This window comes from Ochotona princeps, chromosome 11 (genome assembly GCF_030435755.1).
Source record: "Ochotona princeps isolate mOchPri1 chromosome 11, mOchPri1.hap1, whole genome shotgun sequence".
NCBI classification, from domain to species: Eukaryota; Metazoa; Chordata; class Mammalia; order Lagomorpha; family Ochotonidae; genus Ochotona; species Ochotona princeps.
Genome location: NC_080842.1, coordinates 2,472,026 through 2,607,626, shown reverse-complemented (window position 1 = coordinate 2,607,626; position 135,601 = coordinate 2,472,026). Strand labels below are relative to the sequence as shown.

At 39.5% G+C, this 135,601-nt stretch overlaps 3 protein-coding genes and 2 pseudogenes across 4 annotated transcripts; 3 read left to right on the top strand and 2 right to left on the bottom strand.

Moving 5' to 3' along the window:
• Nucleotides 1-7,748: 7,748 nt before the first annotated feature.
• LOC131481471 (putative vomeronasal receptor-like protein 4) lies at nucleotides 7,749-8,705 on the top strand. The gene has a single exon (XM_058670460.1). The coding sequence runs from the start codon at nucleotides 7,749-7,751 to the stop codon at nucleotides 8,703-8,705; it is 957 nt and encodes a 318-aa protein (XP_058526443.1).
• A 4,173-nt stretch (nucleotides 8,706-12,878) lies between these two features.
• Nucleotides 12,879-13,753, top strand: LOC101519488 (small ribosomal subunit protein uS5-like; annotated as a pseudogene). Its single transcript, XR_009246356.1, has one exon. The product of XR_009246356.1 is annotated as a small ribosomal subunit protein uS5-like (transcript).
• Nucleotides 13,754-25,110: 11,357 nt separating this feature from the next.
• Nucleotides 25,111-78,753, top strand: LOC118760013 (vomeronasal type-1 receptor 48-like). Its single transcript, XM_036496857.2, has 5 exons — nucleotides 25,111-25,295; nucleotides 26,020-26,077; nucleotides 32,338-33,263; nucleotides 37,878-37,914; nucleotides 78,538-78,753. The coding sequence occupies exons 1-5, from the start codon at nucleotides 25,111-25,113 to the stop codon at nucleotides 78,751-78,753; spliced, it is 1,422 nt and encodes a 473-aa protein (XP_036352750.2).
• Nucleotides 78,754-91,227: 12,474 nt separating this feature from the next.
• LOC131481497 (small nucleolar RNA SNORA36 family) lies at nucleotides 91,228-91,353 on the bottom strand (annotated as a pseudogene).
• A 42,646-nt stretch (nucleotides 91,354-133,999) lies between these two features.
• Nucleotides 134,000-134,635, bottom strand: LOC101533308 (interferon-stimulated gene 20 kDa protein-like). Its single transcript, XM_012931109.2, has one exon. The coding sequence runs from the start codon at nucleotides 134,633-134,635 to the stop codon at nucleotides 134,090-134,092; it is 546 nt and encodes a 181-aa protein (XP_012786563.2). The 3' UTR covers nucleotides 134,000-134,089.
• Nucleotides 134,636-135,601: the final 966 nt, after the last annotated feature.

Here is a 135,601-nt window from a genome sequence, read left to right as displayed (position 1 = left end):
CTGGCAAAATCAGCCCTCTAGTCTTGGCTTCTGGTTGTGCTGGTGAATGTTGTGGCCCAGCCTGCACCCCACACATATGAATTTTAAATGTGCCTACAAGTGCTGCTTTCTGGACCAGCTTAGCCTATTCCAAACCACAGTTCCATGAGTATTGGTGACTTCCATGGTCATGCCTAGCTAGACCCATTTCCATTCTTGAGCACATCAGCAAATATTGCAGTTCCGAGGGGATAAGCCCACATGCCCTTAATAATATTCCCCTAGAGCTGCTTCTCTCACCTGCTAATTAGTGTCATTGCCCAGCCATGCCCTAGTGCACTTTGCAGGACACTCACAGGTACTATGGTCCTACACAGCCAGGTAGGCCCCACAGCCCTAGCTTTCATGTGTGCCATTGGGTGGTTGTCTGTGATAACTAGACCAGGTCAGGTCTCCCATGTGGACAGGTGCAATCTTACTGCCCCAGATAAATCATCCCACCTTGAAACTGCTCCATCTCAGTCACCTTGCTTACCTGCAACTACAGTGGCCCTGTTGGCAACTAATTCTAACCCTAATCCCCGGACGTCACCTCTTCTCTTGCAACATACTCTTTCACTCGTCCTCCCTCCACACCCTGATCAGTCTTCAGCGCCCACACCTGAGAGTACATGGATTCCCCATTTGGTCTTCTACCTGGGGTCCATGCTGATCTAGAGCCTTGCCAGCCCACCTGGACCAAAGTGCATGCATGGGCCCCTAAAATTAGTCCATCTGGCCTGGGACATATGCATGTATATTAGTTCTGAAGCCTGTTCAATCAGCATGCCGATCTGGTGCCCTGACCTTCCCCACACCCAACCCAGAACCCAAGCATGTGGGAGATCCCTGAGCACATTGCAATAACCCCAGCCCCTGGTGTGGGTTCTGCAGCCCTGAAGGTCTCCTAGATGCTGCAGTGGAAGGACTAGTGTGTGCTTTTTATAACCTTAAATAGGTTATAAATACCAAGAATAGGTATCTTTTGGTTTTGTTTTATTTTGTATTAATCTTCTGAGTAAGCAAAAATTTATTCTCAGGGTCAGCCATACACTTTATTGACCAGTACTTGATCATCTTTTCTGTATATAATGAATACATTTTTACACTAACATGAGCATTAACAAATGAGAGTTGCCACGGATATAGTGGAATTATGGCTGGACTCCCTTTTGAAAGAAAACTTGATACATTTCTGTGTGTGTAGTTTTGTGGGGTTTTGTTTTCTTTTTGTTTTTTTTTTTTCCAGATTAGTAATGCAGTTTGTGTTGGAATTCAGGTACATTAAGCTTTAGTGAGCAGTACTTTAGTAATTGTTATCTGACCAGTGATGTGGTACAGACACTGGCAGATGTTGTGGGCAAAGGCACTGGTCTCCTGTGCAAAGGGATTATATTAGGTTTGTGAAGTGACATGTGGAAGACCCAAGTCCCAGCCTGACCCCTCTTCACCTCATATTTTAAGCTGTTTTAGTTCTTTCCTGCTAGCTCTGTTGCCCACCTTGTGTGAGCAATGAACTTGGGTGCCATCTGGGCACTTGGCATGACTACACATGACATATATGTGTGTGTGCACCTGTGTGCTTGCGCCTGAGAAAAGGAGTAGTCTTCCCACGTGCACTTGCATAGACAAGGAGCAGCCCTCTGCCCTCAAGCCCTGCCTGTCCAACACGGGCAAGGGCGAGGGTGGCTTTCTGGCTGGCGATGGCTCTCCCAGCACCTGAAGCAGGGGCAATGGGGTAACTTTAAGGATTCATTTTGCGTTTTTACTTAAGATACTCTGTAACCACTCTGGCCTCTGGTGGGGGGGGACTTCCACCACCGAGAGGGGAGAAGTATCACTCTGGGCCCTCTCAAACTGAATCTGTGCGAACCTCCGAGGCCTTCCTACTGACTAGTGATGGCGGGCTGGGGGCACCGCTGTCACTGCTGTTGCCCACGGCATTGGTGCTACTGTGGCCAGGGCAGAAAGTTCCACTCACATGTAGGCCAGTTGCCTTACTCGAAGCAAAATGGACTTCCTTACCTCCAGTCTCTTCCCACTGCCGTGAGGTCTGGCTGAACCACAAATCCTCCCTGATGTCCTCTGCCAGGAGCATCGCCTGCCCAGTGGCACGGCATGGCTTGCCTGTCCATCTTCTCTGAGCCCTTGCTACCTGAGTTAGGCCAGGGAGTCTGGGCAGAGTGCCGTGTACTTCAGTACCCACAGGGCAGGGAGGACTGGGTGCTTCTGTGCTGGTGTCAGATTCGTCTGCTGGCTGGGCCCAAGTGCCAGGATGTCTCTTTAACACAAGAGGCAAAACCCCCTCCCCCCTCCCCCCTTGTGGGCTTCCCCTTTATTTATTTGTTTTCTAACTATGGGCCAAGATTGTCAAGCTTTTGTAGTTTGTTACTTACTCGCAGTTGTTTACCAGAATTGGGAGACAAGGCGAAGTTTTCCTGAAGGCCTGTGTGTGTGTGTGTGTGTGCCTGTGTGTGTTTTAAATCGACTGTTCAAGGGCCATTCTTTGACTTGAAAACTGACCAGTTCACTGTCTTCTGCTGGGGAACCCAAGTGTGTGGGGGTCTCTGTGTGTGCATGGGTGGTTAGTGCCACACCAGCTACAGAAGTTTAGCCATGAGAATTTGTTTGGCAGAGAGAACAGATCTGTATATAAAACGCATTGGTCTTTGTTATGATTTTAAGATTTCCTGATAACTAAACAAATTTACATCTGTTAGTTACTGCCTCTTCATTGGTCCCAGGGCCCAACTGTTCTGTGTCCTTTTCCCAGAAGATAAGTGATTGTTGGGATTTCTCTACAGGATTAGGGTTACCAAACCACTTATGATGCCCTGCTGTGGTGTCTGTGACGTGAGTGTCTAAGGTTTCGTCTCAACTTGGCACATATTGAAGGAAATGGTTAACAGTTCAGTTGGAAGTTCTCAGTCTAGAAAAGTTTCTTAGGCATCTAAAGACATAAGACCAATAATAATACAGAATGATACTGACTTGTTAAGTATTCTCTGAAATATGGCCAAAGTACAGAGTTTACTCATTTTGCTGTTGTAAACATCAGTGGTTTACAGTGTGCTTTAGTGCATATTCCTTGAAAATGGGATCAGAGAACAAGGAGGACCCTCTGAATTTAGTAGCTCTTGTTTCTAGACTAGTGGCATAGAATGTTATTTGAAAAAAATCTGGAATATTTGGGTACACAAGCAGTGCCTCGTGGATGAGTTTCTTAGCTTTTACAATGCACTGTTTCTGAAAGTTTGTGGTTTTGTTAATAAAACATTGTCTGCCAAAGCTAAAAAAAAAAAAAAAAAAAAAAAAAGCTATGGTTCATCTACTCCATGGAATACTACTCAGCTATTAAAAAAAACAAAATGCAGTTCTTTGTGGCCAAATGGGCCAAACTGGAAACCATAATGCTAAGGGAAATGAGCCAATCCCAAAAGGTTAAATACCACATGTTTGCCTTAATTTAAGATGATATGATGTTATGTATAACATGTTATGTTTTGAATGTTATATGTTGTGTATAAACTAAAATTGAAGTATAGGTGAGGTGGTCACAGAAGGTGGCTGGGAACCCGCATTTACTTTTAACATATTGGTTACTCATTACTATGTCAATTAATTCCATAATGATGTAAATTTTTGCTGATGGTATGTTGGAGCTTTCAATTGACTGGGATGATACTCTGCTGGCTCTGTCATCAGACCAGAGAGGGTATACCTAAGAAACCGTTGAACTTGACGGGACAATAAGATGCTGGACTCTATGTTTGGTATACGCTTGCAATGGGGAAATCTCAACTGAACTTGAGCTGTGGTTATGCAATAAGGTGGAGGAATCCACCATGGTGGGAGGGTTTGGGGAGGGGTGGGGAGAACCCAAGTATCTATGTAACTGTGTCACATAATACAATGTAATTACTGAAGTTAAATAATAAATAATTAAAAAAAAATATCGAAACAAATCTTAAAGCATATCATACTATCTTTGAAAATTCATCCCAGAAAAAATACAAAATTAAATAAGATTCTTTTAAAAATGAACTTGTAGCAATACATTATTTTCCTGACATCTATTAGGGAAAGATTTATTTCATTCAAGTTAAGAAATATGTATTCACAATAGGATGCTTGACTCTGTCATTGTCTATACCTATAATATCAGAATGCATTTAAATAGAAGAATGATGGACATATGACAATTTTTGAAAGACTATGCTAATGTAAGGATACAGGGAAATTCAGTGGAGGTAGGTGATTTTACAATGGTAACAAAGGAAATCCCAGACCCTATAGGACTCCATCATAAAAAAAAAAAGAATCTAAATTAAAAATATGCCATTCTTGCTTCCCATTATATAAGTTTAAGAATTCCTGTGCTCAAACAAAATTGCACCACTAAAATGGTGTTATAAATGAGGGATAGCAGAAGTTCTACTCTGTGAGCCTGGCAGTGAAGATGTAGCATGTCTGCTTCCACAGCATCTTCCACCATGGTGGAAACTTTCATATTTGACTGGGAAGGGCAGGATTCCTACAGCTCAGATGGGTAACTGTTTCAGACTGGATCAAAGCGGATTCTTGAAAAATTCACCAGAATGGTGGACCAGTTTTGTGGAAGCGTGGATATACTTGTGGAGAGTATCATCAGTTTAAAATCGGGAGATATTAGATTCATAGAGGCAACCGAAGATTCAAGTATTCTTATCAGGTTGAAGCGTCAGCATTAGGTAAGTTATCACAAAGAGGTGGATGATGCTAATAGCTGGTAAAGTCTAGATTCTGAACTTCTGAGTTTGTGGAATAAAAAGTCAGAAGAGAATGACGAGAAGAGACACAACACAGGAGGCAGATTGTGACATCTACAATAAGCTATCTTGCCCTTGGCCTATTGGGCTGCTGAAATGAAGGGTACCATTTCTGTCCTGCAGAATTTATCCTGGAGTAGATTAAAATAGAGGAAATGCAACCTGCATTCTGATACCAGAGCAGGTGTTTGGGTTCTGGGAAGTGTCCCTGGGAAAAATATATCACTTTTCATTAGAAGGATTGGAAGAGGGGAAGTTTCCTAATTGTTTGTTCACTGAGATTCTGACACCATAAAAGATGCAGTGAGGATGCCACCATGAGTTTCCTGGAGCAGTGGAGTGAGCTTGAGAAATCAGCTGTGGCCCGTACCTTTCCTGAAGTCAAACTTGTTGCTTATTTTTTTTTTTTTTTCTGTTGATCAGGACTGAGAGCAGACAACCTGCCCAGGCAGGCCTGCCTTGGAGAAATGAGTCCCCAGATGAGAAGTGTGGAACCCAGATGCTATCCTCTGTTGTCTCCCAGAAAGCAGGAAAGTTCAACTTTTCCCTCAAGTGCGTTCACTTCTAAAGATGACATGCCCAGAGTTGTCCTGCTTCTACAAGTGAAATGACAATATTGACCTGCAGGGAAATGAGCTGATACCATCCCAACACTATAAACACATCTTGAAGATTTGTTTCACTGTGGATTCCCATCAGAGGATTAGATGGGTGAGTGTCTTTCTCCTTTTATGCACAGAAATCTCAAAGTGCAAGTGGGTTCAGGGATGAAGCAGGGTAATTATCAGGAAAACAGACGACTCTCTGCTCATGAGATCAATCTAAAATTAATAAAATTAGCAATGTTGTGCATTACGTGAATACTGAATGGAAAGGTTTGGAAAAGTACACTTGTAGCTTTGTACAGACATGAATTGAATTGCATTTAATAATCCTTAATTCTAACACATTTCAATTTAGTTAAATTATTTATTCCAATTAAATTTGATCTAACAATATACCACACCTGAACTGATTCAGCAGACTTTGGTGATACTGTATTCACACTCTATAAGGAAGGTGAAGCTCAGGTAGCCTGGACTCAATGCACCTCATCAGGGAATGTGAAGAGCAGTGCACACTTCTCACTTTTCTGTAAATTCAGTATTGAACAGGTTGGTAAGGCTGTTACCTCCGTATTTGAGTGATACACAGGCATGTGATTAGCCCTTACACACAGAGATATTTTCTCTTCCTGGTGTCTACTTGATTCTAGTGATTTTAGAAATGCATTTCCAGGGAGCTTTGTTCAGTCTTCACAGATCTGTAGCTATGAATATTTATTCTATCGCATTGCTCTCCTTTTATCTCCTACCATTTAGTATTATCTTGAGATTATGTGTATCCTACTCACTAACTCTGTGGTTTGGGTTCATCTGTATTAAATTTCATTTCAAAAAAGCAGGAGACACATTGCAGTGTTTCAATGCTACTGGATGCATATCCCATTAATTACTCTAGAATTTGTTCAACCCTATCAACCTACTCACGGATGTATTTTTCATCGTCGAAGGTCATTCAGGCTTACTGTTTTAATGTCATTTATCTCCCAATGCCTGTCAAGAAACATGGTAAACTTTATGATGATGAAATCACTTTTGATTAATGCAATAATAAAATAATGTTATATTTGTATATTTTCCTATTCTTAAATCAATACAGAGTAAAATCACTGCACACTCATTCATACAACAGCATTGTAATTTAGAATTCACAGCACTTCTTAAATAACAGATACTGTATTTAACATGAGTGAAGATGGTTTATAGAATCATTTTCTTGGGGAAACCATTTTATTAATAGTAACTATTCCTTTAGGGAACGGACATATGATGTAGACAAATACCAGTTGTTAGATTATGGAAACTAAGGCAAATTTCAAGAGAAATATGTAAATACTTTACTTTATTTGTCAATGTTCATTCATAGTTAGCAGGTCTTTTCTTACTCAACATTTATAGTAATAAGAGCCATATTATAAAAGGATGACATTTCATTATGTGTGATCAAATCCATTGCAGGGCATGGTGGATATGAAGGACATGAGTTAGGGAGAATCAACCAAATATTGTCTTGGTGGAAGAAGAAAATATCCAAATTCTTAATAAGTTTCCTTTTTGTAATTATTTTACTGAATATCTCATAATATATGAAGAAAGTCAATGCCTTTACATATATATTCAACTAAAATTATTGCCCAGCTATCATTTCATACTTAAATATATTATTTAAATGAATTTATTTTGATACTTCAAATCTGGAAATTGTCAATCATGTAGTCGATTTGATCCTGGTGCTTTTCCCCATTCCATGTTCACTCATGATGCACATATACAGTCACAGACTTACCAGTTTTCAGTTCTGATACACAGAAGTATTTGTTTTTTCGGATTAAGCTTGTATAGAATGTTCAACATTTACTCATGTATACAATTTGTCCATTGTTAATAACTCATGCTTGTCTTGTAGTTGCAGAAGAATTTTTCCTTTGACATTCATTTCTAAGTTTTAGCTATCTTTGCTTCATACACACACATATGTATATATATATATATATATATATATATATGTTTAAATTTTAAGAAAATTAAAAATAAGATCATTTTGTAGCATGGTTTTTTGAAATCCATGTAAAATAGAAGGGTCTTCAAAGTTTACAAATATTATATTATGACCAAACTTCATATGTTGTGGAAAATACTGCAGATGGTTTGCTAACAATAGTTGCTATTAAAATCGATAGTTCATTAAAATAAATGTGAAAAATATAAATGGTTTGTGATGGTTCTCATAGCAAATGGGTCACTGGTAACATGAGGGCTGTCTTGTTTTACAGGTATCTGAAATGTTTCCAGTATCTTGAAGTGTACAATGTCAGAATGTATGCTAATATTGAAAAATGTGTATTTTTTCCAGATTGGCATTGGAATCATAGCTAATGCCTTCCTCCTTGTCTTCCATATCTACACCAGTGCCCAAGTTCATAGGTATAGTCCAAGACCCACTGATATGACCACCTGTAACCTGGCTTTTGTCCATATAGTGATGCTATTTACTTCACTGGATATTATTTCTGCAGAAATGTTCAAGTTGCTGGATTTTCCAAATGGCTTAAAATGTAAGCTTTTGTTCTACTTGAGTAGGGTGATGAGGGGTCTCTCCATCTCCACCACCTGTCTCCTGAGCATTGTGCAGGTCATCACCATCAGTCCCAGCTCCTTCTGCTTGTCAAGATTTAAATGTAAACTCAAAAAACATGTTGCCATTGCTTTTTTCTGCATTTGGTCCCTCAACCTGTCTTCCAATAGCAACATGATCATCCACATTGTAGCTCATTCCAACAGGACCAATCTACTCACTGTCAGTAAGTACTGCTCAGTTTCCTCAATGAACTCTGTCCTCACAACACTATGTTTCATTCTTGCATTGTCCCAGAATGTTTTCTTTGTAGGAATCATGCTGTTCTCCAGCATGTACATGGTGATTTTCTTATGTAGACATCAGAGGAAGTCTGAGTACCTTCACAGTATCAGCACTTTCCCAAGAATCTCTCCAGCAAAAAGGGCCACCCGTACTGTCCTGGTGCTGGTTAGTTTCTTTGTGATTATGTACTGTGTTGATATCATCATGTCATCCTTCTCAATTCTATCTTTGAAATATGAACCAATTGTCCTGGATATCCAAAAGATTGTGGTAAATGCTTATGCCACTGTCAGTCCTTTGGTGCTTATTAGTTCTGATAAAAGAATAATTAGTGCACTACAATACACAATTGATACGATTACAATCTTACATTGTATCATCAGTGAATCATTGCAAAAATGTTGGATTTTATCCTAATATAAATGGGCAGGATTTTACCTATATTTTTAACTTGTATCTGATTTCTTCTTTTGCTTTGAAGCCTTCAAATTATATGACTGTTTTATTTCAAAGTACTCCATGTATTGAAATTTCTAACCTTTGTACTTTTCTAATTTAGTGAAGAAAAATATTTTTTCATTGAGATCAGATGAGTCTTTTTTGATATGTAATCCTCAGGTTGTCTTATTTTAGAAGGCAATTTAAATCTTAACTCTTTAAGAATAAATTGCACGATATTTGTTATTCTCATATAATTAAATTTTTTAACAGTTGTTATCCAAATTGTGATATAAATACACATGAGTCCATACTGACAAACAACTTAGGGCCTAAGCGGTGAGGGGAAAGGTACATTTTGTTTTATAGTAAATAATTCATTTGAATAATTCATTTGAATAATTCAAATAATTCATTTGAATTTCTATGATCAAGACTATAAAGCATAAAAATGTGGGGAGCAATGAGAAGGTTCACTTAAGGGGAAATATGAAAAACAACTCCTTCAGCTCTATGATCATGGCAAAAGTAAAAACCAAGTCATGCCGACAGTATGTATTGTAAGCATAATGTGATCAAATGGAACCCACCTTCTGTGTCTCCACACATCCCTTGGATGAGGTTCATTCTTGGGAAAAAAGCAAACAAAAAATTCCTGTTGATATCCGCCTGCAAAGTAATTGATCTTTAGTTCTAAAAATTGCAAAGTGACGAAGCAAGATAATCACAGAAAAGTTCACAATATTTATACCGTTTTCTACAAGGAATAAACAAAATACCATATGGATGTCTGAAGTTTTGAGTAAGCATCTGAGCATCAACACGGGAACCCAGTAGGAGAACGTTAGGGCCCTGTAAACTATGAAGCTCTGGGGATGGCAGTATTGAGGCAGAAAAACCCTGTGAAAACATTAAGCAAACATCATCCTGCATAAGGAAAATGCTGAACATATTTCCTATTAGTTCTTGGAGCAAGCAATATGTCCCGTCTCTCTGCTCTGATTCAACAAAGAAGTTTTGGTCAGGGAAGTTATGCAAGAGAAAAACACAAAAGATATATACTTAGCAAAGGAAGGAGAAAAGCATTCCTATTTTAAGGTGAAAGGACACTATTCATAAATAATTATTTAAAAAATAAATTAAAGTAAAAACCTAAAGATTTTGCCAATAATGCTTAGAAATGTAGGGCCCACTGCATTATCCTAATGGCTACAGTTCATGCCAGGATCCCATATGTGCACCGCTTCTAAACTCAGAGGCGCTGCTTCTTGTCTAGCTCCCTGCTAGAGGGCTAGAAAAACAGTTGCAGACAACCCAATGAAGAAGCTCCTGGCTCCCGGCTTCAGACTGGTGTAGCTCCAGCCATTGCAGCCACTTGGGATGTGAATTAACGGACAGAAGATCTTCCTCTCTGTCTCTCCTCCTCCCTGTATGTCTGACTTTCCAATAAAAACAAATAATGTTATTTGTAAAATGTGATAGAAGTTTATTAATGATTTAGGACATAAAATCATAAAATGCATTTTTAACCCTGAATATACAAAATGAACTCCCTGAAAAGGAAACTTGAAATCAGCTGTATTCTGAATAGCCATAATTACTAAAATAAATGGGCCTGTCATAATGGCTCAAGGGGTAAATCCTTTTCTTGAATGAACTGGCATCCTACATGAGCACTAGTTAACATCCTGGCTGTTGTAATTCCCATCTAGTTCCCTGCTTGAGGCCTAGGGAAGCAGTAGGGGATGCCCCAACGCCTTGAGACCCTGCACCCAGGTGGGAGACCAGGAAGACATACCGGCTTCAGATCGGCTCAGCTCCAGCTGTTGAGGCCACCTGCGAAGGGAATGAGCGGACAGAAAATGTTTATGGCTCTACTTCACTCTGTAAATCTGCCTTCCTAATAAAAATACATGGATATTAAAAAAAGAAAGAACTAAAATAATTAGTGAATTTAACAAAAGATGTGGATGATATGTACAGTGAGAATTTCAAAGCACTGATTAAAGAAACTGAAAAATCACACATGCACTTTGGAAAGACCACCCATGGTCACTGATTTTGGAAGAATTAATTTTGCTACCATGTTAACCCTACCAAAAGTAGCTTACAGATTCACTAAATCCTCATCAAAATGCCAATGATGTTCTTATCAGAACCAGGGGGAAACAACCTGACATTTCTATGGAAGGACTAAAGACTCCAAATATACATAGAATTTCTTAACAAATTTGATGAAACTGAAAGTAAAATACCTGATTTCATGAAATGCTAGAGGGGTATTTTTTTTGTATAATTATACCTTTATTTAAATTAATAGATCCAAATTATGATTTCCTATTTTAGTTGATGTTCTTGATTAGTCAATCAATATTTCTTATGCAAATGAGACAAAAGAACTCCTGTGACTCTATAAATATGTCTTTAAAATAAGGTTGATATACTTCAGGTGAAAATGTGAGATTTGATACATGCCATTACTTTTAAAAAAAAAAGAAAACGAGAAGACAAAACAGAAAGATAGAGCTAAAGATAGGTTGTATCTTCTACACAAATCTAAATGACTTAAAAATAGTTGTTCTTCCAAAACAGGATTGTAATTTATGCACAAAATTTTCGAAGTACAAAAAGGTATTAGAGCTCAAAGTAATAGGCTCACTCTAATTTGAACAGTTTGATTTTTCCCTATTTTATGTTATAGTCACAAATAAATAGATGTCTCATAGTATAATTTTTAAAGCAATGTGTCTTTAATTAAAGAATAATTTTAAAAAGTGAATGAAAATCTTCAAAGACACCTCTTTCCATGAGTCATTCACTTAATTCCTTCAAAGGAAACCTTGCTGCCTCTACAGGGTCTGTCAACCCACTGACACTGTAATTGTGACCTCCGTAAAGCTACAGTTAAAACAATCCGAAGTTATGTCAAACACTTGTGGAACTTTACAAATATTTAATTTTGCTCCCTTATTGTAGCATGTAACAAGAATTCAGTGGTAACAGGATAGAACTCAAATAGTTCTGAGTGTAAATTTCAAGTGCTTTACAGATACTAAGTCATTCACTCTCTTCAAAATCAATGACATTAGCATAATATGCATTCAAAGTTTTACTATAATTTAGTCAGTTTTTACAATGGAGAAACGAAATTGTTTTCTATTTTGTTTACTTTTTAAATTTTTTTTTAAAATTTTTTTCTTTTTATTGTGTTGTTGACAATCTTTACATAGTTAATTACAGATAAAGGAAAAAGAAGAAAAAAAAAGAAAAAAAGAAAAAAAAAAGGTTCAGGGGGATAGGAAAGTGGGCAATGCCATTATGTCCATATTGTTTCCATCATGCATCTGAGGTAAAGGGGGACATTGAGGGAGACGCCCCACCCGGTTTCCCACCCACCTCAAGTCCCGGATGTGGGGCATGCTCCGAGATATGTGCCCAAGTGGTGTTAATAGTTCTCCAGTTATGAATCGCTGCCAGTTTCGCTCGATGAGGTCGTCCACTGATTGACATGGTCCATCATAAAGTCTCCGTTTGCCCCATAATTTGCTGCCAACATATAGCTGAGATGAATGACTGTCCCGTTCTGTCTTCTGTCTTTTCTTGGTTAGAGTTCTGAGTCCAGCAGTTCGATTGGGGAGATCTCCAAAGATACTTTGAGGTATTCCCAAATTAGTTTTTTGTATGTTCTAGCAAGCACAGGGCCCTGCACAGTCCATCACCCCGATCAGCTGGTGGTTGCAACTGCTGGGTTGGTTCTGTTTTCAGTCCCGAGTTGCACTGGAACCAATGGGTGTTGCAGTCCAGTCTGGTTCGGCCCTTACATCAACCAGTGGGAGCTGCAGCCTAGCCGGGGCGACCCACAATAACCCCCACCAAGCCCGCCCCCTACCCTGGTTTGCCAGTATGTGTAGCAGAAGACCAGTCTGTCCCCCATCCCATTTGGCTCTGGTACTTGTCAATGGGTATTAAAGCTTAGTTCTATCTAATCAACTCAACCATCCAGCCCTCACAGATGTTGTTGAGTGCCTCTCTATCTAGCCATCCCAGCCCCCGTCCTAGAGGGGTATTTTAATAAAAGCACACAAAACCAGGCACACACATTAACGGAACAGATGGAAACCCCACTCATCTTTTTCTCTGGGAGAACACCAAATGCGGAGGCCGGCCGGGGGGTCCGGGGCCCAGCATGGAGGCCGAGGCGGCTCCGGCAGCGGGCTACGCGGTCATGGGCGCGGCCAGGGACAACCAGGGCCAGGGAGTGCGCGGCGGCAAGGCAGAGGACAGGGAGTGGATTCCTGTCACCAATCTGGGCCGCCTGGTGAAGGACGTGAAGATCAAGTCCCTGGAGGAGAGCTACCTGTTCTCGCTGCCCATCAAGGAGTCTGAAATCATCCACTTCTTCCTGGGTGCTTCCCTCAAGGAGGAGGTGCTGAAGATCATGCCGGTGCAGAAGCAGATGCGTGCCAGCCAGCGCATCCGCTTCAAGGCCTTCATCGCCATCGGGGCTACCAGGCCACGTGGACCTGGGTGTCAAGTGCTCCAAGAAGGTGGCAACGGCCATCCGGGGCGCCACCATCCTGCCAAACTGTCCATCGCGCCCAGGCTACTGGGGCAGCAAGATCGGCAAGCCCCACACCGTGCCCTGCAAGGTGACGGAGCGCTGCGGCTCCATACTGGTGCGTCTCATCCCTGCACCCTGTGGCACTGGCATCGTGTCGGTACCGGTGCCCAAGAAGCTGCTCATGATGGCTGGTATTGACAACTGCTACACTTCGACCCGCGGGTGCACCGCCACCCTCGGCAACTTCGCCAAGGACACCTTTGATGCCATCTCCAAAACTTACAACTACCTGACTCCCGACCTCTGGAAGGAGACTGTATTCACCAAGTCTCCATACCAGGAATTCACGGACCACCTGGTGAAGACGCACACCAGTGTGTCCGTGCAGAGGACCCAGGCCCCCGCTGTGGCTACCACCTAATTTTGTACACAAGGAAAATAAAGCAATTTGAACTGAAAAAAAAAATCCCACTCATGAATCAAAATGGGTGTCATCACCTTAATGTTAGCAAAGACTCACAAGGCATACCCTGAAAAAGAAAGCTTTCCTTACCAAATTTTGCTACCAATGCTGGATACCCATATGGAGAACACCGAAACCTGCCCCCGCCCCAAATGCTCCAAACTCTAACTCTATACAAACACCCATAATGGATCAAAAGCACAAATGTAAATCCTAAAAACTATGAAATCCTAAAACTATGCAACTGCAAGAAGAAAATACAGTGAAGACACTTCAAAATGTCAATATGTGTGATCAATTTTGGATAACATGCCTAAGGCATAAGTAATGACAGCAAAAGTACACAGGGGGATTAAATAAGACTATGAAACCATACAGGAAATAGTGGATTGGACCACTACAAGGATGTGAGAAAATATTTTTAAACTATTTATGTGAGTGAGGATTTGCATAAGAAAATACAAAATACTCAAGCAAAAGATGCACACACTATTTGTTTTATTTGTTTGTTTCTCTGTTAGAGTAAATACGCGGGGGCTAATCTTCCACCCGTGGTGCTGATTCTGACCCAGCTCCCTGTTTATGGCCTGGAAAGCAGCAAGGGCCTTTGGGCTCATTAACATTTGTGGGAGACTGGGAAGGAAGTATGGCCCCTTGATTCAAACCAGCCATTGTGGCTATTTCATAAGTGATCCAAATGAGGGAAGATTTCTCTGTCTCTCCACTTGTGTTTTGTTAACTGTACTTTTCTAATGGCATGAAATAGAATAAGCAGAATGAATCATTTTCTAAATAAAAATTTGGAGTTACTTGTGGCAAAGAATGTTTTTTTCCATTTTTATTTATTTTATTTTATTTTATTTTTTATTCATTGATTACATTGTATTATGTGATACAGTTTCTTTGGAACTGGGAATCACCTCACCCCTCCCCCTGCCCTCCCCCCATGTGGAATATTCCACCTTGTTGCATATCCACTGATCAAGTACAGTTGAGATTCCCTCTTTGCAAGCATAAACTAAACATAGAGTCCAACATCTTATAGTCCAGTCTAGTTCCTCAGCTGTAGTCATTCAGAAATGCAAATCAAATCTCAATGAGGGCTGCACATTTGGTGCAGTGATTAAATGTCACTTGGACACTCATGTCCCATATCAGAATTCCAGGTTAAAGTCTTGAGTTTGCTTTTGATTTCAGGCTCTTTCATTAGGCTATCATGCCACTTTATTTACATCCACTGGTAGTCAAAAAAATGTGGTGTGTTATGAAGAGATATCAATTAGGCTAAGAGACAGTTAAGGTCTCTAGCCTCTGATGAAGTCACCTTTTAAAATATAAAACCTTGCTACCCCCCCATTTCTGACCCTCCCAAGAACATGTTCTCCCTAGCTTCACCCCCAATCCCATTGAGGGAGAACAACAAGACAGAATCAACATATTAATTCTCATCTCTTAGGGTAGTTGTCATGACAAAAGCAAGGAGACAGCCTATACCAATCCCATTTCTGAGTTACTACTGAAGAGATGGTTCCTGTGATTTCAGTCTTATCACTAGAATGGGAGGAGGAAGTCACCAGTCACACCCTTCTGGTATCCTTTGGTGCTGGACAACGTGCCACACTGCTGCCCATTGTGAATGACTTTTTTTCTGCCCATGAGTGAGACTCATTTGCTTTCTCTTTGCATGAGATGGTGCATAAAAGGCACCACTTAGAACATTCCTGGGGCCTTTCCTTCCTCGGAGGTCCCTCCTGTCACTATGACAGGAAACCTCTTTTTCACTCTTAAATCAATGTTGCTTTGCACACTGAAATTGTCCACATGAAACCTCTTTGATGTGAGACAAGAAAGGAGTTAACTGTATTCTTTTCATGTCAGATTTCCCACAGCATTGTCAAGGGAAAGCAACTGAAATACATGGTGAAGGGAATATATCATCAGAAGTATGTAAATTTCTTAGCTATGTCTTTGGTGATTTGGGTGAGTGTTCAAGGAGGTTACACTTTTCTCTGGATCGGATGCTCTGATGTACCAAAAAAGTTCTGTGGGAATCTGGAAATTTTTCTAGAAGGCAGGACAAATTAATTGAAATTGGCAGAGCTGCAGCAGTGAGAATGGGAGGAGAGAAACCTTTGATTAATTTTGTGATATGGAGGAGAAGTCAGCCTGGGGATATGTGCAGAAAAGGCATGCTCAGGGAGTAGTGCTGTGTCATTGTTGGTACACAGGTGCCCACAACACAGTCACAAATCTCTCTGTGATGTCATAAAGATGCTCAGCCAGGTGTGTTCTATGGTCACCATGGAGACCTCTCCACACACATGGGCCTCAGACATTGAACTCCCAAGCTCCCTCATCAAGCCAGACTTCAGGGCTCTCCTGCCATGCAACTTCATTAAACCTCACAAGGACTCCTGGGTCTATGACCTTTGGTCTTTGGGAAGTGCAGTTCTAAATAGAATCCCTTCAGATGAGTGAATGCATCTTGCATGTTTTCAGCATGCAACACAAGCTGTGACTGCAGTCCTTGTGCCCCGGAGATATCTGAGTCCCTATTCTGTGCTTCTGTCTTTGTTGTGCTGGAACTGGGATACAACATGCCTGTGTGTTGAAAGTTGATGAAATCTATCCCAGAAATGAGGCCCCGGCAGACTCTTTGAAGCTCAGGAGTCTTTATTCCTCAATGAACACTGACCAGTGGACTGTCCCATTCCACCACACGTGGAACAGGGGAGCAGCCTGATCAGACATCCTCAGGGATTCTTCAACAGTGATCATCCAGTCACCTGGGAGAGCACTGGGATAAGGTGTGAATCATCCAATCAACCAAGCTTACATCAGAGCATAATACAAATGATACAATCAACTGAAGAGGCATGGGACAGATGCCCAGTTCAAGCATCATTAACTTTAAGCCATCCAATCAGAAGGATTCACGTCCCACTTAGTAACAAACAGCAGAACCAGGCAAACAGAAGCTTTCAATCTGTTTACAGAAAACAATGTAGTTATAGAATATTAGGGATAGTCAACACTACGCTTCTGAAAATAAAGTGGATTAAAATTAGGTCTTTGAAAAATCTGATAAAGGCGAGGAAGAGAGTTGTATAAATGTTATCAGGAAATGAGAGAAGGGTCATGTTCTTTTTGGAAATATATAAATTGAATGCATACTTTATTTATGAAGAAATGTGTTCTTTACAATAAAAAATGTTAAAATGACATACTATATTTAACCAAGAATTTTTTCAAGATATGCCTTTCTATGTTTCAGGAAGGAGCAAAAAGCAACACAGCTCACAAGGAATACATTCTACAGAAGCCGTACTACATGCACCAGAAAGTTAGTTCTAAATTTATTAAATTCTGCTTCCTCAGTTAAGATGGTAATAGACTCTATTGGAAGTAAAGCCTCATTGTGGTTTGAAGTAAAACCTGAGATTTGAAATATGCCTTTACAGAAGCGGTTCTGAGAAGGGCGTCTGAGCAATATATGGCATCTGTGATAATAAATAAGAGCACTGAGATCTAACAAGTGATGTCAGTAAGGGCTGCTCAGGCTTTTCAGAAGGAGTGCGATCAGTGTTGGCCATGCACAGTAACATGGGAATCCCAGTCTTCAGAGAAGTGACTCACAGAGCAGATCTTTCCATGGGCTTAGCTCTATAAGTGTGCTACTCCTAGGATTCTTTGTAGCTTTGAACTCAAGTAGCAGAGGTCAATAACTCACTTATGGGAACTGATAAAGTGTAATGTAGCATTTTGACGGGACTAGACTGCAGTAATTTTCCCAATAAAGCATTTCCTGTGTGAGCGTTTGGAATTATTTCATACCAAAAAAATATTACATCTGTTCTAGTGATACAATTTCATTTATCACAAGATACAGAAAAATGATGAACTATTTTTTAAGTCAAAATGTTAGATACACAAAATCAATGTAGCATATATTAAAGTAAGCTTATTTTCATGCAAATAAATACCCTCAGAAGATAATGTGCCTGAAAGCCCAGTGTACTCCCATTACAGTTATGAAGCAGCCTGCTATTTACACAAATCAGGACTATCAAGGCAACCTCCCTCCTGTTGTCACCATGTAACTTAAGGATGCTCTCACTGGACTTGAGGTGATGGTGAAGATCACCAGCTCTCCATGGTGAATCATGCAATACAGAGATTGCACAGCCCTGCACTAACTCTCCTCAAAGAAATACTGTTTGTCTTTTAAAAACATTTGCTAATGTCTCTCATTTCACTGATAAGTACCATCCAATAGAACTTGCTGCTATCCTCAGCATATTTGTTTTGCCTGTTTTCCAGTGTGTATGTCACCAGCCACACACAGTCATCGACTACTTGTACTGTGAATGTAACTGAAGAACACATACCTAAATGTTTCCTTTTATATGAATAATATTCACATTAAATTTGTCACATATTATGGCTTCTAAAAAAAGTAAAACCCTGGATTTATACTTTTGGGATGATACAGTATGGAATTTCAAATGCCATGAACAAATTGTCTAACACTTCACCTTAAAAAAAAATGTGTATAAATTTGATTTTCTTACAGTGCTTATAATCTTCAATATTACTTGTTCAACTAATTTTATACATTTTAAAAATATTAAATGACATGCTTGATAATGATCACAATCTCAGTACTTAAATTTTAATTAAGTTATACAGAATCGATAGGAAAAAAATTCCAAAACAGTGAACCAATTCATAGACAACATGAGATTATTAAATCTCACAACTAATTAATAATATTAATTTATGTCATCAAATATAATGTGAATCATGTATTATGTATGCATTTATTGTTTCTCTGTCTACTTCCAAAATAGCAATTAAATATTTTCACATATAGCAACTAAGATAAGACATGAAACAAAAATATTCATAGAGTGTGAGATTAGATCCTATTTCTCCTTCCAAAGTTTCATAGACAATCAGAAGATGTACTATTCAACTTAGACTTATACATACAAAAATACTCATCATTCATTGAATCCTCTATATATTTTTATAAAGATTTATTTATTTTTATTGCAAAATCAGATATACAGAGAGGAGGAGAGGCAGAGAGGAAGATCTTCTGTCAGATGATTCTCTCCCCAAGTGGTTGAGCCAATCTGAAGCCAGGAGCCAGGAGTGTCTTCCGGGTCACCCACATAGGTGCAGGGTCCCAAAGCTTTGGCCTGTCCTCGACTGCTTTCCCAGATGACAAGCTGGATGGGAAGTGGGGCTGCCAGGATTAGAACCAGTGCAAATATGAGATCCTGAAGTGTTCAAGGCAAGGACTTTAACCACTATGCTGTCGCGCTGGGCCCATAGTGGAAAATCTTGATAATTAAATTAATGAACCAATAGAAAGAAGCTCAGAATTTGAAGATATTCCTTGTCACAGTGGGGAGACAATCAAAAACCTGGAAGCAGAGCTAGGTCATAAAAAAAAAAAAAAGAATTAAGAGACATGATTAAAAGGCAAAATATAAGTTATAGGCATCCCAGAAGGTACATAAAGAGAAGCTGGGTTTAAAGGAGTATTCAATTAAATGCTTAATGAAGATTTCCCTAATATGGAGAAATAATTGTGAAAAAATAATATACAGCATGTGCTAAGAACTCCCAAATTGGTTGACCAAAAGCAATTTTATGCACGACAAATGATAATCAAGCTCTCTTTATTAAAATATAAGGATAAGATGCCTAAATGTGCACATGAAAAAAAATGAATTTATATATAGAGGAACCACAATTGGACTCATAGCTAACCCCTCACAGGAAACTCAACAAACCAGAAGAGAATGGAGTGACATATTCTAGATTCTAAAAGGCAAAACATTTTTCACCCAGTATAACAGATCCAGTAAAACTCTCTTTGAAAATTAAATAAACTTCTGGGCCTGGCACAATAGTGTAGTGTTTAAGATCCTTGCCTTGCATGTGCTGGGAACCCCTATGGTCATCAGTTCTAATCCCGGTGGTCCTGATTCCCATCCAGCTCTCTGCTTGTGGCCAAGGCAGCAGTTGAGAATGGCCAGTATCCTTGGGACCCTGCACCTGCGTGGGAGACCTGGAAGAAGCTCCTGGCTTTTGGCTTTCGATTGGCTCAGCTCCAGCACTTGCGGCTGCTTGGGGAGTCAATCATCGGACTGAAGATCTTCCTCTCTGTCTCTACCCCTATATGCATATACACCTTTACAATAAAAATAAATAAATCTTTTTTTAAAAAAGAAAATTAAACTTCTTAAATAGCAAATAAAATGTAAAAGAATTCACCTCATCCAAACATTCCCTAGAAATAATACTGAAAGATGTTCTTCTGACAGAAAAGGAAAAACAACTACCAAAACCAAAGTTAAATGTGGAGTGCATCACGGAAAAAGGAAAACAAAAGACAAAATCAAAGAACAACCCAATTCTGAAATGACAGGTAAAATTACCACCTATCCGTAATATCCTTGAATGTAAATGGCTTAAACGCATCTATAAAATGTCACAGATTAATGGACTGGATCAAAAAACAAGACCCATCTATCTGTTCCTTACAGGAAACACATCTCACCAACAAAGATCAGCAGAAACTGAAAGCGAAGGGATAGAGAAATATATTCCAAGTTAGTGGAAAGGAATTGTGTAGCCATCATCAGATAATGTAGACTTTGACCTGAGAAACATTAAAAGAAATGAAGAAAGACACCACATAGTCATCAAAGGATCCAATCAGCAAGGAGAGATCACCACGGTAGATGTATATGCACCAAATGCCAACGCAGCTTGCTCTGTGAAACAAATATTATGGATTTAAAAGGAGAAATAAACTCCAATACAATAATAGTTGGGGACCTTAACATCCACTAATATCACTGGATAGATAGAGGAAACTGAAACTCAACAAGAAAACAATAGAACTTACACAGACACTGCAGCAAATGGACTTAGTTTATATCAAACCGCCCATCCTACAGATAGAGAATACACTTTTTTAAACATCATTGCATGGAAACTTCTCCAGAATTGACCATGTTAAGCGCCACAGACAAGCCTCAGCAATTAAAAAAGTGAAATTATACCATGCATCTTCTCAAATGATCATGGAGTGATGCTAGAGACCAAGAAGTCAAAACACAAAGGAAGACATGCAAACACATAGTGACTGCATAGTGTTATTAAATGAATAATGGGTTAGAGATTAAATCAAAGGGGAAATTAAAAATTGAAATAAATGAAGACATCAACTCAACATATCAAAGCTTATGGAGCACAATCAAGGCAGAGTTAAGAGGAAAGTTTATCTCAATCAATGTTTATGTTAGAAAATTTGAAAAGCACCATGTAAATGAGTTAACCTTGTAGCTGAAGGAACTAGAAAGATATCAAAACAATCTCAAGATTAGCAAGAAAAAAAGAAATAACCAAAATAAGGGAGAAAACAAACTGAAAAGAGATAAAAATTAAGCTCAATGAAACAAAGAGCTGCATTTTTGCTTTGAGGAAAATAGCAAAATAGATTCCCCACTCACTCAACTCATCAAAAAAGGAGGGTTAAGATACACATCAAGAGAAGCAGAGATGAACAAGGAAATATAACAGATATTTGGACATACATAGAATTGTTAGAAAATATTAAAAGTAACTATATGCCAATAAATCAAAACACATAAAAGAAATGAACAGATTTTCAGACACATGCAATTCACCAAAATTGAATCATGAGGCAGTTAAGAGCCTAAACAGATTTATAGCACTGACTGAAATTAAATTGTTTAAGTTATCCCAACAAAGAAAAACCCTGGAGCAGATGCCTTCAGAGCTGAAGTCTACCAAACATTTCAAGATGAACTTACCCAATTCTACACCAGCTATTCCAAACAATAGAAAGTGTGGAATTCCTTTCAAAGTCTTTCTTTGAAGCCAATATCAGGTTAATATGAAAGACAGACACAACTGAATAAGAGAACTACAGACTGTTATTCCTGAAGAACATAGATGCAAACAGCCTCAACAAAATACTAGCCAATAGGATACAACAGCACATCCAGAGGTTCATTCACCCGGAACAAGTAAGAACCATTCCTGGCACACAGGGATGATTTAACATTCACAAATCAGTAAATATGGTATACCACATCAATAAATTGAAAAATAAAAACCGTATGATCATTTTAATAGATGCAAATAAGGCATTTGATAAAATCTGACACCATTTCATGCTAAACACCTTAAGCAAGATGGGCATAGAAGGAATATTCTATAATACAATCAAAGCAATATACAAAATATCCAATGCCAGCATCATAGTAAATGGGGAAAGATTGGAAGCTTTCCCACAAATATTTGGAAAAAAATGTCCACTCTTGCGACTGCTATTCAATATTTTATTGAAAATTCTTATGAGGGATGTTGGGCTGGAGTAACAAATAAAAGGAATTCAAATTGGAAATGAGGAATTGGAATTATCCCTGTTTGTAGCTGACATGATTTTCTCCCTAGGAGAATCAAAACACTCAATCAAGAGACTACTGAAACTCATAAGAGACTTTGTCAGGGTAGGAATACACAAAATTAATGAACACAAATTAATGACACTGTTATACACAAATAATTCCAAGGCCTTCTCTTTTTAAAATAGTAGAGAAGCATCTTAAATACCTCAGAATCAATCTAACCAAACATGTTGGAGACTTCTATGATGAACAGTATAAATAATAAAACAAGTAGGGTACATTATCCTGGGCTGACAATTTTTGATTTTAGAATCTGGAATATGTTGCTCCATTCTCTTCTGGCCCATAGAGTTTCCTGTGAGAAGTCTCCTGTCAGCTTCATTGGCATTCTTTATATGTCAATTGATTTTTTCTTAGGTGCACATCTAAGGATCTTTTCCTTATGATCTATTGAAGAAAGCTTGATTATCATATATTGTGAAGATTGCTTTTTGTCAAACCTGTTTGGTATTCTGTGCCTCTCCTGCAGGTGTTTCCCAATTCTTCCTCTAGATTAGCTAAACTTACCCTTATTATTTCATTAAATACATTTTTAAACCCAGCTTCTCTTTCTGCAACTTCTGGGACTCTCATAGCTCTTATATTTTACTTTTTAGTAGTGTCTTTCATTTCTTGAATACTTTGTTTTAACTTCACTTAGCTTTGCTTCCAGCTTTTTGTTTGTCCCCCCCTCCCCTGGGATGACAGGAAATATCTTGCAATTTTGAGATTCTTTCTTCTGCCTCCTTCATTCTATTTAATACATACAGCAAAGCTTTGCTTTGTCTTTGGAAATGAAATGAAATTCTTCCACAGTAAAGAAAAGTTAAGGCCCTCATGGTGGCCTAGCAGTTAAAGTCCTCGTCTTGAAGTCGTCGGGATCCCATATGAGCACCGGTTCTAATACAGGCAGTTCCAATTCCCACCCTGCTCCCTGCTTGTGGTCTGGGAAAGCAGTCAAGGATGGCCCAAAGCCTTGGGACCCTGCACCTGTGTGGAAGACCTTGAAGAAGTTACTGACTCCTGGCTTTGGATCAGTGCAGCACCAGCCATTATGGTCACTTGGAGAGTGTATTATTGGATGGAAGATCTTCCTTCCTGTCTCTCCTCCTCTCTGTATACTTGACTTAGTATTAAAAAGAAAAAGAAAGAAAGAAAAATTTAAAAAATTTACCTCTTCCAAACCTGCCATAGAAATGATGCTTAAAGATGTTCTCTTGACAGAGAAACAGAATAGCACCCACCAAAATCAAAGGCAACTGACAAGAGTTTATGCAATAACAATAGAAGATTAATCAATGAACAACTCCTTTGGTAAAATGACAGGACCAAATTATCACCCATTCATATTACCCCTGAATGTAAATGGCTTAAACTCATAAATCAAACATCATAGATTATTAGACTGGATTAAAAAAAACATAAAACCCACTTATTTGTTGCCTATAGGAGTCATTTCTCATCAGCAAAAATCAGCAGAAACTCTTTCTCATGGATTTTGATTTTTGTTAGTTGTATCTCTTCAAAATATTTTTTCCCTTAAAAATTTTGCTGATGGTATGTTGGAGCTTTTAATTGATCGGGATGATACTCTGCTGGCTCTGTCTTCAGACCAGAGAGGATATACCTAAGAAGCCATTGAACTTGACTGGACAATAAGATGCTGGACTCTATGTTTGGTATATGCTTGCAATGAGGGAATCTCAACTGAACTTGAACTGTGGTTATGCAACAAGGTGGAGGAATCCACCATGGTGGGAGGGTTTGGGGAGGGGTGCGGAGAATCCCAGTACCTATGAAACTGTGTCACATAATACAATGTAATTAATGAATTAAAAATAATAAATAATAATAAAAAACATGCTACCAAATGACTAATATATGCCTGAAGAACTTTAATATGAAAATCAAGAATCTTCTTGAAGAAAATGATGCTACTATATGACCTATGAGTCAGTGAAAAATTTTTTTTCTTCCTTAATAATTCTTTTTTTTATTCTTTTTTTAATTTGTTAATTACATTGTATTATGTGACACAGTTTCATAGGTACTTGGGTTCTCCCCACCCCTCCCCAAACCCTCCTGTGGTTATGCAACAAGGTTGAGGAATCCACCATGGTGGGAGGGTAGCATGTTATTTAACTTCCTGGTGTTAACTTCTTTTTTCTTCCTGTTGATTTTGTCTGTGGCTTTTCATTTAAGTGAATGTATATTAACCGCATAATAGAGACTATCATATTCAGATGTGAGGATATAATGCCATATGCATTTCTCCTTCCTGGCCAAAGATGGACTCCCAATGAAAGTGTTTACTATATCTGGACGATAGGATGTTGGACTTTCTGCCATTGTCCATGCTTGCAATGATGGATACATGACTCTTTGTGAAGAAATATACTGTAGTAATAATGTAGTGGAACTAACTCAGGGGGAAGGGGGTTGGGGGAGGTTTAAGGGCAATCCCAGGGCTTATTGAACTGCATCATACAATAATAATAATAATAATAATAATAATAAGAAGAAGAAGAAGAAGAAGAAGAAGAAAGATTTTTTTAAAAGGAGTAGAAGAGGACATTACAAAATGGAGAAACTTACAATGTTTCTGAACTGGTTGTGTTAACATCATCAAAATATCCCTGTTCTCAAAAGCAAGAGAAATCCAATATTATTGTGAGCAAAATCCCTGCAAAATTATTCTCAGAAATTGAAAAGGTGATACAAAAGTTCATATGGAAACACAGTAGACCACACATTGCCAAAGCCATCCTGAAGAGTAAAAATCATGGTGGAGGAATCACAATTCCAGACCACAAGACATACTACAGGGCAGTGGTCCCCATACAATCTTCTAAAGAATCAGAGAAGATGAACAGAACAGAAAAGCAACCCCAGAAGGAAGCCCACACTTGTACAGACAACTTATCTTCAACAAGGGAAAATAATCCAGGGCAAAGGCTGGTCTCATCAACAAATGCGTTTGGAACAAATGGACAGCAGCCTGAAAAGAAAAGAAGCAAGACTACCATCTGCCACCTTATAAAAAACCAGCTGTAAGTGGATCAAGGACCCAAATCTGTATCAAAAATACTCAAACTGTTAGAAAAAAACCATAGGAAGCACTCTCCAAATATAGGAAATTGGAAAGAATTAGAAAAGTCACCGAATGCAGAAGCAGTCAAAGCCAAAATAAACCAATGTGACTACATCAAGCGAGAAGCTTCCATACTTCAATAAAGTGAAGCATCACATTGGGTTTTGCATGCTTTATAAAGTGTAATGTTAAGTTAAAAATATGTAATACATGCAAGTATATGTTATACACACAGAGAAATACCTTAAACATAGAAGTTTAAGATATTTTTGAAAATGTTTCCATAAGAATGCAAATATTTAAAAACTTAAGTTCACACAGAGTATTAACCACAGGCTTGTCACTACCTCTGAAATGTTACATCAACACACTTGTTTTTAGTGTCAATTAACTGGAGGGAGGTAACTTATATTAATCCTAATATAATGTTATCCTGAAACAATCAAAGGGAGACCTATTTTTAAAATGGCTTCAAATCATAAATTCTTGAACTGAAAATTTACGAACATGAAGACATGTGTCTGAAGTCGTGAAGGCTCCACCTAATCATTTCAGGGAATGTTCCTGCTATTTTTCCTAGTAGAGGTATATGTTTCCAGACCATGTCTTAGGTTTTAAAGAGGTCATCCTTACATTGTTCCTGTAATCCCAGATTATAACTCCTGTTATTACCTTTTTTGCAGATCTGTGGATGAAGCATCCAAACTTGGTTCTTTTTTTAGAAGCTCCAGCACGGCCAATGTTGGATAAGCAGAAGCACCATGGCCAGGGGAGGCAAATGCTCTCAAAATTGTCCAGGCCATCTTTCTCAGTGTTCAAAGCTGCCTTCATGCTAAAGTGGCCTCTGGAAAGCACGTTTATCCAAACATTTCATTGAGAGAGCACTGAGGGGAAATCAGTGCTCACCACAAAAGTGTTTCACTAACCCTTGCTCCTAATTTTTGTCCAGTTGGAAATCACTTGGACTACTTGCATCTTGCCCTGAGAATAAAGGTCCTTTTCCTTTACTTCCATGGGACCAAAACGGGAGGCAATGATTCACCACATAGGGCATAGACAGGGCTGGTATGGCCCAAGACCTCCCAGTAAGCATTCCTTGTAACATCACAATCCCTACCACTTGGTTAGTTGCCATGTAATGCAACTGTGGTCACAGCGACATGCAAAACCACCCAGACCCAGGCTGTACCAGTAAGCAGGTCAAATGACATCCAAGACCCAGTCACAATCCACAGTTTGGCTCTTTGGCAAGACAGCTAGTGCAAGCCTGGACTTCTGTGGGCAGCAGGGCTTCACAACTTCAGGTTTGCATAGGGTAATTCCCTTGCATGAATCTGCTTCTGAACCTGCATCTTTAGCTACAGACTGGCAGCCACAGAGAATACAGTGGGGTCCACTGGATGTTATCTAAGTGACAAGACAGAACCCTGTAGTGCAATAGAACATGAAGTGGCAAATGACCCTGCCAGATTCTCTGGTCTTGAGCACTTTGCATCTCTCCAGAGTGCTGACTGGATCCAAACAGACCAGCTAATGTCTGGAGGGCAACGGCCTCCCAGGACATCATCAGTAGCACACTGGTGGATAACTTGCAAAATGGTGCTTGCAGTTCCAGGGCTAGTTTTTCTGGTTTATTTGGTCTGGACCCTAGAACTGTGTGAATAAGTAATGCCTTTCAGGTTTAATGTAGAGTTGGGATTATCTGGGATCCAGCTGGTACTTCCTGGGAGGTCAAGAGGAAATATGATTTGGTTACTCAAAATAATATCACAATCCAGAAATCTAGGATGTTATTCTGTGATGGGGGCGGGGTGTAACTGGTGTTTTAACTAAGACAGAGTTGATCCCTAATTTGTTACTTATCCTGCACTCTGCAGAAATAAGAGGTGAATCATTACCAGCAGGTGATAACAGATAGCTCTGTGTGAAATGAAATGGGAAGAACTGGTGAATTGCTGTCTATTGAAAAAGCTCTTCCAAGTCAAGTGTAAGTCTTCACGGTTGTCCTGATACACAATATTTTGTTATTGATTCGACGTTGATGGACTTGAATTGATAATTTAAGGCTGTGAAAACATTCCAGTAGACATAAACATGTTGCTTTCAATTCCCTAGATCACATATTCAGAGATAAGTTTACTGGATCATGTGACAGTATGTTTGAATACCATTTGAAAGTATTCATGACAGTTTGTATGATGGCTACTCAGTTGAGGGTGATGGTGCTTTGGTGAAATTTTATAAAAGCAGATGCTCAAATTCAGTAGTGATAGGCATCTACTAGTGTGAGTAACCTTCTTGCTCGCAACAGCAAAGCTCTGAGATTCCTTCAGGCATTTTAAAAAAAAGTCTATTTTTGTCCCTTCAAATGAAGAAGCTAAAAAAAGCATCAAGGTCGATTCTCAGAGATTGTTAGGTAGCATATGGTAGAGATTTGGAAAGGGACAATATTGGTTGCAGAACACAACCCTTCAGGAAGACTAAAAGTAAACATTTTAGTGAATCACTTCACTGCATGGTGATCAGATCTAATAATACACTGTGTATTTCTAGTCTGGGAAAATAATAGATATGTAAGGGTTTTGGTAAGATTTTTTTTGTCTAGGGTAAAGATCCTGTTTAGAATATCAACATCCTGTATCAAAAGGCCTGTGTTAGAGTCCTCTATATGATTCTGATTTTTTCTGACTATTGTAATACCTGGAATGTAGCCGTTGAAAGATCAAGTAGTTTCGTGCTTGCCACCCATGCAAGATATCTGGATTAGTTCTGGATCATAGTTTCATCCAGCCTCACCCTAGCCATTATTGTCTTATGAGGAATAAACAAGTGGAGTAAAAGCTTTGTATATTTACTTAAGTATCTCTGCTTCTCAAATGTATGCTTGAAAGTCCATATACATGCATACATTTTTGTATTTATCGAAGAACATTAAAACATTTGCAAATGAAGAAAATGGTAATCAACTTGACCGAATAGTTAAAACGAAGGATCACAGCAGCTTCATTCAGTGAGCCTGAGATTGGAGAAGAAACATGTTTGCTTCCACAACAGTCTTGATCTTGGATAAGTGGTATTCACATTTGACTGGGAAGGATGGGCTTCCCATAGCCCAGATGGGTAACTGCTCCAGACTGGATGAAACAGTATGCTTGAAAGGTCCACCAGAATGGAGCCAAGTCTGACAGGATTTGTGCAGGTGTGTAGGCTTGGGAAGAAGATAAATATTACCACTTTGACATTAGGAGATATTGGATTCATAGATGGGATCTAAGATGAAGCTCTTTTAATAAGGTTAAAAATACAGCTTTAAGCAAGCCATAATGAAGAGGTGACTGTTGATTACATCTGTTTCCTGTACTTCTGAGAGTGTGGAATAGAAAAGACTGTGAGTGAAACTAGCAGAAGACACCAAAGCAGAGGTGGTACAATACAGGACAGACTAGGTATAACATCTTTAGTAAGTTATCTTGACCTTGGTCATCTGTGCTGCTAAAATAAAGGCTAGCATTTCTGTTCCCTTAAAGTGCATGGACACTGGGAAGGAAGAGTCGAGGAAACATAACTTAAAGTCTATGAATCCAGTTGCTTTGGTTCAGGAAAGTGCCATCCGTGAGAAAAATACCACTTTTCATGAATAGGATTGCAGGAGATTATGGTTTCCTGATTTCCAGGAGCTGTGTTGTTTTGCTGAGATGCTAACATCACAACAGGACCAGTGAGGAGGCTACCATGAGTCTCCTAGCGCAGTGCATTTAGCTTGGGAAATCCGTTGTGGCTTGTACCTGCCATGAAGTCAAACTTACTGTTCTACTTTTGTCTGTTGACAAGGACTGAGAGCAGGCAACCTGCTCAGGCATGCCTGCCTTGAAAAGTCAGTGTACAGGTGACAAAATTTGAACCCAATTGCTCTGCTTTGCTGTCTCCTAGAAACTAGAGAAATTTACTTTCTCCCTGGGGTTGGTCCTGCTTTAATAGTGCCAATGCCTAAATTATCCTTCTGCTGCAGGAGAAATGACAGTCATGGGCCTGGAAGGAGATGCTCTGAAGCCATCCTTTCCCTATAGCCACATCTTGAGGATTCATCTCACAATGGATTCATATCAGAGACGTAGCTGGGTGTAAGTCTTTCTCTGTGTGAGATACTGAAATCTCCAAGAACGGGTGTGTTCTGTGATGAAGCTGGATTGTTTTTGACGAAAAGTCAGGAAAATTCCCTGCTTATGATATCAGTCTTAGATATTACTCCTGCTAGATAGAAATGATCAGTTTTGTGAATTACATAATGTCGTGAGTAGCTTGCCAAAAGTGTACTTGGTGCTTTTCACATAGTTTAGGTATTTTATGAATTAAAATTGCATTTAGATACGTTGATTATAATATGTAATTGATCTTATACTATTTCTTTCAATTAAGTTTATTTTGGCTACACCTGAACTAATTCATTAGAATTTGTCGTATTTATTTTGTTTTCCAATATTTGGACATATTTTAAGATACTTGAGAAAATTTCGTGACTGTTTTGCCTCATGGCCACATAAATCATACAGTATTCCAATTCTAAACAGTTAACGATTTTTAATAGCCTTGAAAAATATTTCATTAGTGATTGATAACATTTTTTTGTTTACCATAAAGTTTGAACTGTTTTCCAATCTATATTAAGTATATTTAGAAATTATTGGTCTGTATGAATATTACATGAAAGCCTGCAGTATAAGTAGAAATACTTTGCTAAAATATGATTAGTATTAGCATCTAGGTTTCAAAAGTAAGTAAACTTTTAATATATCAATATGCTGAAAAGTATATTAAAATTTTCTTTTACAGTTAGATGGAAATATTTGCAATCCATTAAGGGAATAATAAGCATGATAGAAAAGTGATCATCACCAGCAATATTCTTGATTTGCTTTTAAAGTGTCAAGTTTCATTTGTTCTTTAAAATTGCTTTGTATAAAATCTACCTCTTCAATTTCCTTTTAGTTGCTAAAGGATCACAGCTTATACTTTAATATTTCTTCTGTAAGAAAAGTACTTTAGTTCTTAAAGATAAAGTCAAAGGAAAAAAGCCAGCAGTCAGACTTTTTTTCTTTTTGTTTTTCTATTTTGATAATCTTTACATAGTTGATCAGGGCAGAAAGGGTCAAGGGCTACAGGAAAGTGGGTAAGTCCATTTTTCCACATTTTCTCTGTATCTTTTTTTTTTTTTTTTTTTTGTAGCTGGGGTAAGGAGGGAGATAAAGGGCAAAGCCCCACCCAGTCTCCCAAACATCTGAGAATCTCCTACATGGGCCATGTTCTGAGAGAACTGCTCAAGTGGTTTTGGTAGTTCAACAGCTCTGAATTGCTGCCAATCTCTCCATTTCAAGCACAATGAAATCTCTCCAGAATCCACTGGTTGACATAGTCAGCCTAGGTGTTTCTGTTTGCTTAGATTTTTACTGACAACATATGGCTCGGGTAGTTGATCAATTTGTTCTGTCCTCCATGCTCTGTTGTGGTACCAGGTGTCCTCTGCAGGTTCCAATGGACTGCCATATTCTCCATGTGCACCTGGGTATGCTGTCCACTGTTCCATCTGAGCCTCTGAGCCTCTCAGCTTTGACACATTCACTCCATGATCAGACCATGGAATATGCAATTTCCTCCAAGGTTTGGGTTCTGAGTCTAGTGGTAATAATGAGGGTCAGTGTTATCCACACTTTCTGTCTTCTTAAGGTGCCTTGGAGCTTCCCTCTCAGTGATATCCTAAGTTGTCTCTTCATGCAGTTAGAGCTGAGCTGTATACTCATTTATAAAAGGCATTTTTAGTGTAATTAGTTTATAGGCAACTGTTCCCAAACTTTTTTCAATCATAAATACTCCCATATCTGTAGCATTTATTGCAATTTTAGTCCAAGATCAGATTGCCAAATTACTAACATAAAATGTAGGATGACAGCAGATGATATTTTGAGGCTCACACATATTGTATAGACAAGTGGCAGAGGTCACATTGCAAAAATCAAGACAAATTTTAAGTTAAATTGTGTAAATAGTTTACTTCGCTTATCAATATTCACCCAGAATAACCGGATCTTTGTTCACTCAATTTATAAATTATCAAGAGCCTCCTTGGTAAAGGCTCATATCTGTGTCAGAACATGGCGGACTTTTAGAGAGTGAGGGACAAGATGAGAAAGACTCAGCCAAATATTGCTGTGGTGGAATAAAATAATACATTTTTTATCTAGCCACCTTTATAATTATTCTATTTTGTTGAATGGCTCATAATGTACTAAGTAAAGCTGATATAATTGCATAAATATGTAACTAAAATAATTACAAATATATATTCATGGTTTCTTATATTACTGAAGTGAAACAAATAATGATCCTTTAAATAGGTGAAGAGTCATTTATCGTTGTGATCTTGGCACCTCTCCTTGCTCCATGTTGTGCTGAGGCTGAACATGCACACTCACAGAGTAACCCGTTAGCAGTTCAGATGCCCAGGTGTTTATGTTTTAGGAAGCTGTGCCTTTGAGACATGTTCAACAGCCCTGTGATCAACTGTACAATGTCTCACATGTTAACCCATGCATGTTACATGTCTGCAGAGGAAATTATTTTACTTCAGGCATTTATCTCTCAGCGTGAGTTAGTTTTGCTTCATATATGTATGTGCAAGGTGAATACAGAAAGTATTGATTAAAATTAACACTTTCCATGCAGAAGTTTTTTGAAACTGATGAATGAAGGGGCATTTCAAGGAGTTTAAAAATACACATAAAGATGTCTTCATTTGTTTCAGAAATCGTTGTAGAAGGTTTTTTATTATTATTTCTTAATACAGTTTAATTGGTGCTGGGCTCTCTCTTACCCTCCCCCCAACAAGAATCTCTATTGCACATTTAGAGTTTAATTATAGAAATTGAGCAAATTAAAATGATGATTTGTGATATTCATGACAAAAAGAGAGATCATTGGTGACATGAGCTCTGTCTTTTGTTTTATAGGTATCTAAAATGTTTTACTATGCTGAGATGAGCAAAATCTCTGCTTATGTCATCATTAAAAACGTGTATTTTTTGCAATCTGGCATTGAAATCTTAGCCAATGTCTCCCTCCTCTTCTTCCACGTCTTCACAATCCATCTGGTTCATAGGCCAAGGCCCACTGATATAATGGCCTGTCACCTGGCTTTTGTTCACATAGTTATGCTTCTTACTACACTTGACATTTTATCTGAAGACATGTTCAGGTTGCTGAATTTTTCAAATGAATTCAAATGTAAGCTTGTGCTTTACATGAGTAGAGTGTCCAGGGGTCTCTCCATCTCCACTACCTGTCTCCTGAGCATTGTTCAGGTCATCACCATCAGTCCCAGCTCCTTCTACTTGTCAAGATTTAAACGTAAACTCACAAAACATATTGCCATTGCTTTCTTCTGTATTTGGTCCCTCAACCTGTCTTCCAATAGCAACATGATCATATACACTGTAGCTCATTCCAACAGGACCAATTTATTCAATGTCAGTAAGCACTGTTCACGCTCCTCAATGAACTCCATCATCATGGCACTATATTTCCTGCTTGTGTTGTCCCAGAATGTCTTCTTTGTAGGAATGATGCTGCTCTCCAGCATGTACATGGTGATTTTCTTATATAGCCATCAGAGGAAGTCTGCGTACCTTCACAGTATCAGTATTTCCCTAAGAATTTCCCCAGCAAAACGGGCCACCCGTACGGTCCTACTGCTTGTAAGTTTCTTTGTGATTATGTACTGTGTGGATATCGTCATATCATTCTTGTCATCCATATTGTGGAGATATGAACCACTTGTTCTGTATGTCCAGACACTGGTGGGAAATGCTTATGCCACTGTCAGTCCACTGGTGCTCATTAGTTCAGATAAAAGTGTAATTGGAATCCTGCAGAAAATGTTGCTATAAAACTATCTTAACAAGCTTGAAATAAGTGTGAAAATATAAATTCTGTTTTAGATTGAATAATCCAAATCCCAAAATTTTAGACTAATTTAGATATGAAGATTAATATGTGTAGCTTTTGTTATGTTGGGAAAAGATGAAGTGACTCCAGCATCCCGTAGAAATCATGCTAACATGACCACGCAGGAATGTTTTCAGTGCTGAATTGCCCTAGCCATGTCTCTGTGCAGAAGCTGAACACCTCCCACAATGAGGTCCTTGAAATAGACATCACAAACTAGTATAAATGGAGGAGCTGCTGCCTTCTGCAACTCCTTGCACTAAGATGTGTAGAAGATAGGTTCTGTGTATGCTGGTGGGCCGTTTTAGACTCTCCTCCCTGGCCAGCGAGACTGTTGGCCTGAGCTAAAACTCTTTTTTTTTCTCTCTCTCTTTCTGAATCTGTAACAATTTCGACCTGTATCTTAAATTTTCTTTACTATATGCCTCTCTTAGTTCAAAGTTCTCAGTGTCTTCAAATTTTGCCTCTTACACTTTCCCACTTAATACAGGAATCGTTTTTTTTTTTTTTTTTTTTTTTTTTTTTTTAGTGTTCTCACATTAAGTTCCTTTTGATACCTAATCTGCAGATATTTTTACCTCAGAAAGTAATCTAAATTGTTCTTTGATTCTTAGAGGCATATTTACTAAGAATTCATTTTTTAACTTTTTTGACCATTTCTTTATAATATATTCATTTGTGGTTCTGATGCAATGTGAAATGTGGAAAATGTATTCTTATTTTTGTAATTGTCATCCTTCTTTTCTCATATGCTAAAATCTTTTAGTTATTCCTGGAATTACACATTGTATTTACTATTTGATATTTTTCTTAAGTGTTTACTTTTTGAAATAGAAAACTTTCACATTTACAGATTTGTTTGTTGTTGTTAACTTTAAAAATTACAAGGCAAAGGTACTTATAATATTTTCCTTATTCTATATAGCCAGATGAATAATTTATTTTTTCTGATTCTTTTTATATGTAGATTTCTAAATCCAAACATATTTGTATTTTATAATTATTGTCTTCTTATGGCATTTGCCCTATCTATGCCTAAATTTGTGTATTATTTTCCTTTTAAAATATGGCTTTATTCATATAAAGTGAGCAAACTTAATTTGTCAGCAAGTCGGCTTTCTTTAGCTCAGTCTAATATTAACACATGTTTTATATTAAGGAAATACACCAGATTTTTAACTACCTGATCTTTTCCAAGAACATATTTTTTATTCTTATTTTCTATTCTATGATTTTGTAGGTATAGGGTTTCAACCATTTCCCTTCCTTTTCTTTCTCCCCCTTTTCCTCATTTCTATTTCTTTCTGTGTTTTACATTAATGGATTCCTCCTAGTGTATTCTTGGATCCAGTATACTGTATTTTTGGGGTCATTGCATTCTAGGTGTAAGCAATGGTAGAGAATCTAGTATTTTATTCTCAAAATATATTCAACAATTATAGTGGGGAGCTACCATTATTCAGGTGTAGAGATGCATACTACAGGTATCTTTTGATTTTTGATACTCTGGTCCCTTGACAGCCTTGGTTTGTGAGATTGCATGTGCATACTTGATCACCTCTGTATATTTTCGTTGTGTATTTTGTGAGGTTGTCTTATATCTGAGAGAATAGGTGATATTTGCCCTTTTCAATTAGCTAATTTCACAGAGCATAATGGCTTCTAGTTGGTACCACCTTGTTGAAAAGGGTAGAATTCTATATTTTTGGAAGTTGTATTATTTTATTTGATGATCTTAGCATAGTTGATCAGGGCAGAAAGGGTCAAGGGCTTCAGGAAAGTGGGTAAGTCCATTTTTTCCACATTTTCTCTGTATATATCTTTTTTTTTTTTTCTGTAGCTGGGGTAAGGAGGGAGATAAAGGGCAAAGCCCCACCCAGTCTCCCAAACATCTGAGAATCTCCTACATGGGCCATGTTCTGAGAGAACTGCTCAAGTGGTTTGGGTAGTTCAACAACTCTGAATTGCTGCCAATCTCTCCATTTCAAGCACAATGAAATCTCTCCAGAATCCACTGGTTGACATAGTCTGCCTTAGTGTCTCTGTTTGCTTAGATTTTTACTGACAACATATGGCTGGGGTAGTTGATCAATTTGTTCTGTCCTCCATGCTCTGTTGTGGTACCAGGTGTCCTCTGCAGGTTCCAATGGACTGCCATATTCTCCATGTGCACCTGGGTATGCTGTCCACTGTTCCATCTGAGCCTCTGAGCCTCTCAGCTTTGACACATTCACTCCATGATCAGACCATGAAACCTGCACTTCTCTTCATGATTGGGGTTCTGAAATCAGCAGTTAATTTGGGAGGCTTTCCAAAGAAACTTTGTCTGAGGTGATGCCAGACCTGATTCTTGTGTGTGCATGCCAATACAGGGTCCAGCACAATCTGTTGCCCCAATCAGCTTTTCCTTATACTGCTGATTCCAATTGCTGTGTCAATTATATATTCGGCCTTGTCTTCTTCATGAATCAATGAGTTGTGCAGTCCAATCTGATTCAACCCAGCACATACTTGGTCCCCGTATAAACCAGTGGGAGCTGCAGCCTACTTGGAGCCACCTACTATAACCCCCACCAGTCATTCCCCCTGTCCTGGTTCCTGTCCTTGCTAGTATTTACAGCAGACTAGGCCAGTCTGTCCCTCATCCCATTTAAATCTTGTATATGTCAACGGGCATTGAAGCCTAGTTCAACCCAACCAGCCACACTAGCCCACACACATGCTGGTGGTTGCTGCTCTGTCTAGCCACTTCTACACCAGCCCTGGTTCTCATGCTCTCCAGTGGGAGTGGTAACCCTAAACTGAGGTGCCCACTATTTCCCTACTGGAGCCACTCCCACATCATGCACTCTGCAGGTGGTTCTGCAGTTTAATGTGACAGAATTAGCCCCCAGTGCCAGCATCTTCCAGCTGGTGCTGCAGCAAAGCTCAACCAACACCCACCCACTGTGATTTATGCGTGCACATTGGTAACAGTCAGCCCAGCCTGGACTTTCCCTGATGCAGCTCAAATGAGGGACAAATGTGTTATGGCTGTCTGGTCTGGTCTACCCCTGTCCCAACTCATTCTCTCCAGTGGGAGTGGTGTTCCAGCATGGGAGCTGTCCACATTCCCCCTGCCAGTTTTGCCTCCTTCCCCCAGTTTTCATTTGTGCTGGTTGGGCACTGTGGCCTAATCTCACATGGCCTGCCTCACCTCAGCATTTGCCAATGAGTGATGTAGCCTGGCCAGTCCTGGTGCAATGCCTTTCCAGTTTATGCTGGTGAGAGTTACAGCCTAGTTCAGTGCACCAGGCACCCAGTCCCAGCCTTAATATGTACTGGTATGCGTTGCAACCAAAGATAGTCAGACCCACACTCTATTCTGGAACTTGGATTTGCCAGTGGGTGAGGTGAACTAGTTGAGTCTGGTCCACCCCTGACCTGTGTCAAATGCATGCCTGAGGATACCTTTCCCTGGCCTGGTTGGGCTGCTCCCTATTGTGATTCTTGCACTCACCTGCAGGAACTGTGCCTTGCCAGAGGAGTTGCCCAGTCTCCTCCGTCAGAACCTTTCCCAATGCCAGATCTTGCGCATACTGGTGAGTCCATTAGTCAGCCCTACTTAGTCCACCTCCTGACCTGGCAGGAACAGTGGCCTTTTCTGATTGGCCTTCAACTCATTCTACTTGTTACAGTTGAATGTTTCAGCCCAGCCAAGCCTGGTCTACAACCAGACATAGCCCACCAATGGCTCAGTAGGGGCTTGACGTAGCTTACCCCCTCCTAGACCTACCCTGGTCATCCAGAGCACCAGTTGGTGATGGAGTCTAGCCCACTATGGTGTGCCCAACCCCAGTCCATACTTGTGCCTAGGGACACTGCAGCAATTTCCAGACCAGAACACAGCTCCCACTTTGGCTCCTGCACTCATCAGCTGCAAGCACAACCCAGGCAGAGTGTCCCCTTAGCTCCCCAACCAGGCCTGTTTGCAACCATAGATTGTGTGCATGCTACTGGTTGCTCTGACATAGCTTTGAATAACCACTCACCTGCCTTGGTCTTTGCTTTAAATGATGTAGCCTGGCCTCACCCAGCCTGTCCCCCATCCTGATTCTTGCTGGCAGGTGATGGAACATGGCCCTGCTCAGTCTGTTGCCTTCCCCAGAACATGCAAACCAGTATGTTGGAGAGCCAAGTTCAACATGACCTGTGCTCCAGCCAGATTTCTGTTCTTGCTGGTGAGCTAACATATACTCAGCCCTGACTGGTCTGCCCCTTCAATAACCAACCCACACATTACCAAACAATTGGAGCTTCTCTTCCGAGCTTGCCCAACCCTCAGGCATCCACCTTGTGATCATCAGCAAGAGTTATGATGTATTAGGGGAGTTTCCCAAGTTCTCCCATTTGTTCCACTCCTAGACCCAGATTACATACATACCAGCAGGTATTAGGCCCTTGCCTGGTATAGTCCACCCTTCCATCTTGCTTTGTATGAGCTGGTGAATGTTGCAGCCTAGCCTGCCCCACACCCTGTTTTAGGATGTGCATGTAGGTGTTGCAGCTTGGACCTGTCCAGATTGTTATCAGTCCCTTTACCCGTGAGTGATGGCAGGTTTCATGATCACATCTAGCTCAGCCCATCACCACTCCAACTCTTGAGTTAACCAGTGGGACTTGCATTTCCACAGGATTGGATGCACACATCCCCACAGAATCTATCCCTGGATCTGGTTCTCTCATGTGCTGGTTAGTGTCATGGCCCTGCCTAATGTGGCCTGACCTTGTTCTGACATTCTGTCAAGTACTAGGATCTAGCTCTGCTTGACAGGCCCCCAGCCTTAACTTTCACATGGACTGCTGTGTGGTGGTCAGTATTGTTTGGTGATAACAAGTCCTACACAGGTCTCACATGTATGCTGGTGTATCCATCTGACCCATACAGATCTCGCCTCTAAACCATGAGGTCTCAGTCCCCTTGCTTACCTTCAAGTAAAGTGACCCTGTCTTTGGGAGTCACTCAGGATTGATTTTTTGCCAATACCCACACTGTTCTTATTCATGGACATCCCTAGGCAGCACTTCCACAACCTCCAAGACTCCATAGCTTGCTGTTAGGTGGCCAAAAAGTGGAGCCTGGCACTAATGGGCATGGGTCACACAAAACCCAGGACTCACATCATAGTGGCGGCTGTGACCAGGTCCCCTTGAATTGAGTCTGAACTGGCTTGGGTACTCCCAGCAGCTGCCAGGCTGCTGCAAGCTCCCTTAACCCAGGCCCTGAGGTGAAATTTGCCTAGAACTCTCCTGTTGTACAATGGTGGCTGTGGGTGGAGCCAGAGCCTACCTTTACTCCTAAGAGATCACCTGAAAGAATACTCACCATGAAGAGAGAAACCTTTCCAGGCCAGACATGCCCAGGACTCGCTCACTCTGTGGCAGTGGTGGCTGTGGCCAGGGCTCCAAGCATTGAGTCTGACTTGGCCTGGGTACTCCCAGAAGCCACCAGGCTGTTGCAAGCTCTCTTCACCCAGGGGATTTTAATTTTAATGGTATTCCATGAATTAAATGTAAAATAAATGTTTCTATGCAGTCCTCTATCATTGGGTATTAATGTTGTTTCCATGTCTTTGATATCATCATTTGTGATACAATGAATACTGGGATACAAGCTGCTTTTTCGTATGTAGGTTTTACTTCTGTTTGATATATATTTCAAGAGTGGGATTGCTGGGTCATATGACAGATGAAGTCTCAGTTCTCTGAGCATTAACCACACTGACTTTGTGGCTGTACTACCTACATTCCCACCATCAGCAAAGTAGGATATCTTTCTCCACATTCTCACCAGCAGGTATTATTAATAGATCTTTGTATGCAGACAGTTTTCACTTGAGATGAATGGAAGCTCAACATGGTTCTTCATTGTATTCCTCTTGTTGCTAAGGTGATTGAGCATTTTTTCATATGTCTGTTACCCATTTTTGTTTGTTCCCTTGAAAACTGTCTGCTCATTTCCTTGGCCTATTTCTTACCTGGCGTATTTGTTTTGATATTTTTTTCTGAAGCTCTTTGTATATCTTGGATAGTACCCCCATTTGTTGTGCGATGTATAAAGGTTTTTCTCCCATTGTGTTAGTTCCCTCTTTGCTCTGTTGACCATTGCCTGTACTATACATAAGCTTTAGTTTGATGCAGTCCTAGTTGTTTCTTTTGGGCTTCAAGGATTATACATTTCAGCTTATGCCTAAATCGTATAGAGTGCTTCCTATGTTTTCTTATAATATTTGATTGTTTCTGGATACAAAACCAAGTCCTTTATCCATTTATATTTGATCCTTGTAAAGGTCAAAGTGGGGCGTCTTCCTTCTTACTTCTACAGGCTGCTATCCAATTGTTCCATTTGTTGAAGAGACTATCCTTTTTCCTTGGGCTGTTAACAGTTTTGTTGAAGAAGATTAGTTGGCTGTGCATATGTGGGATCTCCTCTGGTGTTTCTATTCTGTTTCATGAATATTCTTCTCTATTTCTGTAAGAGTGCCCAGCTGTTTTATTATCATTACACTGTAACACACCTTAAGATCTGGAATTGTGATCTCTCTGAATTCTCTTCAAAAAACATAGCTTTGGTTATTTGTAGTCACATCTACATCATTTATGCATCGCTTTCTTAATTCTGAAGAATTCTCTTAGGATTTTGAATGGAATTGGATTGAATCTGAATATTACTTTCTTTTTTTTATTTTTACAATGTTCTGGCATTTATTTAATATAGAGTTTTGAAAAAACAGATAAATTATACATGTAATTTTTTTAAATTATTTATTATTTAACTTCAGTAATTACATTGTATTATGTGACACAGTTACATAGATACTTGGGTTCTCCCTACCCCTCCCCAAACCCTCCCACCATGGTGGATTCCTCCACCTTGTTGCATAACCACAGCTCAAGTTCAGTTGAGATTTCCCCATTGCAAGCGTATACCAAACATAGAGTCCAGTATTTTATTGTCCCGTCAAGTTCAACGGCTTCTTAGGTATACCCTCTCTGGTCTGAAGACAGAGCCAGCAGAGTATCATCCCAGTCAGTTGAAAGCTCCAACATACCATCAGCAAAAATTTACATCATTATGGAATTAATTGACATAGTAATGAGTAACCAATATGTTAAAAGTAAATGCGAGTTCCCAGCCACCTTCTGTGACCACCTCACCTATATTTCAATTTTAGTTTATACACAACATATAACATTCAAAACATAACATGTTATACATAACATCATATCATCTTAAATCAAGGCAAACATGTGGTATTTAACCTTTTGGGATTGGCTCATTTCCCTTAGCATTATGGTTTCCAGTTTGGCCCATTTGGCCACAAAGAACTGCATTTTGTTTTTTTTTAATAGCTGAGTAGTATTCCATGGAGTAGATGAACCATAGCTTTCTTATCCAATCCTCTGTTGATGGGCATTTTGGTTGCTTCCATGTTTTTGCAATTACTGATTGTGCTGCTATGAGCATAGGGGTGCATGTTGGTTTCTCATAAAACAATTGTTCTGGATATATTCCTAGGAGTGCTATTGCTGGATCATACGGTATGTTGAATTCGAGTTGTTTGAATATTCTCCATACTGATTTCCATAGAGGCTGTACCAGCCTGCAGCCCCACCAGCAGTGGAGTAGGGTTCCCTTTTCCCCGCAACCTCGCCAACAAGTGTCGTTGTTGCTTTTTTTCATGTGGGCCAGTCTTACTGGCGTTGTGGTACCTCATTGATGTTTTAATTTGGATTTCCCTTATTGCCAGGGAACTTGAGCATTTTTTCATATGCTTATTTGCCATTTGGGTTTGTTCCTTTGTGAAGTGTTTGCCCATTTCCCGTGCCCATTTCTTGAGTGGCTTGTTTGTTTTGACATTTTGGTTGTTTTGTAGCTCTTTGTATATTCTGGAGATCAGCCCTCTATCACCTAAGTCGTGTGCGAAGATCTTCTCCCATCCTGTGGGTTGCCTTTTTACTTTATTCATTGTTTCCTTGTCTGTACAGAAGCTTCTTAGTTTGATGAGGTCCCAATTGTTTATTTTGGTCTTGATTTCTACTGCATCTGGAGTCTTTTTTAGGAAGTGAAGGCCTACCCCTAAGTGTTCCAGTGTGTTTCCAACATTTTCTTCCAACAGTTTGAAGGTTTCTGGATGTAGGTTTAGATCTGTTATCCATTTGGATCTGATCTTAGTGTATGGTGAGAGATGTGGATCTATTTTTTTGTTTCTGCAGGCTATCAACCAGTTGTCCCAACAGCATTTATTGAACAGACCTTCCCATTTGCCTGGATTGTCGTTTGTCTTTTTGTCAAAGATTATTTGGCTGTATCTGTGTGGGTTTCCTTCTGGCGTTTCTATTCTGCTCCATTGATCTTCCTCTCTATCTTTGTGCCAGTACCAGGCTGTTTTGATAACCACTGCCCTATAGTATGTCCAGAGGTCCAGAACTGTGATTCCCCCTGCTAACTTCCTGTTCTTCAGGATAGTTCTAGCTATCCGTGTTTTTTTTGTGTTTCCAGATGAACCTTTGAATCATTGTTTCCAGTCCCATGAAGAATGTTTTGGCAATTTGATTGGGATTGCGTTGAATGTATATATTGCTTTTGGCAGTATAGACATTTTAATGATATTGATTTTACCTATCCAGGAGCATGGGATGTTACTCCATCTTTTGAGGTCTTGTTCAATTTCTTTTTTAAGTAGTTTGTAGTTTTCTTCAAATAAGTCTTCTACATTTTTGGTTAGATTTATTCCCAGATATTTCATACTTTTCTCTGTTATTTTGAATGGTATCTTGCTGGTTAAGTCTTTTTCCAACTTGGGGCTGTTCGCATACACTATGGCTGTTGATTTTTGTTCATTAATTTTGTACCCTGCCACTCTACCAAACTCTCGTACAAGTTCTAGTAGTCTCTGTGTTGAGTCTCTTGGCTCTTCTACATAAAGAATCATATCATCTGCGTATAGTGAAAGTTTAACTTCTTCGTTTCCCATTTGGATTCCTCTGATTTCTTTTTCTTGTCTTATGGCCTCAGCGAGTACCTCTAGGACTATGTTGAATAGTAGTGGAGAAAGTGGACATCCCTGTCTTGTTCCAGATCTCAGTGGGAAGGGTTCCAGCTTTTCTCCATTCAGTATGATGCTGGCGTTGGGTTTTGCATATATTGCTTTGATTATGTTGTGGATTTTTCCATCTATGCCTACCTTGGTTAGGGTCTTTAGCAGGAAGTGGTGTTGGATTTTGTCGAAAGCTTTTTCTGCATCTATTGATACTATCATGTGATTCTTGTTTTTCAGTTTTTGGATGTGGTGTATCACATTTATAGATTTTCGAATGTTGAACCATCCCTGCATTCCAGGGATGAATCCTACTTGATCTGGATGAATGATCTGTCTGGTGTGTTTTTGAATTCTGTTGGCTAGGATTTTGTTGAGAATCTTAGCATCAATGTTCATCAAAGAGATAGGTCTGTAGTTTTCCTTCTCTGTTAGTTCTCTGTCTGGTTTTGGGATTAAGGTAATGTTGGCTTCATAGAATGAGTTTGGAAGGGTTGCATGTTTTTCTATTGTTTTGAAGAGTGTGTAGAGGATTGGGGTCAGCTCTGTTCGGAATGTTTTGTAGAATTCTGCAGTGAAGCCGTCTGGGCCTGGGCTTTTCTTTGTTGGGAGGTCTTTAATCACTGATTCAATCTCTACTTCAGTTATGGGTTTGTTCAGGTCATTTGTTGCCTCTGGGCTAAGTTTTGGCAAGTGGTAGAAGTCTAAGAACTTTTCCATCTCTTGGTGATCTTCTGATTTGTTGGCGTACAGTGCTTTGTAGTAATTTCTACTTATGACCTTAATGGATGCGGTGTCTGTTGTTATGTTGCCTTTTTCATCTTTGATGCTGTTAATTCTTGCCTTCTCTTGTTTTTTCTTTGTCAGTCGGGCCAGTGGGGTGTCTATCTTGTTTATCTTCTCAAAAAGCAGCTTTTTGATTCATTGATTTTGTGTATGTTTTTTTTATTTCTATCTGGTTGATTTCCTCCCTTGTTTTGATGATTTCTTGTTTCCTATTGTGTGTGGGGCTCTTCTGCTGTTGTTTTTCCAGTTCCTGGAGGTGTGTGTTTAGTTCCTGTATTTGGCATCTCTCTTGGGCCTTGACATGAGCTCCAATTGCGATGAGTTTACCCCATAGCACTGCTTTGGCAGTGTCCCACAAATTTTGGAATGTTGTGTCAGAGTTTTCATTGGTTTCCATAAATTTTTTGATCTCATCTTTAATTTCTTCTCTGAACCATTGTTCGTTTAGTAGCATATTGTTCAGCTTCCAAGAGTTTCTGTATTTCCTGGGGCATTTTGAATTGCTGATTTCCAGCTTCATTCCGTGGTGGTCTGAGAGGGTACATGGTATGATTCCTATCTTTTTGAAGTTATTTAGGTTTGCTTTGTGTCCTATCATGTGGTCGATCCTGGAGAAGGTGCCATGCACTGCTGAAAAAAATGTATAATCTGTGGCCTTAGGGTAAAAAATTCTATAAATGTCAACCAAGTCCAGTTGTTCTATTGTTTGTATGAGTTCTGTTGTTTCTTTGTTGAGTTTTTGTTTTGTTGATCTGTCTATAGTTGTTAGTGGGGTGTTAAGATCACCCACTATTATTGTGTGCATATCTATGTCTCCCCTTAAGTCCGTGAGTAATTGCTTCACGTAGCTAGGTGCGTTTGAATTTGGTGCATATATGTTCACAATGGTAATTACTTCCTGATGGATCAGTCCCTTCACCAATATATAATGTCCTTCCCTATCCTTTTTGATGTGTGTCAGATTGAAGTCCACATCATCTGAAATTTTTTTTTTTTAGTTTTTTTTTTTTTTTAATTATTTATTATTTAACTTCAGTAATTACATTGTATTATGTGACACAGTTACATAGATACTTGGGTTCTCCCCACCCCTCCCCAAACCCTCCCACCATGGTGGATTCCTCCACCTTGTTGCATAACCACAGCTCAAGTTCAGTTGAGATTTCCCCATTGCAAACGTATACCAAACATAGAGTCCAGCATCTTATTGTCCCGTCAAGTTCAACGGTTTCTTAGGTATACCCTCTCTGGTCTGATGACAGAGCCAGCAGAGTATCATCCCAGTCAATTGAAAGCTCCAACATACCATCAGCAAAAATTTACATCATTATGGAATTAATTGACATAGTAATGAGTAACCAATATGTTAAAAGTAAATGCGGGTTCCCAGCCACCTTCTGTGACCACCTCACCTATACTTCAATTTTAGTTTATACACAACATATAACATTCAAAACATAACATGTTATACATAACATCATATCATCTTAAATTAAGGCAAACATGTGGTATTTAACCTTTTGGGATTGGCTCATTTCCCTTAGCATTATGGTTTCCAGTTTGGCCCATTTGGCCACAAAGAACTGCATTTTGTTTTTTTTAATAGCTGAGTAGTATTCCATGGAGTAGATGAACCATAGCTTTCTTATCCAATCCTCTTTTGATGGGCATTTTGGTTGTTTCCATGTTTTTGCAATTACTGATTGTGCTGCTATGAACATAGGAGTACATGTTGGTTTCTCATAGAACAAGTGTTCTGGATATATTCCTAGGAGTGCTATTGCTGGATCATACGGTATGTTGAATTTGAGTTGTTTGAATATTCTCCATACTGATTTCCATAGAGGCTGTACCAGCCTGCAGCCCCACCAGCAGTGGAGTAGGGTTCCCTTTTCCCCGCAACCTCGCCAACAAGTGTCGTTGGTGCTTTTATTCATGTGGGCCAGTCTTACTGGCGTTAGGTGGTACCTCATTGATGTTTTAATTTGGATTTCCCTTATTGCCAGGGAACTTGAGCATTTTTTCATATGTTTATTTGCCATTTGGGTTTGTTCCTTTGTGAAGTGTCTGCCCATTTCCCGTGCCCATTTCTTGAGTGGCTTGTTTGTTTTGACATTTTGGTTGTTTTGTAGCTCTTTGTATATTCTGGATATTAGCCCTCTATCACCTATGTCGTGTGCGAAGATCTTCTCCCATCCTGTGGGTTGCCTTTTTACTTTGTTGATTGTATCTCTAGCTGTACAGAAGCTTCTTAGTTTGATGAGGTCCCAATTGTTTATTTTGGTCTTGATTTCTACTGCATCTGGAGTCTTTTTTAGGAAGTGAGGGCCTACCCCTAAGTGTTCCAGTGTGTTTCCAACATTTTCTTCCAAAAGTTTGAAGGTTTCTGGATGTAGGTTTAGATCTGTTATCCATTTGGATCTGATCTTAGTGTATGGTGAGAGATGTGGATCTATTTTTTTGTTTCTGCAGGCTATCAACCAGTTGTCCCAGCAGCATTTATTGAACAGACCTTCCCATTTGCCTGGGTTGTCGTTTGTCTTTTTGTCAAAGATTATTTGGCTGTATCTGTGTGGGTTTCCTTCTGGCGTTTCTATTCTGCTCCATTGATCTTCCTCTCTATCTTTGTGCCAGTACCACGCTGTTTTGATAACCACTGCCCTATAGTATGTCCAGAGGTCCGGAACTGTGATTCCCCCTGCTAACTTCCTGTTCTTCAGGATAGTTCTAGCTATCCGTGTTTTTTTGTGCTTCCAGATGAACCTTTGGATCATTGTTTCCAGTTCCATGAAGAATATTTTGGGCAATTTGATTGGGATTGCGTTGAATGTATATATTGCTTTTGGCAGTATAGACATTTTAATGATATTGATTTTACCTATCCAGGAGCATGGGATATTACTCCATCTTTTGAGGTCTTGTTCAATTTCTTTTTTAAGCAGATTGTAGTTTTCTTCAAATAAGTCTTCTACATTTTTGGTTAGATTTATTCCCAGATATTTCATACTTTTCTCTGTTATTTTGAATGGTATCTTGCTGGTTAAGTCTTTTTCCATCTTGGGGCTGTTCGCATACACTATGGCTGTTGATTTTTGTTCATTAATTTTGTACCCTGCCACTCTACCAAACTCTCGTACAAGTTCTAGCAGTCTCTGTATTGAGTCTCTTGGCTCTTCTACATAAAGAATCATATCATCTGCGTATAGTGAGAGCTTGACTTCTTCGTTTCCCATTTGGATTCCTCTGATTTCTTTTTCTTGTCTTATGGCCTCAGCGAGTACCTCTAGGACTATGTTGAATAGTAGTGGAGAAAGTGGACATCCCTGTCTTGTTCCAGATCTCAGTGGGAAGGGTTCCAGCTTTTCTCCATTCAGTATGATGCTGGCGTTGGGTTTTTCATATATTGCTTTAATTATGTTGTGGATTTTTCCATCTATGCCTACCTTGGTTAGGGTTTTTAGTAGGAAGTGATGTTGGATTTTGTCGAAAGCTTTTTCCGCATCTATTGATACTATCATGTGATTCTTGTTTTTCAGTTTTTGGATGTGGTGTATCACATTTATAGATTTTCGAATGTTGAACCATCCCTGCATTCCAGGGATGAATCCTACTTGATCTGGATGAATGATCTGTCTGATGTGTTTTTGAATTCTGTTGGCTAGGATTTTGTTGAGAATCTTAGCATCAGTGTTCATCAAAGAGATAGGTCTGTAGTTTTCCTTCTCTGTTAGTTCTCTGTCTGGTTTTGGGATTAAGGTAATGTTGGCTTCATAGAATGAGTTTGGAAGGGTTGCATGTTTTTCTATTGTTTTGAAGAGTTTGTAGAGGATTGGGGTCAGCTCTGTTCGGAATGTTTTGTAGAATTCTGGAGTGAAGCCATCTGGGCCTGGGCTTTTCCTTGTTGGGAGGTCTTTAATCACTGATTCAATCTCTACTTCAGTTATGGGTTTGTTCAGGTCGTTTGTTGCCTCTGGGCTAAGTTTTGGCAAGTGGTAGAAGTCTAAGAACTTTTCCATTTCTTGGTGATCTTCTGATTTGTTGGAGTACAGTGCTTTGTAGTAATTTCTGATTATGGCCTTAATGGATGCGGTGTCTGTTGTTATGTTGCCTTTTTCATCTTTGATGCTGTTAATTCTTGCCTTCTCTTGTTTTTTCTTTGTCAGTCGGGCCAGTGGAGTGTCTATCTTGTTTATCTTCTCAAAAAACCAGCTTTTTGATTCATTGATTTTGTGTATGGTTTTTTTTATTTCTATCTGGTTGATTTCCTCCCTTGTTTTGATGATTTCTTGTTTCCTATTGTGTGTGGGGCTCTTCTGCTGTTGTTTTTCCAGTTCCTGGAGGTGTGTGTTTAGTTCCTGTATTTGGCGCCTCTCTTGGGCCTTGACATGAGCTCCAATTGCGATGAGTTTACCCCGTAGCACTGCTTTGGCAGTGTCCCACAAATTTTGGAATGTTGTGTCAGAGTTTTCATTGGTTTCCATAAATTTTTTGATCTCATCTTTAATTTCTTCTCTGATCCATTGTTCGTTTAGTAGCATATTGTTCAGCCTCCAAGAGTTTCTGTATTTCCTGGGGCATTTTGAATTGCTGATTTCCAGCTTCATTCCGTGGTGGTCTGAGAGGGTACATGGTATGATTCCTATCTTTTTGAAGTTATTTAGGTTTGCTTTGTGTCCTATCATGTGGTCGATCCTGGAGAAGGTGCCATGTACTGCTGAAAAAAATGTATAATCTGTGGCCTTAGGGTAAAAAATTCTATAAATGTCAACCAAGTCCAGTTGTTCTATTGTTTGTATGAGTTCTGTTGTTTCTTTGTTGAGTTTTTGTTTTGTTGATCTGTCTATAGTTGTTAGTGGGGTGTTAAGATCACCCACTATTATTGTGTGCATATCTATGTCTCCCCTTAAGTCCGTGAGTAATTGCTTCACGTAGCTAGGTGCGTTTGAATTTGGTGCATATATGTTCACAATGGTAATTACTTCCTGATGGATCAGTCCCTTCACCAATATATAATGTCCTTCCCTGTCCTTTTTGATGTGTGTCAGATTGAAGTCCACATCATCTGAAATTAAGACAGCTACCCCGGCCTTTTTTTCTCGTCCATTGGCATGAAATATCTGTTTCCAACCTTTCACTTTCAGCTTCTTTGAATCTCTTCTGGTTAGATGTGTCTCTTGTAGGCAACAGATAGTTGGGTGCTGTTTGATAATCCATTCTGTTAATCTATGCCTTTTGATTGGTGAGTTCAGGCCATTTGTGTTGAGAGTTAAAATTGAGAGGTTGTGATTTTGCCCTGCCATACTTGTTTTTGTGGGTGTTGATATCTGTGTTATTGCCCTTCCTTGTGTGGACTTTAGTGGGGAGACCTTCCTGTTTGCCATCTTTGCTTATGATTCACCTCCTTTTTTTCTGGAATTAGTGCATTTCTAAGGAGATTTTGTAGAGCTGGTTTTGTGCTGGCATATTCTTCTAATTTCTCTTTGCTGTGGAAGTATTTGATTTCGTTCTCAAATACGAATGAGATCTTTGCTGGGTACAATATTCTTGGTTGACAGTTGTTCTGATTCAGGATTTGGAAGATCTTTGTCCATTCTCTTCTTGCTTGTAAGGTCTCTTCAGAAAAGTCAGCCGTGATCCTGATTGGTTTTCCCCGGTATGTGATCTTTTCTCTGCTTCGTACTTGTCTTAGGATTCTTTCTTTGTCTTCGTTGGAGTGGAACTTGAGCACCATATGTCTGGGTGAAGATCGCTTTGGGTCATATCTGCTGGGAGTCCTCTGACCGTCCTGGATTTGAGCTGGATTCATGTTCCAAGTGTTTTGAAAGTTTTCCTGTATAATTTCGTCGAGCACCATTTGCATTCCTGATTCTTTTTCCACTCCTTCAGGAAGGCCAATAATCCTAATATTTGATTTTCTGAGGTTGTCTTTCATTTCTTGTATGGTCTTATTGGCTTTGTTCAGACTTGTCTCCAGCTGTTTCATGAACTGGGTGTGTTCGTTTTGTGTGTCTTCCGTTTCAGAGATCCTCTCTTCTGCTGTATTTGTTCTGTTGGTTAGGCTCTCAATTTTGTGCTCTAAGTCAAGGATTTTACTTTTCATTTGTTGTATTTCTGAGGCTATGTGGTTCTTGAATTCCTTGAAGTCCTCCCAATTCTTCTCATTGTCTCTGACATATTTTAACATTATTTTTTTGAATTCCTTGTCTGGTAGATCTTCTATGTCTTCATCTCGCATCTCCGAAATAGACATTGGCTTTCGATCCTTTATTGGTAGGGTGTTGGCACTCTCATCTGGATCATTACCTTTTCTGGTATTTCTTCCCATTGTGTTAGTGTTTCTTTTTTGAGAGACCTAGGCACCAGTGTGCTGAGGGGTCTCCAAGCACTATCCTGTAGAGATCGGAGTCTGCAGGCGTGGAGTAGCAGGGTGTGGGAATTTTCAAGGCACTTTTGGTGCGTCTCCAGAACACTGGACCTCAGGGCGCCTCTTCCAGGGCCCAGAGGATTCAAAGCGCACTCTCAGCTCGTCCCCTACAGGTATGCTACCACAGGGCGTGGGGGAGTGAAGGCACTCTCTGTGCGCGCACCCTGTTTACTGGATCACAGGGCTCGGAGCAAGGGACTATAGGGCGTGTTCCAGGTGCTCTCTGGAAACGCCTCCTGCGCAGGTCCGCCCACCCCAGCACTTGCAGGGGACCGACCGCCCCGGCGCTAGCAGGGAACTGCCCAGCCCAGAGGTGTGCTTGGGTTCCTGTGGGATAGCACCGCCCAGCTGAGTGCCAGACCGCAAAGGCACAGGGGAGTATCCAGTGTGCCTTTTGCCTTTCTCCCAGACACAGTTTTGGCAGTTTCAAGGCACTCGCCCTGTGTCTCTAGACGCTGGAGTCTGTGGGGGGAGGGGCGGGGAGACGAGCACCAATTGTGTTCAGGCTCTGTGCGTGCCCCTGGGGGGCCAACTCCCGAAGCCTCCAACCCACCACTGTCCCCACCCAACTCACTCAAACCTCAGGTTCTTGCAGTCTGCCTCTTCCTCTGGTGGGAATCCTGGCCGCCGGTGCGTCTCCTGACTGCTGCGTCCGTTGCTGGTCGCGGCGGGACGCGATGGAGCCTGGAGGCTGCGGCTGGTGCAGGTCCCGGGGCTTGGCGACCAGGGTGGGCAGATGCCGGCGGGTCCCGGTGATTCAGGGTCCTGGTGTCCGCGGCAGGGCAGGTCCTGGCGAGTCCTGGTGACCAGGGTGAGCAGATGCCAGCGGGTCCCAATCACCGCCAGTCCTCACGATCATTGCGTCTGCGAGTCAGTCTGCTGGTCGGTTTGCGGATCAGTCTGCGGCTTTCAGTGTCTGTACTCAAAGGTGACTCAGCAGGTCAGGAGCGGAAAGTCGTCTCCCCTGTCCTTTGCTTTGTTTTTCCCTGGTTGCTCTTCCGAGTTGTGTGGATTTTTTTGGCTCCACACTGTCCAGGGAACTTCACGTTCTTCTCCCTGTAGTTCTATGCTGCTCCACTTACGCTTTTGTTGCGTTCTAGCCCTCTCTGTCTGTGAGCTCTCTCACAGTCTTCCTCCTATGTCGGCCATCTTGCGGGTCTATCGAATCTGTATATTACTTTCAACAATATGAATATTTTGATTATGTTGACCCTGCTATCCAGGAACATGATACATTTCTCCATCAATAAAATCTTTTATTACTTTTTCACTATTTTGTTTTATTCCTCATAGACGACTTCCACATCTTTAGTTAGAGTTATTCCAAGGTAGTTAAGTTCTTCTCTGATATATTAAAAGTGACTGTACTGACTACATCATATTCAGCTCTAGAGTTGTTTGTGTATACCGGGACCATTGATGTGCATTTGCTAATTTTGTGCCCTGCCATCTTATCATCTCTCTTTCAAGTTCTAGCAGTCCCTTCTTTGAGTCTTTTGGTTCTCCAATGTATAGAACTACGTCATCTGCAAGCAGAAATAATTTGACTTTCCTCTTTTCCAATCTGAGTTCCTTTAATACATTTTTCTTGTCTATTAGCTGCATTGAGGAGCACATTAATATATCAAATAACAGTGTCAGCAACAGACATCCTTGTCTCTTTCCAGATCTGTAACACACCTTACACTGGGGAAAGTTTCCAATTTTCCCCATGTACTATGATGCTGGTATTGGGTGGGTTTTACATTAATTGCTTTGATTGTGTTGTAGAATGTTGCTTCTATGCATATCTTATTTGTGTTTTTAGCATGAAGTGGTGTTGAATTCTAGCAAATGTCCTTTCTGTATCTATTGAGATAATTACGTGGTTTTATTCAATGTGTTGATCTGTATCACATTTATTGATTTGTATACGTTAAACTATCCCTACATGCCAGGATAAAACCTACTTGGCCTGAGTGAATGATCTGTCTTCACATATTATTGAAATCTGTAGGCTAGTCTTTTGCTTTTTCTCATTAAATTTTGTCTTTGCTTCTGTCTCTGAAGATTTCTAAAAAGCCATTATCTTTATATATATATATATATATATATATATATATATATATATATATATATATTCTTATTTGAATATATAAATTCAGATAAGAATACATATAATAGTTACATATTTAATTCTAGTTATATTTATATTATCTGAATTCTAATATACAATCATATGTTATTATCTGAATATATGTTATATATGAATATATATAATTCCTTGTCTGGGAGATTGTCAATGCCTTCATCCATTAACTATAAGTTTGAGGTGGACTTTTGCTCAATTTTTGAGGGAACTGCTGGTTTTCCCAACTGTATTGCTTGTAGTTCTGAATCCCTTGGCCAGGGCCATTCAGATAAGTGTGTTTTCTCTTGTATTAGGTTCTTAATATTGTGGCTGTCACTTGCAATTTTATGGGTAGAAATTACTGTTCTCATAATGTATGAACAGTTTCCTGCTTATTCTTCATTTGGAAAGTTCACTAGATTCTGTGTTCATTGTTGCTGGGGGTTTCAGCCTCAGTTGCTGCAGTTACTGCTTGCATAGCTGCCCACCTTAGTCCCTGGGCATTCCCAGATCATAGCCAGGCCTTCATCTGCCTAGCTTCTCTTTTGTGGGTTCATTGGTTCAGTGATGTTTGGGGCCATGATGATTAGTTCTGCTACTTTAAGCTTTGTTGATTCTCTTCAGTTACCTTAAATTTTCTTTGAGTATGGAGGCTTCTTGTGATTAGAAGCAAAGGGATTCCCCTTTTTCTTTCTTTCTTTCTTTCTTTCTTTCTTTCTTTCTTTCTTTCTTTCTTTCTTTCTTTCTTTCTTTCTTTCTTTCTTTCTTTCTTTCTTTCTTTCTTTCTTTCTTTCTCTGCCTGCCTGCTTTTTTGGTTGCAGAAAAGAATGAAGCATTCCTTGCCTTCTATGTAAACTTCCCTTTATTTGTTGCTATCGGTGGCAAAGTCTTTTTGCTGTGTGTCTGTGTCTTGCACCAAGATGCTGGCACAGTGCAGGATTATTTTTCCCTAGCTTGGATGTTGGCACAGGGCCTGTGGCTGGCACTAGGACAGCAGCAGAGCGACAGAGCTGCTTGCCTAATTATGCAGTGCCCCACTCTGTCTCGCCCTACTCACAGCCTGTGCAACAGCAAAGTTGAGCAGGTCAGTGGATGAATTAGTACCATCCCACCTCTCCCATGGATGCTTCAACTGTGGACTTGACAGCTGTTCACAGTTCTCTGTTTCCCTACTGTGGGGCCCCGGACTACTAAAGGCACTTTGGACTATTCCCATTTCTGGTGTATGTGATGCTGTAGCTGACATCCTCCACACATTTCCTATCTTGCTCACATTTTGGATGTTGGAATCCAAACTTAATCATCCTAATGCCCACAGATTTGAATTTATTTGGTATTCTGTAATTGTTTCTTCCAGAATTAATTTAGCTGATCCTGATCCAGTTTCTTTCTTTTTTTTTAAGATTTATTTATTTTTATTACAAAGCCAGATATATAGAGAGGAAGTGAGACAGAGAGGAAGATCTTCCATCCAATGACTCACTCCCCAAGTGACTGCAATGGCCAGTGCTGCGCCAATCTGGAACCATGAGCCAGCAACTTCCTCCAGGTCTCCCATGCAGGTGCAGGGTCCCAAGACTTTGGGCCATCCTTGACTGCTTTCCCAGGCTACAAGCAGGGAGCTGGATGGGAAGTGAAGCTGCCAGGATTAGAACCGGAGCCCATATGGGATCCCAGCGCATTCAAGCTGAGGACTTTAGTCTCTAGGCCAAGTTGCTGCCTGGTCCCCGATTCAGTATCTGTACCCCCAAGTTCCAGAATCCCCTTTTCAGGTGGTCTTGGTGTCTTTCAGGGTGTTTAAAGTCTGAACCTGCCAGGTGTGGCATGGACTCTGCTTTCACTTCCTGGGTCCCTCCCTTGACTGGCTCTCACAGCAATGGCTTAATGCCAAATGACTTGCTTTGCAACGATTTGAGTGCCCCAATGTGGGGACAATAAATCAGGAAAATGTGAGATTCAACTCAGTTTTGCATGCCTTCACAGGTTTTGAAGTTGGTGAGTCAGTACTTTGTCCTGTGGCTTTTTTTTTTTTTTTCAAATCTTATATCTTTGGAAGCCACCCAAGGGAGATTGGCTGCTCTGTTTTGATTTGTTTGCTCCAAATCTGGTTGGCTTTTGTGTGGGGGTTAGGATGCCTCTCCACAGGTTGCCTGTGTTAACTTTTCTCTTGGACTGCAAGCAGATATTGTACAGAAAGCAGAGCAATGTCATGGATAAATCCAGATGATTAAAACACTTACCAGGGTGAGGGATATGTCCCGTGATTCCTATAATTACAACATTTTGGAACAAGGTGAGAAGAAACCATGGCAGCTTGTGTCAATGCTGATGTTGCCTGAAGAATCATGGACTCCACTGAGTTTAAGTTAAGCCTGAAGCACTATTGGGAGGCATATAACTACCTAACTCCCTACAGTTAGAGCTTCTTACCTCCCAAACAACTCAGGTACCAAGTGGTATTTCAGAGTAACCTAGCATGGAAGTATCATCTTAAGGTGATTAGAGTCTGTCATTGGTTCCCTCTGAACGTGAGTCTGGCTTGGGGGGCTTGGGGAGCTGGTGGAGTTCAGGGAAGACACTTAGGAAGATGAAGCACCCACAACTTTACCTCATTAAGACACCCAGATGCAATTTGCCAAGGTTGAGTACCCACACATTTCTTTAGGACAGGAAGCTTACACTGGGACTGTAATATTCCCTCCATAGAAAGTGGAAGTATATGTGGCAGAATGGTTACCATGTCCTTGTGATTGCTACAGTACATCATTTTGTGACTGTGGGAATCCTGTGACAGTTTATTAGGTTCTTAGGGAATGTCTGTATCAATTTTCAGAAGCTCAAAATTTCCTGAATAGCCTCAGACATGACAGAAGGGTCTGTGCTTATACTGAAAAGAGCAAAGATACTATGTATGCCTTAGGGGGTTAACGGTTAGCGTTCATAGCCAATGTGGGGCTGGTCTGTGCAATGGTTCACCTTGGTAGAGAGGAGTTGAATCTGACCATGAAGGCTGACATGATCACACACTTCTTCCAGCTCATGACAGCAATCTATAACTAATGTGAGTGTCATCTGGGCAACTGCCCCGCTTTCAAACATTGCCCATTGCTCACTGTCCTGACACAGCACTTAGAACAGACAGGAGAAATCAGCTTGGACTCCCATATACCTCTGTAGGTAGGACACAAAGATCAGTTACTCCTCACTAAGGTATTGAAGATTTGTCTGCACACTGCTGTTAAAATCGTTCTGCTCCTCAATTGTTAACATATGCCATGTTAGAGTTATAAGCCCGTTTGGACTATCCTAAAATTAGAAAAGTTCAGCAAAAATCACACCTGAATGCTATAAGCTGCTAAATATAAAAATGAAAATAGACATGAGACAGCTGAATAGTACCCTATTATCATTATAAGATGTATTGCAGTTGGTTGTGTATGAACTAAAATTGAGATATCAATGAAGTAATTACTGGATGTGGTTAAGAACTTGCATTTTGTAACATATTGGTCACTCAATACTAAGTTAATTAACTTCATGATGTGGTAAATTTCCATGTTTCTTCCTGTTGATGAAGTTGTTTAGTGGCTTTTCATTGGAGGGGATGATATTCTGCCAGCTCTACTTTCAGACCAAGCATGGTCTCCCAATGAATCTGTTGAATTTATCTGGACAATAAGATGCTGAACTCTCTGCATGGTCTATGGCCGCAATGAAGGAATCATTACTGGTTATGAACTGTGCTACTGTAACAATTTAGGAGAATTCAATATGAGGGTAGGGGGTTGGGGGAATCCCGGAGTCTATGAAACTGTGTCATAAAATGAAATAAATAAATAAGTAGACTACAAAACAAGAAAAAGCAAAATTTCTACCACATAATTTTTGTGGGGAATTTGACATAAAAGATGACAGCAACCTCATTCCTTGCCTCACATAAAAGAAGAATTTTCATGTAGAAAATTTCAGCATGCAAAGCATGATTTTCTTGAAGGAGAGAGAGAGAGAGAGAGAGAGAGAGAGAGAGAGAGAGAGAAACGTCTCCTGTCATGGTGACAGGAGGAGGCCCCAAAGGAGAAAATACCTGAGAAAAGGTGAAAGTGATGTCTTTTTATGCACCATCACAGGGAAATGGAAAAATGAGGCAGGGGATAGAAAGAAGAACTCACAATGTGCAGTCTGGTGCCTGGTCAGAAGGATGTGTCTGGCTGCCCCATTCTTACAGTCCTTACATCCTCTTTTATTGTAACAATAACTCAGAAATGGGGATTGCTGTTCTGACTTTATCCTTTTGCTTTCCCTCAAGCATACTGACTTAAAATGTACCCTTCAAAGAGTGAAAAAAGGGGGAGAATCTAGATTTTATATTTTCAAAAAGCAACTTCTCCAAGGACCAGAGGTCCTAACTACCAACCATCTTATCTGATTCCTCACAATTTTAATTATGAAAAAAACATATTTATATAAAACTAAAGCAATCTTAAAATGCTAAAGCCAAAAGCCAGACGCATCAGAGTAATGGATTTCAGGACCTACTACAGCAAGTAATAAGTAGAGCAGTACACTGGTACGGGTAAAAACATACAAGAATAAACATGTGGACCAATGGTGTACAACAAGAGACTCAGAAATCAACCCATACATGTACAACCAACTAATCTTGGACAATTGAGTTAGAAGCAGTTCCTGGGAAAGGGTAATCTCACAAACAGTGCTAGGAAAATTTTTCCCATATGTGCAGGGATGTGAAGCAACATTGTGACCTCGTGCCTCACACAAAAATCAATTCTAGATTCATCAACATCTAGTGGTATGACCTGATATCATCAGTTACTACAGGAAACACTGGGAAAATTCTGCAAGATGTTTGTGGGACTGAAACTTCTTGGTAGAAGCAGGCAGTTATGATAGAGTTATCAGCACCTTTGTGTTTATAACAACTCAGGTCACACGAGCTAAGGTATGAAACCATCCAAGAAACTCATAATCTGATTATTGAAAAAATAAAATGTGGTACAAATACCTTACGGAATGCTACTGAGCCATAAAAAAGAATGGAGCCTCGAGGTTTGCAATGGAATGGATCCACATGGAAATTATTATTTTTAGTGAAATAAGTCAGTCCCTGAAAGATAAGTATCATATGTTTTTCTTGTGATAACTAACACAAAGAATAGTAACTGTAACCTGTGTGAGTGAGATTACATCCTAGGTTATGTTAATCATTTACAGCCATTTTATAGCTGATGAATAGCAGTTTTTTCTTTCTATTTACTTTGTGTTGATAGCATTACTTAAGGCAGTGTTAAGTCTGTGATTGAAAAGTGAAATGAAAATATATTATGATTAATATCAGGGCAAAGTAGAAACAAGAAGAAAGTTGAGTGGGGCATATGGGCAAGCAGAAGGATGGGGTTATTGTATGCTTCTAAATCTGTGTCATAAAATATGTGAGATTTGTTCACTTGATATGAATAAGAAACATAAAATATGCCAAAAGATGTAAAAATATACAATTGGAAATATATGAAGTTAAGAAGCTTCTGTATTGCAAATGAATTTAAAGGAAATGAAGAGGCAAGCAGGAAATTTGAGGAGATATTTGCACAATATGCAGCTGATAAGGGGCTCATCCAGAATCAAAAAAGAACTCCACAAATGCAGCAACAGCCAACAGACAGTCCAGTTTAAAAAGAGGCAAAGGACAAGGGCAGGCAGTTTTCCAAGAATGATATCTAAGTAGAAAACCAAATATATACAGAAAATTCATGATTATGATAACCTTCAGGGAAAAGTAACGAAAAAAAATCAATGATGCTTCATCTCACTCCAGTTAGCATGGATATGATGGAGAAATAATAATAAAACAATGAATGCTGCTAAGGATGCTGGGAAAAGTAACCCAGCCGACTGTCATGCGAATGTAAGCTAACACAGCCGTTATGGAAGACAGTTTGGAGATTCTCAGAAATCTGAAACTGTCCTGCCATGAGGTCCATGATCCCTGTTCTGAGTATTTTCCAAGAAAGAAATCAGCACATGAGACTTACGTGTACTCCAATGTTTGTTGAAGCTCAGTTCAGAAAACCTGAGAGATGGAATCAACCCAGACGCCCATCAATGAATCAATGAGTAAAAACAATGTGGCACACATACCCTATGGATATTAACATATACTACAGAAACTATCATTGTATTATCATGAAACAGTTTTATATCATATTCAATTTATGTGATACGATTATGTTATCATGTACCTACAAATGAGATATCATAATCAGTTATGATATCTTACACCAAACATTGTGTCATGATCATGAATTTTGATAGCATTAACCTGGATTTTATTTTCAAAAACCTTTGTCAGATCATTATCAACTGTTAAGTATTAACCCAAGAATCTGATATTCTAAGCCTACCATTGTTATTCCATAATAAATTATATAGTCATATAATCTACTGTAATACTCTGAGACTTCCCTTGTTCTGTTATAATCAATTGTGTGGTCATGAACCAACTATTGTGGTGTCACAATTAATTATAACATGAAAAACCACTGTTATTTTTGTAAAAATATTGTGATATCATGATCAGTTAGTGAGAATTGTGTCATAAAATCATTAATTTTATGATCACAATACCTTTTGATATAACAACTCTATCACTTTTATAATAGTAAAATTTAATGACATGAACCAACCATCATGAAGGTAAATCAAAGATTGATGTCACAAAGCAACAGCTTATTACCACAGAAAATATTGAGATATTGGAAATGCTGATATGCTAAATTACTGTCCTTAGATTATAAATCTATTGATTTTAACATTAAAAGCAAACATTCAATTGTCATGAAAATCAGTGCAGTGTCACAATCAATTGAAATACTTCAAATTGTCATTCTGACACCATAAATTTATTGTTGTGATTTTATAACTTCCAATGAATTTTCCAAAGAACTTTGTAATGTCATAATGAACTGGTGATACTTGGAAATTCTTGTATTATAAACCTACTATTGCAATATAGTAATCAATTACAAGTTCACAAGCCAAAATTCTACCATCATATTAAATTTTGATGCCATAAATCAATACTCTGGAAAGATGGCCGACTGCAGAGAGCTGGTGTAGGGTGGAGTAGGGAAGGAGGGGAGCCGATCCAGCAGAGAAACAGGCCAGGAGGCGCGAAACTGTAGGGAGAAGAGCGAGAAGGTCACTGGAGTTCACTAAAGCAAGAAGATCTACACAGCGTGAAGGAACAGCCGCAAAAAGTAGGAAAGAAAATACAGCACTCCGCGAGAAACCTGGTGAGTCACGATCCCAGGCAGGGGGAAGGCGGCAGAGGCTCAACCGCCCCAGGGAAAACAGAGGCGGCTGGAAGGATAGGCGCCCACACCGACAGGGGCACCAGTCCCCTGGAAGGCAGGAGCCCCCAGAGGAGGCTACTGGACTGATCATTGGGTGCATTATCCCTGCAGAAGTGGAGGAAAAGCTGGGGAGATTTCCCAGAGGCTTGCCTACCCGCTGCTCAGCGGCTCTGGGAGAGTGCAGAGGGAACAGGACTGGGGGACTGGGGCTCAGAGATCCCTCCGAGCTGTGGACTGGCTGCGGGAGAGTCAGTGGATCCTGTTGCTGGACTCGCCCTGAGCCCCAGAGGCTGGGCAACGCTCGACAGGGCCTCACGTCCTGGGCAGAGGAGCAGACTAGTGGGGGCAAGTCTCACCTAAAGGGCTCTGTGCCTCTCAGAGATCCGCTTCCATCCTTGAGAGAGTGCAGCTGAGGAAGTGGCTTCTTCAGGGCGGAGTCACCAGCTGGGCTCAGCTAGAGAGGCCAGACCGTAGTGGGCTCAGCTGAACTGGCCGGACAGGTTTTCCCAGCAGGAGCCCGCTCGGAAAGACCTGCCTGTGGTGTTGCAGCCCTCGGCAGAGCAGCGCTTCCGAGTTTGGCACTGGGGCCGCGGAGATCTCCAGCCCAGCACAGGCCGGGGTTGGGGATTTTAGGCTCCGAGCAGCAGGAGCCCTTGCTGTGCTAACCTCAAGCCCTGAAGGAGAGTCTCGGCTCAGCACTGAGGCAGAGACCCCCGCTGTATTAGCCTTGTGACCCAAAGCCCAGGCGCAGCTCGGCAGAGTGAATCTGTAGGGAACTGCCTTTGAGAGGGAGCCACAGGGGAAGGGGCCTGGCACTAGGGCTGGCCCACAAAGCCTCCTGACCCAACTCGGGGCTGTGATCTACAGACCCTGAAAGCAGCTGGTGACTCAGGCAGTAAGCCCTGCTGGGCTCAGCCGGAGACCCCAAACCAGAGCCGGCTCAGCTGAATCACCGCTAAAATCTCAAAACAACAAGAAGTAAAAACACAATGAGGAGAAGTATCAGAAAAAGCAATGACCCAGAGGAAAGATCAAGCACTCCCTCCCAATACAACCAAAAACTAATCTCAATATCTGAGATGCAAGATGAAGACATAGAGGAACTATCAGATAAGGACTTTAAGAAGCTAATGATGAAATTCGTCAGAGAGAGTGAAAAGCGCTGGGAAGAGTCTAAGGCATTCGAAAACCATATCACTGCAGAAATAAATCAAGTCAAAAAGGGAATCCTTGATATAGAGAACAAAATTGAAAGCCTAACCAACAGAATGAACACAGCAGAAGACAGAATATCAGAATTGGAAGACAATCAGAATGAAAGGCAGCAGCTCATCAAACAGTTGGAGACAAATCTAGAGAAAGCCAATAGGTCCATACAGGAAATGAAAGACAACCTCAAAAAATCAAATATTAGAATAATAGGCCTTCCCGAAGGAGTGGAAAAGGAGACAGGCTTGCAACGAGTGCTCAATGAGATAATACAGGAGAACTTCCAGAATACTGGAAATATAAATCTAGCACAAATCCAGGAAGGACAAAGAACCCCCAGTAGATACGACCCGAACAAATCGTCTCCCAGACATGTGGTCCTCAAGCTACCTTCAAGTGAATACAAGGGAACCATTCTAAGACAAGTAAGAAAAAAGGATAAGATTACTTTCAGGGGAAGGGAAATCAGGATCACAGCCGACCTATCAGAAGAAACGCTCCAAGCAAGGAGAGAATGGGGTAAAACCTATCAAATCCTGAAACAAAACAACTGCCAACCAAGAATAATGTACCCAGCAAAGCTCTCATTTATATTTGAGAATGAAATCAAATACTTCAACAGTAAAGAGAAACTCGAAGAATACATCAACACGAAACCAGCTCTGGAAAATCTCCTCAGGAAGGTGCTAAACCCAGAAAGAAAAAATACAAACCAAAATCAAAGATGGCAAATGGGAAGACCTCCCCACTAAAATCCATACAAGAAAAGTCAACCAATCAAAAACTCTAATAGTCGCAAATACACACTTGCACACTTACACTCATGGCAGCCCAAAACCAATTCCTCTCAATATTATCTCTAAACACAAATGGCTTAAACTCACCAATCAAAAGGCATAGATTAACGGAATGGATCATCAAACAGCACCCAACTATATGTTGCCTACAAGAGACACATCTAACCAGAAAATCCTGTAAGAAACTTAAAGTGAAAGGATGGAAAAAGACATTTCATGCCAATGGACGAGAAAAAAAGGCTGGTGTAGCTGTTCTAATCTCAGATGACCTAGACTTCAAGCTGACAGACATCAAAAAGGACAGAGAAGGACATTATATATTGGTGAAGGGACTGATCCATCAAGAAGTAATTACAATCGTGAACATATATGCACCTAATTCCAATGCGCCTAGCTACGTGAAGCAACTACTTACAGACTTAAGGGGAGACATAGATACACACACAATAATAGTGGGCGATCTTAACACCCCGCTAACAACTATAGACAGATCAACAAAACAAAAACTCAACAAAGAAACAACAGAGCTCGTACAAACATTAGAACAACTGGACTTGGTAGACATTTATAGAATTTTTTATCCTAAGACCACAGATTATACATTTTTTTCAGCAGTACATGGCACCTTCTCCAGGATCGACCACATGATAGAACACAAAGCAAATCTAAATAACTTCAAAAAGATAGAAATCATACCATGTACCCTCTCAGACCACCACGGAATGAAACTGGAAATCAGCAATTCAAAATGCCCAAGGAAATATAGAAACTCTTGGAGGTTGAACAATATGCTATTGAACGAACAACGGGTCAGGGAAGAAATTAAAGATGAGATCAAAAAATTTATGGAAACCAATGAAAACTCTGATACAACATTCCAAAACTTGTGGGACACTGCCAAAGCAGTGCTACGGGGTAAACTCATCGCAATTGGAGCTCATGTCAAGGCCCAAGAGAGGCGCCAAATACAGGAACTAACCACACACCTCCAGGAATTGGAAAAGCAGCAGCAGATGAGCCCCACACACAACAGGAAACAAGAAATCATCAAAACAAGGGAGGAAATCAACCAGATAGAAATAAAAAAAACCATACACAAAATCAACAAATCAAAAAGCTGGTTTTTTGAAAAGATAAACAAAATAGACACCCCGCTGGCCCGACTGACAAAGAAAAAACAAGAGAAAGCAAGAATTAACAGCATCAAAGATGAAAAAGGCAACATAACAACAGACATTACAACCATTAAGAACATAATCAGAAATTACTAAAAAGCATTGTACTCCAACAAATCAGAAGACCACCAAGAAATGGAAAAGTTCTTAGACTCACACAACCTGCCAAAACTTAGCCCAGAGGCAACAATCAACCTGAACAAACCCATAACTGAAGCAGAGATTGAATCAGTGATTAAAGACCTCCCAACAAAGAAAAGCCCAGGCCCAGACGGCTTCACTCCAGAATTCTACAAAACATTCCGAACAGAACTAACCCCAATCCTCTACAAACTCTTCAAAACTATAGAAAAGGAAGCAACCCTTCCAAACTCATTCTATGAAGCCAACATTACCTTAATCCCAAAACCGGGCAGAGATCCTACAGAGAAGGAAAACTACAGACCTATCTCTTTGATGAACATTGATGCTAAGATTCTCAACAAAATCCTAGCCAACAGAATTCAAAAACACATCAGACAGATCATTCATCCAGATCAAGTAGGATTCATCCCTGGAATGCAGGGATGGTTCAACATTCGGAAATCCATAAATGTGATACACCACATCCAAAAACTGAAAAACAAGAATCACATGATAGTATCAATAGATGCAGAAAAAGCTTTCGACAAAATCCAGCACAACTTCCTGCTAAAGACCCTAACCAAGGTAGGCATAGATGGAAAAATCCACAACATAATCAAAGCAATATATGCAAAACCCAATGCCAGCATCATACTGAATGGAGAAAAACTGGAACCCTTCCCACTGAGATCTGGAACAAGACAGGGATGTCCGCTTTCTCCGCTGCTATTCAACATAGTTCTAGAGGTACTCGCTGAGGCCATAAGACAAGAAAAAGAAATCAAAGGAATCCAAATGGGAAATGAAGAAGTCAAGCTTTCACTATATGCAGATGACATGATTCTTTATATGGAAGAGCCAAAAGGCTCAACACAGAGACTACTAGAACTTATACGAGAGTTCGGTAGAGTGGCAGGGTACAAAATTAATGAACAAAAATCAACAGCCATAGTGTATGCTAACAGCCCCAAGTTGGAAAAAGATCTAACCAGCAAGATACCATTCAAAGTAACAAAGGAAAGCATGAAGTATCTGGGAATAAATCTAACCAAAAATGTTGGAGACCTATTTGAGGAAAACTACAAACTACTTAAAAAAGAAATTGAACAAGATCTAGAAAGATGGAGTAACATCCCATGCTCCTGGATAGGTAAAATCAATATCATTAAAATGTCTATACTGCCAAAGGCAATATATACATTCAACGCAATCCCAATCAGATTGCCCAAAACATTCTTCACAGATCTGGAAACAATGATTCAAAGGTTCATCTGGAAACACAAAAAACCACGAATAGCTAGAACCATTCTCAAGAACAGGAAGTTAGCAGGGGGAATCACAGTCCCAGACCTCTGGACATACTATAGGGCAGTGGTTATCAAAACAGCCTGGTACTGGCAAAAAAATAGAGAAGAAGATCAATGGAGCAGAATAGAAACACCAGATGGGAACCCACACAAATACAGCCAAATAATCTTTGACAAAAAGACAAACGACAACCCAGGCAAATGGGAAGGTCTGTTCAATAAATGCTGTTGGGACAACTGGTTGATAGCCTGCAGAAACAAAAAGATAGACCCACATCTCTCACCATATACTAAGATCAAATCCAAATGGATAAAAGATTTAAACCTACATCCAGAAACCTTCAAACTTTTGGAAGAAAATGTTGGAAACACACTGGAACACTTAGGGGTAGGCCCTCACTTCCTAAAAAAGACTCCAAATGCAGTAGAAATCAAGACCAAAATAAACAAGTGGGACCTCATCAAACTAAGAAGCTTCTGTACAGCTAGAGAAACAATCAACAAAGTAAAAAGGCAACCCACAGAATGGGAGAAGATCTTCGCACACGACTTAGGTGATAGAGGGCTGATCTCCAGAATATACAAAGAGCTACAAAACAACCAAAATGTCAAAACAAACAAGCCACTCAAGAAATGGGCACGGGAAATGGGCAAACACTTCACAAAGGAACAAACCCAAATGGCAAATAAACATATGAAAAAATGCTCAAGTTCCCTGGCAATAAGGGAAATCCAAATTAAAACATCAATGAGGTACCACCTAACGCCAGTAAGACTGGCCCACATGAATAAAAGCACCAACAACACTTGTTGGCGAGGTTGCGGGGAAAAGGGAACCCTACTCCACTGCTGGTGGGGCTGCAGGCTGGTACAGCCTCTATGGAAATCAGTATGGAGAACATTCAAACAACTCAAATACAACATACCGTATGACCCAGCAATAGCACTCCTAGGAATATATCCAGAACAATTGTTTTATGAGAAACCAACATGCACTCCTATGTTCATAGCAGCACAATCAGTAATTGCAAAAACATGGAAGCAGCCAAAATACCCATCAACAGAGGATTGGATAAGAAAGCTATGGTTCATCTACTCCATGGAATACTACTCAGCTATTAAAAAAAACAAAATGCAGTTCTTTGTGGCCAAATGGGCCAAACTGGAAACCATAATGCTAAGGGAAATGAACCAATCCCAAAAGGTTAAATACCACATGTTTGCCTTAATTTGATATGATGTTATGTATAACAAGTTATGTTATGAATGTTATATGTTGTGTATAAACCAAAATTGAAATGTCAATGAGGTGGTCACAGAAGGTGGATAAGAAATCGCATTTACTTTTACCATATTGGTTACTCATTACTATGTCAATTAATTCCATAATGATGTAAATTTTTGCTGATGGTATGTTGGAGCTTTTAATTGATCGGGATGATACTCTGCTGGCTCTGTCTTCAGACCAGAGAGGGTATACCTAAGAAGCCGTTGAACTTGACTAGACAATAAGATGCTGGACTCTATGTTTGGTATATGCTTGCAATGGGGGAATCTCAACTGAACTTGAACTGTGGTTATGCAACAAGGTGGAGGAATCCACCATGGTGGGAGGGTTTGGGGAGGGGTGGGGAGAATCCCAGTACCTATGAAACTGTGTCACATAATACAATGTAATTAATGAATTTAAAATAAAATTAAAAAAAAAAGATTTACATTACTAATAAAAAAATAAATAAATAAATAAATCAATACTCTGTTGCAAAAAATATTATAATGTGAAAACTAATTAGTATGTGATCTGATACCAATCTGATTTCATAAGCCTCCCATAATTCCATCATAAACAACTCTAAGGTTTTGTGTATCATTATTATTCATGATGTCATAAACCATATTTGTGCTATGAAAACCCTTCTACCGTGCCATAATACTCAGTGCTATATACTTCATTATATTGGGATTAAAAATACCATTGTATCACTATCTATTGATATATCACAACCTGTATCTTAATTTTACTCTGGTGATTTGAAGATTGGTTGCGAATTTATTAATTATAATGTCACATCAATTTTGATGTCTTATATTACCATTATAGCACTATAAGAAAAAGGTTGATGTAGCCTTTCATTAATTTGTGATATGGTCTGACATATCACCAGATAACAAACACCTATTATTACACTATCATATTCAATTTTGCCATCCTGAATGATTGTGATGTCAAATCCATCATTATATCATTGTAATCAGTTCTAAATTCATAGTAATTTTGATATCATAAATTGATGACTATGTCATCACAATCAATTTTGATGCCATAAACACATCCATATTGTCACCATATATAAGTTCACAATTTTTATGACATTAAAATTGTGATTTACAGTATAATGATTATGACACTACAGCAATGTTAGGACAAAACGGTGGTTGTTTTGATATCAAAATAAATGAGGGCAAAATGAGTTTTATGACTAAGATCATGTTAAAGCAATGTTAGCTTTAGTAACAAAAGGTTTGGATGATTATTATTTAAATGTGCTAAAAATATCTTTTGCAATAAGATTGTTTGATGACCTTGGATTTAATTCTTTGAGTGCAAATTAGTTTTATGAGATCTCAATTTGCATTTCACAAAGGTAAATTTATAATAGAAAATTGGATTTTTTGTGCCAATTGTTTATGGTAATAAATGTATTTATAATAGATCAGAGTTTCATGACACAAAAATCCATTATGAAAGCAAAATTCTTGGTAGCTGAAGTTAAAAATGATGATGAAATCACAGTCAAATGTTCATATCACAATAATGGGTTATCAAATAGCAATTTATTCTAATATTAGAATATAATATGACATTATGGATTATGCCATCAAAATTGATTTTATTGACACCTGAATTGTTAACGACATCACAATTGATTATGACATAATGGTAAGTTTATATTATCAATGTATTTTATAATAGCACAATGATTGAATTGGGACATCAAAAGTGATTGTCACACATCAATTTTATGCTATATGAATGTTTATTCCAAATCAGTGGATTATGACCTTGCAAAAATAATGTCAAAATACATTACAGCACCACTATTGTTTCATTGCATCACACGTTTGTATCAAGTTACATGGGAAAGCATGTATCAGAATTGTGCTGAAACACAAATCAGTTGAATGTGACATCAGAAAGATTATATGGGATACAGTGTGGGTTTATAGCATCAAAGGATTGATTTTGATTGCACAGTAGTACATTTATGATACCACAGTTCAAAATAATGGGAAAAAGTAGTTTCATGATATCAGAAATGTAGCTGTCATGTGTCATTTTTCTTATAAAGTTCTTTTACTTTGGCAAAAACGTAATGGTCTGTGAAGTCAACATTCATTACGGCATTGAAATGATGGTTTTTGAAATCAAAGTAATTTTGATGACATAATGGCAGATTTATGATATCAGAATGGTGGTTGATAAGATAAAATTCCTTATGACATCAAACTTTCATATGTCACTAATAATTTGGTTTATGCTATGAAAATTGATTATGATGGCAAAATGGTTAGTTGATCACCTCAAAATTAATTGTGACAATTCAATGTCTTTTTTATCACATACCAATTCTTTAAGATATCACCATATCTTTATATCACCATATCATCCACTGGTGATGAAAGCAAGATGTTTTATAAAATTACAGACTCTAGTTTCAGCATAAAGACTAATTCACCACCATAAAGTTTACTTTTGCCACCAGAATTCACTAGGACATGAAAATGGTAGCTTCATAACAGCAAAATGTATTCTGACAGCACAATAGTTGTTCCAAGACACAGGAATTGATTATATCACAATTGTAGATCTATGATATTAGAATGATGGCTTATACCAAATGAATTTATTATGATATCACAATATTTACAAAAACATAAAACTCATTTACAATATAAAAATTGATTGTAATGGTATACCTTTTTGAAACCATAATTGGAATGGCGTGCCAATATTTCGGGTAATATTAGCATGATTTATATTACCTTATCACCAACAATTTTTTAAATGTCTTTTTTTTATTAATTATTTTGCATTATGTGACAGTTTCATAGGCTCTGGGAATCTCCCCACCCCTCACCACGCCCCTCCCCCCTGGTGGATTCCTCCACCTTGATGCAGTATTACAGTTCAAATTCAATCAAGATTCTTTCCTTGCAAACATATACCAAGCATAGAGTCCAGCTACTTATTGTCCAGATGGGTTGAACAGTTTCTTGGGGAGACCATTTCTGATCTGAAGTTAGAGCTGGTAGAATATCATCACAGTCAATTAAGAGTCCCAATATAACATCAACAGCAATTTGCCCCAGCATTCCTTTATTCAGAACCAGCTCCCAGCATTCTGCATGCAGGGTCGCGGATGATGCCTGCTCCTTAAGCCCCAACTAGAGGAGTTACTGCTCGCTTTTAATCCACATCAAGTACAAAATTTAAACAAGATCCAGATAACTCTATCAATGACCCAGACAAGTACATTAGCACCTGGGAAAGGCTCTATGCCCTATATTATCTGATCAGGAGGAATTTTTACATTGTCTTAAATGAAACTATCTATCCAATTGAGAAAAATAAGATGGGATATGCAAATGGATATACGGGAAATGCTTACTGCCTTGAGCATTCTAACCAATGACAAATATCTCAATTTGGTGAAATAAAACTCCAACATTGGCCATAATGGGATCCTAAGGAATCTGTATCAGGACTGGGGCCACAGTTGCTTTCTTTATTGGATTATACAAGGCCTGGAGGGTGCTTGAGTAGAATACGTGCCTGGCTCTCCATGTGATATCAAGGAGACAGAGAGCTGATCCTGGGCTTCACACAAATATTAAAAACACCACAACTAAGTAAACACTGGCATGGGTTCCTGAATCTCTAACGGAGAAAGCCTTATCAAGACAAGATATTAAACCAATCTTGCCCACACATGCATAGGCTCTAAATACCTGTTTAGAGAGAGAGGGCTAGGAAAAAGATTAGAAAAGTGATTGCAGGGAGTTTGAAATGATGGAAGCCCTATTGGGTATCCTGGTAGAACACCTCAGTGAAATAATAAGCTGATATACTTTCTCTGTCATTGTGAGGAGCTCGTCATGTGTTAGTGCCCTGAGAAGCATGGGTTTTCACCTGGCCCATGCTCAGTATGTTGAGAAAATTGTCAGTCTCTTGGTTTGTATTGACTGAATATGACCCATGATGTTCCCTAGAGCACCAAATCATGATCCCACCTGCTCCTGTACAAGGAGAGGAGCCCCAGGCAATATTGATCTTGAGGGGCAGTAGGTGAACTTCCTGTTTGATGCTAGAGCTTGTTTCTCACCTCTCCCTTCTTTCCCTGGTAACAAGTAAATCCACAATGTAGAAATCCAATAACTTGCTGACAATTTACAAGAGATTTTCTGTCCACTGGATGTTGTTCTCAGAAAGACCACATCAGTAACTTCCATGTTGATGACCTTTTTCCGCTAATGGAGAGGTACTCCTTGCCTAAACCCAAGGATAACTGCTAATTCCCTAGAAAGTGGAGGAGTGTTTCACGTGCTTGGTATTAACAATGAGCTCCCACCTGGGCACTGACAGCATCATAGCAGGACAGGATAAGATGGCAACCTGAATCAAGTTTAAGTGTAAGACAGCTTTTGTTCTGAAAACAAAAATATTACCCCTTATGATAAGATGTACAAAAGTGAATCTTGGGTTCATCATAACACATCAAAGAAATGGAATGTTTATAGGATGTGCAAATACTGAGATCCTATTATGGATATCTGATATCCATGAAAATTCTTTTCAAAGAGCAAGTCTTCCACGGGGATGGAAAAGGAAAAGAGGTTTAGAATCTCAGTATAATCAGTATGTATGAGTCTCTTGAGCAAGCTATTCATCTTCAATGTAGGTAAATTTCTTCAGCTGAGAAGTTGACCTGTAGCATCAGTTACCAGACAGGATAACAACAAGGCCAAGATCAAGTGATGTTTGTGAAGACATCTTACAAAAACACATCCTGCACCTATTATATAATAGGTGCCATAAATATTATAACCATGGTCTAGAATAATACGGATGCTTCACAGAAATTTCTATGAAGAGGTAGAACCTCTAAGCATGGATTTGAATAATCGGAACAGGTGAGTCATAGGGCAGGACATGACTCAGTATCAGTCTAGAGGAAGCCAGAGGCGGAATGAAAGAGCAGAGTACGGAAAACACAGGGCATGGTGAGGAAGCAATGCTGTGTTGTTTTGACTGACTTTCAACAAGGTAGTCAGTGCGGGGTCTGGGATATGCCGACGCTTCAATCATTTACCAGGAACTATGGGCACGCTCAGCTAGGATGCTGATCATATACATGAAGGTTATTCTTGTAGAGTTAGCTCGCCCCCATGTGGCTCTGACAAGAAAATAACTTACAGCTTTGTGAAGAGTGAAGCTAACTGTAGAACATTAAAGAAAGAAGCAGAAGTCACAAACACTTGGAAAATCTATTATGGTCGGGCCCGGCAGCATGGCCTCGTCACTAAAGTCCTCGCCTTGAACAGGCTGGGATCCTATATGGGTGCTGGTTCTAATCCTGGCAGCTCCACTTCCCATCCAGTTCCCAGCTTGTGGCCTGAAACAGCAGTTGAGGACGGCCCAAAGCCTTGGGACCCTGCACCTGTGTGGGAGACCTGGAGGAGGTTCCTGCCTCCTGGCTTCAGATTGGCGCAGCACCAGCCATTGCACTCACTTGGGGAGTGAATCATCTGATGGAAGATCTTCCTCTCTGTCTCTGCTCCTCTCTGTATATCTGACTTTGTAATAAATATAAATAAATCTTTAAAAAAAGAAAATCTATTATGGTCATGATTTTACAGATTCAGTATGATCCCAATCAAAATAAGTATAATATTCTTCTAAGATCAAGAAAAAAATTAATGCTAGAATTTATCTGGAAAAACCAGAAACCTGAACAGCTAATGCAATCTTAAAGAGCAAAAGCCAAGCTGGACACACGACACCAGACTGCAAGACTGATTCCAGGGAAGTTTACAAAACAACCTGATATTGGCACAAAGATAGACAGGAAGCTCAATAGAAAGCAGAGGAAATCCAAGAAACTAACACACTTCCCATCAACTAATTTTGGTAAGTGAAGAGAAATCAATCCATGGAGAAAGGTTAGTTTTCAGCAAATGGTGCTGAAAACTAAGAAAATTGGTTTTGTGAATGTAGAACTATGAAACTAGTCTCCTACATTACATTTGCACCTATAAGATGTCATTGTAAGCTACAATTCTACCTCCTACAAGTTACTAATTAAATAAACTTTATGGATAAGTTATGATTATTTGTCACAATAAAAGTAAGGTTAACTCACTACTTTAATACAGTGGTATGTATTAGGAAAAATAAGAAGTATTAAAGACCTACTTATGGGCATTCATACACACTTTCTTACTTAATCTTCAAAATTAATTTGATACTTATAGTCTTCTACTACCAAATGATCAGAACTGAGTTCATTGGTTTAATGACAACAAAATTGCTTGATTAAAATATAACATGAGGGGGCCCGGTGGCGTGGCCTAGCAGCTAAGTCCTCGCCTTGAACGCCCTGGGATCCCATATGGGCGCTGGTTCTAATCCTGGCAGCTCCACTTCCCATCCAGCTCCCTGCTTGTGGCCTGGGAAAGCAGTCGAGGACGGCCCAATGCATTGGGACCCTGCATCCATGTGGGAGACCTGGAAGAGGTTCCTGGTTCCTGGCTTCGGGCCGGCGTGCACCGGCTGTTGCGGCTCACTTGGGGAGTGAATCATCGGACGGAAGATCTTCCTCTCTGTCTCTCCTCCTCTCTGTATATCTGACTTTGTAATAAACTGAATAAATCTTAAAATATATATATATATATATATATATATATATATATATATATATATATATATATAACATGAGGAGCCCAACACGATAGCCTAGTGGTTAAAGTCCACACCTTGCTTCTGGCAGGATCCCATATGGGTGCCAGTTTGTGTCCTGGATGTCCTGCTTTCTATCAAGCTTCCTGCTTGTGACTTAGGGAAGCAGCTAAGGATGATCAAAGTCTTAAAATTCTGCATTCACATTGAGACAAGAGGAAGCTTCTGGCTCCTGGCTTCAGATTAGCTTAGCGCTAGCTGTACTGGCCACTTGGAATCACAGTGAATTCACTCGGGGAGCAAATCAGCGGACAAATGATTTTTCTCTATCTCTTTCTCTCAGTAAACCTGACTTTTCAATAAAAATAAAATATTTTAATATATAAATGAATGAATAAAATATATCATGAGATGTTTGGAAATTTGGATCTATCTCCTTCCAAAGTTCAGACAGCCTACACACTCATCCCCAGGAGTGTATGTCATAGTGTGTTTTACCAACACTGTCCTATCAGAACTAATTCACATTGTCACTTCATCTGACACATGTATGTTGTGAATGAGGCTTTTCTATATTGAATATATATTTTTCTTCCTTTTGAAATCGCTGTTATTATTGTCATTGATACAGTTTTGTAGGTATACAGACTGCTTTCTCCCCTTCTTTCCCATTTCTCATTTTCCCCTCCCATTGTTTTCCCTCATGTAGTATAGTCCTTTATTAACAGCTACAAGTTAACATTCTGCTATTCGAATCTATCATGGCATTGTAGATATAGGCCAAGCTAGAAAATCTAGTATTGGGACAGTCACTGTGGTCCAATATTAATCTTCCAATTTCAAGGGCCTGCATCCCACATGGGTGTTGTTTCATCTCCCAGCTGGCCCATTTCAAATCCAGCTCTCTGCTTTGTGGTGTGCAAATGCAGTGGAGAATGGCCCAAGAGCCTGAGACCCTGCCCCCATGTGGGGAACCCAGAAGAAGCTCCTGACTCCTGGTTTCAGATTGGCTCAGCCTCAGCCATATGGGGAAGGAACCAGCAGATGGAAGATGGAAGATGATTTTAATCTGTCTCTGAATCTTTCTGTGAATCTGCCATTCAAGTAAAAATAAATAAATGCATTTTAGAAAAAAAATAAAATTCAACATTATGCTGTCAAGGTATATTTAGTTGATTCACTGAGAGTCCACCTGTCATTTAGGCTTGGAGATGCATACTGCAACACATCCTCACTTCAAACATGCTAGTCTCCATTGTACAGTTTATCTATGTGATTATATGTATCTACCCATTTGCCTATTTGTCCTCTTGCTTTGCATTATGCATGAAGGTTGCCTTTTGTCAGAGAGGATGTGATATTTGTGTTTTGGGAACCGGCTTACATCACTGGGCATAATGTTTCACTTAATTGCTACCCAGGTGCTGGTGCTATAACTTGTAGAAATGCTTGCACTTGCCTGCAGGACCTAGAGGACCTTGGCACTATTTCTCTGTTTGAAATTGGCTGCTGTCAGTTCGCAATGACTGAAAAACTGGCACTCACCTGGGAGATCTAGGGAAGGAATACACCGTACCCCAGAGCTCCAGGACTGTGACATTTGGTTTCATTCCTCAGAGCCCTTGGGGCAAACTGTGGTATTGAGGGAAGGACCTGCTTATATTTAGGCCACTAAGGTTAGCAATTAAAATTGTAGAGTTCTTAGTGTACCTTGAATTCACCATGTAGGGCTTGGACAATGTCCCTTTAACACTTCCCAGGGTTGAGTATTGTGTCATTGGAGCTAAACCACAGCATCATTCAGGAGGTGGTCCTATCCACATCACACGCTCTGAAGGCCACAGCTACTCATGCACAGGCCACGTGTCACTCTTGTTGCCTCACGAAAGGGTAAAAGGCCCTTGTGCCGAAAACATGAGAAACCTGGCAATTTTTGTAAAAGAAAAAAGTCTAATGTTCTTGACATTCAACACTCTGGGGACTAAGAAACACACCTTTGGAAACCTATGCCTGTTTGAGTAATATGACCATCTCCACCAACTGCAACAGACTAGACAAGTTGCTGACATTGTTTAGCACTAAAGAAATCATTTAGAAGTTACAATGCTATGCTCAAACATTACCAAAGCCAAAGCAACAATAAAAGTCATATTTAATAATCAGAAATCCTATTGCATAAGAAAAACGATTATGCCAGGTGTGCAATCGCAAGTGCAAGAGCTCAGTAAATATGAAAAGAACATAATAGCATGTCATTTCTAAGGAAACTCAGTATTTCTCTAAAAAACATACTTTTATCTGTAGGAAACCCATGTAATTTCTGTAAAAGAAGTCAAAAAGGGCCCAGCGCCATGGCCTAGTGGCTGAAGTCCTCCCCTTGCATGCGCTGGGATCCCATATGGGTGCCAGTTCTAATCCCGGCAGCTCCACTTCCCATCCAGCTCCCTGCTTGTGGCCTGGGAAACCAGTCAAGGATGGTCGAATGCTTTGGGACCCTGCACCCATGTGCAAGACCCAGAAGAGGATCCTGGCTCCTGGCTTCGGATCGGCACAGAACCAGCCGCTGAGGTCACTTGGGGAGTGAAACATCGGATGGAAGATCCTCCTCTCTGTCTCTCCTCCTCTCTGTATCTGACTTTGTAATAAAAATAAATAAATCTTAAAAAAAAGTCAAATAGTATTCCTACAGGAAATCAAATGCAACAAAATACAGATAGCAAGGGAGAAAGAAGTGAGGGAAACAACAGGTGACATGACTGATTAATACAATCAAGAAATTAAAAAATCAGTCAAATGAACACATTTTAGAGTGGGAAACTTCAATGTGATAAAAATTCAACTGGGGGATACTAGCACAGAAAAAGGTCAAGGGGAGGACTAAACAAATCTAATTTGGAGACCAGTGCAATGACATAGCTATTTAAGCCACTCTCTGCAGTGTCTGCATCCTACAAATGTGCCAACCTGAATCCCTGCTGCTATGCTTCCAATACAGCTCCTTGCTGATGTACCTCACAAAGCAGCAGAGAGTGGCCCAAGCATTTAGACCCTTATACCAATATGGGAGGCCTGGAAGAAGCCACTGGCACCTTGCTTCTGGCTGGTCCAGTCACAGCCATTGAGGCCATTTGGAGAGTAAAAGAATAGATGGAAGACGTCTCCCACCTCTTTGTAACCCTGTCTTTCAGATAAATAAATAAAAATGTAACACACACACACAACAGAATTTCTAATATGAAGAAAAGAATTTTGAAGCAACCAAGTCAGCCAAAAATAAAGACTAATAAATAGTGAAGAAAGACTCTATGACATGTAGAAAACCACTAAACAAATAATTATAAGGAAACATAAAAGAGAAGAAAGGACTGAAACAATAATTCAAAAACTTCTCAATTTTGAAACATATATAAGCAAACATATCTATCTATATATAAATGTTCAAAGAACCCAACCTCACTAAAGAGCAAAAACAATTCTCCAAGACTTGTTCTCGTTAAATTTTAAGCAATTAATGAAATGTAGAGAATCATAATAATTGTAAGGAAAATATGCCAAGCTACTATAAGGGAAAATAAATTAGATTTAAAAGATTTATCTTTTCTTCCAAATACTTTTTATTCTCTTGTGAAATTCATGGCTGGCTCATGGATCACACAGTGACATGATTTTACCCAAGAGGCTTTTGTGTTTTCGCCACCCATGCATTGGCTATTCACTGGTGTATTTTTTCAGCTACATGGTGCTGTGATTTTGTTTTTGTTATTGTTGCTCTAAGTCATACTGGCTGTTGACCTTACTGCAGTGGCTTCTCATTTAAGGGAATGTATACTGAAGCAGTAATAGAGACTACCATATTCAGATGTGGAGATACAACGTGGTATGCATTTCTACATCCAAACAAAGATGGACTCCAAATGAAACCATTTGGAAATGGGTAGACAATGGGAAGCTGGACTGTCTGACATTGTCTGTACCAGCAATGTTGGGCCACATGTAAATAACAGACTGATGGAATCATGACTCCTTATGAAGGACTATACTATTGTAACAACACTGGAAATATTAGTCTGGGGATAGGATTTTGGGAGGAGAAATCCCAGACTCTATGAAATTGTTGCATAAAATTGAGTATTTCAAAATAAAATAATAAAAAACTTATCAAGTTAAAACTTACAGGCCAGGAAACAATCTTGGAAGAAAAAAAAAAAAAAAAACAGAAAAAAATTCAACCAAGATGAAGATATCCTTTAGAATGAAGAAGAAACAAAATATTTCTTAGACAGAATTAGCCACCAGACCAGCATTATGAGAATTTTGGAGAGCCTACATGAGAAGCAAACCTCATAAGAAAATCTAACAGTATCAAATTCATTAATAAAATACTATAATCTGTAACATATCAAGAAAATGCTAGGAATTAGTTCTTATGTGTCAATGTTACCATTAAGGGCAAGGCTCATGACCTGACTTTTAAAATATAAACAAATACATTCTCCCCACAACAAACTCACATCAAGCTTAAAGACACGCAGAGAATGAATCATGAATATGAAGGACTGGAAAAGACATATCAAGCTAATGAAAACCACAAATGAATCACTGTACTGATGTCACATGAAGCAGATCTTAATCCAAACCTTATGCAAAAAAAGATAAAGAAGAGCATTGTATCTGATAAGAAGGATCAATTTAGCAAAACATGCTTACTATTTATGAATACATACAGTCTGACACTGGAACACCAGGGGCTGGCATTGTTCATGATGGGGAGAGCCACCACCAGGACTCAGACTCCGCACTCCTGTGTGGGTGACGGCCATTCTGAACAGGGCACTGAGTGCTCTACCAGCGACCCCAGAGGTTTTGATTTTTATTTTAGCAAATCAACTCTCAGAATTTTGTGCTTTAAGTTCATCTTTAGTCATTTTTTTTCACTGTGGAATTTTTTGTAGAAACTTGTGTTTCCTTCTGAGACTTTTTGCCAATTGTTGCGTTTTAAATAGAGAAGGAGAGAGGAAGGGATAGAGAGAGGAGGGGGCGGCAGAGGGAAAGACAGATGCTGATTCACTCTCCAAATGCCACAAGAGCCAGCACCGAGCCAGGGGAAAGCCAGAGATCATTAGAGCCATCTTGGGCTGCTTTTCCCAGGTGCCTTAGTAGGGACCTGGATTGGAAGTGGGGTATTCATGACAGGAACAAATGCCACTCACCACACCATAACTCCGGCCCCAAAAGTATGTTTACTCCTCTAAAAACTCAGTTTTATGATACTAAAAGCTATGTGGTTCTCTCTGGTTAAAATAACTTTCTGTTAAAATTTCTCTTTTCCTATTAATATGAAATGTAACCAGTTTGGCACAACCTCTCAGGCCTGGGGCTCAGCCTCCTCGGACACAGAGTGTCCGGCCTGTCTGTGTCCTGAGCCCTGGAGGACCCGTTTCTCCTGCCCTCTGGTACCCAGCCCAGCTCGCAGTCCTGTTACCTGCTCCAATCCCCAATGTGCCCTCCACTTGTCTTGATCCGGGGTAACTGCTGTTCTCTGCCCTCTTCCCCTGGTTGGTTGCTGTGCGAGGCTTCCCATCTGGGAGGGGATCCCCACTCTGTGATTTCATTCCACTTGCCATCGACACGCCAGGTGAGCTTTAAGAGACCTGCCCTTCTTAAACGGGGAGGCAGGACCTTCTTGGCAGACACTACCAGTGGTTCTCCCAGTCTGAGGATCCCAACGCCAGCCCTGCAGGTGAGCCGAGGTGTGGCCTCTGCCAGATTCTCCCACCTCAATTCACAATGAGCGTCGCCAGGCAACCTTGTGAGACGCATGCGCACTTCAGGCCTTGCTGGTTTCAATTGCGCATGCGCTGAGCGGCTTGCTCTGCAGGATTTTTTGGGTGCACTGGGGGTTCTGCTTTCTGAGCAATTGCCTGGTTTTCAAAAACCAAAGCATCTTGGCTGACTATGGGAGATAACCTGAGAAAGATTCGACCTGGAACTGGAGACTGAAGACCTTATCTAGAGAGAAATGCGTTAATTGTCAATCTCGTTTACCTCAGTTCCACATCCGTCTGGGTCAATGCAGTTTCCCTGAGAAGTTGGCAGCTGATAGGAACTTCTGTCTTGCTCTCACAGGTTGTGGCCATGGGTGTGATCAGCTCCAAATATGGAGGAGAATTCAACCATTGCTTTGCAAGACACTAGATAAAACATTTACTCACTATTTTCTGTCTGTCTAGAGATTATTTTTAATATGTTTTATTTGAAATCTTCCATCTGCTGGTTCACTTTTCAAAAGGCTGCAAGGGCTACAGCTGAGCCCATTCAAAGCTTGGAACCAGAAGCTTTTTCTGGAACTCCCACATGGGTGCAGAGGCCTGAGGACAGACCATCCTCCTCTGCTTCCCCCTGTACATCAGCATGGAGCTGGATCAGAAGTGGAGCAGCCAGGACTCCAGTTAGCATCACTGGCCTGAAACTGTTTCATCCACTACACCAACACTAGTGAATACACCCTATTTCTCACACTCTGGGATGGTCTTCACAGATTCTTTAAGAATCATGTACTAAACCATAGCATTCACAAAATTGTTTTCCAAAATTACGTCTCATTTTATTACTAAAACCCCTTTGAGTCAGTGACTGAATAAAATCCAAATACTGAGAACAGTGTTTGTTCAAAATCTTCTCAAATAGATCACAATCTTCATTCAACTATTTTACACACTTCTACTGCTTGATATTAACATGGATGAATTCTATTCCTTTTTATTTTTATTAATTTTCTATATTTTTATTTCATCTGGAGTCACAGAGGGGAAAGGACACTACGAAAGGCAAGTATTTGGCCTCTGTTTCACTCTCCCATTACCTGAAGGAACCAGCCCTGGGAGCCACCAAACCCCGGAGCCTGCAGCTGAATCTGTCTCCTGTTACTGGCAGGGACTCTGCATGCGCAGATAACGGGAACCAACAGTGGAATCAGAAGTCAAACCTAGGCGCTCTGACATGTGGGACAGACTTCTCCAGCAGCTTCACTGTCCCACCAAGGCATGACTATCCCATTTACACCATGTGTGAACTTATTAACTGATGTAAAAAGTAAGGAGAGAGGAAGATCTTCCTCTCTGTCTCTCCTCCTCTTTGTATATTGGACTTCCCAATAGCAGTAAATAAATAGTAAAAACATAAATACATATTGTAAAATATATAAATATCTTACAATGAAAGCTAATTTTACGTGAAAAACAAAGGAAGGAGAGAGACAGCAGGGGAGAAAGGGAGAACACATTATGTTGTATTTTATTTTATTAGCCAAAAAAATGACTTATCTTCAAGACCTAACTCATCTCCTTTGAGATTTGTGATGCTTTTTTCATTGTTACTCCAATATTATTTTTACTTCAATAGAAACATATAATTCAAATGTATGCTTCACCTATTTTCATCTTTAATAACAACTTTGAAAAGTATTTATTCTGCTTTTGCTGATTATGAATACTCTAGTGGGTAGAGAATGCATTGTCCCTAGCTTTGTGTCTTGTGATATTGAGACATTACTAATAGGGCCCAGCAAAATGGCCTAGTGGCTAAACTCCTCCCCTTGCATGCGCTGGGATCCCATATGGGCACTGTTTCTAATCCCGGCAGCTCCACTTCCCATCCAGCTCCCTGCTAGTGGCTTGGGAAAGCAGTTGAGTACGGCCCGATGCTTTGGGACCCTGTGCCCGTGTGGGGAGACCTTGAGGAAGTTCCTGGCTCCTGGCTCTGGATCAGCACAGCACCGGCCATTGCACTCACTTGGGGAGTGAATCATCAGATGGAAGATCTTCCTCTCTGTCTCTCCTCCTCTTTGCATATCTGACTTTGCAATCAAACGAAATCAATCTTTTTAAAAAAGAGACTAATACAATTCAATTGATGTTAATTGCTGCAGATGGTATATTAGTGCATTTATTTGACCAGGAAGATGCTCTGCTGACTCTGCCCTCAGACCAGAGATGGTCTTCCCAATAAGTAGATGGACTTGTCTGGACTATGGGATGTTGGACTCTATGCTTGGCAAATTCTTGCAGGGAGGGAATTTCAACTAAACTTGAACTATGGTTATGCAGCGGGGTGGAGGAACTCACCATGGGGGGAGGGTGGGGGGGGAAACCCAGATTCTATGTAATTACAACACAATGTAATTAATGAATAAATTTAATTTAAAAATGAATAAATAAATAAAAAGAGACTAATAATAAACATTCTGTTGTAACTTCAGAGCTAATTGTGAGGGGAATTAGGATTGAATAATCTTTAATGAATGAGTCATTATTTTGTGTCAGGCACTATGAAATATATGACTTTCTTAACTCATTGAAAAATCACTAATTCTCTGTGACGTATGTTGCCCTTATGCCCAGATTGCCCAAAAAACAATGAGGCTTAGAAAGGAATAAAAACATTAAAAATGAAAAAGGCTCAGAGTGACACAAACTGTCAGTGACAGAACTGATCATTTTCTAAGTTCTGTTTAATGCTGGAGTCCAAATTCTTTACCACTGATAATTTTTTCAAGTAGTTAGTGGAATTTGTATTTTATCCTTGCACACTTTGAATTTTTTCTCAAAACTGATCATCTACACACTCCTGATCCATTGTTTAAGTACATCATCACAAGAAAAGTGTCAAAATGAGACCAACAGCATTGGTGAATAGAAGTCTGTATGCGTCAATTATTTCTTCCAGTTTAAGTGTTCTCATTACAAAGACCATAGTGATTTAGAATAGAGCATAACATTTTAAATGTCATTTGTTGATGAAGAATTCATGGAAATGTTGTTTAGCTTTTGAATCTTTGTGCAAATTTAAATAAAATTTTTGCTGCATGCTTATCCATATAGGAGCTAGTAGCAGAAACTTAATGCAATGCTTTGCTTTATCTATAAGAGTAATAATCATATTATAGGACATTTGAAAAATAGAAAAGGTAAAGAGAACTGCTTGTAACCTCTTTATTACATTTACATAAGGTACATTTTAGTTCTTTCCCATAACTTTTCAAATGCAATGCTTTTGGCCATGTTTTAATGCCAGAGCATTACTTTGCATTTTCACATATTACATGATAACTAAAAATGATTATTTTCATGCCTAAATATTTCATCTGCTGTGAGACTGCACTGCAATACAATTTAGGAGAGAAAAGGGAGGAAACGTGAAAAATATCTCACTATTTATTGTAAAGTGTACATTACATTGTCCTGCTTTCCTTTAAAGAACAACGAATTTGACATTATTGATATTCTAAGTAATGTGTTTAATGTCATGCACATACTATGTGTTGAAGCTGCTAAAAGAATCAAACTCTGTGTGGCTTCAGGGACATGTGTTTCCTACAGTATGTTTGCATTGTGCCTGTCATCTCCAACTGCCTCAGTCACGCAAATTTCCATTTACACAAAACTCACTAGATGCTCATGAAGGAGTACCCATAGTAATACAGGAGGGGAAATCAGTAGGGGAAAGAGGAGGAAATGGGCAGGAGGGGAAATCCCAGAGCCGGTGGAACTGTATCATAAAATAATAAATAAACAAACAAATAAATAAATAGAGGCCCAGTAACTGACACCTTTAAGCAAATGGTAGGGGAATTACAGAGGCAATGATTATGCTGAAAATGTGCACCACAAATTGTTTAAATTCAACACTTCTTAGAAAAGTATATATACATACATATATATACTACATATATATATATATAATATTTCACATGCAGATTTACAGAGAGAAGCAACAGAGAAAGAAGGTCTTCAGTTTCCTAGTTTTTTCCTCAAATGGCCACAACAACCAGAGCTGAGCAGATCAAAAGCCGGGAGCCTTTTCTATGTCTCCTACCAGAATGTAGGGTCCCAAAGACTTGAACTATCCTGTTGTGCCTTTCCAGGTCATAAACAGAGAGCCAGATTGGAAGTGGACCTGCCAGGACACAAACCAGTGCCCAGAAGGAATATTGGTGCAAGAGGGTGCAGTATTAGCCTGTTGAGACATGGTGCATTACATAAAATGTACACTTTTAAACTGACATAATGTACACATTCAAATACAACTATCCAACAGAATAATGTCAAATATCACGACTAATAATAATGCTGGTTTTGAAATGTATCGGGTGATTATCTGATAAAATCTTATTCACAAATTTGAATGCATTTAAATTCTTGATGTTGACATTTACATAGTTGTCCTTTATTCCAACCAAAACTATGTAAATCACAGTGTTCCTAGACTTATTCTCTTTTTCTTACACTTTAATGTGCTCAAATTCAGTAACTATGCTTCCATAGATTTTAAATTTTACAATGACAGGAACGCTCATACTGCTCATGTCAGGAGCTGTGTTGGCATGTCAAAGGGTTTTAATATATGACGATGTATAAGTTAAGATATTTTAACTATACACATCTCTCAGATTAGTACAACAAATGTAATTGAATACTATGAGAACATTAAAATATGTGTCATTGCATGTCATGGGTAACTTCAAAAGGTTAAAAACATGCATTCAAAACAAATCCATTTAATCCACTAAATCACCTTTCAGAATTTTAAAGTATTAATTAATTTATTTTATCCGAGAGAGAGGCATAGAAAGATTTTCCCATTTATTAATTCATTTCCTAAATATCTGATACAACCATGACAATATCAGGCATAAAGTGAAAGCCAAGATTATAATCAGGGTCTCCCAGGGGTTGCAGGAATCTGGTCATTTGAGTCATTTCTGTTGCTGACCTGCTTACTAGGGAGTTATGCTCAACCGTGGAGCTGGAACTCCAGCCAGGCACTCTGCTATGGGATGCATGCATCCCAAGTGGCTTCTTTGCTGATTTGCACCAAATACCCATACTATTGTTCACTTTACATACAACATTAATAGCACCATTACAATGGATTCTAAGGGACTTTCAGTCAAACAATATTTTCCAAAAGACAAGTGGGCTAATATGATATATATGTAAGTGTACATATGCTGTATATATTCACATCTTTGTGAAGAGCAAATAGACAAAAGAATCTAAAAAGCTGCTCCTAAAGTTTATGGACAAAGAATGAAGACAAATTTATTTTGGTGCAAAATGAATAAAAATCCTTGCATAGGAGGGGTTTCCATAGAAATTGCAAAACATGAAAAAAATTGATCACTGCTGATTTATGACATCTAACTTGATTATGATGACTCAATAGCTGCTATAAACATCTAAACTACATATGAAATTATGTTAGTTTTTGAGATCAGAATCATTTGGTTTGCAAAATACCAATAAATGGTAACTTGTAACATCATGATGCTTTTTGTGAAAATATAATCATGGTTAATGATTTCCAGTTTTGATTTTGACATCATGATGACATCACAATGATAAAAGTGTGTTTTCAAATAATTATTTTTTTATTTAAAAGTGAGAGTTAGGGAGAGAGAGAAAGAAGGAGAGAGACAGAGAAACAGAGGATGAGAGTCTCCCATCTGCTGGCTCACTCCCCAAATGCAGCAATAGCCAGAGCTGAGCTCGTCCAAAGCCCAGAGTCTGTAACTTCCTCCAAGCCACTCATTAAGATTCAGGAAATAAATCACTTGGAGCATCTTCTATTGCTTTCCTAGACCAGAAGCCAGGGATAGAACAAATGCCCATGTGTAAGGCTGACACCACAGCTGGAAGATGAGACTGCAATGCCATTGAACCAGCCCCCTGTGGATTTTAAGCATTTGTTTTTTTAAAATTTTTATTTTATTAAATTTATCCATAAATTACATTGTGTTCTAATTTCATAGGAACTGGGGCAGGCATATGTTTTAAACTACTCTTATTTTTCATGCAGAGGCTGTTCAAGATTGTTACTTCCTTTCAGGATTTGTGAATGTTCCCACTTTTCTTCATTCTACTGATTCCCAATTTTATTCTGTTGTGCTTGGAAATGGTAGCTGGTATGATTTCTACCACCTTGAAGTTTCAGTGCTTGTTTCTGACCTAATGTAATCTGTTCCGATTAATGTTTTGTGCATGCTTTATGAGAATTTCTGTCGGTTACCAGATAAAAGCTTATGCAATATGTCTTTTAAGTTCATTTTGTGCAGTGTGTTAAAGTCCCTTGGGTTTTTTTGTATTATCCTGTCCAGATATTATTGCTAAGTTGGTACTGAGATATAATATTGCACTGTAATAGATTGTTTAGCTTCATAAACCCGTGTAGTTACTTTAAGCGTGTATCTCCACTCTTCCATCATTTTCTTCTTCTGATTTAAAGTACAAAAGCTCATCCCTGCATCAAGTACATGTAGTCATATACCAATATACACAATGCAGTCGAAAACACACTTTCATACACGCACGTATATGTACAGGGGTACCACAGTGCAAAGGAACAGATAAATGCTCCACAAAGAAATCTATGTGGAAGTATGTTATTCATTCACTCTTCATCTGGGTGCCTCAGTGATTTTGAGTTGCTCATTGCTTTGTCTACTCTGATCTAATCTCAAACTTTATAAAATTTACATATAGAATTGTTCATCTTGGGTTGACCTGTGATGCACTGTGACTATGAAATTGGTACACAAGCCACCCTTAACAAGGAGAAAACTCAGAACAAGGGGTGGAGGTGTCGGATATGTGGTTTCTATTCTACAATGGTCATCAGACTCACCTCAACTCTATGCAGTTTCAAACCAGTTTGAAAATGAGCAGAAGCAGGAAAAGTCCAGAATTTCTTCACAGGAGATAAAACCGAGAATTCCATGCATGCAGAATGATCAAAAAAGTCAGTAGAAAGTCAGTAAAGGGGTCTCTCCTAGCACTACTACGAACCACGAGCTGTGGCCAGAGGGTCTGGACATAACTCACCATGAGAACAGAACTCAAACAAGCCAGAGCCGCCACCCACACCAGTGGTGCACATCCACAGATTTATACTCTGTCACAGTGAAGTTGGCTTTGCAACAAGTTGGAACTTGGTCTTGAAACCTGAATTCAAGGCATTCAAATGCCAGTAAAAACCAAGAATACTATTGCTCATAAGACTGACTGGAGACATAGTGTTATCACTTAGTATTAACTATCCACTTTATAATACAGGATTACTTAACCTGTAAAGATACTGAAAAAATCATGACACATTCTTGCCGTGCATGGCACCCACTTCCCTCCAGTGACTCCCAGAGGGTTTCGGTCGCCTCGGCCAGCAATTCTCTTCTTGCAGCTATCAACTCTACTGGAACCTGTCCCTAGCTTTCAGCTCACTCACACCTGCCTTTCATGATCAGCCATCTTATCTGTGTCCACACCGCCCTTTCATCAGAGTCACCTGGAGGACCACTCTCAGTTGATTTTCATAGTACTTGGTTTTCTCAGCATCTGTTTCTGCTTTGCATACACCTGTGAGACTCTAAGAAGGCTGGATATTCAGTTCCTACCAGGTCTGAGTTTCTGTCAGGTTTTTGGTTTGTGCCTGTCAGGTTTGGGTCCCCACGAGGTTTCTGGATTGTAACACTATGGTAGCCACTTTTCTGTCTTGGTGTCTGTATTTCATTCACCATCTCAAACTACCTGGTTCAACAGCTCCAGTGCTGAGACAAGGATTTGTAATCAGAGCTCTATTCTAACAGTCCCCTAGGTTGTGATTTGAAAAATTAAGAAAATGTATTGTTTTATAGTCACACAGTTTGGCCTGAGTTCTTCCTGGATAAGAACTGGACTGATAATATAACTCAGATTGATGTCACTCTTTTGTAGCAAAAGCTGCTTAAGAAAAATTTCAAAATTCTTAGCGGGTATTACTGCCTATGTTGCTCGTCAGGAAGTGTTATAATGTTTGTTACGGTGAGCTAGATTTTACAGTAACAGAAAAACTGAAAAAACTTGGGGAAAGTAAATGAGTCAAGGGTTTCTAATTTTATGCATATATGTATGTAAGCATGTGTTTTTAAAGATTTATTTTTATTGAAAAGGCAGATATTCAGAGGAGGAGAGATAGAAAGGAAGATCTTCTGTCTGATGATTCACTCCCCAAGCGGTCACAACGGCTGGAGCTGAGCCAATCCAGAGCCAGGAGCCAGGAACTGCCTCCAGGTCTCCCACACATGTGTAGAGTTCCCAAGGCTTTGGGTCATCCTGGACAGCTTTCCCAGGCCACAAGCAAGGAGCTGGATGGGAAGCAGGGCTGCCGGGGTTAGACACATTGCCCATATGGGATCCCACTGCGTATAAGGTGAGGACTTTAGTCACTACGCTATCATCCCAAGTCCTAATGTTTCTAATTTTAAAAACAAATATGCCTAGCCTCTTAAATTCCATAAAAAAGACTATTTGTGTTTGATAAGTGATGTTTCCATAAATTGTTTGAATACTGTTAAATTTGGCCTGCTCTTTCATTTGGAAGGATTGTCTCAATTTATAAACCAAGAACATTAGAAGATGGAATATATTTACAAACGTGAAAATGTTTCCTTAGTGAAGCAACAAAAATTTTGTATTGCATGCATTTTTTTTCCTATAAGATAATGACTACTTTACCCTGGAATAGAAAGCATGATTAGCTTACAGAAGATTTGAGAGATTTGAGTTAGTTGATACCCAAATGAAAACTGCAAATGGTCTCTGAAAATACAATATGTCAGTTTGTTAGCAAACAACAGTTATGATAGATATATTAGAAAAAAGAAAAACAATAAAACTACAATGTTTCCTTTTGATGGTTTCTGCTTAATTGGTGACTGTTGATTTCCTAGTCAGCTTTAGTAAGCTGTATTTTTCTCCCTAAATTTAAATTTGTTAAATTGTTAAAAGTAATAAGATTAATCCTTCAAGTTCTGATTGGGAAGAGCTGAATTTAGAAAAGTAAAGAATGCTTTTGGATATATCATTACTTCAAAATATTTGAGTAATCACTCTGTAAGTGATGTAAGTGTAGAAATCTATTTTATAGATGTTTAAGTCACCAAAAATAAGTGGATAGATAATATTTTGTGACAATGAAGAATCTTACTTTGATCAGATAATTTTAAGGTCTCTTGCATATTTTCTAGGCTTAGTTCTGTATTGTAGATTTCCAGATGGGCCCCTGGGTTCTAAGAGTGAGAAGAACATAAGAGTCAGAAAGGTGTATCTTTCTTCTGTAAAGGAAATAATTAATTTGGCTCTTTGAATATTGCAAAATGCTACCAAAACATGAATGTGTGCTAAATTTTAGGTAATCTTAATATGGAAATGTTATTGATACAAATGTTCATTAAACACAAAACATTTTAATATTCTTGATGTGCTACTATCATTCATAATTATTTTCTTGTTAAAAAGGAGGCTCCAAGACCTAAAAGGGACAAAAGTGTTTTAAAAAGTGCATCAGTCAATTTTTAAGTGTGTGGAATGAATACAAACAGTTTTCCTTGCCAATAAATGAATTTAAGCTATTTAGCACTTTGTTGTCTGGAGTTTATATTTTCTATAACTTTTGAAGTCAGATTTATGGAAATGTGTTTCTGACTGCTTTAAGGTTGCTGGATTAGATAAGAAATTCCAGAATTCTGGGAAAAAATGAAACTATGACATCCTTAGAACTGCTAATTGAGATAAAGATAAGTTATATGGGTTTGAATACATTAATAAAATTTGTGGATTTTAATTTTGTTCAAAATATCGTTGGCTCTACATATGAAAATACTACAGATTCTGTATTCAAGTGTTTCCTGCATTGAGTAAAACTTTTCCATATGCTTTTTTTTAGTAGTTTCTAATTTTTTTCTGTGTGTGTGTGTGTGTGTGTGCGTGCGCACATAGATAAAAGTATTCACCTTACCCACATCTGGTTCCCCTGAAACACAAAACCAAACACACACACACACACACACACACACACAAACTTTCCTGGAAATTTTTGTATTTTCTTTGGTAATCTCGTTGTTCACATGAGTTGAGCTAGAACCTCAGGATAAATTTAGCAGCATTGGAATATTTGAAATTATACACAAAATGGCTGCTTAAAGGGTTCTTCCTTGCAATAAGTGAATAAACATGTCACTTCTCATTAAGCTCTAAATCTCAGAAGATTAGCTACAGCTTTCAGCATTATTGGAATTGCTTGGTCCTTGTGAAAATTTCCTTTGAAGGAATGAAATCTTGCTTTCCCTTAATTTTGTCTGTTAGGAAAGGCATGGCTTTCATGGCTCCTTGTCTTTTCATAGGAACAGCAAATATGCAGTGGGACCTCTACTAGAATACAGATTCCTTCTTCTTGAATTATATTGCAGCTCAAAACAAATGGAGTCTGGAGGTCTCTTGGGATGAATGTAAAGGGCCTGTCTCCCAAAAACTAATCTTTGGTGAATTTTGCTTTGCTACTGACATTACCCACATGGAAATTTTGTGAGACCAATTGGAAATTTCCTGCAATTCAAAAATCTATGTGTGCTTAAATTTACATTTTAAGTTTGGAAGTTTGTAACTCTGACATTAACTGTTGAGCAACAAACTACAGTGTACCTTCTTTAGACAGTAAATCTACCCATTGTTTTAGCATTGCTAACCTTGAGAGTATTCTGGGTCTAATTATTGCATGATTAGTCAATTGCCCAAGCCATATCTACATGAATAATCCATTGGAATATGTCTGTTATTAGACTGCAAGCCTGTTCACTATTTTTAAGATGCAGACTTCACTTATTATGCTTTTTGTTAGTTTAATGCATATCTAATTCTGTTTGAGTTCTGTGTCTATTGCCTGACAGAATTATACAGAACTACAATTCATAGGAAGGTAACAAAGGTCTAATACCTTCATGTTCAACCATGCATGCAGAATAAACGATAATGAAAAGCAGTTGAGGTTAGCATGGGATCATTCCTTATCAAATCTCTCTGTTGTTTAATGTGGCTTCAAGCTGTATTTGACACTAATTTCTTGTCAGATAATTTCCTCTTAATGTGATCACCAACCAAGTGAAATTCAACATGGCACCAAGGGAAATGATTTTGGAAATGAATTCCCATTGCTTGAACAGCATGAAAATTAAGATGAAATCACTGGTGTCAATGTTAAACCAACTTGATTTTAAAAAAAAAGCAAAGAGATTTTAAAAGGAGGGTTCTTACTTATAATGATTGCTGGTAACTGTCACAAAAGACCTACAGAACTGTACCCTCTAGAGAGGGTCCTCATTTCAAAACCTCGATGCTAACTAGATATAATACTTGTTATTTTCAATCCTAATGCTAGGATCTTTGCATAGCACTCAATGTGAAGTACTGAAGAAACCCTAAGATCTCTTACTTGAGTAGTAGAGATTAATGTTAAGCATTTTGACTCAGAATCTAATCAACTGTACACATTGTCACCTAAGAATGACTGATGCATCCGAGAACAGCTGTTCTCAGGAGAAGGAATCTCATTTTTACACAGTCTACATGAGGGGACACAAATCACTTTTGAAGTAAAAGGTAGATAACTGGTTCACTTCTGCCTATTTGGGAAACACTGATCCAGCCAGTTTGGCCCCAGACCTCTCTGGGGAAGCTGTATTGACTGTTATGTCAGACCATACTAAGGACCACTGCTGCCCTGACGGAGCAGCCAAGGAGCATCAATGCAGTCTTACAAAGTACTGGTTATAGCCTTCTCTGATTCAGTCCTGTCTGGCAGATTGAATTTCAGTAAAGAGTACCAAAAGTGGGTAAAATTATAGCAGAATACTCAGGACCCAACAGTTCTCTGCAGGTCTTGCAGCAGATCTATCCCGAACTCCAGCTCTCCCAGCTTGCAGTGGACACTGACAGAGCCACAAACTTAGTACAACTCTAGGTGTACCAGCTTAGAGACACCAAGTGGATTAAGCGTTATAACCTGAAAAACCTAGACTCTCACTGGAAAGGATCTTACCCTATGATCCCGAGCATTCCTGGGGCTGTGAAGGTGGTAGGAATCAACTCCTGAATTCACCACTCACTTCTAAAGAAGGCAACATGAGAACTGGAAGAAAAGTGGGCTTCTACCCACTTCAAAGTGGGTTCAACACACTAGAGATCTTTTAAAGATGAGACTGCCTTTCTCTGTCATAATGCTTTTACCCTCATTGAATGAAAGCTCCAGGATGTAGATGTTAAGGAATTAAACTACCAAGACTCAGGCAGTGTTCCAGGTTGATTTATGATATGCTCATGTACTGCAGAAGCACATACACTAAAATTGGAATGATTTATGATCTGTCAAATCATACTAGTTGAGATCAACATGGGTTATGCAATAACATGGGAAATAAACTGTGTACCTGGGAGAGACCAGGGGACATGGTTTGTGTTTCAATAAAAGCCAATAAGTGGGCTCGGTGGCGTGGCCTGGTGGCTAAGGTTCTCACCTTGATCCCATGTGGCCGCTGGTTCTAATCCCGGCAGCTCCACTTTCTCTCTGTCTCTCCTCCTCTCAGTATGTCTGACTTTGTAATAAAAATAAAATAAATCTGAAAAAAAAAAAAGCCAGTAAGTTCTCCCTAGTCCACTGCCCCTTGTAATAATTGGTCCCCTTGTAAAACTTTCAGACTCCTTGTAGAATATTGCTCTTCATGCTTGAGTCCTAGCCTTCCTTACTATGTAAACATCAGAGTATACAGATTCTATGTAAAAAATACTATGGAAAAATAATACGTAAAAATCAGAGTAAAACATGCTGTCAATCAGATAAGGTGTGCCTAGATATAAGATCAAATCAAGGATTTGATTCACGTTTTAAGCACCAGTGGGGAATTTGATGGGGTGCATCTGGGTGATAAGATGCCAGAGCAGTGGACAAACAGGCTTGCTAAGTTAATTGAATGTTTTGACTTTGTAGAAACTTTGGTCTCCTACAATTCCAAGCACCCTGCCCTTCCTGCCTCCCGTGTAGCGTTTAATTAACTGCATAGAAATGTTGGGCTTCAGTTACTTCCTGCCTCTTCCCAGGTCACACTAAAGTCAATTGAGTGTTTTGTACCGTGCACAGAAACATTGTGCTATGTTGCAGCTTATGTAATTGTATATGTATTTCATGTGAGTGTAACCTTAAGAAACCCTGACTGCAGCCGCATGGTACAGTAGTTCCTCGAAAGTACCTGGAGATGCTATCACCACACTTGGCCAATAAAGACTCATCTTAATATCCACTTGTGTCCAATGTGATCTGTCTTGCTCTCTGCAACACTCACTCTCCTGCTCAGCAACACAGAAAGGGTGTTAGAGGGCATTGTGGAAGCCTTGACTCAGAAAGCCTAGTGGTTTTGGCACTGTGGCTGAAAAATTTTGTTCACCTCACATATTAAACTCATTTTGTCATCCCAACAACGCTTCCCTGTAGAGAACATTCAGCCCGGCTTCTCATGATGGATATCTACCACTGTCCAGGAACTTATCATTTGTAATGACTCTGGATTTTATTTTCTTCCTCGAGCAGCTATGCTTTAATTTAGTCAGCATTAAGTTCAGAAAGAACAAAAAGGACTGTGACAGTAAAAAAGATACTATTTATTCATCCATTTTTTTTATTATTAATCTCCTATTCTCTCATTAGTAGGCTGAAGAAAGAAGGACTAAAACAATTTTAAGCCCATTATTTTCCCAAGACAGTTTGCATTTCAAAATGTAATTTCTAAGTTAGGGTAGTTTCCTGAACTGAAATAAACTATTTGATACTGGATTACATCTATTTACATAAATATACTGCAGGTGAACAGAAACATTTTTAGAAATATGGAGCAAATATTTCAGTGTATTTGCAAAATTATACTTGACCACCACTAAATGTAAGATGTATTGGGAAATGTTATCTGTACTGGCTTGCATTTCTTCTCACAAGGCAATCTAATCAAGATACTGGCTGTCTGAATGAAAAAGTGCTTAATTCATGACCCTTCTACTCATAAGTTCTGTGAATTTTAAAATGTGAGAAAGACAGATGTAAATAATTTAATTCTTCTTATGATCCTGAAACACAAAAAATATACTTTCAAAATATCTTAAATGTGTGTGTATATATATTCACACATATATATAATCACACACATATAAAAAATATACATATATACATATACATTTAAGTGAAAAAGCTTCCGAATATAAAGGCTCTGTTGGATCACAAAAATAAAATACACCACCAAAACCATCATTCCACCAACACCAATTCAATATCAGAAGTCAGGAGCTTCCTTTAGGTCTCCACATGGATACAGGAGCTTGGGGACTTGAGCCATCCTCTGGTACTTTCTCTAGACATGAAAGAATTGGAAACGGAGTAGTCAGGAAGACAAACAGTTCCCATACTAGATGCTAGTACTTCAAGTAGAGGATTTGAAGGATTTGCCTCTTGAGCAATGGCACTGAATCCATACATTTTTGATGACACAGTTCCATAGGCTCAGGGATGTCCTTCTTCCATGCTCCCTATTGCCCGTCTTCCCCATTGTTTTTCACATATTATTAACAAGGGTATTGTCTATTGTGTTTTTTATCACAGTACAATGCGATATATGACAACAATGAGTATGATGGCACACTGGTAGGGTTTTGATATCACAATTATGCTTTATGACATCACAACTGATTATGCTATCACAAAATTTGCTATACGACATCAGAATTGGTGATGATGGTACTGTGGCACGTATATGATGTCAGAATGGTAGCTGATTACATACGAATTGTTTTGGCATAAAATTTTAATTCAATATAATGTTCTTTATTGCATCAGAAATGGTTATGATGGTAAAATTTTGGTTTGTAAATTCACAGTTGATTATTGTATCAGAAAGGTAGGTTTATGACATAAGAATGTTGGCTTATTAATTTTCCAATTAAGTATGACATCACAGTATTCTTTGGACAATACAATGGGGGTTTATAGAATATTAATTGATTATGACATGATCATGATAGGTTTATGATATAAGAATGGTGGCATATTGAACCCAGCATGATAGCCTAGTGGCTAAAGTCCTCGTATTGCATGCTCCGGGATCCCATATGGGCGCAGGTTCTAATCCCGGCAGCTCTACTTCCCATCCAGCTCCCTGCTTGTGGTCTGGGAAAGCAGTTGACGATGGTCCAATGCTTGGGGACCCTGCACCCTTGTGGAAGACCTGGAAGAGGTTCCTGGTTACTGGCCTCGGATCGGCGCAGCACCGGCTATTTCGGTCACTTGGGGAGTGAATCATTGGACGGAAGATCTTCCTCTCTGTCTGTCCTCCTCTCTGTATATCTAACTTTGTAATAAAAATACATAAATCTTTAAGATATAGGAATAATATCACAATCAACTGGAATTTAAAATCACATGTGTAGCTGAAGACACAGCTGCTAGAAAAATTCCTTTACCATAAAGCAACCTTTTAAAAGTATTGGGTTAAATTGATCCACCAAATATCAGTGTAGAGAAATAGCAGTATGAAATAGTAAGGAAATATTCTGCCTTCAAAGGAAGACAATGAAAAATTTGAGGATGTGCCTGATAAACAATTTGAAAGAACGATTATATGGATGTTCAAAGAGATATGGAGGAATACAAGCATTACGTTGAAGGAAGCCGGGTAAATAATTGCTGACATGAATGAGAAATTAATCAAAAAAGATCATGAAAAACAAGCAGCAATAATATAAATCTCATTAAACCAATTGAAAAAAAAAGAGTTGAAAGCTTGAACAACACAATTGACCAAGCAGAAACAAAAGAATATATGAATTTGAAAATAAATATTATGAAATATTCAAGTCACACACACACACACAAAAATTGCTTCAGGATGTTTGAGATTCCAACAAGTTAAGAAATCTTCAATTGTTTTCAATCCTTCAAAATGAAGGTAGAGATTAAAGCAGTAGAAAATTAGGAAGCCTTAGAAGCTAAATAGCTGAGAAATTCTTGCCAGCTCTAACCAATCGCTCAACACAACACATTCTTAAGTTTCTTAGCAGATCAAGTATGAGAGCACAACAGAAGGGTTGCCCACCATGGTCAAGTGGGGTTTATCCAAAGGACACAAGGGTGAGTCAGGAGACATATTCAATAAACATAGTACATCACCACAGTGACGTTAACAGGTTATTATCTCAATAGTGGTAGAAAATGCATTAGATTAAATTCAACATCCACTCATGATTAAATTTCTCCAAATGAGTATTGAAATAAAAGTAAAAATTTTCCTATTTGTCTGTGATATGACAATGTTAATAAAACTTTAAGAATTCTGCCAAAAATGCTTAGACCAGATACATGAATTCACTCAACATGTTAATTACAAAATCAATACACAAAATCAGAAATATTTTTATATACCAGATGTATAAAATAAACTCACTGAGAAAGAAAATTCAAATGAGTTGCATTCTCAATAGCCATAAGAACTAAAAAATATGAATGAATATGAAAAAAGATGTGGAAGATCTCTAGGGTGAGAATTTAAAGCATTAATGAAGAAAGTAAACATTCATGAATACACACTGGAAAGACTCCACATGTTCATGGGTTTTGGAAGAACGAACATTGCTAAAATGTTTACGCTAACAAAAGCAACTTAATGATTCACTGGTCCCCAATAAAATACCAATGATGTTCTTTGCAGAACAACAACAACAAAAAACCCTACAGAACAAAAACAGCAAAAAACCCATCCTACCCCACCCCCCAAAAAAGCAAAAAAAGATTTAAAAACCTAAGATGTATATGGAGGGACAAAACAGTCCAAAAAAACAAAAACAAGAAAATTGAACAAAAATAACAAACCTGAAAGCATCAAATGACCTGATTCAACACATTCCAAAGGCATTTTAATAAAAATAGCATGAAACTAGACACATGCTACAATGGAAGAGAAATCATACTATTGAATGAGCATATGTGCAGTAAACATTTTCATTAAAGAGTCACAAAACAGTGAGGAATGAAGTATCTTTCTTTTTCTGTTTTTTTTTTTTTAATTCATTAATTACATTGTATTATGTGACACAGTTTCATAGGTACTGGGATTCTCCCCACCCCTCTCCAAACCCTCCCACCATGGTGGATTCCTCCACCTTGTTGCATAACGACAGCTCAAGTTCAGTTGAGATTCCCTCATTGCAAGCATATGCCAAACATAGAGTCCAGCATCTTATTGTCCAGTCAAGTTCAATGGCTTCTTAGGTATACCCTCTCTGGTCTGAAGACAGAGGCAGCAGAGTATCATCCCGATCAATTAAAAGCTCCATCCTGAAGAACAGGAAGTTAGCAGGGGGAATCACAGTTCCGGACCTCTGGACATACTATAGGGCAGTGGTTATCAAAACAGCCTGGTACTGGCACAAAGATAGAGAGGAAGATCAAGGGAGCAGAATAGAAACACCAGAAGTATCTTTCATAAATGTATGCTGGGTATCCAATGGAGAACATTGAACCCTCTTCCCTGTCCTCCAACCACTAAGACTATTCAACATCTCAAAACAGCTCAAGAGCCTAAGTGTAAAAATACAAGAGACACACTTCAAGACATCAAAATAGCTGATCTAATTTTGATAAGACCGCAAAGGCAAAGGTTACAAAACCAAACCACATAAATGGGATTACATTAAACTATGACTCTTTATCACCAAACATCCTCCGCTGGGAGAATGTTAGAAAATATTCTTAAACTATTTATGTGACCAACGATTAGTATAAGAATATGTGAAGTACACAAAAGAATTCAGCAACAGAACTCTTCCCCTAGATTGTTAGGATATATATATATATACACACATACATACATACATATACATACATGAATATATGTGTACATACATACATATTTATACATACATATATTTTCTGATTATATATATAATACATATAATTTCTCACCAAAAAATGAAAATACATCAGATTAATTTTCCCCCTGCGGTAATGGCATCCCACATGGGCACTGGTTCTGGGTCAGCTCCCTGCTTTTGGCCTAATAAGCAGCAGAAAATGGTTCAAGGACCAGAACATACTGGCTCCTTGACTCCAGTTAGTTCAGCGCAGACACTATGGTCATTTTGAAAGTAATCCAGTGGAAGGAAGAGTGCTTGCTTTGTCTCTCCTTCACTCTCGGGAAGTATGCTTTTCAAATAAAAATCATTTTTATTTTTTTTTATGCCAAACAAATGTGTTTCAGTATATTCATTATTAGCCATTACAAAATGCAAGTCAAAACCTCAATGAGAGCTGGGAATTTGGTGCACTGGTTGTAAGGAATAACTGGAAAGGTGACCTGGAGGACTGACAAGGACCCACCGTCCTGGACCCAGCCCCACCTTAAATACCTGCTTACACGGCACCACCTTAAATCCCCTAGGTCTTGTCTCCCAAAGACCCACTCCCCTAAGTAAGATTGGAGCCCTTCAGCTTTAAGCTGTGCTCTCCTCCCATACACTGTACTTTATGACACCATACCTGAAGGCTGTGCTCAATAATTACTTGAGGCATCTATCCCTGTTGTCCACTTACAGCCACAACTGCCGATTCCTGACCCAGCATTCCCTGTACCCACCTGAAGGTTGTAAATGTCACTTTTCCCTTTGTTCTTGCTGTCTCTGTTCCTGCTGCCCCTCTGCTCTGCAGCAGCCCTTCCTGTGGAAATAAAGTCCCTTTGTGTTCCTCCCTTGCTCCCTGGTGTCTTGGGTTTGTGAAGAAAAGAGCTAACAGTGGTTGAATGTCACTCGGATACTCACAGGCCATGGCTGAACTCCTGGTTGAAGTCCTGATTCTGGTTTTAATTTCAGGCTCCTTGATTAGGCTATCCTAAAATGCCACTCCAGTCACGTTTTCAGACTGTTTATAATTAAGGGCAGGCCCATGTGCTCGAGCACCCTTAGCTTAGGACAGCAGCAGAAATAAAGTGAAATGAATAGTAATGTGCAGAGCAGCGGAAATGTCTGATGAATTTTGTGTTTGTGGATGAGGTCAGACTGGTAACTGAGCAGAGAAAAACATTCTCAGAAGCCAACCTGTGGCACAGCCAGTATCTAGGTACCAACAGAGTCACAAAACACCTTGCAATGTTGCAAAGATGTCCAGCAGGGCAGGTCCCATAGTCACCTTGGAGACCGCTCTACACAAACAGGTCTCAGACATCAAAACTCGCAGGCTGCCTCCTCAAGCCAGACTCCACAGACTCACTTTACTATGGAGCTGCCTTAAGCCTTCATACTGACCCTGCTTGTTTATCTTTGGGACACATAATTCTGAACAGCAGCCTTTCAGATACCGAGCTTTTAGTAACAAACACGCCACATGGTGCATGTCTTTGTCGTGCTGGGAACTCTATGTTGAATGTATGTGGTGGAATGTTTGCTTCAGGTGTGGAACACTTGGGGGGAAGGGGCAAGGCCCACAACCACCTGGCAGAATCTGCAAGGTACTGAGGACACCACGTAGATATGGTGGCCTCAGTGGTACCACAGAGGAGGTATGGCGACCCCTGACTCAGAAACTGGGGTTCCTGGTTCACAGTAGGCAGAGAGGACTCCACATGGCCCTTTCCTGCAGGTAGACCTGTGTTCAGGAGTGGGAGGGTGGCCTTGTGCACAAGGAGCAGACATGAGAACAGCTCAGTCTCTGACACTCCAGGGAATGTTACTGTGTTAACAGAGTTTACATATGAACTGCTGTGTGAGTGTGTGTGTGTGTGTGTGTGTGTGTGTGTGTGTGTGTCTTGCATGTGCAGTATATATTTTTCTTGTCCTCCGGTGCAATAACCAGAATAGTACAAATACCTTTTTTTCATATAAAGCTGATTACTGCTAGTGAGGAAACAAACAAATCCCAAGGAATTTCTTTTTAATTTCACATCTTTTCATTATCAGTTTATGATACAGTTCCATAGGCCCTGGGATTTCTTTGGTCCTCTCCCCAACTCTCTTCCCCCTCAATGACTTCCCCTATATCAATTCTATAGTATAGATCTGCATACACAGTCATGTCCATCATTGCAGGCATGGACAATGGCAGAGTCCAGCATCCTATTGTTAGGATACAGTACAGTTTCATTGGGAGTTCATCTTTGTTCTAGAAGTAGAGATGCATACTGCATTGTGTCCTCACATCTGGATATGACAGTCTCCATTCCACAGTTAACATACATTCCCTTAAATGAAAAGCCACAAAATAAAATCAGCAACAGAAAGAAAAAAATTTAACCATACCATGAAGTTAAATGACATGCTACTTAATGATCAATGTGTCACTGAAGAAATGAAAAAAAAAAATCAAGAACCTTCTTGAAGAAAACAATGCTACTATATGATAATGAGTCATTGAAGAATTTAATGAGAAGTGTTTTGAAGAGATGAAACTAACGAGAAAATAAAAATCCATGAGATATAGTTTCTGCTGATCTTTATTTGTGAAATGTGTCTCCTATAGGCAACAAATAGATGGGTTTTTTTAATCCTGTCTACTAATCTATGACTTTCGATTGATGAAGTTTAAGCCATTTACATTCAGGGATAATATGAATGAATGGTAATTTATTCCTGTCATTTTAGCAATTGGTTGTTCACTGATTTAATCTTTTGGTGTTATTTTGCCGGCTATATTATCCTGGGCTGAGATTTTTTTTTTTGCTTTTACAATCTGGAATCTTTTCCTCCAATCTCTTCTGTCCAGCAGAGTTCCCTGTGAGAGGTTTCCTGTGAGTTTAATTGTCACTCCTTTGTGCGTCAGTTCACGTTGTCCCGCCATTTTGTGTAATCATTCTTGTTTGTTTTACATTTCCTTTGTTCCTCTATATGGAAAATCTCTCTCATCATGATCTTCCATAGTGATGATTAAACAATTTCTGTGTTTAAACTCTACCAGGAGATTGCTGGAACTCATAACTAAATTTGATACGTTTCAGGATGAAACACAGGCATCCTTTGTATATACAAACAATTCCATGCCTGAGAAACAACTTGTAAAATCAGTTCCATTCACAATAACTAAAAAAAATAACTATAGTGGAATAGATTTATGCAAAAATATAAGGGGCCTCTATCATGAACATTACAAAACATTAAAAATGGAAATAGAAAATGCCATAAAATAAAAATCATTGACATTCATAGATTAGTTGACTTCATATCATCAAAACGTCTATATTGCACAAAGCAGTCTAAAGATTCAATGCAATCCTATTCAAAGTTCCTAGAACATTCTATTCAGATCTAGATAAAATTGCGCTTAAATTCATATGGAAATGCAAGAAACTCCAAATGGCTAAAGGAGTCTTTTTTTATTTTTTAATTTATTTTATTTTATTTAATTACATTGTATTATGTGACACAGTTTCATAGCTACTGGGATACCCTCACCCTAAAGCAGTCTTAACAACAAAAAAGTTATAAGAACCTCAATGTCAGACCTCAAGAGGAATTACTGGGTAATTGTACAAATAAAATTGGTACAGGCACAACAATAAATAAAAAGATAAATGGAAAATAATAAAACCACATTAATAATAACAAGAAAAAAGGATCTAAGTACACATGCATATCACTATCAATTACTTTAATCATATATTTTTTATTTTAATAATAGCTATGAAATAACATCTCATATAACCAATAGTTTCAGGTGTGTACTTTAATATTTCCAATGGGAACCATGTATGTACTTGTCTAATAATACAAATGATTTTACTATCAGCTCTCTTATTTCAACAGATCCCACTTATGTACATTATCTACATTTTTTATGACTGCAGATTCCTTTTGATAAATAATACGTTTTAGCATAACAGATAAATCCACACATGAGTCTTCAGATATTTGGCCCATCTTAAAAGTAAATATGTACATTACATCTATTGAATAGAATTATACCAGTAACTTTAAAAACAGAGAGATAAAGGATTACATCAGGATCTTTTTTAAAAAGACTTTAGTTTTATTGCAAAGTCAGATATATGCAGAGTAGGAGAGACAGAGAGAAATATCTTCCATCTGATGATTCCCTCCCCAAGTGATCACAATTGTTGGTGCTGCACCAATCAGAAAGGCAGGACCCAGGATCCTATCCCGGGTCTCCTATGTGGATGCAGCGTCCCAAGGCTTTGGCCCATCCTTGATTCCTTTCCCAGACCACAGGGAGCTGGATGGAAAGTGGGGCTGTCGGGATTGGAATTGGCTCCCAAATGGGATCCTGGCAGGTTCAAGACAAGGACTTTAGCCACTAGGCCATGGCGCCAGGCCCACATCAGTATCTTAAATCACAGTGACTTTTCACGGGCTGCACATGGAGGAAAAGCTTGTCTCCAGTTCTATTTTTAAATTGTATCTCCTTTGTAGCATTTTTACTCTCTTGGTCAGTAATAATGACTTTTCCTCATGGCCAGGTTACAGAAAATCTGCTAAAGCATAAATCTCTCTGAATTGTTCTGATACACCAGTATAATCATGTTTTTAAAGTATGACCAAGACGTTAATGGCACTTGTTGCAGGTGGTGTGGGTACTAGAGACAGTCTGGCAATCCAGCAAAGGGGAAAAGATGTAGAGCCTGTCTTTCTTCAGTTTGGTGTGATGTCTTTAGATGGTCTTCAGCCACTTGGCTGTATGTAAGGCACCATTGTGTATCAGGGTTTTGTTCGAATGTGTTCTCAGATAGGAAGGTGCAATGCCAGCATGAACAGAATCCTGTGAAATAGATTCTAAGGCACCTCGATCAGAAGTTCCCACAGGTTTCCAAAGGTCAATATGTCCTGAATTGCCACACTGTGTTCTTATCTCCTCCTCCGAGTGAGGGTGGGCAGCTACATTGAGTACAATTTCTCTGTGTTGTTAGCATGTATTTCAGAAAATCTGTTTAGCAGATTAATCATTGAAGAATCCATGCATTAGCAAGAACTGAAAATGAGACGGCATTCGGAGAATCTCAATTCTGAACATGCAGACTAAATGAAGTCAGTTCTTTATTTTGTACAGTTAATGCTCTGTGGGTGTCCAGGATAAAGCATGTTTTTAGATAGTGACAATTAAGCCTAGTCTTTGTTTCATTGCTTCTATTAGACTTTGGATTACTTATAAATGAGCCCCTGTTGCTAGAAATATGTGAACGCAACCACTATGACTTGCTGAGTTCTTTATTTATTGGTTGGTTAATTTGGCTGTTATAAAACAAAAGTATTTCACTGTGGAATCAAAGCAGTGTGGAATACAAAAGACTGTGGGTGCAGCTGGCAGCGGAGCCTGATGGAGAAGTGACACAGTACCGGAGATGGATGTGACGTCTTTGGAATAAGTTATCTTGACCTTGGGACTCTGTGTTGCTGTAGAGGAGTGTGTCTCCCTGCCCTCAGAAATGCACTTTACCTGCAGTAGAGGAAATGCAGCCTGCACTCTGCTCCCAATCAGAGGCCTTGGCTCAGGGATATATCCCAAGGCGAGGGTAAAGCTTTTTTTGTGATTATGATTGGGGGTGGGCGACACAGTTTCCTGATTTACAGGGATTGCATTCTTTCACTGAGAAGCTGCCACCACAGGAGAGCCAGTGTGAATTCTCCCCTGAGTCTGCTGGGGCAGTGGGAATAGTCTGAGGAATCAGCTGTGGCTGGTATTGTTTTGAAATCAACTTACTGTGCTACTTTTGTCAGTTAGCAGGTACTGAGAACAGAAACATGCCCAGACAAGCCAACCTTGGAGAAATGAGTTCACAGGAGATAAAACCGAAACCCAGCTAATCGTTGCTGTCTCCTAGAAACCAGAAAAGTTTATTTTTTTCCTAGAGTGGCTCCTGTTGTAATGATTCAAAGGCCCGGGTTGTCCTGCTTTTACAGTGAAATGACAGCCATGGGCCTAGAGGGAGATGAGCTGTTGCCTTCCCTGCCCTATAGCCGCATCTTGAGGATTCATCTCACAATGCATTCACAACAGAGGCTTAGCTTTGGGTTTTATTTCTGCTGTCAAGGACAAAGTTCTCTAAGAGCAGGTGGTTTCTCAGATGAAACTAGGTTATTTGAACACAAATGATAGTAAAATTCTCTGCCTATATCAAGCTTAGAGACATAAAATGATCAACTTTTAAAACTAATCATATAATTGTGAGTGTGAACATATTTGTAAAATTATATTTATGGTTTGTTATGTGCTTGAATTTCAGTTTTATAAATTTTCCCTCATTGTAATATATTTTCAATTTAATTTAGTTTGTTATTTATTAAAATTAAATGTTATTTAATCAGTTTCACCAAACTTGAGCTAATTCATTCTACTTGGATGATATTTACTTTGTTCTTCAAAGTTTGGAAATATTTTAAGGTACTTTAGAAATTTTACAGCATTTTTACCTAATGGCAATATAAAACAGGCAATATTCTAACACTAAACAATGTTGAGTTTTTAACAGGAGTAAATGAAAATCGGTTTCTGTTATAGAGAATGATGCCATGTTTTTCTACCTACAATAAACATATCCAGAAATACTATCTTCAATTATATTTTTAAAAATTATTTTTATGAATATTGCATGGAAGTGTATAGTCCAAACATTTTTTAAAGGATTAACTTTAATTGGAAAGGGAGACTTAGTAGAGAGAAGGAGAAATAGAGATAAAAAATCTTCCATCCCTTGATTCATTCCCAAGAAGCCGCAATCGCCAGAGCTCAGCTGGTCCGAAGCCAGGAGCCAGGAGCTTCTCCCAGGTCTCCCACTTGCCTCTGCACAATTTAAACTGATATGGAGATAACATTTGATAAAATTCAGCATGATTTCATGACAAAAGCCTTAAGCTGGGGCTACACTGATGGTACTGCAGGATAATCCTCTGCCCTGTGGTGCCAACATTCATATGGTTGGCAATTTGTGTCCAGCTGCTCCATCTCAAATCCAACTCTTTCTTTTGGCTTGGGAAGACAGTAGAAGATGTCTCTAAGTGCTTTGTACCCTGCAACCACATGGGAGACTGGAAAGAAGATCTTGATTCCCAGTTTCAGACCAGCTCAGCTCTGGCCATCGTGGCTGTTTATGGTTTAAACCAGCAACTGGAAAATTCCCTTTCTCTCTCTCTGTAAAATCTGCCCTTTAAATGAAAATGAATAATCCTTGTAAAAATTATGCTGAAATTTATATGGGAACATAAGGGACCCTAAATAGCTAAAACAAACTAAAACAACACAAACAGAAGTGAAATCAGAGTAACAAATTTTAGGTTGTACTAGGAGCAGTTTTAATCAACGCAAGCCACAGGAGTACCTTCCGTGGAAAAGTGCTGCATCACAGAAACAGTTTCAAATTTATTATTAAAGTCTGGTTCCTTAATTAAGATGGAAATGCACTTTGTTGGAAATCAGGTCTAATTGCAATTTGAGATCTACCTTTACAGAAAATACTCTGCAAGGAGAATTTGAGCAACACATTGAACCTGAAATGATAAGAACCTAGACAATAGCTTGTGGTACCAGTGACAGCTGTTAAGATTTTCAGGTTGGACTGAGAGAAAACAGTGATGGCCCTGTTGTAAAATGGGGATCCTAGTCCTCAGAGAAGTGGCTGATGGGGCATATCCTTACCATGGCCTTAACTCTTAAAGAATCCCTCCTACACTTAAGTTGGTTTGTAGTTTTGAAGTCAAGTATTACTTTAATTACTCACAGGATCTGATATTGTCTAATGTAACATTGTGTAAGGAGTAGACTAAAATAGTTATCACTACAAAACATGTTGCTTGTATATGCATTTGGAGTTATTTCATAGCCAAATAACATTGTGTCTCTCCTAGAGACACATGAATGGAAGGCACAGAAAATGTGGAGGTAATTTCTTCAAAAAGTCTTTAAGAATGATAGGTACATACACTCACTTTAACATACATTAAGATAAACAGATTTTGATACAATTAAATCCTCTCACAAGCTACTGTGCCTGAAAGCCCAGTGTACTCCCATTACAGTACTGAAGCAGCCTGCTGTTCACTGAAGTCAGGGGTATCAAGCAATCTCCATGCTGTTGTCACCATGTAACTTAGTGATGATGACATATTGCACAGCCCTTATTAACTCTCTTTTAGAAGAAGGAGTAGGAGAGAAGGAGGAGGTCTTTGCTAATGTCACTCTACCATTTCCCGTATCAGTGCCATCCAACAGAACTTGCTGCTGCTCTTGACATGTTTGTTTTGCTTGTTTTCCAGTATGTGTGTCACCAGCCATCGCCATTGCATACTTGTACTGTGAATGTGAACGAGCAACTGATTCCTAAGTGTTAGTTTTTGCTAAATAATTAATCTTCAAATTAAATTCATCACATATCATGGTATCTGAAAGAGTGAAATCCTGATCCTGCATTTAAATTTTGTGGTGGTACAGTATACACACACTCCATTAGCATGACTTGAATAAACTGACTACAGCTTCATTGGATTAAAAAAAAATAATAATAATAATAAGCAAAGTCCTGGCCCCATAGCCTAATGTCTAAGGTCCTCACCTTACATGTGCTGGGATCCCATAGACGTGTCAGTTCTAATCCCAGCAGCCCTGCTTACGATCCAGCTCCCTGCTTGTGGCCTGGAAAATCATCAGAGGATGGACCAAAGCCTTAGAACCTTGCAGCCATATAGGAGACCTGGAAGAGGCTCCTGGCTTTGGATCAGCTCAGCTCTGGTGATTTAAGCCACTTGTAGAGTCAACCAGAGTCAACTCTTTCTCTCCTCTCTGTATACCTGACTTTCCAATAAAAATAAATAAATATTAATAAAAAAGAAGTGAGCTTTACATAAATTTGTTAACTTTAAACTGCTTGTAAATCATAGTTTTTGGTTGGTTGTGCTATACATCTTTAAAATACGATTTTAAAGTACATACTGGCTGATGATCACCATCTTATTACTTAAATTATAATTGAGTTATATGGAATCAAATCGTTGGAAAAAATGTGCTCAAACATAGGAATTCGACTTACACAAAATAAAAGCCTTATATCTCACAATTAATTTAAAATTTTACTCCCTTGCCAAGATGTTCATGTCATCTGAATTTTTGTATATGGTGTACTGTGTGTGAGTTTCCTTTTCCCATGCCTAATGATTCCAAAAGAGGAATTGCAAAAAATTTCCCATACAGCAACTTGCATGTCCTAAAACAAGAACCATTGATAGTAATGGTAGATTGGACAGATAACAGTCCTAGTTCTCTTTTCCAAAGTTTCGTATATATTCAGAAGATGCAGTATCCATGTTTGACTTATCTATGCACATGATTGATTATAAAGTATTTAGTATTAATCCAGTCTTCAAGTCTAAATGAAACAGGGAAGAAGTATAGGCCATGGGTCTAAGAGTATGATGGTGTCTGAGGCCTTAGAGATAATTAAGTGCAAACCAATGACAAATTCTACACACTACGATAATCACCCATTTTGTCCACTAACACAGCTGACAGTGTTCTGTACATGCATTAGCCCTCAGGGTATGGAGTGACCAAATTCTATATCACATGTGCTGATACTAAATAGCTGAAGTACATAACAACCAGTCCCAGAGATGAGATTAGATTCACTTAGAGATGCTTTCCCTGATACCTGAGATATGGTGCATTATGTGTGTCATATGGATATGTCAATGCAAGACACAGAACAGGATCAAACTGGCAGAGGGCACAGACCATGGACAGAAACAAATGAAATCAACTGCAAAAGACCTGGAAGAGAAACCTGAGAATACAACAGGGTTCTATAAGGACAGTGAGACAGGTTCAGAGAGCATGGACCTGAACCTGAGTCTCTGAGCACAGGCTGTGTGCATTCCACAGAATGCAGGGTCATCTGAGCAGAGGGAAAATGGCAAGCCCTGATTATGGTCAAGTCTGGAAGGTCACATCTAATTCAGTACAGAATGACAGAAGCACATGATGTTGGAATAGGAAACAATGGTTTTGATTTCCAGTTACAAACCTCCTGACTGGTTAGAGGAAATGTGTGCTGGCAACCTGGTCACATCTTTAGTACGCACTGGTAAAAGCTTTAAGATGGACTCCATGAGTAGTTTCAGATGCCACTGGCTTGCATGAACAGTGTGCCATTGGAATACACCACTGGTATCAACAGTAGAATTTAAAGGTGATAGAAATATTTAGTTGACTCTTCACAAATTCACAGACAGTAACTTTCTAGAATTATAACATGATGAAGCCTGAAGGAATTACATTCTGCTGCACAGAATAACCAGTGAGAACAGAAAAAAAAAAACTAGGTAGAAGAAAATGGAGACATCCCATGATTCTGTGGTTGTGGGGCACCCTTCATGCAGAATGAGTGGATGAAGGTCAGAGGTGAGATCTCAGAAGTTTGGGTAAATGTGTACACTCATACACACAATATATGTGCACACAGATGCAGGCACACACAGAGATACATCGTTAGACACAGACACACTGGCACACACAGATTCACCATGCACAGACTGATGCACACTTGAGCCCATGTAATTTCTCAGGAGAGGAATTGGTATACACACTTCCGTGATTCCTTCCCAGTGAAGCCCACGGGGGACAAACACTATTTCAGTCCTCTACATCATGCCTCAGCAGCTGAGTTGACTTGGTGCTGAAAAGGGGAAAGACGTGTTGATTTTGACCACATGAGGATGACAGAAAAAAGGAAGACAGTGCAACCCCAGTGGAGAAAAGTTTGTGGTGAAAATGTAAGAGAAGGATAGTCCATGGAGGTCAGGATAATTAAACCATGCAGCAAAGTGTGGGGAATATCTCTTGTGATTCTGGCAATCATTGGCATTAGGACATTCCACTTTCTTGGCGTGAGGCGATAGGAAAATGTGGCAGCCTGTGTCACTGGTGATATTGCCTGAAAAAGTGTCTCATGGACCTCACTGCCTCTCGGTCAAGCTTAAAGCACTTGTGGGAGGAATATGACCACCTAACCTCACAAAACTAGGGCATATTGCTTTAATGCCTCCCTCCACCACCACTACAAAGACCTCCATTGACTAAAAGTGTTGGATTGCCATCTTAATGAAGCACATTGTGACTGTTGTCAGTACGCTTTGACTTTATTCTATCTTACAGTGTTGGTATATCAGATCACCCAGCTAGGACAATGAAGCACTCCACTTCTGTTATTCTATCAAGGCATCCAGATTCAAACTCCTAAGGTGGAACTTTCACCAACTCTTATTGGGCAGGAGCTGGCTCTGGGAATGTCACACTTTCTCCATGGATGGTGGAGGCACATGTGGCTCAATGTAGGTCCCGTATATCCTCTGACTTTGGAAATACTGCACATTTTGTCTGTGGGAATTATTGCACTGTATTAGGACAGAGGTGTGGTTGCCTTGTGGGAGATATCTGTGTCAAGTTTCTGAAGTTCAGAATTCCCTAAGACATCTCAAACACTTCTGTGCTTAGAAAAATACACAGGTCCTTTATGTGGTTCCCAGTGTGCATGGGTGGGGTGCATAGCCAATGCAATCTCATCCTGCACCATTGGTTTTCTTTGACAGAGAGGGATTTTATCTGATCTTGAAGGCTTCTATTCTGCTAGGAAATAGATACTGCAGTGAAATCAGACTGATACTCTAGAATTGAGGTATTTAATATACCAAAAAATATGTTGGGAAGCTCTGTCTGACTGCACAAGACAGAACAAAATATAATGGAATTGGAAGGCAAATCATCAAAATGTCTCAATTACACACATGCAGAAAGAGACTTTTAAAAAGCCAAAAATACTTTTCTAGATTTATTTTATCTGTCAAATTATCAAACATAAATGTTTCAATAGTCCTTTGGTATGGAAAAAAGCCTATGTTGCAAGAATGAGTCAAAGAAATTATGCTTTAAAAATCTCTAATTTGGAGAACTATGAGGGCATTCAAGTACAAGTGACAAAATGAACTAATAGATGTAACTATAAAAAATCTTCAGCATAACAAGTTTTCAAATGTAAAAAAAATGCTAAAATATGCACAAGCAAAACAGCAGATTATCCTCCTAGGAGCTTCAGTTAAATTTTCAGCTGTTTTCTCATCCAAAATCCAATACCCAAGCAAGATTGGAGCAACACAATCCCCAGACAAGAAAAAAGACCTTCAACCCAGAATACTGTACTAAACAAAGCTGTCATTTACATGTGAACGTGGCTGCCCAAAACAAACTCAAAGAATTCCTTGCTACTTCTCCAAACTTAGGAATGAGAAATACGGATGTGCCTCATAGAAACAAAGAGGTGGTCAGCATCATTAAGGTTTGTGAAGGCAGCAAACACCCCAGTAAAAATAAAAGAAAATCAAATACAAATCTTAGGAATACCTATTAAATAATGTGATCAAGCCAATCTTTATCAATAATAATCTTGAAAGTAAATGAAATATCTCTCTAAAAGATACACACAAGATGACTAGACCAAAAAACCAGACCCATTAACTTTCTGCCTTCAGGAAAATCATGTTACTAAAAAAGATACACACAAGATTGAAAGTAAAAAATGCTAGAGTCCAGCTGCAGCCGAGTTCAGAACTCAAGATGGGTGTGTGGAATAGGCGTAGAAAAGAAATGGACCACTACAATTTCAGGATCATAATGGACAATGCAAGAAAGTTGTCTGCTTTATTTATGCAGAAGCAGTCACAAACTCTGACACAGAATTTTTATGTCATGGTCAAGTGGGTGTTTCCAAGGATAGTTCTGCCATCAGTTTCACCTTAAAGCTTTCAATGGAAGTTCTCAATAGATGGTGCATGTCAATCAGTAACACATTCCTATTACAATCCTTATCCTACAATTTAAGCTTGAATTAGTAAAGGGAGCAAATACATTACAAAAGTAGGGAGTTAAAGATCAAGGATGGTCAATGGGGCATCAGAGTGAGACAGAGACAGAGACAGCATGAATTGTGAAAGACCCTTTTGCCAAGACATTATTAGCAACATCAACTTCCAAGATCACACTGAGAGTAAAGACCAACTCCGCAGTGTCAGAGAATGCCTAAATCGATGACAAAAATCTCAGAGGGTTGTTCAGTGTCCATGAAAAGGGAGGTGGAATTGCCTTCAGATGTATGCAAAGACATCCGCGGGGCCTTGCCATGCAGCGGGACATTCCTTGCAGCCTTGCTTGCAATGGAAGAGTTCACTTCACAACTTTGTGTCCTCCACATCCATCAAAAAGCAAGAACTATTAATTTCCCACCTCTAGAAAATCCAGGTTACGGAATAAGACACACACAAATTGAATGTAAAAAGATGGGAAAAGATATCATATGCTAACAGAAGGCAAAAAGAACAGAAGACGCTATCCTAAAATTCAGTTAAATAGATGTTAAGAGAAAAAGTGTTCGATTACAAAGAGGTACATCATAAAGAGATAGTGGATCAATCAATTCAACAGAAAGATGTAACTAATGTAAATGTGTATGCTCCCACTATTAGGTATCCAGTTATTCAAAATAAACATTAAGGTTTATAAGAGAGATATAGACTCCAATATAGCAAACATGGGAGACCACAACACCACAATTCATCAATGGACAGATCAAATGGACAAAGAATCACCTAGGAGATGAAAGAGCTAAACTATACTATTTGTCAAAATGATGACATTGATATCTATAATCATTTATGAAATGCAGTATGAAAAATCCTTAGAGAATTGAAAATAAATCTACCACATTTACCTGCCTACTACACTTCAGGGCATTAACCCAAAGGAAATGAATGTAGCATATGAAATAATTATCTGTATACCCATGTTATAGCAGTTCAACACACAATAGCTAGGATTTGGAATGAGCCAAGATGTCCATCAGCTGCTAAATGGATAAAGAAACTGTGGTATGTAGTCTCATAGTATACTACTCACCCATAAAAAAGTTGAACTAATGTCCTTTGCAGCAAAATAGAGGTAATTGGAAATACTATGCTCAGTGAATTGAGCCACTCACAAAAGGGCAACTATTTTGTTTTCTGAGTGAAGCTGAAATTTTGAGACCTGGTTAATGAAACTCTTGTCCATATTCTTGAGAATCAATGATTTTTCTTTTTATTTTTTAAATCCTTTATTTTCTAGAAGGCTGTAGTTACAAAGAAGTTAAATAAATACATTTTAAAATGTTATCTAAGGCAGTCCAGAATAGTCCCAATAAAGAAGACGCAAAACAGCGGACATTAAAGCAGAAATTCAAAAGGTTGCCACAATCAAAGCTTACGTAGGTAGGACACAGTTGGGTTATTCTTAGCTCTTACAGCTTTGTGGCCTGGAATAAAAGAACACTGCAATTGGAAAGGTGGGTTTAAGAGACAAACTTTTAGCTCCTAAAACATCCAGACTAAATGCACCAAATCATTGTTTCATCCTAAAGAATCTGCCGCAGGAACTTCATATTCTCTGTGAAACATGAAAGGGAGCTGAGGTAATACTGAATTTTGTATCTTGGCCTTCTAAAGGAACCAGTTGATTCTCTTATGAATTCTTGCTCTTTTACTATCAAAGAAGACACAGCAAGCATTCTTGCACAGTGCTGAAATTCTGCCCTCTGGGAAACAATCACTGATGTAGTAGACCATTGATTACAATTATGAAAGTTTATGAATACTTTCCTATATAGCCCTCGGGCTCTGACTGTGGCAATATTATATTTTATTTTCAAACACAAATGAGAGCTTTGCTTATTCTGGCTTGGCAGTTTATCTGTCTTAGGATTTGGATAATGTTACTTCATTCCCCTTGCTTGAAGAGTCTCTTCTAAAAAGTTGGCAGTGATTCTGATTGGTTTTCCCCTGTATCTTATTTGATTCCCCCCCCACCACCCCTTTTTTGGCTTGGTTCAATATTCTTTCTTTGTGTTCAGCTCTCTGGGGAGAGATTGACAATGATGTGTCTGGGTGTGTTTTTGGATCAAATCTGTTTGTCGGTTCTCTGTTCTTCCTATATTTTGCTTCCTTTATGATCCCAGTGTTTAGGAATTTCTCTTTTATAATTTAGTTGAATATTCCTACAATCCTGCATCTTCTTCCATGCCTGCAGGAGTTCCTGTAACTCTGATATTCGATTTTTTGATAGTATCATTCATTTCTTGGGTAGATTTCTTGATTTAAATCATGTTCTCTCCCATATGCCTAACTAATTGTATATGGTTGAATTGGTTATTTTTCAATTCTGATATTCTTTCTTCTGTGTTATTCATTCTATTGTTGAGGCTTTCTATTCCATTCTTTAGCTCAAGTATTTCAGTTTGGTGTGCTTTATAGATTCAGTCTCTCTGGTGATAATCCTTAAATTCCTTGAGTTCTTACCATTAATTCTCAATATCTTTGAGACTTTTATATTCCCTGTATGGGAGGTCTTGAATATCTTCATCCTGTAGCTCTAAAACACATGTGGCCTTTTTTTCATTTATGAACATTTGCTTTCACACTTAAGTTGCTTCCTGTTTTTCTGTTGTCCTTCCCCATGGCCTTTCAGATCTGTGGACTTTCCCATTCCTGCTGTAAATGCGCATGCCCATATGGGGCTTCAGCCTCTGGTGTTTTGCTATTGTTTTCTGAGGTCTCAGGCCCGGGAAGCTGCTGAGGTACAAGGACACCAGCTGTGTACCTGCTTGGGGGAAGAGTTCCTCTCTGACTACTCCTATCTGCAACCTCTCAGCTACCTCAGTGGATTAGGTGTGCACATCACGATGCACTTCCCACAGCAGGTGTGTGCTGCAGGTCTTCACATTCCTGTGTTATTTGATATTTCACTATCACTATTAACCTGCTGCAGCTCACACTGGGAATGGGCAGCTGAAGGACATCTGCTGTGCACCAACCTAGAAAGTTTTTTTCTGATTCACCCTGTCTATAGCCTCTCAGCTGCCTTGGCAGATCAGGTACCCATACACCTAGGCACTTGCAACTGAGGATCTGTGCAGCAGGTCCTCACCCTCTCGTGTTATTTAGTGTCTGGGGCCTAGTGCTGGTAAACACAAATACATCTGGGGTTTGCCTGTGTTTCACACTGGGAATTGTGCAGTTGCTCCCAATCGAAACTCTGCCCCCATGCAACATGAGTCTCATTATCTCTCCGGGAGATTTAGCCTACTGACCTTTCAGATGTGGATAGGCTCAGTTGTCATTCTATATGTCCCTTTTTCAGATGACTCACTCTCCAGACACTCCTTCTGCAATGGCTTGTTCCCTAATACCACGCCCACCTCAGTTGGGGGTAGGGTGTGCTTATGATTGGGTGCCTGTGGGTTTCTTCTCAGCTTTGCCTTCCATCACTATTGTTTTGTCCTACGACTTCACTGCTTCTTTGGGGAGTACCCTGCTGAGAGTCTCCCTGTTCCTGATCACCTTTTACTGGTTTGAAATTCACTAGGCATTTGTCCATGGCTTGTGGTGCCTTCGCCTAGCTCTCTTGCACTCATCTTCTTGGGCTGCCAGCTGCAGCCTTGGTTATCTTCAGTAGTTATTCCTTGACTGTGCGGCCACTACTTCCTCTGGTCAACTCCAAGGAGATTCAATCACCTAGCTCAGTGAATCTCCTTTTCCAGTTCTTTGCTCCACCTGTTTTTTTCTCAAAGTTCTGCACTCTCAGCTATACCTGTCCTCCCCAACAGGCCATTTTGTCACTTCCTTGGGCTCCTAAAGACTTTACCTTAGTTTTCTTTTTCTGAAAATCAGATATAAAACACACTTCACACAGAATTACCTCTCCATTTACCTGTGTATTTAATTATAGTAAGTTGAAACACTGTTTTTAACTATCTGCCTTACATGATCAACTGTTATAGTTAAAGTGTACTCTCTCAGTGCAGCCCATATCAAGATGTAGAAGCAAGGAAGAGTCAGCACTTGTCACGAAAATGTGTTTTGTCATGTGCTAACCTCTCTTAAAGTGAGAGAATTTCCTAGGCTAGAGTCAGAAGCAGCTTCAATGTAGGGTCTGTTGTGACTTTGGTGGGACAAATCTGGGTGCTGTCAAAACAACACAAATGATGGCAGCTTATGGCTGTGATTGTCTATCCTCTAGTTCACCTTACCATGTGGGAAATCCTTTTCAGGGAAACTTGAACTTCAAATCTACTGATATAGCTCATGGAAAATGTAAAAATTAGTTGAGGAAATCATGGTGCATTGGATTTAGCAGGTGAAAGGGGAAGTTAAAATAAAATGAATGAAAAGCATGTGCAGCACATATTCCAAGGGGAGAAAGATAGGAACTAGCACTTTAAAGTAACTGCTGTTTCTGCTAAAGAAAAAAATCACAACGAACCAAAATAGACGTTGTCAAACACTTTAACATTGAATTATTTTTAAAAGTAATTATTTTTAAGTTTCTATTAATTCCAAAGTAGGATAATTTCAGTGGTTTCTTCTCTTGTAAAACTTTTCATTTGCTCTAGGTTTTAACTATGCACATTAAAAAAAACATTAATTATTAAAGGGCACTTAAAATAATAAGACTGCATCCTGCAGCTTTGGAGAAGACAACCACACATGCAAAGGCTGTGTCTCAGTAACCATCAGAACGGTGGAGTGGAAGAGTCATAGGAGGCAAAAGACCCGACCAAGCTCTCTGGACCCTGAGCACTCTGCCTTTCAAGGTTGCTGCCTTAATCCCACCTGGTGAGCCAGTGCCTGTAGGGCTACAGCCATACAGGTCATAACCAATAGTACTGCAATGGAAAACTCACAAAAGGGTGCTAGGCATTCCTATGGTTGGGATTTCTGGTTGGTTTGGACTTGAACCTAGAGCTGTTTGAATAAGCAGTGCCATTCAATCGTAATGTAGAGTTGGGCTTAGCTGGGATAAAGCTGACAGTTAACGTGATGTCAGGAGAAAAATATGTTTGGTTTATCAGATTCAGTAGTTTAAGCAAGACATCTAGGTTATTAATCTGTGTTTTGGGTAGCCTGGGTTTTGTCTTAGTCTCTGTCAATCCTTAATGGGCTGCTTGGTCCTGTCTCCTGTGGGAATGAGATATGAATAATTACCAGAATGCCATATAGGACAGCAAGGTGAAGTAAATGCAAAGAAGTGCAAAATAATTTTAGTACTTGCTACCTGTGACAAATATTTCCAGATCTTTCAAACCTGTAACATTTTCCCAAATCTTCCTATAAAATATTCAGGATAAATACATTACTGCTGAGATTCAAGAAATTAATCAAAATTGAGTTTACTCAATTTTTCTATTTTTTGCTGTAAATGCTTGCATTTTAAATATTATATTTGTCATTTTGCCAGTTTTAAAAATAATATTGCATTGTGTTTATATTCAACATTTTGCTATTCACTAAATGTTGATGAACTTGAGTTCATCTCTTACTGTTCTGAATAATGTGCCATTAAACATAAAAATATCATTTTTCAGGCCCGGCATGGTGGCTTAGCGACTAAAGTCCAAGCCAGGATCTCGTATGGGTGCTGATTCTAATCCTGGCAGCTCCACTTCCCATCCAGCTCCCTGCTTGTGGCCTGGGAAAGCAGTTGAGGACGGCCCAATGCATTGGGACACTGCACCCGCGTGGGAGACCCGGAAGAGGTTCCAGGTTCCTGGCATCGGATTGGCGTGCATCGGCCTATTGTGGCTCACTTGGGGAGTGAATCATCGGATGGAAGATCTTCCTCTCTGTCTCTCCTCCTCAGTGTATACCTGGCTGTAATAAAATGAATAAATCTTTAAAAAAAATAAAATGAATAAAATTGAATCTGTCTATGAATATAATGGATGAGAGTAGAAATTTTAGATGTATTTTGGAGTGCTGACATCATGATGATATAGAATCTCTTAACATACCTTACATTTATTTCACCACACTATGATACAAAGAACTTTTTTAGAATTTTTATTTTCATTTGTATGACATACACCAGATGCTTTTTTTAAAAAGCTTTATTTTATTTTTATTAAAAAGCCAGATATACAGAGAGGAGGAGAGACAGAGAGGAAGGTCTTCCAGCTGAAGATCCACTCCACAAGTGACCACAATGCACAACAGCTGGTTAAAGTCCTTGCTTCGTACATGCTGGGATTCCATATGGGCATTGATTCTAATCCCAGTGGCCCTGCTTCCCATCCAGCTCCCTGTTTGTGGCCTGGGAAAGCAGTCAAGGATGGCCCAAAGCCTTGGGACCCTGCACCCGCGTGGGAGACCTGGCAGTGATTCCAGGCTCCTGACTATAGATTGGTGCAGTTTCAACTGTTGTGTCTCCTTGGGGAGTGATTCATCAGACAGATCTTCCACTCTGTCTCTCTTCCTCTCTGTATATCTGCCTTTCTAATATTAAAAAATAGATAAATAAAAAGAAATAATACTAAGCCAAGCATGTAAAAGTGATCAGATCACATATAGGGGAACAGAATTCAGACACACTACTAAATTCTCAGATAATATGATGAAAGTCTTCGAGCCATAAGAGAATGAAATGGCACTTTCCAGAACACAACAGTAAACCTGTAAACTCAGAACAATATGTCCATCAAAGCCCTAATTTGTGCTTAAAAATGAAATACTTCTACATTAAAAAGAAGTTAGAATATTCCAACACTAATCTAGCCATAGAAACACTACTCAAAAATGTCCTGAAAAAAAAAAAATAAGGGAATTTAGCCACATTCATCAATGGCAAAATCGAAGATCTTCCCATTAAAGCCCACTAAAGAAGTCAAAGTGAAGCAAAGAAAACTGAATCTCAAAGCAGCAGGACTAAATTATATCCTATCATTAATTTTTTTAAAAGATTTTATTATTATTGGAAAGCCGGATATACACAGAGGAGGAGAGACAGAGAGGAAGATCTTCCATCCGATGTTTCACTCCCCAAGTGAGCCGCAACGGGCCGGTATGCGCCAATCCGAAGCCGGGACCAGGAACCTCTTTCGAGTCTCCCACGCGGGTACAGGGTCCCAAAGCCTTGGGCCGTCCTCGACTGCTTTCCCAGGCCACAAGCAGGGAGCTGGATGGGAAGTGGAGCTGCCAGGATTAGAACCGGTGCCCATATGGGATCCCGGGGCTTTCAAGGCAAGGACTTTAGCCACTAGGCCATGCCGCCGGGCCCAATATATCCTATCATTATTAACCCTGAACACAAATGGCTTGAATTCATCAATCAAATGACATAGATTAACAGAATGGATCAAAAGTAGCACTTATCTATGTGTTGCTTCCAAGAGACACATCTAATCCACAAAGATACACAGAATTCGAAAGTGTAAGGATTGGATAGGATATATTGCAACACTGGAAAGGAAAAAGAGACAGTGTAGACAACCCAACATCAGATTATATAGACTTCACTCTGGAACACACTAAAAGAGATGAAGTGGGACACTACATAGTGATAAAGGGATCCATCCACCAAGAAGAAATAGCAATAATAAATGTATACCATCAAATATTAGACTACCTACCTATATGAAACTATGATTAATGGACATACGGTTAGAATTACAGATTCTAGTATAATAAAAGTTGGGAGCTTAGCTTCCCATTAACCTCAATGGGCCGATCAACAGAAAAGAACCTTAAGAACAGGCATTAAAATAAATATATTTAATTGATACATTCTAGAACCTTTCATCCCATGGATACAGAACATATATTTTTGTCATCTGTACATGGAATCTTCTACAAGATGAATTATATTATAGGTCACAAAACAAGCCTCTGCATTTTTATTAATTGAAATAATCCTTTGCACTTTCTCAGATGAACATGGAGGGAAATTAGAGATCAGTAACTCAAAATAATCCGAAAATTTGTAAATTTTTGGAAGTTGAAGAACATACTTACAGAACAAATCAAAGTTGAAAATTCCGTTGAAACCAATAAACTCTGACACAATACACCAAAGCCTGTGCGATGCTGTTAAGGCAGCATTAAGAGGCAAATTTATTACAATTAGTGTCTATATTGGTAAATAAGAAAGACATGAGGTAAATAATCTAAGAACACACCTGAAGAAACCAGGAAAACTACAGAGTAATAGGGCCCAGCATGGTAACCTAGCAGGTAAAGTCCTCACCTTTTATGCACTGGGATCCTATATGGCACCAGTTCTAATCCTGGCAGTCCCTTTTCCCATGCTGCTCCCTGACTTTGGTCTGGGAAAGCAATTGAGGATGGCACAAAGCCTTTGGATTCTGCACAAGAGTGGGAGACCCAGAAGAGGATCCAGGCTCACGGCTTTAGCTAGGGATTGAATCAACAGATTGAAGATCTTGCTCCCTGCCTTTCTTCCAGTCTGTACATCTGAATTTCCAACAAGAATAAAATAAATCTTTAAAAAAGTCTTCAGAAAAATAATCCCAAGAGCAGGAAAAGAGAGAAATACACCAGAGATCATAATACACAGAATCAATGAAAGAAAGAGTTGCTACTTTGAGCAAATAAACAGAATAAATATCCCAGTTGCCAAACTAATAATAATAATAATAAGGATAGAGAAGGCAAGAATCAATTGAATCAGTGATGAAAAAGAAACATAACAAAAAATATCATGGACATATAGAGAATAAACAAAAGTTACAGCAAAAATCAGTACATTTTCAACAGGTTGGTGCATTCCTGGACAAATACTACCTACCGAAACTGAGTCATGAGACAACAGAAAATAATAAACCTATAACCCAGATGGAGATTGAATCAGTGATTAAAGTCCACCAAACAAAGAAAAGCCTGGGACCAGACAGCTTCAATGGAAGCAAAGATGTCAACAACTGCACAGCTAAACTACATAATACTGGAAGGCCTCAGTACAGATATCAGGAAAGAAAATGAATTAAAGAAATTCAGATTGTCCCTGACTGCCAATGATATGATTCTATCCATAGCAGAACCATAACTCTCAATAAACAGACTGCTAGAATTAGCAAGAGTTTAGTAAGCTGGCAGTGTAGTAAAAAATGAAAGCAAATCAGTGGCCCTGGTGTGCACAAACAACTCCAGCGCTGAATAAGGACCAGTCAGGATGGTCCCATTCAAAATAGCACAGAAGGCATAAAAGCACAAAAGTATCCTGGAATAAAACACACTAAGGATGTGGAAGATCTCTATCAGGATAATTTTAAAATAGTGAAAACAGAAATAGAAGACTTTAAAAAATAGAGAGATAGACCTTGTTCATTTCACCTTATGCAAGGATCATATCTAAATGGATAACGATGTGGGCAATCGCCCCAGGCCCCGCCCTGCTGCTTGAAGGATGTGGCTTAAGCCTAACCTTCCCCATGGCCTGAGACACAGCCTTAAGGCCTATACATGGCGTGTGACTTCCAACATGGCTATGAGATCAAGGGGAGTATAACTGAACATGACCCCTGACATCACCAGGAGATCTAGGGAGACAGACCTGTTATACAGCGAATTACAGCATCTTTGGTGGGCGTGGGGTCTGCCTGAAGGCTCCCTCCTCCCCTCCCCTTCCTTACTCTTAAAAATATGTAACTTTTGCATAATAAAGCAGACATTTCTCACCAGCTTGTCTCTGGTGGTTCTTGCATCCAAAGGCCACTGTCTGCCTCACCCTCGGTGACCCCAAGGCCTGCTGGCAGGTCTAAACCTCGAGATAAAGAATCTAAACCTGTACCCAGAAAACATAAAACTATTAGAAGTAAATGTAGGAAACACACTACAAGACATAGGCATAGGTAAAGTCTTCCTAGAAAAATTATCAAAGCACAGGCTGCCAAGCCCAAAATAAACAAATGGGGTTACATCAAACTAAGACACTTCTGTACAGCAAAGGAAACAATCTACAAAGTGAAACAAACAAAAAACAGCAGAATGGAGAAAATCTTTGCACACTACACAACAGATAAAGTGCTAATATCCAGGGTGTACAAAGAACTCCAGAAAAACAATAAAAATAATACAAACAAGCCAGTTAAGAAATCTCAAATGGGCCCAGCACAGTGGCCTAGTGGTTAAAGTCTTAGTCTTGAATATGCTGGGATCCCATATGGGTGCTGGTCTAATCCTGGGAACCTTTCTCCTCATCTAGCTCCCTGCTTGTGGCCTGGGAAGCAGTCGAAGATGGCCCAAAGCCTTAGGAACCTGAAACCGCATGGGATACCTGAAAAAAGTTCCTGGCTCCTTGTTTCAGACTGGTGCACCACCAGCCACTGAGGTCACTTGGGGAGTGAATCAGTGGACAGAAGATCTTCCTCTTTGTCCTCCTCTCTGTATATCTGACTTTGCAATAAAAATAAATAAATAAATAAATCTGTTTTTAAAAAAGAAATGGGTAAAGAATTCAAGCAGTCATCAGAGGAGCAAGTTCAAATAGTGGAAAAATGCTAGACGTGTGCAGTCACTGTGTAAATTGGTGTGAATACTCAGACAACTGAAAATTCATCTACCATACTGTGCAGCAACCCCACTCCTGGGAATATATTCAAAAGAACGTATACAGGCAGATGAGAAAGCAGCCTGAACTTGCATATTCATTGCAGCACAATCAACATGGCAACAACCTAGACACTGTTAAACATTTGAATCTAAATTTGCTCCTTTGAAAACTGTCTGCTCATACTGGAAGTAATAAATTCCTTTGGTAAAGTTTCAGGATATAAAATTAGCAGAAAAATCAGTAGCCTTTACATATATACAAACAAGCCCATGACTGAGAAAAAACTTACAAGATCAGTCTCTTTCACAATAACTGAGGACATTTAATACATTGGAATAAATTTATCCACTGGTGTGAGGAACATCAATGAAGAAAAAAATTATAGAGAGAAATTAACACACCAAAACATGAAAAAATCATCCATATTTGTGAATTGGTTTGTTTAAAATCAATAAAATATCTATGTTACAGAAAGCAATCTACAGTTTTAATGCAACCCCTATCAAAATAATGAGGATATTTTTCTCAAATGTAGAAGTAAACTTATGTTTACATTCATATGCAAATACAAGTGATTAAAATACAATATTAGATAGTAAGAAACAAGGTGGAGGCAGTACAATGCAGACTTCAAGATGTACTAAGGACAGTTATGAATAAAACATCCCGGTACTGTCGCAAAAATAGATACTGTAACAAAATAGAACTCCAGTATTAATGAAAAATAAGAAGAGCTAAGTATAGAGGCATAGCACATCCACTATCCTTTAATCATATGTCTAGGTATTTTAGATTGTGTAAAATAGGTGTGAAATAAAATCCTTCATAGTCAAGAATTTAAGCTATGTCTTCATCATGTGTCCAATGGGTCACACGTGTTTACTTGTTGTCTAATAAAATAAATATTTTTTCTCTGCATTCTTTTATTTATGTAGATTAGCTACATTTGTTGTGATTACAGGTTGCTTTTGGTAAATCACTGTGGGGTGCGAACCAGATCACAACAGACATGTCTAAGATTTATTAAGGAGTCTTTATTAGCCAAGCTTGGTGATAACAGGGCAAACTAGAAATAGCAAACCTCAAGTGCATATGGAAATTAAATCAATCATAATCAAATCAATCATAACCCTAAGAGGAACAAATTACCCTCAAATCTATCCTTTAAGCTAAAGACCTATATCCCAGCTTCCCCAACAATATGTTATCTTAAGAAACATTCAATGAATAACCTGGACACACAAAGCTGCAGGCATTCACCTTTCCAAGTATTTTCTGCACACAAACCACTACTGCTAGGCCTTACCTCTCCTGGAACTCCTGACAGTACACAAAATAGAAATACAAAGCTTATTACCATTGCTATCTTCATTGTCCCACCCAAGCAGTAAACAGAGGATGAGGAATAAAGACACAGAGATGCCATGCTCTGTACTGGGGAGGACAAGAGTTGGAGTGTCAAAGCAATGGGAGCACATGACCCAGAGTGAGCCAGTGCAATGCTGCACCCTCTCAGGTGATAGGTGAGAGTCACAGGTGGGCAGGAGGGCACACCTAGGTGATGAGGAAATGGCTTCCAAACTCATGAGCCTGAACTAGCTGTCTACCTCACCACAGTCATACCCCTTAAATATTAAGGAAAAAGTTGCACATGAAGATTCAGAAATTGGGAGAGACTAACAAGTAAATTTGTGCCTCACATCCATTCAATAGAATTTTAGAGGTAACTGAAAACAAGATTCATGATTACATCATGGGGTTAAAAGCACAGTGATTTCCATGAGTTATGAGAGCAAGGGAAATTGGTCTCCAGCTCTGTTTTTAAATTTTCCTCTTTGAGGCTTTTTTTTTTTTTTTTTTTTTTTGCATCTTGGTCAGTAGTCATCACTTTTCCTTAGGGGGAAAAGAATAATAGTTCCTTGACTTGTTCTGAAATACCCTAATAGACTTGTATTCTAATATTACCACCAAAAGCATTGCGTTAATACTTGTTTACAGTGGTGTTGACAAATGCATCTACCCATGTGGGAGACGTGACATGGGCCAGTTAGCATCAACCAACACCCATTGGCACACACAAAAACTAGTGCTGGGGAACTACCTGGAGCACAGCACCACAGTACTCATTTGTGGGTATGTGAGGGTTGAGTGTGCGCTGCGAAGGGTAGGTCTAGACTACAATTTCTATTGGATTGCATAACAGATGGTGCAAGGGAAAATCTGAGTGACTGCAACCACCAGTGTGTGTAGGCTGATGTGGATGATGGACTGAATTCGACCCAGCACTGTCTGGACCACACAGGAGTCAAGTCTGTGGTCACCTCAGGAGAGGATTTGGGGAATACTATAACTGGACCGCTGAACTCAAAACTCCAACCATGAGGAACATTATTGGGTCTGTATTCTGAGCATGAGGTGCATGTTTCAGAACTGGGACTCCTTGCTTGCTTAATCCTATGCTGTGGGCAGCATGCCAAAATGTACATGGGAGACATTACAGAACACCGAGGCCTAAAGAGAACATTTACTACCAAAGGAGAGCAGAACAAATTGGGGAACTCTCCTGGCCATGCTTTGACAGCAAGTGTCTGAGCAAGTGGAAACTCTAAGTGCACTAAGTTAGCCAGTGGAACTTGGAAGGATTCATCAACCTTGGTACACTGAAATCAACAACACCCCAGAGCTATGAAAAACACTTAAGCAGTATACTTGCAATATGCTCCATATCAGTGACCCTAGGATGATGTCAACTGGAAATCTGACACAGCTGAGTGCAGATGAGTTAGACTGCTGAGAATTGCATTCTTCTGTTCTCTTCTCCCTTCCTTCAGAATAGGAAGAAAAAATGAAAATAATTCTCATCCTCTTTCTCCACTTGCAACCCTTCCTACCATTAATCAGTGATCCACATAATTTTCCATTCTATTGAAACATGACAATATCACAAAAATCAAACTTGAAAGTAAATAAACAAAAACAAAACTCCCAGTACCACCATCTTGATGGGCAGAGGCAGATGAGGAATGAACCCTGAGAGACACTAAAAGACAAAGCTACTGTACTTGTAGGTAAGCAAGGGATTGGAGACCTGGTGGTTTGGAAGGGAGAAGCTGAAAGATCTGTATGGGCCAGTAGGCTTGTTAGCACAGAGCATCGCTGATTACTACATGCCACCCCACATGAAAGCTATGACTGGTGCCCTTTCTAGCAGAGCTAGATCTCAGTACCTGACCAAGGGTCAGGACACTGAATGGATCACATTAGGCAGGGCCATGACACTAACCAGCACTTGAAAACACTACATCTGGGGGTAGATTCCGCAGGTGATAAGTGGGTCCAACCCTATGAATATACAAGTTCCACTGGTTAGCTTAGGAATTGGGGTGATGATGTGCTGAACTATGATTGAACATGGAACCCGCCAACACTTACAGGTACTGGGGCCAAAAAAGGGGTGGGGCATGTCCAAGCTGCAACATCTGCATGTTCATCCTAAAACAGGGTGTGGGCAGGTTGAGCTCACAACACCCACCAGCTCATAAAAGCCAAGATGAGGTGCAGGCTATGGCAAGCAAGGGCTAAGCTCCTGCTTATACATGTGAGATCTGGGTCTTGGAGTGGGCCAAGTGGAAGAACCTGGGAAACTGTCCTACAGGGTCATAGTTTCCAATGGTGAACACATGGTCTTGAACTAGGGTTCAAGCAGGCTGGGGAAGTTATCCCCATCTGTTGGCATCTTTGTAGGTTGGTTTTGGAAGGGGGCCGACCAGGCAGGAATGAGCAAACCTTAGCCCAATGGTGAGTGCAAAAGCAAGACTGGAGTGCAGATCATGCGGGCCTAGGGTGTCATGCCTACTGCTTTACATGAGCTAGGAATGGGAGCAGACTGAGCCAGGGCCAGGTTGCAGCATCCACCAGTAAGAGTTGGGACTGTAGGCTGGCTATGTCATGCAAGGCTGAAGCATCAGAAGGGAAAGTCTAAGACAGATGAGGAGCTATTTCAGACTGGATTAGAACAACCCCTGTGCACTCTAGATACATGGATGGGAACAGGCCTGGTTGGGGAACAAAGGCGATGCCCTGGTTGGGGTGATTCCAGTTGGTGTGCATGAGGGCCAGTGTGGGGGCTGCAGTCTGGTATGCATATGGCTGCAGGATCCATTGGCGTGTGTGTTGGTTGGATGTGGGTTGCGCCAGACTGGGCTAGACTCCAGCATCCCCTAGTGATTATGAGAACCAGGATGGTGTAGGATAGGTCGGGCTAGGTCTCTGCCCCTGCTGAGCCATGTGTGAGCTGTGTCTTGGTGTGGACCAGGCTTAGCTGTGATGTACTACCCAACAGAAAGAACTGGAATGGGTGAAGGCCAGTCAGGAGAGGCTACTATTCCTTCTAGGACAAGAAGTGGACTAAGCATGAAAAGAAACTCACCATTTTGTCCTAAGGAACTTACCATTTTCCTATTATTTCCCCTGGGTGGATGGGGGAGGGACAGAGCACATTTATTATCAGACCACATATTGCTTCTGACATATAGTTGGTTTCAAAAATCTATAGTCATTTGCCTCAAATTCATTTAGGAACAAGGCATTGCATAATCAAATAAATCACAAAATAATGGGTAGTTTGTCCAGTAGGTCTGTTAAATGTGTGCTTGGGATATGGTTCTGTGCATAGTAGGTACTCAGCAAATGTTGCTAAAGCATTGGTTCCTCAACAGTTAAATTACTGAGTACCTGCTCCAAGATAAACACTCCATCAGATCCTTTGGATGGAAAGGTAACTCAAAACATGTAAATGAATTACTGCAGTACTGTGAGATAAGTACAATTAAGAAGCTAGCTATAAAGTATAGGGCTAAATAGAGAAGCGATTATGTCTTGAAAAAAGTTGGGAAATCTTGTCTTCTAGAGATCATTTTTAAGCTGATTGTTGGAAGAATTAGGGACTTGCCAGATGGAAAAGTCCAGGCAGAATGTAACACAAAGTGAAAAGGCCGAAATCTAGGAATGACAGAGTGTGTTCCTAGTTGTTTGTTTGTTTGATTGTACTGCCTTTGTTTCAGGAAGAATTTAAGGTAATTTATGTTCCAGTCTTTTCATACTGGAGTGGTTAGAGATGAGACTCAAAGATGGCAGGAAGTATATTATCAAGAGTTTTGTAATTGATGCTTGAATATGAATTTTATATAGTGGAAAATGAACCCAAGAGGACTGATAATCAGATTTGTTGTGAATTTTCTGAATATTGAATGAATGAAGATAGAAATTGAAGATTAATATGTACATTGACATGATTTCATTTTTGTAAAAGGCAAAAGTGTATTTATGTGTGTTTATATATACTTGTATATACAAAGGAAAATGTTTCAAAGGATATACTTTAACTTGTTCACAGTGATAACCTCTGGGGAATGGGATTAGAGGGAAGGGGATTTATGTGGCTGTCTGTATACTGGGTGGGATATTGTGCTTTTATTTCTGTATTTGAATTTCTAATAAATATGCATTATTTAAAATTTTTTTAAAAAGCAGATCTGTTGGTGAAAAGTGGGTTCAGTTGCCACCTGTGATGCCAGTTTGTGTCTGTCTGCTCCATGTCAGATCCATCTCCTTGAGAATGCACCTGGGAAAGCAGCTGTAGATGGCCCGAGTACTTGGGCCCTGCTACCTGTGTGGGAGACCCACATGGAAGTCTTTCAGAGACTTACACATGGTGCTGCGTGCTCCAATGGCTTACCATTAACAATTGACTACTTGAGAAGCATTAGATGTGACTTTCTAGGAAAACAGTTAAACGACTTATTTTAAAACAATCATTGCCTTAATATATTTCATTTCTGAAGATTTATTTTCCCTTTGCTAGACATGATTTTCTTCATCTAACAGTCTTCATTCTTTTATATGGGTCACAGTTGTTTTAGGAGAAAAACGTAAGCTACTAGTTTATCAACATCATGAAAATAGACCTAACCTTTCATAATTGTTCTTCTCATAACTGGATTCAACCACCTGTGGATCAGAATTATTTTTTAAAGAGTGATTTTTATTGGAAAGGTAGATTTTACAGAGTGAAGAAATAGGGAGAGATCTTCCACCTGCTGGCTTACTCTCCAAATGGCTGCAATGGCCAGAGCTGAGCCCATCAGAATCTAGGAGCAAGGAGCTTTTGAGGGTCCCCCACATGAGTACAGGGGCCCATGAACTGGAGCCATGCTCTGTTGTTTCCCCAAACAACAAGTAGGGAGTTGGATGGGTAGTGGGACACAGCTGGCACACAGACCAACACCTGTATGGGACACTTGCTATAGATGGAGGAGTGGCTTCCTATGTCCTGCACCAGCCCCAGTATGTCTGCTTTTCAAGTGTGTGTGTGATTAGCTAAACATAACTCTCTATAATATAATAAATACACATGTGTAGTATATAAATACTATAAATATAAATATATACATTTAATACATCTTTATTATGTTTAATATATCAATAAAACATATAATAACTATAAAAAAAAAGAAGTGGACTAAGTATGGCTGGCCCATGGAACCATTGGTGTGTGCAAGATCTGGCATTGGGAGAGACCCTGATGGAAGAGCTTGGGTAACTTCTCTGTTGGGACATTCTCCCATCAGGTGAATGCAAGAACCAAGATAGGGAGCAGCCTAGACTAGGGCAAAATATGGTACTCACAGGCATGTATTTAGCGCAGGTCAGGGTCAGGCTAGGCTGGGTCAGTTCATATCATCTAAGTGCCAGAATGGAGGGTGGGTCAGACCAGGTCAGGATGCAATACCAGGCAGTCCACATTAGGGCTGGGGCTGGGATCACATTAGGGCTGGGACTGGGGGCTCTCAGGCTGGTGTAGGTTGTAGCATTCACCACTGTGAGCTGAAACTGGGTGTGTTCCAGGTGGGGCAAGGCTACAGCACCCATTGGCAATTGCCGAGGTAAGGCACACTATGCCAGACTGGGTCAAATCACCCAAATAGCACATGTAAAGCCCTGGGAGTGGGAATGGACCCAGTGGACATGCTTCAGGGGCCCCACCCCTGGGCCACTATCCCCCCATTGGTGAGCATGAGAGCTGAACTTGGGGGAAGATAAGGTCGGGCACAGCTATAACATACATGTGAGGTGGATCAGAGAAAATCCAGGCATGGTACATGCATAAACCAAAATGGGTGTGGGCAGTCTGGGTTTTGCCGCAGCATCAGTTGCCAAATGCTGACATGGGGAGGGGGCAAATTTTGTCATGCACAGGCATGTCTAGGCAGATGGTAACACCCACTGGCACTAGGGGATAGTGAACATGGAACCCTGCCTGGATACTGGGGCTGGTTGGGATATATTAGGCTTAATGCCATTGACACATATAAGAGCCAAAGGGGATATGGGACATATGGGATTTGTCATCTGTACATACTGGCAAGCATGGGAATCAGGGTAGGGTGTGGGATTGGTGAAGGTTATGGCAGGACGCTGCAACTAGGCTGCAGCTCCACTGGTTTATGTGAAGGGTGAGTAGGTGGTGAGCAGGATTGGGTTGGACTCCAACACTCATTATTTTGCATAAAACACTGGGCTGGAGACAGAACTGACCCAACAATTGCAACTACCAGTGTGTGTGTAGGTTGATTTCAGTGATGGACTATGCTGGACCTGGCAAACACACACAAGGTTCAGATCTGGATGGCCTCAGTTTAAGTTTCTTTGGTGATTCCCAATGCTAGACTCCAACCCCAACCATGGAGAGAATTGTCACTTCCATGATCTGACCTGGAGTGCATGTGTCAGAGCTTGGCCACCTCAATGGCTCAGAAGGAGCAGTGGACAGCATATCCAAATGCACATGAAGATATGACAGTACATTGGATCCCCCAGACGTCACCTGGTAATATGGCAGAGGATGGAGGACAGAAAAAAATTGATCAACTACTGCAACCAAGTGTTGGCAGGGAATATGTGGGCAGATGAAGACTCTCAGGTGGATCACAGCTGCCAGCGGACTCTGAAGCGATTTCATCACTATTAGAATGGTGGGATCAACAACAACTAAGGATTATTGAACCACCAAAACCTCTTGAGAACTTCATGGCATTGCAAATTTCTGTTTTTCTTTCTGTTCTTGATTTTGAATGGTTTCTTTTCATTTAAGGGTATGCATGTTAACTATGTGATGGATACTATCATATCCAGATGTGGGGATACAATGCAGTATGCATCTCTACTTCCAGATCAAAGAGGGACTTCCAATGAAACTCTTAACTATGTCCTGAAAATAGATGTTGGACTCTCTGCCATTGTCCATGCCTGCAATGATGGACAACAACTGTTTATGAAGCACTATACCATAGTAATAATATAGGGTAACTCAGTGGAGGGGAAGGGACCTTGGGTGCGAATATGGGAAATCCCAAGGCCTATTGAACAGTATCATAAAATGCTAATAATAATAAAAAAGTATAAATAAAAATGCTAACACAGTATGTCCATTAGATAGCCTTAAATATAAAGTGAAGTTGAAGTCTTCATATATCCTTGTATCCTTGAAAGTCCATCCCAGAAAAATAAAATTAAATAGGAAATATTTTAAAATAATTTTAGCAATATGCATCAATTTCATCACATCTGAAAGTGAATATTTTACTTCATTGAAGTTAAGATTTTCTCATTATTCCTTGTTATATCATTCTGAGTTTCCTATGCTCAGGGACAACTATATCAGTACTAGTGAGAACAGGTGCAATGTATGCCTGGCAGGGCAAACCTAGCATGTCTGCTTACACAGCAGTCACCATCTCAGATTAGCAACATTCATATTAAACTGGAAATGATGGGCCTATCACAGCTAAGATATGTAACTCTTCCAGACTAGATCAAAGATGATGCTTGAAAGATCCACCAGAATGGATCCAAGTCTGAGGGGTTGTGTGCAGGTGTGGATATGCTTCTGAAGAAGAAAAATGCCATTACTTTAAAATCACGTGGTCTTCAATTCATCAAGAGGATCAAAGAACATAGTGCTTCTAATTGGGTTAAAGACTCACATTTAGGCAAGTCATTGCAAGGAAGTGGTTGGTGGGGATAGATGGTAGAGTGTAGTTTTCGTTTTTATTTGTTAAATTGTGGGTGTGTGGAATAGTGGATGGGGTAAAACTGACAGAGGAGACTGAGGGACAGGTGGCACAACACAGAATAGAATATATACAATATGTTATCTTGACCTTGATCCTCGGTGCTGCTGAAATCAATGGTACCTTTTCTGTCTTCTAGAAATGAACTTGTCCTGCAGTGTGATAAAGTGGAAGGAATGCAGATTGATTCTGTTACCAATGCAGATGCTCTGGCTCAGGTCTTTTCCTGAGTCGGATTAATTGAGGGGATAGTTTCCTGATTTCCAGGAACTGTGTTGTTTTGCTTAGATGATGACATCACAATACATACAGTGGGTATGCCCCTACAATCTCCTGGAGCTGCGCGGGATTGCTTGAGAGAACAGGTGTGGCTTGTACGTGGCCTAAAGTCAAGCTTACAGTTTCCTTTTGTCTGTTGACAAGGACTGAGGGCAGATGACCTGCCCAGGCATTTCTTGGAGAAATGAGGCCACAGGTGAGAATTGTTGAAGCCAGCTGCCCTCCTCCATTTTCTACTAGAAACCAGGGAAGTTCACTTTTTCCCTGGAGTAGCTATTATTCTAAGGATGCCAAGGCCAGGGCTGTCCTGTTTCTGCAGGTGAAATGACAGCTATGGGACTGGAGGGAGATAAGCTGGTGCCATCCCTTCCCTATAACCACATCTTGAGGACTCATCTCAAAACAGATTCACACCAGAGGCTTAGCTGGGTGAGTCTCTTTCTCTTTGCTTTGCAGAGAAATTTTCAAGAGCAAGTGTGCTGGAATGATGTAGGATACTTTTCAGAAAAATTCTCTGCTCAGGATATCAATGTTGGATTGTTGAAATGATCAATTTTATGAATTGTGTAAGTACATATGGGCCTGGCGCGATAGTGTAGTTGTTAAAGTCCTCACCTTGAAACTGCCCGGATGCCATATGGGTGCCGGTTCTAAACCCAGCAGCCCCGCTTCCCATCCAGCTCCCTGCTTGTGGCCTGGGAAAGCAGTCGAGCATTGGGACCGTGCACCCATGTGGCATATCTGGAAAGATGTTCCAGGCTCCTGGCATGAGATCGGCGCTGCACAGCTCGTTGCAGTCACTTGGGGATTGAACCATCAGAAGGAAGATCTTCCTCTCTGTCTCCTCCTCTGTGTACATCTGCCTTTGCAATAAAATTAAATAAATCTGAAAAAAAAAGTAACATGATACTGATTCATAAAAAAACCGTAGTCTCTACCAAATATTCTTAGATTAGATATACTATTTCAATAACTGCTTTAGGATACAAATTCAACCCACAAAAATCAGAAGCACTTGTATACACAAAATGTAAAAAAATATTTCTGAGAAAAATATCAAATCTACTGCATTCTTAGTTAGGTTCACAATCCCCAGCAGAATACAGAATACCAATGATCTTCTTTTCAGAACTCCTAATCACCCTAAAATTTTTATGTAATAATAATCTGTCTAAATACCCAAATATCCAAAGGAATTAAAAAAATATATCCAAAATTATCAAAATAACTGATTTCAAGGTGTTTATAGAAGTTCCTTTAAAAAGCAGCATAAAGCCAGACACACACAGCAATGAAATAAATCAAAATCCCACCAATGAATCTCTATTTGTGTATCACCTTATTCCCAACAAAGAGTCACAGGACATACACTGAGGGAAAAACGAAACAAAGCAAAATAAAGCCTTAACAAGCTGGTGCAGGAAATGCTGGTTATGCATCTGGAGGACAGTGAACCCTGACACCCATGCCCCATCTGGAATCCTATGCAAAAACCCAAAATGCGTCAGAGACCTATAGATGTAATTCCTAAAGGTATGGAACACACACACACACACACACACACACACACACGTATATATATATATATATAAAACAAAACAACAAAAATAAAAAACACAGGAGACACTTCAAGACAAGAATGTAAGTGATTTATTTTGCTAAATAGGGGGCAAACCTTAAGACATCAACAAAAGAAAACTATTTTGGAGGAGACCTCAAAGATTCAGGCAACAATGCAAAAATACAAATGAGATATCAATGAAGCTTCTTTACCTTAAAAGAAATAGTAGATGAGATAATTGTGAGAATGTCAAGAAATATTTTTTAATCTATTGAGTATGCTGTCTCAACATGTTTTCTATTCACACCTCCAAAGCCCTATTTATAATGAAGAACAGGACCATGGGTTCAAGCACCCATAGCTTGAATTTCTTGCAAATCCTACATGCCCTCCAGACCACTAGTGAGATTACATCCCTGTGCAACTTCTGATGTGCCACTTCCCCTGCTTTCTTTAACATATTTCTACACAATCTAATTTGTGCATGGAACTTTTTCCTGTTAATACTTCTGATTCTGTTTTCCACACATATACTAATATTATAGCAAAACAATAATAACAAAATGTAATACTTTGCTGCAAAATGGCATATTTTATTGTGCTGCCCCAGAAATGTGAGAAAAAATCTCTTACATGTCGGGTTGTTGGAAGTTTGTTACTCAGCACTGAGTGTAGTGCCTTGACCTTAAATTCTGTCTGATTATGTTGTTAAATGAAGAGGAAAAATTAAGTGAAATTGAATATGAATTGACAGAAGAGCAGTAGTCAGACTAGGGACAGAAGAAAGTTTAATTTTGTAATCTGAACGTGAGTTCAGCCTGGTAAAGTTAGCAGAAAAAAACTTTGATCAAATTCTAGCTTGAGGCACAGCAGGTCCCCAGGTGTCCCAAACAGAACTGCAAAACTTTGATGTCACAAAGACATCTAGCCACACCCTTCCTGCAGTTACCATGGAGATCCCTCTGTGCCTCTCTCACACCTTGGAGCCTTCAGGCTACCTCCTCAACCTTGGAGACTTATGTAAGCATCACTCTGTGTTTCTGCTTTGTTAGGCTGGGACCCAGATGCTTCATGTCTGTGGGTGAGGGACGGTTGGTCACTATTCTAGAAAGCCCATCTTTTCATAATGGCAGGTGAGCTCTGCTGTTGGAGAGTATAGGGGGAGATTATGATGCAAACAAATTATTCTTCAATTTTTATTTTGACTTGTGAACATTATTAGGTTTATTTCAGACTTATGTTTTCATTTTTTTATTACATTAAATCAGAAAACATTCACATTTATTAAAATTTCATCTTAGAAATTTATTTCAGATTTCATCCTGTTGAATATTTCTGTTTATGTATCTTACAAACACATTGCTTTGTACATTCCTTAAAATCATGTTTTTGTTAGAATATTTATATATTTTCAACCTTCCATTTTTCTGAATGGAATCTTTAGAATGCTCAAAGAAGGCAGTGGATATCATTTGAAACTTAATTTTAAAGGGATTTATTTCCTTTCATTTCTTAGAAACTTATGAACAGTGAACAAATTAAACAACACAGAATTAGAAGCATACAGATATTTCCCACCATATGCACCATACTCCTTCCTACTTTCATTTTTTAAATTTTTTAACATTGTTTTTTGATAAAATTTAGTTGGCTCTGGGCTCTCCCCTCCCCCTCCACCAAGTTCACTCTCCTTACTCTGTTCCCCAAACCAGGTTCTTAAAGTGTGTCCTTGGTGAATTTTCCCAAGTCCATCATGCTTCCACTGGAGTTCTCCCTGCCATGTATCAGACTGTCATTTCGTTGTGGGTTCATCCTTGTATCCTGAGGCCCTAATGTAGGTACAGTGAGATCAGATCTTCATTTTATATTGGCAGTACCAATAACAGTGATAAAATGGACATTGACCATCTCAGGTGATTATAAAGCATCAACCTATTATGGATGGTTGATTAATGATTTACATCATAAGTTCTTGTTACACGAGGTACAGATAAATATGAAGTCACATAGAGTAAAATTCACATATAATATCATTAGATCTGACATCATATTATATTATATTAGAGCAAACATGATATCTCATCTTCTGGGGTTGGCTCATTTCCCTAAGCATAATGGTCTCTAGTTTGGCCCATTTGGCCACAAAGTAATGCATTTCATTTTTTTTTTAAATCACTGAATAGTTTTCCATAGTGTAGATGTACCAGTTTCTTTATCCAGTCCTCTGTTGATGGGTTTTTAGGTTGTTTCCATGTTCTCCTGATGGTTAATTGTGCTGCAATGAACATTGGGGTGCATGTTGCTTGTCATGTAACAAGTCTTTTGGATATATTCATTGAAGTGTTAATGCTGGGTCATGTGTTAGGTGAATTTTTAATTGCTTGAATGTTCTCCTTACTGACTTCTGTAGTGGCTGCACTAGCCTGCATTCCCACCAGCAGTAGAGTAGAATTCCCTTTTCTCCACAACCTCGTTAGCAGGTGTTGTTGGTAATTTTCTGTATATGGGCCATGCTTACTCATGTTAATTAGAACCTCATTGTTGTTTTTTGTTTGAATTTCCCTTATTGCCAGAGGTCTCCAGCATTTTTTCATATGTTTGTAGGTCATTTGAATTTGGTCTGTGTAAAGTGTCTGCCCATTTTCTGTGCTCATTTCTTCACTAGTTGTTTGGATGGTATTGTTGTTCTGGAGCTCTTTGTATATTCTGGAAATTAACCCTTTGTCTTTTGTATATTGTGCAAATATCTTCTCCTATTCCGTTGGTTTTATTTTTACTTCTGGGTTATTTCATTCCGAAACTCTTAATGTACTTCCATTTGTTTATTTTGGTCTTGACTTCTTTTGCTTTTGGTGTTTTTTCTAGGAAGTCAGTGCCTATATGCGTTTATCTTGCAGAGTACTTGCAGCCTTTTCTCCCAAAGGTTTGATGGTTTTGGGGTGTAGGTTTAGATCTTTAATGCATTTAGATTTGATCTTTTGTGTGCTAAAAGGTGCAGGTCTTGCTTCTTATTTCTACATGCTATTATCCAGTTATCTCAAGAGCATCTATTGAAGAGACCTTCTTTTTTCCAAGATTGTTTTGTTTTTTGTCGAAGATTAGATAGTTGTGCATGTGTGGATTCCCTTCTGCATTTTCTATTTCACTGCATTGAACTACCTCTCTGCTTCTAACCAGTACCAGGGCGCTTTGATCACTAGTACCCTATAATATGTCCAGAGATCACGGATTGTGATCCCTCTTGCCAGGTTCTTATTCTTCAGGAGGATAGTATTGTTTCCAGATGAACCGTTTCATCATTTTTTTCCAGTTCTGTGAAGTATATTCTTGATATTTTGATTGGCATTACATTGAACATATACATTGTTTTTGGTAGTATGGACATTTTGATGATGTTTGCTCTACCCATTCAGGAAAAAGGCATTTTTCCACATTTTAAAGTCTTTTTCTTGTCTTAATGCTTTGTAGTTTTCCTCTTATAGGTCTTCCATGTACTTTGATAGGTTTATCCCTAGGTATTTCATTTTCTGCTCTGTTACGTTGAAGGGCACCACGCCAGTTAGTTCTTCAGCCTTGGAGTTGTTTGTGCACACTATGGCTGTTGATTTATTTTTATTTGCCACTTTGCTCAACTGTCATATTAGTTGTAGCAGTCTCTTTATTGAGTCTCCTGATTCTTCTATGTATAGGATCACGTAATCTGCAAACATAGATAACTTGATTTCCCCGTTTCCCATATGAATTCATTTGATTCCATTTTCTTGTCTAATAGCATTTGTGAGTACTTCCCAGTACTATATTAAATAGCAGTCATGATAGTGGACATCCTAGCTTGGTTCCAGATCTTATTGAGAAGGCTTCTAGTCTTTCCCCATTCAATGTGATGTTGCCATTGGGTTTTTCATATATTGCTTTGATTATGTGGTGGATTGTTGCTTCTATGCCTACCTTATTTTGTGTTTTTACCATGAAGTGGTATTGGATTTTGTCAAAGGCTTTTTCTTCTTCTTCTTTTTTTCTTCTTCTTCTTTTTTTTTTTTTTTTTTTTTTGAGGGTGGGAAGGTCATTTTACTGCTGAAGATGAATTTCAGGGAAGGCCAGGAGCTGTGGTTCACAGGGCACCACGGCTGGGGCAGCAGCTGAAAGCAGCCTTAGTTAGATGTGGGCAGGCACGGCAGCCCCTGGCTGGCCCGGATCTGCTGGGCCACGAGGTAGAGCTCCATGGTGGCCCAGGCATCCTCCACGGAGCAGTGGCCCAGGTCGCTGTCCTGGATGCGCCTGTGTAGCAGCCGCTCACTCAGCACCCGCAGTGAGACACGTCTGCAGGCGCCCAGCCTAGCCTCGTGCCACAACAGCCAGTTGATGGCTGTGTCGTAGACAGCATAGTTGTTCATGTCTTCCTGCAGGGCTTGGAAATCGTTCTTCAGGGCATGGCCGACCACCAGCTTTCCTCTGAGGATCTGCAGGATCTCCTGCTTGGCCTGGGCAAATGGGGTGGCCATAGCCATGTGCTGAGGTGTGATCCCACTGAATCGGGTCCTGTAGTCGGTGATCTCCCCCTCAGGCCGGATGAACTTGTCATACAGCACGGTGCCCTGCAGGTTCACTAGGCTGCAGCGGGCCAGGCCGCTCTCCCCCACGGGTTCCAGCCCCACCATCTCACAATCCATGGCCACCACCTCAGGGCTGCATCCCATGCTGGAGACCCTCGCACATCCCATCAGAGCAGCTTCCAAATCACTTCTTAAAGCTCCACCGAGCGGCTTCTGTGGTCCTTGCAGTGACCCAGTTTCATATCCTGGGGCACCATGCCTGCCCCAACCTTCTTATCTGACGACGGAGTCTCTGGGTTTTTCTGCATATTATGAAACAATCATGTGATTTTTGTTCTTGAGTTATCTGATGTGGGGTATCACATTTATAGTTTTACATATGTTGAGCTATCCCAGCATGCCAGGAATGAAACCCACTTGGTCTGGGTGAGTGATCTGTCTGATGTGTTTGTATTCTGTTGGCTAGGATTTTGTTGAGGAGCTTAGTATTGGAGTTCATCAGGGATATGAATCTGTAGTTTTCTTTCTTTGTCGGAATCTCTGCCTGGTTTTGGTATTAAGGTAATGCTGACTTCATAGAATGAATTTGGATGAATTGCTTCCCCTACTATTGACTTGAAGAATTTATGGAGGATTTTGGTCAGTTCTGCTTGAAATGTTTTGCAAAATTCATCAGTGAAACTGTCTGAGCCTGGACTTTTCATTACTGGGAGGGTTTTAATTACTAATTCAATCTCTGCCTCTGTTCTACGTTTGCTTTAGTTTTCCATTGCTTCATGGCTAAGTATTGGTAGTTGTTGGTATGGGCCCGGCAGCGTGGCCTAGCGGCTAAAGTCCTCGCCTTGAAAGCCCCGGGATCCCATATGGGCGCCGGTTCTAATCCCGGCAGCTCCACTTCCCATCCAGCTCCCTGCTTGTGGCCTGGGAAAGCAGTCGAGGACGGCCCAATGCATTGGGACACTGCACCCGCGTGGGAGACCCGGAAGAGGTTCCTGGTTCCCGGCTTTGGATAGGCGCGCATCGGCCCGTTGCGGCTCACTTGGGGAGTGAATCATCGGACGGAAGATCTTCCTCTCTGTCTCTCCTCTGTGTATATCTGGCTGTAATAAA

Bases quoted from the DNA above. Each gene is read 5' to 3' on its own strand.
- LOC131481471 (XM_058670460.1), top strand. From the start codon at position 7,749: ATGCTAATATTGAAAAATGTGTATTTTTTCCAGATTGGCATTGGAATC.
- LOC118760013 (XM_036496857.2), top strand. From the start codon at position 25,111: ATGAACAGAACAGAAAAGCAACCCCAGAAGGAAGCCCACACTTGTACA. The intron at 25,296-26,019 runs GTAAGTGGATCA...CCTTTTTTGCAG, and splicing joins CACCTTATAAAAAACCAGCT to ATCTGTGGATGAAGCATCCA. The intron at 26,078-32,337 runs GTTGGATAAGCA...TTTGTTTTATAG, and splicing joins GAAGCTCCAGCACGGCCAAT to GTATCTAAAATGTTTTACTA.
- LOC101533308 (XM_012931109.2), bottom strand. From the start codon at position 134,635: ATGGGATGCAGCCCTGAGGTGGTGGCCATGGATTGTGAGATGGTGGGG.